The sequence below is a fragment of the Hyla sarda genome, chromosome 2, assembly GCF_029499605.1.
Source record: "Hyla sarda isolate aHylSar1 chromosome 2, aHylSar1.hap1, whole genome shotgun sequence".
NCBI lineage: Eukaryota > Metazoa > Chordata > Amphibia > Anura > Hylidae > Hyla > Hyla sarda.
In genome coordinates this window covers 361562851-361699972 of record NC_079190.1, presented here as the reverse complement: position 1 = coordinate 361699972, position 137122 = coordinate 361562851, and the positions used below count along the sequence as shown (strand labels likewise).

The following is a 137122-nucleotide window of genomic DNA, read 5'->3' as shown; positions in this document are numbered from 1 at the left end:
CCCGAAGGGTTTGCTGGCAGGAATCTTTATTCAAGTGCATTAAAATAGTACAGCGGGTAGACGCAGAGGAGCAGCCTCACAGCGACAGACTGTTTCCTGTGCTCCAAGTGCACTTCCTGGGGCTGCCGATTGGCAGCCCGAGGAAGTGCGCTTGGAGCGCAGGAAACAGTTTGGCGCTGCGGGGCTGCTGCGAGGCATGGCATGACATCACAGGGGGTGGACAAAATGTTCAGAACGCTGGAGCACCGGAGTACCCCTTTAAATAGTGCTGCCTAGAACAAACACTACAAGAATGGTGCTTTCTCCATTGATAAGAGGAAGCTACACTGACAGCTTTTTAAAGGCTATACGTGAACTCTGCCTAAATCTCGACACAGCTGAGGCCACAACTGATGACAACATGTATCAGTTGTGTAGCATCCGGCGTCCATTGTTTCTGAACGTCTGACGGGGGAATGCAGCAAGATGCGTTCCCCTGTCCAATGCCGGTCTGGGGAGTCCAACCATCCAGCGTCCAAACTGAGATGCCAGATGAATATGAACTGTCCCATTCAAATGAATGGGATCAGTTCTAAGATCAGTTTTCCTCTGGCACATTTTCTGTAGTGCCAGGGGGAAAGATGCCAGACAAATGTAAAGGAGACTGCTGTTGCCTTAAATGGGCACTCTCATGAAAACAAATTTTTGCTATTGCACTCCTTATGGAAAATAAAAAAATCTTTCTAATGTACTTTGTTTAAAAAAAATGAAGTCTTCTATGTTTTATTTGTATTTAAAAAAGCTGCCACTAGGTGTCTCCCTACTTGTCCAGAGCACATGTTCCCCCATCTTTTGCACAGACTTTGGACTCCTGCTGGACTGGCAGAAGTCCAAAAGCAGGAAATGCTGGGGGGGGGGGGGGGGGGGATGTGCAGCCTTATCCAATCAGAGCTCATCGCACACACTGAACTACTCTGTTGTGTGTTGCAGAGTGAGGGAGGAAGTTCTCCCCTGTATGGCTTCAGATGATGTCACAGCCTGCTGGGTAACGCCTCTTTCCAGTCTGTGAATCTGACTGAGCAGAATATACAGAGCAATCACTCTTTCACTTTATTGTTGTATTGCAGGTGAGGTGTCCCGGTACAGGACCTGGTCCTGTCCCTGTCTAAAGTCCCCTCAGCTAGAGTCCCTCCATTTCCATAGGGCTCTCCTGCAGGGCTTACCCCTGGTCGCCTCATATAAATTATGTCACTAAATTATTAAATGTATAGGAAATATAAATGTATAGGACCTTTCCCGGGTCATGTGATGTACAGTTGTGAAGTATAATTGTTTAAGGACCTTCCTGGGTCATGTGATGTACCCAGAGTTCACTGGGTTCAGAACTTACAGGTTTGCTGACCAATGAGCTTAGTCCAGCCCCCCTATTATATAAAGGGATGTAGTCTGTAAATTCTCTCTAGCAAGCAGCACAATCAGCATAACTTCATTCAATTCATCTAGGCCAAAGCCTGAAAGAACCAAAAGCCACTAAAACCGTGAGTTATCAAGCTCAACCTATCAAACCCTGTGTGACTACTACCAGCTAAAATCTTATAATTAGTAGCACAGTGGCCTGCTTAAAAGCTCTTTATTTTAAGTCCCAGCAAAACCTGTGAGGAACCTGCATCCCGGTTCTCTCTGAAAGACTGTATAATTGTAAAGACTGTTGCATACAGGTTAAAGTAAAGTTTTCCGGTCACTTCATAAAATCTGCTGTGGACATTCCGTTTATTATCCCTGCCATTTGTGGGCCAGTTGGCGGCAGGAACATTACTATTAAGCAAATCTCACCGCGGCGTCACGACAAATAAGGATTAATACCACCAGCCCCTTCATTCACCATTGCAACACCCCAGTCACCACACAGGTCTCATTTGTCCATCACTTTTAAGTACAAAAAATTACAGTCAGATATGCCCCTACAGCCCTTATCTGTCTGCAGAATAAGTATAACTTCACCTACAGAGAATATTTCTGTCGTGCTATGGTTTTCTAAAGACAGTTGATAGAGTAGAAATGGACACGTCTGCCCAGAGGTCATGCAGAGTAGTACCTATTATCATCACCATCAACCTACAGATGTATAGGACATTCCACTTCATGTATCAGAGTAAATACAAAAAAAAAATTGGCTAGGTAATTAATCAAACAAATAACCTACAGAAACCTGCCAATAATTGTAGTACACATACACAGATATACCAAGAATAAATATCTTATATATATATATGCCAATTATAAAAATATTCTCATTTACATTAGAGTATATTAAATACCAACATTGTTGCACAAGGCACTTTATTTGTTTGTTCATTTTCTATATGTATGCGGTAGATTATTGGATACTAGGGCTGCACATGTTTTATATGAAGAGGTCCCCCCACCACTTCTTATTTTAATCATGTGCATCTGTATTTCAGGGAGGTTTGTGCATTGTAATTTTTGATTAATTGTCAATAAAAATGTATTCTTGGCATATCTGCATATGTCTACTACAATTATTGGCAGGTTTTACTTATTATCATCATCGCCTATACCATAGCTCAACAGTTCTAGTCTTATCTGGGCCACAATTAAAGGGGTACTCCAGTGGAAAACTTTTTTTTTTAAATGAACTGGTGCCAGAAAGTTAAACAGATTTGTAAATGACTTCTATTTAAAAATCTTAATCCTTCCAGTACTTATTAGCAGCTGTATGATACAGAGGAAATTCTTTTCTTTTTGAATTTCTTTTTTGTCTTGTCCACAGTGCTCTCTGCTGACACCTCTGTCTGTGTCAGGAACTGTCTAGAGCAGCATAGGTTTGCTATGGGGATTTTCTCCTGCTCTGGACAGTTCCTTGTTACGCCGAGCGCTCCAGGTCCCTGCTCCTCCCCAAAGCGCTCGTGGTGTTTACCTCAATGCAGCGCCCCGGTCAGACCTGCTGACCGGGAGCACTGCACTAGTCTCACAGACGGGGATGCGACCCGCGTAGCGGCACGCGCCCGCCCGCCCGCCCGCGGCTCGCATCCCAATCCACTCACTTGTCCCGTCCTCCCTCTGCTCAGTCCCGGCACGCGCGGCCCCGCGCGCCCTAGGGAGCGCGCCGGCTCTCTGAGATTTAAAGGGCCAGTGCGCCATTGATTGGTGCCTGGCCCAATCAGTACATTCACCTGTGTCCTCATTATAAAAACCCACTTCCCCTTCCTGGTATCGCCGGATCTTGTTGCCTCAGTGCCAGTGAAAGCGTTCTTGTGTATGTTCCAAGCCAGTGTTCCAGACCCTCTGCTGTTGCCCCTGACTACGATCCTTGCTGCCTGCCCTGACCTTCTGCTACGTCCGACCTTGCTCTTGCCTTGTACCGCGCCTGTCTCAGCCGTCAGCTGGGGTTGAGTCGCTATTGGGTGGAACGACCTGGGGGTTACCTGCCGCTGCAAGTCCATCCCGCTTTGCGGCGGGCTCTGGTGAAAACCAGTAACCCCTTAGACTCCGTTCCCCTGGTACGGCCCACGTCATCACCCCACTGACACAGAGGATCCACCACCAGTATCCTCACAGTATACCCATCCGGATCCTGACAACTGTGAACAAGACAAAAAAAAGATATAAAATAAAAAAGAATTTCCCCTGTAGCATACAGGCGCTAATAAGTACTGGAAGGGTAAATATTTTTTTTTTAATCAGCTGGTGCCAGAAAATTAAACAGATTTGTAAATTACTTCTATTTAGAAATCTTAATCCTTCCTGTACTTATCAGCTGGTGTATGTGCCACAGGAAGTGCTTTTCTTTTTGAGTTTCTTTTCTGTCTGACCACAGTGCTCTCTGCTGAAACCTCTGTCTGTCTCAGGAACTGTTCAGAGCAGGAGCAAATCCCCATAGCAAACCTCTATTACTCTGAACAGTTCCTGACATGGACAGAGGTGTCAGCAAGAGCACGGTGGTCAGATAGAAAGGAAATTCAAAAAGAAAAGATTTTCTGTGGAGTATACAGCAGCTGATAAGTACTGGAAGGATTAAGATTTTCAAATAGAAGTAATTTACAAATCTGGTTAACTTTCTGGCACCAGTTGATTTTAAAAAAATTCCAGCGGAGTACCCTTTAAAGCGGTTTTCCGGTGCTTAAACATCTTATCCCCTATCCAAAGGATAGGGGATAAGATGCCTGATCGCGGGAGTCCCGCCGCTGGGGACCCCCGGGTTCATGCACACGGCACCCCATTTGTAATCAGTCCCCGGAGCGTGTTCGCTCCGGGACTGATTACCGGCGACTACAGGGCGGGCGGCGTGTGACGTCACGCCTCCGCCCCTCAATGCAAGCCTACGGGAGGGGGCGTGATAGCTATAGTCATAGAGGTGAAGTTTTACCGTATTAGGCACGCTGTACCTGTCACACTAGGCTTTCTTAAACAGTGTGCCTCCAGCTGTTGCAAAACTACAACTGCCAAATGCTGTCCGGGCATGCTGGGAGTTGTAGTTTTGCAACAGCTGGAGGCACCCTGGTTGGGAAACACTGGTGTATGTGATGAATTTTTACATCTGTGAACAGAGGCAGCTATTCTGTAATAACATCTATACAGTCACATTACCTCGGTGTCAGAATACTCTGTGTAAGATTACATTGCACTCCGGGTCATTGTACAAAGCATGGGGTGAATAGTGTAGCTTCTGCTATAAAGGGGTACTCCACTGGAAAACATCTTTTTTTTTAAACACCTGGTGCCAGAAATGTAAACAGATTTGTAAATTACTTCTATTAAAAAAATCCCAATCCTTCCAGTACTTATCAGCTGCTGTATAATACACAGGAAGTTATTTTAAATTTCCTTTCTGTCTGACCACAGTGCTCTCTGCTGACACCTCTGTCCATGTCAGGAACTGTCCAGAGCAGGAGCAAATCCCCATAGCAAACTTATCCAGCTCTGGGCAGTTCCTGATATGGACAGAGGTGTCAGCAGAGAGCACTGTGGTCAGGCAGAAAGGAAATTCAAAAAGAAAAGAACTTCCTGTGTATTATACAGCATCTGATAAGTGCTGGAAGCAATTTGCACATCTGTTTAACTTTTTGGCACCAGTTGATTAAAAAATGTTTTCCACTGGAGTACCCCTTTAATGACTGATCCTCTTGATTCATCTGAATTGTCTGGTAGTTTATGTAAATAAAGAGGAGAAGGCAATAAGCGTCTTAAGGGTTAAAAAATGAAGAGAAATAGAGTAAGAATTGACTAGTCTGCCCAAAGGCCATGCAGACCAGAAAGCAGTACTTATTATGGTGAGGATGAAAGCCAACATCGTCTGTATCGTAAATAGTGGTCCTAGACTTATTGGGGATACGATCACAGACCCTCGCCATTCATCTGAGCTGTCTGGTAGGTTATGTAAATAAAGGTGTTTTACGGGTAGAAAAATGAAGTACAATGTAAAAGAACATGTCCCAGGGAGTGACTGGTGCTTCTGCCACTTTCCAAAAGATGTATAGGTGAGGTGATGGCAGACATGTATTTCAGGGAAGTCTTAAAGGGGTACCCCGTTGGAAAACTCTTTTTTTTTTTTTTTTTTATCAACTGGTGCCAGAAAGTTAAACAGATTTGTAAATTACTTCTATTAAAAAATCTTAATCCTTCCAGTACTTATTAGCTGCTGAATACTAGAGAAAAATTATTTTCATTTTGGAACACAGAGCTCTCTGCTGACATCTCTATCCATTTTAGGAACTGTCTAGCAGCATATGTTTTCTATGGGGATTTTCTCCTACTCTGGATAATTCTTAAAGGGGTACTCCGCCCCTAGACATCTTATCCCCTATCCAAAGGATAGGGGATAAGATGTTAGATCGCCGGGGTCCCGCTGCTGGGGACCCCAGGGATCGCTGCTGCAGCACCCCGCTATCATTACTGCGCAGAGCGAGATCGCTCTGCACATAATGACAGGCAATACAGGGGCCGGAGCATCGTTACGTCACGTCTCCACCCCTCGTGACGTCACGGCCCGCCCCCGTCAATACAAGTCTATGGGAGGGGGCGTGGCGGTCATCACGCCTCCTGCCATAGACTTGCATTAAGGGGACGGGCCATGACGTCACGCTGCTCCAGCCCCTGTATCGCCTGTCATTACGCACAGAGCAAACTCGCTCTATGCAGTAATGATGGCGGGGTGCCGCAGCGGCAATCCCCGGGGTCCCCAGCAGCGGGATAGCGGCAATCTAACATCTTATCCCCTATCCTTTGGATAGGGGATAAGATGCCAGGGGCAGAGTAACCCTTTAAAATGGATAGAGATGTCAGCAGAGAGCACGGTGGTCATGATTTAGCAGAGAGCTCTGTGTTCCAAAAAGAAAAGAATTTCCTCTGTAGTATTCAGCAGATAATAAGTATTGGAAGGATTAAGATTTTTTAATAGAAGTAATTTACAAATTTGTTTAACATTCTCGCACCAGTTGATTTAAAAAAAATATGTTTTCCACCGGAGTACCCCTTTAATCTACATAGACGACCTTATAATGTTCAGATAGACCCTAGAAGAGGATAACCAAAGGCTGCTCAAACTTTCTCCTAATTTGCATTGCTTCTGCTTGGCCCCCACTTTTTAGCATTCTCAAATGAAACTGCCAAGTGGCTATTTTGACTTTAAACAATATGGCAAACCATTCTGTCTAAATTGAACCGAGAAGATTTGGTGTCATGTTTTGCGTCGTGGGAGTTCTGGCAACTCTAAAAGGAAAAGACATTGTGGCTATGAATTTCAGGCATGTTTCCAAGCAGGACTGCAGATGTGAAGGATAAAAAACTGAGGTCATCAAACGATGCTTCCGAGCTAGAAAAATATGCGTCAATGTAAATCTATAAGCAAACCAATAGAAACTATATCTATAACGTAACTATAACATAAAAGTAAGGAGCACATTGAGCACACAGCATTTTCCATACCGAGACAAGTTTAAGACTTGAAAACTCCCTTTCGGATTTGGCAACTACACAATGAAATTAGAGGTGAGGACGTGTTCAGAGAGATGTTGGTTCCTCTCCAACTCAACCCCATGAATGAGAAATCAAAAAATCATAAAATCTCTTATTTTTCTGCTTTCTCGGAGTTGTAGAATTCTGAAGCAAATTTACTAAGAAGAGGTAAATGTATCCTTGTTAATAGCTTTACCAAAAGTAATAAAAATCATTTGAGTCCCACTTTAGCCGATGATGTGTTGGCTCAGTTTTTGCAGATGCAATTTAGGATTTTGCAAGAGTCCATAGCATATGGATTAAATGAATGTTTTGCTGGAAAAGACAGTATGCCTCTAATTTAACCCCAGAGTCCTCCAGAACCAGAGTTATAGTAAAGGGGGGGGGGGGGGCTGGGTCAAACTGGGCAACAGCCCTAGTGTCCCCATCCCTATAGTATCTGGAGCACCTGAGTTTTAGCCATCCAAATCAGATCCCAAGAGGAGCTCCAGTTTTAACTGTTGTCTAGTCCTGATGAAAAAATGCATTTGCTATAGCAGAGCCGGAAGCCATAGGCATTAGAAAGGGGTAAAGGACCTGTGAATGGTCAAATGGCCATGAGTCAATATGCCCTGTAGGGATCAGTCCACCAGGAGTGTACAAATGAGATAAGAGCTCTCCATCCCACCCCCCAATATCTCAGTCCGGGAAGGGTGGTTTTGGGGATGGTAAAATGCTGCCAAAAGGGAAGAGAACAAATGAGTGTAGCTGCCTCCATTAGGGGTAAATGTTGTTACTGAAGGGGGGGGGGGGGGAGAAGTAGTGCTGCATTGCAGTGTTTAGTACTGTTGACACTCGTCAGTGGACGTCGGACCCACCGTGACCCTGCACCTGAGCCTGTTGGAGCCCACTGGGGGACACAGGACAGGTAACAGCAAGAGGATCAGTGGGAGAGGAATTAAAATGTCTGACTGCAGCACTTCACCAATCGGGGTTTTATGGCCCAGAAAGAAGCTTCTCCTCAGTAAAAGACACATACAAGTCAGCCTAGAGTTTGCATAAAAAATGACCTTAGTGACTCTCAGACTGTTAGAAACTAGTTCCCCTGGTCTGATGAAACCAATATCAAACTTTCTAGCCTCAAATTGACATATGATATCTGGAGGAAACCAGTCACTACTCATCACCTGCCCAATGCCATCGCATCATGCTGTAGAAGTGTTTTCAGCAGCTGGAACACGAAGACTGGTCAGGGTTGAGAGATAGCTGAATGGAGGAAAGTACACACATATTGGCCCAGATTTATCAAAGTTTGTAGAGCTTATTTTCCACTTATTTTTTCGACTTTCTTTTTGTTTACATCCCACCGCTCATCTTGACATCTTGCTCAAGGAGATGTTTTTTCACTTTTCACTTTCCAGTGCACCCTGATTTATCAAATGCGACTGTTGCAGATCTAGGCGCATCTGATTAAAAAGCCCCAGGAATCTACACCAGCTTGAACCTTGCTTATGTTTCTGCTTTTCTGACTACCTGATCACGGATCACACTGATTTACATCCCCCACCTTGTCTCCCACCCGCCCGGGCCGCACATCCCCCATCTGTCTGCTACCTGTTACAAGACTACAACTCCCAGCATGCCCTTACAGTAAAGGCATGCTGGGAGTTGTAGTCTTGTAGCAGGCGGGAGATGTGTGGCGTGGGCGGGTAGGAGACAAGGGGGGATTTAAATCAGTGCCCCCGTCATTAAGTGAGGGTAGCGGGGATAGAATCAGATGGAGCCCGGGCTCCTTTAAAGGGGTAGTCCAGTAATGAAAAACTTATCCCCTATCCTAAGGATAGGGGATAAGTTTGAGATCGCGGGGGGTCCGACCGCTGGGGCCCCCTGCGATCTCTCTGTACGGGGCCCCGGCTCTCCGCCGAGATAGCGGGTGTCGACCCCCACACGAGGCGGCGGCCGACACGCCCCCTCAATACATGGAGTCGTTGGAGTCCCTAATGTAATTTCACATTTCCCATTTCCCGGTGGGTCCCGTGATTGGCCGGGACCGAGCAGCCAATCACAGGACCCAGCGGGAAATTTGATCTTACAGTAAGGACTAAAACTCTGCGGCTCCGTTATATGTTAAAAGGAGCCTGGGGTGGCGTCACTCTGCAGTCGCCTGGGACTCCTACAGACGGGCAGGGAGATGTGCAGGAGCCGTCCCTGCCATCCCTCAGTGCTGCGGTACATGCTGAGGGATGGCTCCTGCACATCTCCTGGCCCGGCTGTAGAAGTCCCAGGCGGCTGCAGTGTTATGTCAGCCCGGGCTCCCTTTGCTACAGCGCCACAGAGTTTACTGTCATTTCAAATTTCTCACTGGGTCCTGTGTCACGGGACCCGTCAGGAAATATGAAATTACAGTGATTTTCTGATTACTGCCCGCTTCCCTGGCTTGCGTGACCACAACTCCCAGCATTCCTTACAGTAAGGACATGCAGGGATTTGTAGCTGTGTGGCGGGTGACAAGCTTGTCACCTGCCCTCTGCAGCACTATTACAACTCCCAGCATGGCCAAGCTTGTCACTCTCCCACACATCTCCTACACCACATGACTACAACTCCCAGCATGTCCTTACTGTAAGGGCATGCTGGCAAACGTGGTCGTTCGGCACAGGAGATTTTTCTAATTTCAGGTCCATGTATCCTGTGGACTATTTCGGATTCGGTGGACTGCGTCGATGATCAGCGTTATTTTTATTTCTTTCTGTTTAGTGTTAATAAGATGGCTAACGAAGGCTTTTGGGGGAATTTTTTTTTTATTTATTTATTTTTTAAAATGTGTTGTGTTTTTTTATTTTATTTACTTGACAGGTTTAGTAGTGGAAGCTGTCTTAAAGATGCAGTACATTACTAAGCCAGGGCTTAGCGTTAACCACAAAAACAGCTAGATACAATCCCTGGCAGTGGTGAGTGGTAAGCAAAATTCCTGTCCTCACACTTTAACCAGTTTCGCTCTGCTTTCTTCTAGAGATATGAATGTATGTCTGATACACTAAAAAGGTATCAGCCACCATACTGCTGCCTCCGGTGTCCCGCTTTGGTACAGGCTGCAATCCTCTTCTTGTCAGAAATTGTGACGCTTGGGCCCAGAGTGTCATGCTGCCCCCATGTGGCAGGACATGGCCATGGCCAGTGATTGCCTAAGTGGCAGTATGTTACTCACCCCATTACTATATTGATGGGATTATTTTCTTTTTTTCTCAGGTTATTTCATTTAGTGGCAATTCACATTATGTCCCCCTCCCCTCGTCCAGGTAACTAGACATCCAGGTCATAAAGCTTCCCATGCCTTAAATAAATGTCTTCAATGAATCTTACTGTGCCACACAAAGACCAGACACCAGCTGAATTATTTATAGTATTGTTAGATTTGCTGCTTTATGTGCTCAGATGTCAATATATTTCATTCTGAGTTACATCCCGCTATTACACTGACATTGTGAAACTTTATAGCACCACCAAGTGGAATATGGGAGAATAAACATGACATGACAAAAAGTCACCAGAATATCTAGTTTATCTCATTCCAACAGCATGAGTTGTAATATGGATTCTTCCTTTCTGTTTAATACACAGGGCATTTTGAAGCCTATAGTCAGTTTTTATGTTGTCTGTTACTAAAAGAACTAGATTTTATGGACTTCTGTGTCCACAGAATTGAACAGTGGTTACTTCCATTGTTACCGCATCTCAGGCACAGCAGTGAAGAAAGGCATTCATCGTAATGAAGCATCGCGGGTATGTTAGGTTTAGCCATCTCTGGCAGATGTAAGAGAATAAAGCATGCATTGCCTGCACCACTGAACAATGACTTTACCAGTGCCACCTTAAATCCCTTTATCACCCTGAGCCATTATAGTATGTTGCGGTGAGTGAGATATCCTCACAAGCTCCATACTGTTACAGTGCAGCAATGTTGTGGGCACAGGAGCTTTGCCCATCCTTTGTGGCAGACCTCTGTATTATACACCAACACTATGGCTGGAATTGGAGATAACTCAGATTCTGACCAAATATTGTGTTAGATACCACAGTCACTCCCTCAGTCCATGGCAACCAGATGCCTTACAATGGTTTTTGAGGTCTGCCATGTTTGAAAACCTTTAGGAAAGTAATAAGATAGGGCCTGATACATAACAACATGGAAGTTTTGAAGGGTTTTGTAGAAACAATGGACTGCAAGTTCTATAAAGAACTAAAAAAATATTTTTAAACATCAAAACATAAAGATAGATAGTGGAGCACTCACCCAGTCAGACGTCCCAGGCTGGCAAACTGTTACCGACGTGTAGTCATTTCTTGGCAGGGAGGCAGTGGATGGTCCGGGAGAGCTCAGACGCCGGCCACGGACGGTATCATTCCACTCAGCATGATGCGATCCGTGGTCGGCGTCTGAGCTCCCCCCGGACCATCCACCACCTCCCTGCCAAGATGTGACTACACGTCGGGTGTAGTCTGCTGACCGGGTGAGTGCTTCGTTATCTATCTTATCTATCTTTATGTTTTGATATTCACTGGAGTCTTTTTAGTTCCGTGTAAGCACCTCCCAAATCCCGGTTTATTTATCAGCAAGTCCAATTAATTCCCACCCAACAAGCAAGCATAGTCGGATATTTCAGTACCGTTTCGCAACCTCTTTTTTTCTGTTTTGATGTGTGGTAAAACATTTTTTAACCCCTTAAGGACCACAGACGTATGGGTACACACTTGGTCGCTGGTACTTAAGGACCAAGGGCGCACCTGTACGAAATCATTCAGCAGGCATCCCGTGCAAATGCCCAGGGGGGTACTGATGCCCAGGGGGGTACCATGTTGGCGATAGCCGCAAATCGCCGGTGAATTCACAACGGCGATTTGCGGTGATTCCGGTCATACGGGTCACTTGTGACCCGATGACCCGGAGATACATGGTGATCGGGGGTGTAGAATACGCCCCCCAATCACCTCCTGTATCTATGAGGAGGTGGTGATTTCGTCACCCCCCCCCCAGGAGTGCTGCTATTGGTCAGACGATCATCCAAAGAAATAGCAGCCGGCAGGGGAGGGGTTAATGTTCCCTTCTCGTAGCTCTGTTAGCCCACTGAGTTCAGCGGGCAGAACTGTGAAAAAACTGTGGCGGCTCAGGAATTCGGATTGACACAGCTGGATACACAGAAATTGACTATTTTAGTTATTATTTCAGTGACAGCTTTGTCAATCTAATGGTGAAGCTAACGAACTTGAATGCCCAGCAGTTCATCGCCCACCACCCTGATTCACTTTTGGCTAGGCCCAATGAATGGTACGCCATCAGTGCAGCCGAAATGAGGACATTTGGAGCCTCGTGCTGCATATGGGCCTGGTCAAAAAAACAAGTTTCAGGCAGTACTGGAGCGGGGACATCATCTACCAGACCCCGCTTTACAGTATGGCCATGGCACGGAGGTGGTTCAAGGCCATTCGGAAATACCTGCATTACACTGCCACAGTCCGTGTCCCCCAATGGATCCTTCGAGAAAGAGATTTTACAGTAAGTGTTAAAAAATCTCCTTATTTTGGACTTTGGAATTTTTTTGCGCGTACGCCATTGACCGTGCGGTTTAATTAATTATATATTTTTATAGTTTGGACATTTACGTACTCGGCGATACCACATATGTTTATATTTATTTTTATTTACATGGTGTTTTTTTTTATGGGAAAAGGGGGGTGATTTGAACTTTTATTAAGGAAAGGGTTAAATCACATTTATTAACTTTTTTTTTACACTTTTTTTTTTTGCAGTGTTATAGCTCCCATAGGGACCTATAACACTGCACACAATGATTGCCAGCACTGTTCCCTGCAAAGCCATAGCTTTGCAGTGATCCGCATTATCGGCGGTCGATTGCTCAAGCCTGCATCTCAGGCTTGGAGCAATCAATCGCCGAGGGGACATGCCAGAGGCAGGTAAGAGGACCTCCGCTCATGTCCCAGCTGATCGGGACACCGCATTTTCACTGCAGTGGTCCCCATCAGCCCCGCTGAGCAGCCGGGCAACTTTCACTTTTGGTTTAGATGAAGCGTTCAACTTTGAACGCCGTGTCTAAAGGGTTAATAGCGCGCGGCACCGCGATCGCTGCCGCACGCTATTAGCCCCAGGTCCCGGCATCAGATACATGCCAGGACCGACCCGATATGACGCGGGGTCGCGGGTGCCGGCCAAGGACGTAAATATACGTCCTTGGTCGTTAAAGGAGTACTATGGTGCACAATTCTTTTAGCCCAAAATGTTCCCCGCGGCTGTACCTTTCTATCAATGTCCTCCTTTCAGAAGTCGGTCTGGCCGTTTTCCCGTGGCAGCACCGCAAATTTCCTGGTTCTTCCAGGTTATGGTGGTGTGGAGGATGACGTAAAAATCGTCATCCCCCATGCTGCCTTGCTCCAGCTTCCAGTCCCTCCGTGCTTCAGTCCTTCTCATCCCCTCCTCTACCTCATCCTTTCCCCTCCCTAGTAATTATATTAAACCTGCCCCTTTGAAACGTTACACATTGAAATCATGTGTAACTTGTTTGAAGAATATCCCTGTTAGTTACGGCAGCGTAACTAACCGGGATATAATTGGCCAGGAGTGGTCACATGTTCGGTCCCGGGGAAATGCTGAGTGCGTCGGCGCGCTCAGCTTCATGTGATAGGCGGGAGGCATTCAGAGTTGTTTGCGCAGTCCAGTCAATGACGGCTGCGCAAACGAGGAATATATGAATATGTAAAATATGGGAGCGGGGAAGGACCTTTACAGTGATGACGTTTTGTTACGAAGATGGCCGCGGCAGGCCGAATACTGGGGAACGAAATTCATAATTGTGAGATACTGGCTGCACTTCCGGTTTTCCGAAAAGTCGTATATGCGTGCAGTTAGCGCAACGGAGGTAATTTAGGATATTATATAACTTTGGGCGAGCTTTACAATGTGCAATAAATATTTTGCTCCAGAGTACTCCTTTAAGGTTAAAATGGGGTACAGTGGGACATAAAATCATAAAACAAGTTATGTTCCCAGAATGATGACCCAGAGTATAGCCAAAACTAAAAAATATGCCCACCCCAAACCCTATGCTCTGAATCATCATTCTGGGAATGTGATGTGTGTGGCCGTCCCTAACCTGTTGCCTCAAATGCGCACCCCCGTCAGGTGGAGAGAGAGTGCTGCGCATTTGAGGCAGCATAAAAAAAGTCCCCGATGATAGTGGCTCAGTGACCCATGACCCATTTTTGGAAAAAGGTCTTATCGGTTTTTATTTTATTTTTTATATAGATTAGATAGATTAGATAGATAGATAGAGAGAGAGAGAGAGAGAGAGAGGTTTTTTTGGGGCAATTTAGTGATTTATGGGGTTAAAACTTGGAATGTAATCTGGACTTGGTATAATGGGGTCAAATTATGGAAAATTTTTATGAAAAGGGAAAATTTTGAACTCCATGGAAGTGTGATACTCCCTGAAGCAGTTTTTAATGCAGAGGCCCGGATGATCGGGGCAAGTGTCACATTGAGTGGTGGAGTCCTTCCGTATCCCCCTCTTGTGACACACTCTGCATCTTTTCTGGGATCGTCCCTTCTTTCCAGTGTGGGGGACTTCACCTGGAAAGCACTGGCCTGGGACTATCCTAGCACCTATAACTTCAGTTCCTTGGGAAGTCCGGCCTGCTCTTTCCCGATTGCCAAAGATCAGGGCCTTTAGGACTTTTTCTTGGAACTGGAGGAATGTCCCTGTGTTGCCAGCAAACTGGGACAGTACAAAAGAGTTGTATATGGCAACCTATACCAAGTAGACCGCAACTTTTTTGTGCCATACCTGTGTTTTCCGCATGGCCATGTAGGGCTTGAGGACTTGATCATAAAAATCAACTCCCCCCATATACCGATTGTTGTCCAGAATACAATCGGGCTTGAGGACCGGTGTTGTGGTACCTCGCACAGGGACAGGTGAGCTGCCGTTACCATGAATAGTGGTCAGCATAAGGACATCCCTCTTATCCTTATACCTGACCAGCAACAGGTTTTCATGGGTAAGGGCACGGGACTCACCCTTGGGCATAGGTGTCTGAACAAAATTTAGAGGGAGGCCTCTCTGGTTTTTCCGCATGGTCCCGCAAGCGGACGTGGATCTGGTGGCAAGGGATGTGGACAGAGGAATGCTGGTATAAAAGTTGTCCACATACACGTGGTAACCCTTATCCAGCAATGGGTGCACAAGGTCCCAAACAAGTTTCCCGCTAACACCCAGAATGGGGGGACATTCTGGGGGTTCAATATGGGAATCTCGTCCCTCATATACTCTAAACTTGCAAGTGTACCTGGAGGTACTCTCAAAAAGTTTGTAGAGTTTCACGCCATACCGTGCCCGCTTCGAGGGAATATCCTGGTTATGTTGCTGTCTCTAGGAGGTGTGACACTCCCAGCAGGATATGCCCGCCTTCAGGCTCTGAGCTAATCCGTTTAAGTTCCAGAGCAATAGGAGGAGACCATCAGGTCAAAGAAAGACCCAAAACTGTCCGAGGCCGAGGCTCTATTCTGGAGAGCCCAGGATGCCCCAACAAAACGTGTGGAATGAGCCACAACCCTGAAAGAAGGAATCTTCCCCTTACAGCGATAGTCTTCCGAAACCGAATCCACCGAGAAATGGTGGCCTTGGAAGCAGCGATGACCTTCCGCAAGGACGAAAAAGGAAGCACACTGACGAAACGAAGAGGATGGAGAGATAAGACCGAACAGCCCAAACTACGTCCAACATGTGTAGTAAGCTCTCCTTAGGATGAGAAGGAGCAGGACAGAAGGACGGGAGGACAATGTCCTTATTGAGATGAAAAGGCCGAGACCACCTTAGGCAAAAAGGAAGGGTCTGGCCTGAAAACTACCTTGTCCTGGTGGATCACCATGAATGGAGAACGGCAGGAAAGAGCTGCCAATTCAGACACCCTCCGGATGGAGGTGATAACAACAAGAAACGCCACTTTCAAAGAAAGTAGACAGAGAGACACCTCTCTAAGGGGCTCAAAGGGTGCACCCTGGAGGGCACTCAGAACCAAATTCAAGTTACAAGGGGGAGAGGGTGACCGATAAGGAGGGACAGCGCGCGCCACTCCTTGAAGGAAGGTCCGGATATGAGAATTAGAAGCCAGGGCCCGCTGGAAAAGAACAGTAAGGGCCGAAACCTGACCTTAACCAAGTTCCAACCCTGACTGCAAAAAGGAGAGAAGATGGGGAACCGAGAAGGTTACTGGGGAGAAGTCCTGAGCTTCACACCAACGAAAATAAGACCGCCAAGTACGATGGTAAATTCTTGCGGAAGAGGGCTTACGAGCCTTGAGCATGGTGTGAATGACTTGGGAAGAGAACACGCGAGCACTCAAAACCGCAGTCTCAACTGCCACGCCGTCAAATGCAGCGACTGTAAATTGGGGTGGCAAAGAGGACCCTGAGAGAGCAGGTCCGGGCGGAGCGGAAGGCGCAGTGGAGCGTCTTCCAGGAGCCTGACTACGTCGGCGTACCAGGACCTTAGAGGCCAATCTGGAGCTACCAGAATGGCGGGGACGTCCTCTGCATTGAGCGTCCTCAGCACCCTGGGAAGGAGCGGAAGAGGGGGGGGGGGGACCCCTCCCAGGGAATCACTAGGGCGTCCACGGCCAGAGCCTGAGTGTCCCGGAACTTGGACACAAACGGAAGAATCTTCCGAATGTGGCGGAACGCGAAGAGATCAATGTCCGGAAAGCCCCAGAGGTCGCAGAGCTGCGCGAAGACCTCCGGATGTAGAGACCACTCGCCGGGGTCGTGAGGACCGACTGAGGAAGTCCGCTTCCCAGTTGAGCACTCCTGGAATGTGAATTACCGAAATGGCCGGAACCTTGTTCTCCGCCCAGGTGAGAATTTTGGTTACCTCGGCCATGGCTGCCGAGCTGCGAGTGCCGCCCTGTCGATTTATGTACGCCACGCATGTCGTGGCATTGACCGACTGAACGCGGACAGGACGGGACTGAAGACGGGCCTCCCAATGAAGAAGACAAAGAAGAATCGCCCATAATTCTAATATGTTTATCGGAAGAAGGGTCTCCTGGGGAGACCAGAGTCCCTGAACCGTCCGATCCCTGAACACGCTGCCCCAGCCCAACAGGCTGGCATCCGTTGTAACAACCTGTCAGTGACGGGGAAGAAACAGCTGCCCCTGAGGAAGAAGGGGGGAGCGGAGCCATCAGAGCAGAGCCTGACGGACCCTGCAAGGGAGAACAATCTGATGATCGAGGGACAGAGGAGACCTGTTCCACGACTTCCATACAAGTGCGGATGGAGACTGATACCCCCGAGCGGAGCGGCAGACGTTTGTCCGGCAGAAGACAAATTCGGGCAGAGGGTGTGTCAAATCGAAGACCCAGGAAGGTCAGAGACTGGGTAGGACGGCGGACTGACTTGTCCTGGTTGACCATCCACCCGAAGCGAGTCAGAGTGTGGAGAGGGACGTCCAGATTCTCCAGAGTCTGGGCTCTGGTTGGAGCCTTGATGAGAAGGCTGTCCAGATAGGGTATCACCGAGATTCCCCTCGACTGTAACAGGCCCATCACTGGTGCAAGGATCTTTGTAAAGACCCGAGGAGCCGTGGCTAGACCGAAGGGGAGGGCTACGAATTGAAAGTGCCCCTCCAGAACCGCAAAGCGGAGGTACCGATGATGGTCTGGGAATATTGGCACATGGAGGTAGGCATCCTTGATGTCCACCGATGAAGAGAACTCCCCTTGTTCCAGAGAGGCCACCACCGAACGGAGAGATTCCATGCGGAAGTGGCGGATGAGAAGAAGACCGTTGAGACGCTTGAGGTCTAGGATTGGTCGCACAAAACCGTCCTTCTTGGGGGCCACAAAAAGAATTGAATAGAAACCCCGAAACCGTTCCCGCTGAGGAATGGGAACAATCACCCCCTGGAGGAGAGACCATGGGGCCTGGAATCGAAAAAAAGCTATCACTCGGAAGGGAGGCAAATTCGATTTGGTAACCATTGGACACCACGTCCCTGACCCAAAAGTCCTGAACGTGCGAGGTCCAGATGTCTCGAAGAAGTAAGAGACGACCTCCCACCCGAGAAGAAACCGCGGGTGGGGGCCTCACTTCATGCAGAAGTGGGTTTGCGGTTGCCAGATTTGGGCGCAAAACGGCCGGACCGGTGGAGTCTGACTTCCAAGACGGGCGTGCCCGGAACGAGGGAGCCTTCTTGTCCCGCAAAGACGCCTGCCCAGACCCTTTGCTGGAGCCAGAGGTCCAAAGGACCGAGGAAAAGGACTTTCCTTGGGAAGTAGGGCGAGCCTTATTTTGAGGCAACCTCCCGTTGCCTCAGAGATAATCTCATCAAGGCGATTGCCAAAAAGACGGCCCCCCATATAGGGAAGCTCCGTGAGAGACCTTTTTGAAGCGGCATCTGCATTCCAAGATTCTAAGCCACATAGAGCGGTGGAGAGCCGCTAGGTTACCCACTGCAAAGGCAGAACAACGAGTTGACTGCATGGAAGCTGCGCACAGGAAGTCCACAGCTTTAGAGCATTGGAGAGCCAGAGCAGATAGATCCTCAGGAGAGGATCACGCTAAGATATCCTGATGGAGCTTTTGGCACCACTTCGACAATGCCTGGGACACCCATGTCGAGGCAAAGATGGGAAGAAGAGAAGAGCCAGCTGCTTCAGAAGCATACTTCGCTAAGAATTCTACCTTCTTGTCCGTGGGATCCTTGAAGGCAGCGGCATCTGCCAGAGGCAGAGTAGTCGTCTTAGAGATCCAGGAGATTGGTGGATCCACTGAGAGAGGGGAAACCACTTTAGCGACAAAGACTTTGTGAAATGGATAACGTTCTTGAATTGTCTTGATTCCCGGGAACCTCTTGTCTGGATGTTTCCATGCAGATTCCAGAATGTCGTTAAAGTCAGCGTGAGAGCTGAACCTTTGAGGTGTTGGCTTAGCACGATGAAAGGATACTTCTGGATTGACATCCGAAGATCCTAGGTCCTCTAAGGAAAGGTGTCTCTTATGGCTGTCACCAATGAGTTCACCGTTGCAATTGAGTCCGAGCAGTCCTCTGAGTCAGATGCCGGCTTGGAAGCCTCGTCCACCAGTTCACCAGGGGAATGAGAATGATTAGAGGCAGTCCTGGAGGGGGCGACCCTGACCGGGTACGCGGCTCTGGCGTGGCAGATTGGCGACTCAGAGTACGTCCTCTGGAGGAGCGACATTTGTGCCCAGATGACGGAGGGGGGGGGGGGTGCGGGGCCCAGGAGGGGAATGCTCACGTCTATCTGACGACTCAATGGAAGAGTCAGACGAGGCACCCCTAGTATGCTTGAGGAGCGGGCCCCCTCAGAGGTCCTGCGCAGGGAAGACCCCTTCAAGGCGGACACCACTTCCCGGGAGGCCTCGCCCACCGAAACGGGAGGCTTGGGTCAAGTCAGCCATATACTGTGTCAGGGAAGAAACCCAGGCTGGTGGAGCGGCTGAACCCACCAGAACCGAAAGGGCATCAGGGGGTACCAGGGGGTCTGGGGGAGCAGTGGAGCAGGCAGGGCAAGTGGACTCAGTAGAGCCAGACATCTTGGTATTACAGTGCTTACAGAGAAAATAAGTCACTGAAGACAACGGCTTCTGTTCAGAGGGAGGAACAGCCCTGGGTATGGGCATAATGAGAAAAAAGACTGTGTCCCCTGTCAGCTGCAGAGAGGAGAGCTCGCTCCGTGCAGCTATAGTGAACGAACGGGCCAGCCAATAGGAAGAGAGGGGCCTGCCCAAGGAACTAACTGACCCCTTCAGAGCAAATTTCGCGCCCCTGGCGCTGATTCGAGGCTGCTTGAGAGCGCCCGGCCCGTAACAGCGCCGCCGCTGACAGCCACATATAAGGCGCTGAGGACATAGTGCACTAAACCCACACACATATAAAGTGGAGTGCCCCATATTTACTGCCCCCTTAGGTGCCACTGCTCCCCCGAAATAAAAATGCAGCCCCTGTATGAGCTAGCTCCATAAGAAAGGTGGGCCAAAAATAGGGGGTCTCCAGAGGTTGCAAGTCCGTACCTATGGAGAAAAGTACTTACCTCAGTCAGAAGAACTTACCTAATGGAGTCTTCAGTGAAGTCTTCAGTCAGCTTTAGTTACCTGGCCTGGCTGCTATGCGCGAGCGAGGCGAGCAGGAAAATAGGGGGACCCCCAGGCGCTGACCGCTGGGGGGGGTTAACAGCGCTTATACGCAATGTCTGTGCCCCCTAACTCGCAATGGGGAAACAGGGAACCGGAGTCCCTGAGTCCCCACCTGAAAACAGAAAAGAAAAGGGAATGAAAAACTAATACGTCCCTATACTAGGAAAACAAAAAAACAGAAGACCTGGTCTGGAGCAAACCAGACCATGTCCACCTCCTGCAAGACACTAAGCTTAAACTGATTAGCTTAGAGCCTGAAGGCGGGTATATCCTGCTGGGAGGAGCTGACTTTTTTTATTACCATAGTGCCACACCTCCTAGAGACAGCAACATACACCCACGGTCCGTGTCCCCCAATGGAGCCGATAGAGAAAACGTCACTGCAAATTAGAATTGGTGGCGCAAAATATAAGCCATAATATGGATTTTTAGGTGCAAAATTGAAAGGGTTATGATTTTTAAAAGGTGAGGAGGAAAAAACGAGAGTGGAAAAACCAGTGGTCCTTGAAGGGTTAATAATTTACCCCATGTAACGCTCCTTGAGGGGGTCCCATTGTTATGGCTCCATAGACAGCTATGTAGAAGCTCAAGGCCCCGACTGCATGCCTGCTCTTCCGAGACCGCTGATCACCCGCAGAGCTGTTTACCTCCAGATATGAGGTATGTCCTTACTCCAATGAAATGTATTTACAAATCTACAGTAACATTTTCTCCTGTTATCACTTGTGAAAATGAAAAATTTGGGGTAACCCCAGCATTTGTGTAAAAAAATCAAATTTTTCCTTTTCACATCCCACTTTAATGAACATTTATCAAACACCTGTGGGGTGTTAAGGCTCACTGTACCCCTTGTTACGTTCCTTGAGGGGTGTAGTTTCCAAAATAGTATGCCATGTGGGATTTGTTTTGCTGTTCTGGCACCATAGGGGCTTCCTAAATGCGACATGCCCTCCCATTTCAGCAAAATTTGCAAATGTGACTCCTTCTCTTCTGAGCATTGTAGTGCGCCAGCAGAGCACTTGACATCCAAACAAGGGGTATTTCCATACTCAGAGATGGAGTTACAAATTATGGGGGGCATTTTCTACTTGTAAAAATGTTAAATTTGGGGGGAAAAAACTGCACTTTAGCAACATTTTTAATTTTTTTTATTTACACATCCAAAGTCATCAAACACCCGTGGGGCATTAAAGGGGTACGCCGGTGGAAAACGATATACATATATATATATATATATATATATATTTCTTTTTTTTATGAACTGGTGCCAGAAAGTTAAACAGATTTGTAAATTACTTCTATTAAAAAAATCTTAATCCTTTTGGTACTTTTTAGCAGCTGTATGCTACAGAGGAAATTCTTTACTTTTTGAATTTCTTTTTTTGTGTTCTCCACAGTGCTCTCTGCTGACACAAATTCAAAAAAGAAAGATTTTCCTCTGTCGCAAACAGCTGCTAAAAAGTACTGAAAGGATTAAGATTTTTTAATAGAAGTAATTCACAAATCTGTAACTTTCTGGCACCATTTCATAAAATAAAAAAAATAAAAAAATAAAAAAAGTGTTCCACTGGAGTACCCCTTTAAGGCTCACTGTACCCCTTGTTACGTTCCTTGAGGGGTGTACTTTCCAAGATAGTATGCAATGTGTTTTTTTTTTTTTTTTTTTTGCTGTTCTGGCACCATAGTGGCTTCCTAAATGCGATTTCAGCAAAACTTGCAATTGTGACTCCTCTTCTGAGCATTGTAGTGCACCCGCAGTGCACTTGACGTTCACACATGGGGTACTTCCATACTCAGAAGATATGTGGTTACAAATTTTGGGGGGCATTTCTCCTATTACCCCTTGTAAAAATTTAAAATTTAGGGAAAAAAACAGCATTTTAGTAAAAAAAAAAATAATAATAATTAACACATCCAAAGTCATCAAACACCTGTGGGGTATTAAGGCTCACTGTAGCCCTTGTTACGTTCTTTGAGGGGTATATTTTCGTAAATAGTATGTCATGTGTTTCTTTTTTGCTGTCCTGGCACCATAGGGGCTTCCTAAATGTGACATGCCCCCCAAAACCCATTTCAGCAAAATTTGCTTTCAAAAAGACAAATGTGACTCCTCCTCTTCTGAGCATTGTAGTTCACCCGCAGTGCACTTGACATCCAAACATAGGGTAACACCATACTCAGAAGAGATGGGGTTACAAATTTTGGGGGACATTTTCTCCTATTACCCCTTGTAAAAAGAAATAAAATTTGGTGGAAAAGCAGCATTTTAGCGGAAAAAAAAATATCATTTACATATCCAACTTAACGAAAAGTCGTCAAACACCTGTGAAGTGCTAAGGCTCATTGTACCCCTTGTTACGTGCCTTGAGGGGTGTAGTATCCAAAATAATATGCCATGTGGGTTTTTTTTCCTGTTCTGGCACCATAGGGGCTTTCTTAAGGTGACATGCCCCCCAAAAAAAAACATTTCAGAAAAGTTCACTCTCCAAAATCCCTTTGTCGCTCCTTCCCTTCTGACATACACACATGAGGTATGTCCTTACTCGAGAGAAATTGGGTTACAAATTTTAGGAAGATTTCTCTCCTTTTACCCCTTGTAAAAATTCGAAAACTGGGTCTACAAGAACATGTGAGTGTAAAAAATGAAGATTTTGAATTTTCTCCTTCACTTTTCTGCTATTCCTGTAAAACACCTAAAGGGTTAACAAACTTACTGAATGTCATTTTGAATACTTTGAGGGGTGCAGTTTTTAGAATTGGCTCATTTGAGGGGTATTTCTATCCACTTCAAAACGGAACTGGTCCCTGAAAAATTCTGATTTTGAAAATTTTGTGGAAAATTGCTGCTGAACTTTGAAGCCCTCTCATGTCTTCCAAAAGAAAAAACATTTCAACTTTATAATGCAAACATAAAGTAGACATATTGTAGACATATGTGAATCAATATATCATTTGGAATGTCTATTTTCCTTACAAGCAGAGAACTTCAAAGTTAGAAAAATGCTAAATTTTTAATTTTTAATTAATTTTTTTAACTTTTCACCAAGAAATTATGCAAGTATCGATGAAAATTTACCACTATCATAAAGAAGAATATGTCACGAAAAAACAATCTCAGAATAAGAATGAAAAGTAAAAGCATCCCAGTTATTAATGCTTAAAGTGACAGTGGTCAGATGTGCAAAAAAAACGCTCTGGTCCTGAAGGTGGAAATAGGCTTGGTCCTTAACCCCTTAAGGACCCAGCCAATTTTCACTGTAGGACCCGGCCATTTTTTGAACATCTGACCACTTTCACTTTAAGCATTAATAACTCTGGGATGCTTTTACCTTTCATTCTGATTCCGAGATTGTTTTTTCGTGACATATTCTACTTTAGGTTAGTGGTAAAATTTTGTCGATTCTTGCATCGTTTCTTGGTGAAAAATTCCAAAATTTGATGAAAAAATTTAACATTTTGCATTTTTTTTTTTTACTTTGAAGCTCTCTGCTTATAAGGAAAATGAATATTCCAAATAAATGATATGATTCACATATACAACATGTCTACTTTATGATTGCATCATAAAGTTGAAATGTTTTTACTTTTGGAAGACATCAGAGGGCTTCAAATTATAGCAGCAATTTTCCAATTTTTCACAAAATTTTCAAAATCGAAATTTTTCAGGGACCAGTTCTGTTTTGAAGTGGATTTGAAGGGCCTTCTTATTAGAAATACCCCACAAATGACCCCATTATAAAAACATTCAAAATTACATTCAAAAGGTTTGTTAACCCTTTGTGTGTTTCACAGGAATAGCAGCAAATTGAAGGAGAAAATTCTAAATCTTAATTTTTTTACACTCGCATGTTCTTCTAGACCCTGTTTTTGAATTTTTACAAGGGGTAAAAGGAGAGAAATCTTCCTAAAATGTGTAACCCAATTTCTCCCGAGTAAGGAAATACCTCATATGTGTATGTCAAGTGTTTGGTGGGTGCACTAGAGGGCTCAGAAGGGAAGGAGCGACAGTGGGATTTTGGAGAGTGAGTTTTTCTGAAATGGTTTTTGCGGGGCATGTCGCATGTAGGAAGCCCCAATGGTGCCAGGACAGCAAAAAAAAAAAAAAACACATAGCATACTATTTTGGAAACTACACCCCTGAAGGAACGTAACAAGGGGTACAGTGAGCCTTAGCACCCCACAGGTGTTTGACGACTTTTCGTTAAAGTTGGATGTGTAAATTATTTTTTTTTTTTTCACTAAAATGCTAGTTTTCCCCCAAATGTACAATTTTTGCATGGGGTAATAGGAGAAAATGCCCCCCAAAATTTGTAACCCCATCTCTTCTGAGTATGGAAACACCCCATATGTGGACGTCAAGTGCAGTGCGGGTGCACTACAATGCTCAGAAGAGAAGAAGGAGTCACATCTGGCTTTTGCAAAGCAATTTTTCCTGAAATGGTTTTTGGGGGGCATGTCCCATTTAGGAAGCCCCTATGGTGCCAGGACAGCAAAAAAAAAACCCACATGGCATACTATTTTGGAAACTACACCCCTTAAGGAACATAACAAGGGGTACAGTGAGCCTTAACACCCCACAGGTGTTTGACGACTTTTCGTTAAAGTTGGATGTGTAAATTATTTTTTCTTTTTTTTTCACTAAAATGCTAGTTTTCCCCCAAATTTACAATTTTTGCAAGAGGTAATAGGAGGAAATGGCCCCCAAAATTTGTAACCCCATCTCTTCCGAGTATGGAAACACCCCATATGTGGACGTCAAGTGCACTGCAGGCGCACTTCAATGTTTAGAAGAGAAGGAGCCACATTTGCAAATTTTGCTGAAATGGGGGGGCATGTCGCATTTAGGAAGCCCCTATGGTGCCAGGACAGGAAAAAAAAAAACACATAGCATACTATTTTGGAAACTACACCCCGCAAGGAACGTAACAAGGCATACAGTGAGCCTTAAACCCCGACAGGTGTTTGATAAATGTTCATTAAGTGGGATGTGAAAAGGAAAAATTAGATTTTTTTTTACACTAAAATGCTGGGGTTACCCCAAATTTTTCATTTTCACAAGTGGTAAAAGGAGAAAATGTCACTGTAACTTTGTAAGTACATTTTTTTGGAGTAAGGACATACCTCATGTCTGGGCGTAAACAGCATGCACACCGGTCTCAGAGGTGCCGGAGATCAGTCAGGGTCCTTGAGCTGTGTATTTCTCCTATGGAGCCAGAACAGTGAGACCCCCCCTCAAGGGGCATTACATGGGGTAAATAACTGGGGTACACTAACTAAAATGGGGTACAGTGGAACATAAAATTATAAAACAGGTTAAGTTCCCAGAATGATGATGATCCAGAGCATAGCCAAAACTAAAAAATATGCCCACCCCAAACCCTATGCTCTGAATCATCATTCTGGGAATGTGATGTGTGTGGCCGTCCCTAACCTGTTGCCTCAAATGCGCACCCCCACTCAGGTGGAGAGAGAGCGCTGCGCATTTGAGGCAACATAAAAAGTCCCCTATGATAGTGACTCAGTGACCCATGACCCATTTTTTATAAAAGAAAATACCCCCAGAGGTCTTATCAGTTTTTTTTTATTTTTTTTATTAAACTTTTTTGGGGCAATTTAGTGGTTTTATGGGGTTAAAACTTGGAATGTACTCTGGACTTGGTACATTGGGGTCAAATTGTGGATAATTAAAATGAAGAGGGAAAATTTAGGACTCCATGGAAGTGTGATACTCCCTGAAGCAATCCTTAATGCAGAGGCCCGGCTGATCGGGGCAAGTGTCACATTGAGTGATGGTGTCCTTCCGAATCCCCCTCTTGTTACACACCATCTTTTCTGGGCTCGTCCCTTCTTTCCAGTGTGGGGGACCTCAACTGGAAAGTGTTGGCCTGGGACGATCCTGGCACCTATATTTCCAGTTCCTTGGGAAGTCCGGCATGCTCTTTCCCGGTCGCCAAAGATCAGGACCTTTAGGACTTCTTCTTGGAACTGGAGGAATGTCCCTGTGTTGCCAGCGTACTGGGACAGTACAAGAGAGTTGTACATGGCAACCTGTACCATGTAGACCGCAACTTTCTTGTACCATACCCGTGTTTTCCGCATGGCGTTATATGGCTTGAGGACTTGATCAGAAAGATCAACTCCCCCCATATACCGATTGTAGTCCAGAATACAATCAGGCTTGAAGACCGTTTTTGTGGTACCTCGCACAGGGACAGGTGAGCTGCCGTTGCCATGAATAGTGGTCAGCATAAGGACATCCCTCTTATCCTTATATTTGACCAGCAACAGATTTTCATGGGTAAGGGCACGGGACTCACCCTTGGGAATAGGTGTCTTAACAAAATTTTGAGGGAGGCCTCTCTGGTTTTTCCGCACGGTCCCACAAGCGGACGTCAATCTGGTGGCAAGGGATGTGAACAGAGGGATGCTGGTATAAAAGTTGTTCACGTACACGTGGTAACCCTTATCCAGCAATGGGTGCACAAGCTCCCAAACAATTTTCCCGCTAACACCCAGAGTGGGGGAACAATCTGGGGGTTCAATACAGGAATCTCGTCCCTCATACATTATAAACTTGAGTGTACCCGGAGGTACTCTCACAAAGTTTATATAGCTTCACGCCATATCGCGCCATATCGCGCCCGCTTCGAGGGAATATACTGGCGGAAGACGAGTCTCCCCTTAAAACTGATGAGACTCATCAACCGAGAGCTCTCTAAGCGGTACGTAGGCCTCCAAAAATTTGGCCCCAAAGTGATCAATGACCGGCCTCACTTTGTAAAGCCGATCATAGGCAGGATCACTTCGGGGTGGACATGCCGCATTATCTGCATAATGCAGGCATTTCCAAATGGCCTTGAACAGCTTCCGTGTCATGACCATACTGTAAAGCGGGGTCTGGTATAGGACGTCCCCGCTCCAGTACTGTCTGACACTTGGCTTTTTCACCAGGCCCATATGCAGCAAGAGGCCCCAAAATGTCCTCATTTCTGCTGCACTGATTGCGTACCATTCATTGGACCTGGCCAAAAAAGAATCCGGGTGGTGGGCGATGAACTGTCTGGCGTACAGATTCGTCTGCTCCACCATCAGATTGACAAAACTGTCACTGAAAAAATAACTGAAATAGTCAATTTCAGTGAATCCAGAATTGTCAATCCGGATTCCGGAGTCGCCAACAAACTCCGCAATCCGTGGCTGATAAGCCTCTGGGGGTCTCCCGACAGGTTCATCGGGGTTCATCGGAAGGGGGCTCCGGTAAACTTGTCTGGGGGGTCGGACTCCTAGTACGAGCGGCATCACCACTCGCACTAGTGCCGGCCACTGGGCCACTATCGTGGGGGGTTCGTGGCGTCTCCGCCGCCGTGCAGGGGGCTCATCATCAGTACTAGATGATGAGGAGGACGATGAAGAACACAGGAATGTTGGATCTTCATAAGTTCTCACTGGCAGATTCGGAGTCGGAGGCAAGAAAAGCTTATGCTCTCCTTTTTTTCTACGGTGGCGGGAGGGGGGGGGGGGAGGTATGTATTGTGTGTGCATGGTGTAACTATGTATAACGGTGTGTGATTAGAAATCACACACCGTTGTGTGGGGGGGAAAAATGCTGCAAAAAAATGGGGGGGCTAATGAACACTGAAAAACTGCAGAAGACCCTTGGGGACCTATTAGGGGGGAAAAAAAAGGTTTACTTTATTTTTACTTTTTACCCTACCTTTCCCTGGATTGTATTCTTTCCCTGATCTATGGGGGGCTTCTTTTCTTCTGTGGGGGTTCCGATCTCGGCAGAGGGGGGGTCCCGGTCTTCCTCCAGCAGCTCTGACCGCTGACTGAACTCAGCCAGTGGCGGGAGCTGCGGGAAGATGCTGTTAACCCCTCCCCTGCCGGCTGCTATTGGCTGGATCCAATAGCAGCGATCCTGGGGGAGTGACGAAATCGCCACCTCCCCATAGATACAGTGGGTGATAGGGGGTGTATCATACACCCCTGATCACCTTGTATCTCTGGGTCAGCGGGTCACACGTGACCCGCATCGCCGGAATAGCCGCAAATCGCATGTGTGAATTGTGTGTAACTGTACGTCATGGGTCCTTAAGACCCAGGGTGTCGGGACGTAACGCTACGTCATGGGTCCTGAACGGGTTAAAAGTTAACTCATGAAATCAAGTTTTTGCTATTGCACTCCTTAGGGTAAATAAAAAATATTTCTAATATACTTTGTTTTTTAAAAAAAAATGAAGTTTTCTGTTTTATTTGTGCTTAAAAAAGCTCAAGCGCACATTTTTCCCCACATTTTCTCCAGTGCATCCTGGAGTGCTGAGGGGGGGGGGGGGGGGTGGCCTGCCTCATCCAATAACAGCTCCTCTCACACTTAACTGCCATATGCTGTTGGTTGGACACACACCCTCAGCACTCCAGGCTGCACTTCCTGTGTTTGGGCTTCGGTCCAAAGTCTGTGTATGAGATGAGGGAAAATGTGCTCTTGAGCTTTTTTTAAGCACAAATAAAACATAGAAAAATTCATTTTTTTTTTAAACAAAGTATATTAGAAATATTTTTTTTATTTACCATAAGGAGTGCAATAGTAAAAATTTGTTTTAATGAGAGTGCCCATTTAAGGGGTTAAGCATAATTTCATTAAAAAAAATACATTGCCTATTGCAAATAGAAGATCTAACTATATACATTGCTAGGCACTGAGGGAACATGGAAGGGAAAGGGCATTGAGGAGGTAATGAGCACATTAAGATAATAATAAAGATAGTAGGAGATAAGAGGCAATCAGGTCCAGATTCAAAAGGAGGTGGGGTGTTCTGAAAGAGTTAGCACATCACGGTAAAGTGTATTAACACCCATCCAGACTTCTAAACATTTTCTAGGGAGCCCAAACTCTGTCAAAGTATCTGTGTGACCTATTTTTCCCTCTTGCCACCAGTCTTTGTATGTAGGAGGGGGGAGTCTACCGATCAACACTTGGCTGTTGCAATAGGTTTGCAGTAGTGATCATACGTACAGTCAGATAAGACCTCTTGGGACGGTAAGAGGAACTTTATACCCAAAGAAGAAACAGAGGCCGCTGATGGAATAGCGTGCCCCATAAGTTCTTTTATGGTAGCTAAAAGGGATTCCCAAAAGGATTTCATGGTTGGGTATAACAACCACAAGTGGGAAAAGGTCCCCAGGAGAGCCAGCAAAACCTTTCAGTTCACATGACAAATTTCCAAAACTGTCCACGTAGCATTCCAGTCGCCAAGTTCAAAGTGCATCCGTGAGCCGTGTATTGGGATTTAACAGATACAACTATTTATGCTATCAAAGTAGTTTTTGCTTATTGTTCATTTGTATAATTTTTAAACAGTGGAATGTAATATGTAGAATTTACATTTTTATTTATTTATTTGGTGCAAGAATTTCTGTGACCCATAGCCGAATGTGACCTGAGCTCCTGAGCTCAGAGCTTTTAGCCCTTCTCAGCACTGATCGCTGTTAGGGGTGAGGATTAAGGAGTGAGAGGGAGTCAGCTGTAAAGCAGAAAAGGGTGTCCCTGTGTGAAGGGTCACATTCCGCTACAGGGACAGTTTTCTTCATTACAGTAGTAAACCTGTGAAGTGGGCCACAACGCCCTTTGCTTCCTGACCAGCTGCTCATTCAGATCTTTTTACTCCATGGACTTATGTAATCTAAGGGCTGGATCTGAGTGACAACCAAGGAGTGAGGCAGGCCCTGTCACACACTTCGCCTGGCTGTAAATCACAATCACAGTGGGTCTCAAGTCGTAGTTTTACAACAGCTGCAGACACACTGGTTGGAAAACACTGATCTAGATTATTACCAGCAAATCTCAGGAAGGCTTTCCATACCCTAAGCAGGTGTTTAGCTTTGGATGTCAAAGCATGCTGGGAGCTGTAGTTTTGCAACAGTTGGAAGCACCCTGGTTGAGAACAATGCATTGAAATGGTACTCCGGTGGAAAACAATTTTTTTTCATCAACTGGTGACAGAAAGTTAAATAGATTTATAAATTACTTCTATTTAAAAATCTTAACCCTTCCAGTTCTTTTCTGTCTGACCACAGTGCTCTATGCCGACACCTCTGTCCATGTCAGGAACTGTCCAGAGCAGGAGAGGTTTGCTATGGGGATTTGCTCCTGCTCTGGACAGTTCCTGACATGGACAGAGGTGTCATCAGAGAGCACTGTGGTCAGACAGAAAAGAAATTTGAAAAGAACTTCCTGTGTAGTATACAACACCTGATAAGTACTGGACGAATTAAGATTTTTAAATAGAAGTAACTTACAAATCTGGTTAACTTTCTGGCACCAGTTGATTGAAAAAAAAAAGGTTTCCACTGGAGTACCCCTTTAAAGTTATATAGATGAAGTGATGTCCTATCTGCTTGCCAACTAGGGCTTGCCGCTTTCATAAGACCGCTCCTTTAATATACGTTAAAGGAAATCTGTCACCTGCACAGATAGTACACACCTTGTCCCGTTCCGTGGCAGGGATCTACAGTAATCTCCATTAGCTCCACTCCAGGCACCCTGCTTGGGGCACGGGTGGGGGTTTCTGACGTCACCGCTGCTGCGAGACCCAGCAGAGAGCAGCAGAGCTTGGGGCATGGTCGGAGCTTATTGACATCACTGCTGCTGCTCCCTGCTGGGTCCTGCTGTGAAAGAAGAGCAGCGGTGACGTCATTAAGCTTCGCCCGTGCCCCTATCCGGGTGCCCGAAGTTGAGAGGAGCTAACAGAGGAGATTACCGAAGATCCCCGCCACAGAAAGGGACAAGGTGAGTACCGTTGTCATCAGTGTCACCTGCACTGTCGGTATCGACAGGTTAGTGCAGGTGACATTGGTGACAGATGTGGAGTCTGAGAATGTAGAATTGGACCCAGAAACAAGAGATCTCCCCTCTAAAAAAAAGGTTGGCAAACTCACAGGAGAATGAACTGGAGCTGTTAAACAGGATCAGGAATTTGTTCGTCCAGAAATAGACAGCAGGAAGAAAGGCATAGCCCCTCTCTTTGCTCTCCGGGATTGAGAGGAGTCTACATCTGAGAGAAGAACCTGCAAAGTTTCCTGTTCTCCGTGGAAGCAAACAGTTCTTGGACAGTTCTTAAATCTTCTCAAGATTCAGAAGTCTATGTTGAACATTTCCTGATTTAGGGACCACTCAAAGTCTGAGCTAGTTGGAGAGCCCTCTTCCCCAAGGGGAATGTCTTCTTACGTATAACAGATTTAATGTGGTGTAGTGAGATTCATACCTAGCAATAAGCAAAGCAGAGTCACAGCAGTAAAGAAAAATTACCCCTCTTTATTGATGCATTTCAATTGCTAAACATTTTGCTGTATGACGTAGAAAATACATAAAATACAAGCTACTTTGTAAAACCAAAGACAAACATTGAATCCAATGATAAACTATGTTTTCACAATGGACCCTTCTCCCATATAGTTAGTAATAAATTTTAAATATCTATTATTTTTTTTCTTGTTTTCTTACAACTGATTTTACATAACCCTCAGAACACCGGTAACACAAACAGGTCAATAAAGTCCAAGGTGCCAAGCTTATCACCCCTTGGAAAAATATATTTATATAAAAGAAAGAAAGAAAGAAAGAAAAAAAATAATAATAAAAGCACAATCATAAAATATGAATGGTTAGGGTTCCTACACAGCAACTAGCATATCAAACAATTCATAAAAGAAAAATACATTGCAATATCAATGATTAAAAGAAAAAAAAATAATAACATTGGTTATTATACACTGCTACATGTAGTGATTAACATAAAGCTAAAACCAGGAGGGGAAGGGGAAAAATATGGTCACCCATAGTAGTAAGTTATGCAAGTTGTATGCAATACAAGAGAATATACACACCAGGATTAAGGAATGTTTTATTTCTTATGTTACCGATTCAATTAATACAATTACAAACCCCTTCTTATAATCCAGACAAGTGTAAACAATCATTACTTCTGTTCCTGTGTCGACCTAAGACGTTAGCAGTTACTTTAGGATTAGCTTCAGTGTTCAATTTAAAATAGATGCTAATGCAAATAATAAGAACAGAACATTATATATGGGGGGAGGGGAACATAGGTTTCATTAAAAGATACCTTGATTCCAGAATACATAAGTCACAATTACCTGATTTGTTAAGGTTAAAACAAACAGTAATAGATTTATAGGATTATAATGGATGTTGGAAACCTTATATACACACTGAATATAAACAAGTTAAAAACAAACTGTCCAATTCATAGTTGAGAAAAACAGGACCTATCCTATGGTCGGTATAAGGTCAATTGGGAATTCCAGACACTGAGCCATAAATATGTACAGCATGATAGCCAAGCTCGAAAAGTCCAGTCCACCTTAAATTTACACTTGGAAGAATCTCACAGAACTCCTGCTGTGTGTCGCCTCTTCCTTACACATTATTTCTATGTACACGTATAAAATCAGCCACCTGCACAAATACAACTGTCGCAAAAATCATCTATTGAGAGCATGAATTACACAAGGTGGTAGACAACCTTTTTGGCAGTGTATTATTGACTTGCTAACGTTTCATTACCTTATCCCTGATTTTTAGAACTGCAGTAAACTGCAGGTGCTGGTAACTTATGGGGCTGAAACAAAGAAGCTCCTTAGGGAGAAGATAACCTAGTAGGACACCAACGTCCTGGGCGTTCTTATTGCGTAAAGGGGATGCACAGTGTAATAAGCGAAATGTACACACATTTGCCTAGAGGCATTGTCTTCTGGTTTCTCTTAATACTTTAAGCTGTGAGTATAACGTTTAATGTCTTGGTAGACCGTATGGAGACAGATGTTGTGCTGTGGGGTATCAGCACAAACTGTACCAAAGACTAGCGACTGTAGGACATATTAGATGGTGCCATAGACAGCTAAACACCCTGCGAAAAGATGGATTTGCCTAGTGAAACGCTAAATCTCTCAAATTTGCATTCACATGCGGTGATATGAACTACTGGTATCCTAGCATGGGCCCATCGTGCCAGTCTGCACAATACATTGACTACACTAAGCTTTCTTTGGTATAACATCCTATAACTAGCCTGTATATATAGTCTCACAAGGGATTTTACTGATTGACAAGCACAAAGGTCTGGTTATAGGGTGGGGGGTATAGAGAAAACAGGGAATGTCATTGCACGTGTGAATGAAATGATTCACTATTATAACCTACATCAACTGAGCAAGGATGCAAAATGCTTATTTACAACACTTAACAGTTTGTGTGCCTGTTAGAAGCAACAACTGCTTTGACGCACGCTAAAAGCATCGGTATGTTTACTACTAGAGGGGCAGAAATCATAATGGCAGCTCCAGAATATTAACCCAGCACTACGGTTCCCTAACCTTATCTGACGCTTGCGTCTAGGATCGAGGAATTGCTTCTATTCAAATGGGGCTTGCCAGCCCTACAATAAGGCAAGCATACTGTAAACTAATCACTACGTTGGCATTTAAGGCACTACATTGAGTGGACATACATAAACAAGATTTCACCATACATACCTGTGCAAAAAACTCAGATTTACTTTAAATATACTCACTACTATGCGAGTACATTTCATTTTATATATATATATATTTATTTTTTATATATATACTCAGTGCTACAGTGATCATTTCTAACTGTTTCACATACATTCCCACAATTTATTTTGGTTTACAAACAAAAGAATTAGGAGGAAAATAAAACTTCAAAACTAGGTGTTGTATATATATTTATATATAGTTATAAAAAAGGACCCCCACCCACTACACCAACCCCCATCCGAAAAAACTGACAGACACAAAAGTACAGATAGATTCAAGTATCATCACTAACAGTTTGGAATACAAAGACACTAATTGAAAACTTCAGAAGCATTGGAGGCTATTGCACCAATGCTAGAAAAGCTCTGTACTTTCTGTGCACTTTGAATCACAGAAAATACTTTGTTATGTAAAATATGAATACACCACAAATACAAAACTTCTAAAATAGTCTGAAATTCTGTAAGAAACTTGAAAATAAAAGGTTTTGCTTTTTGCCTTCCAGCTGTTAGCAAGTGGAAGAAAAATAATATATACGTGTGACAAAAGGCATGCTAGAACAAGTAGGAGTGACTACAGAGACCAATTTTCATGGCCGCATATCAGAAGATCATAAGCATGCATGTTGTCTCTTACATCTATAACACACCTGAAATGACAGCGTTCCAATCACATGGAACACTTTAAATTTCCACAAAATAACTACATATTAAAGTATAATAGGCATAATGTAATAAAACCTTCCTGAAAGATGGTCATTAGATATTAAACTTGGAAGACCATTCATAACCTATATCTGGGGGGGAATGTTAAAACTTCATGTTATACTGAAGTTCAAAAGCAGCAGTTTGAAAAAAAAAATACATTTTATGTGGTATTTTAGAAAAAATTGTTTTATCGTACACTAGGGAAAGCAATATTTTCAATTATATAAGGCTTTGTTTAGTCAACGGAAATCATATACTGTACCAGTAATACATTGTAGGAGCAGAGAATAAGTGCTCCAAGTGTGGGAAACCAAACTGAAATAGTATACATTAAAAGGATAGAATATATATATATATATATATATATATATATATATATATATATATATGCAAAGCAGCTCATTACATCACCTTTTCAGGTAATGTTCCCTGGTATCAGCTTAGCTCCTGTTAAGGAATATAAAAAGCTGATCGGGATTTTATGCCAAGCCAGACTACTCCCCAAAAGGGAAGTTTCTACCCATCTGCAGACAGCTGTTTCGGGGTTTTTGCCCCTCGTCAGTACAGAGCAGGGTGATCTGGCTTGGCTGGGGTAAGAGGCCTCCAGTAAAAAATTGTAGCTTTATTCCATAGATACAAGGACTACGTTTCTGTGGTCTCGCACCACCATTGTCAAGTTGGACTTGACAATGGTGGTGTGAGACCACAGAAACATAGTCCTTGTATCTATGGAATAAAGCTACAATTTTTTTTACTGGATACGCCGGTGTGCTGCAGTCAATTCCTCCTTTTTGCTGTCTATATACACACACACGTGCCTCAATGGTTACTGGCTAAAATAAAACCTTGTGTAGTTTGATCTTACAGTCATGTGTTACTTCCTTGCCATCTTAGAGGGCACCTGACATTATATTAATGCTCCCCAAACCAAGAGTCTGTGGGCTGGTCCCTGGTGGTTTCTTCCTGCACCATCAACCTAGATTGATAATTCTCTCCCTGTTTGGGTAAAAGAAGAGATCTATTAACCCCTTAAGGTCTAGAAGTTTTTCCGTAACCCTTTCAATTTTGCACCTAAAAATCCATATGATTGCTTATTTTTTGCACCACCAATTCTAGACTTTGTAATGATATCAGTCAGTGATTTCACCCAAAAATCTACGCGAAATGAAAAGAGAAAAAAATAAATCATTATGCGTCAAGATTGAAGAAAAACAACAATTTTGTAAATTTTGGGGGCTTCCGTTTATACGCAGTACATTGTTCAGTAAAAATGACACCTTTTTATTCTGTAGGTCCATATGATTAAAATGATACCCTCATATATAGGTTTGATTTTGTCGTACTTGTGGAAAAAATCATAACTACATGCACGAAAATTAACACGTTTACAATTGTCATCTTCTGACCCCTTTTTTATTTTTCCGCATACAGGGCGGTGTGAGGGCCCAATTTTTGCGCCGTGATCTGAAGTTTTTATCAGTATCATTTGTTTGGATCAGACTTTTTGATCGCTTTTTATACATTTTTTTATGGTATAAAAAAAGGGACCAAAAATACGCTATTTTGGACTTTGGAATTTTTTTTGTGCGTACGCCATTGACCGTGTGGTTTAATTATATATTTTTATAGTTCGGACATTTATGCACCCGGGGATACCAAATATGTTTATTTTTATTTACACAGTTTTTTTTTTTAATGGGAAAAGGGGGTTGATTCAGACTTATTAGGGAAGGGGTTAAATCATAATTTTGTTTCACTTTTTTTTGGCAATGTTATAGCCCCCAATAGGAGACTATAACATGCAATACATTGATTCAATACACTGATCAATGCCATTGCATTGATCAGTGTTTTCTGCATTCGATTGCTCGAGCCTGGATTTCAGGCTTGGAGCAATCGCCGATTGGACGCACAGAAGGCACCCTCCTGATGCATCCAAGCTGATCGGGACATTGCGTTTTCACCGCGATGGTCCCGATCAGCCCGACTGAGCTGCCGGAAAGCTTTCACTTTCAAAGCTGATTGCCAGGTCTAAAGAGTTAATTAGTTACTGATGGCAGGGACGGTGCGGGTATGATGCAAGCTCAGCTCCTGAGCTCACTTCATAACCCTGTTGCAGTGCCATATATAAGCGGCATTTTGCGGCAAAGGGTTAAAAAGGTGGAGAAGCCACTGGGGACCAACCGATGGCTTATGGTTCAGGTAGTATGACTGGTTCCTTTTTAAACCATAGATAATAGGAGAGGGCCGATGTAAAGAAGTAACACAACTGCAGTATTAGACTACAAAGAGTGTTTGTAGTCTGTAACCACGGAAACGCAGAAGTGTGCACAGGCGATTTATTCACAAAATGGTAGAAGAATACGAGCAAAATAGTATGCTAAAATGATTTGCATTCCTTACAAAAAAATATATATACACACACATTACTATCTGCTTTTTTTAAACTTCAGCATAGCAAGAGGTACAATTTAGAATAAGCCTATTTTATGATACACCATATGCATCACAGAATAGGGCAAAAAGCTCTAAGAGGTGAAACATTGAAGAAAAAAAATGTTCACCTTTATCCGCTAAGTTAAGGTAACAAAAGCTGCGATTGGCTGCTTGTGTACATCTGACTTATACAGAGGTGAAATACTGCGCAATTGTGCAGACGTGACACATACTTTTCTGGTTGTAAAGCTTTATAGGATCCTGGAAATTTAAAGGTCATTTACAGAGAGGGACGCTCGTCAAAGCAAACATTTTTGCATTGGTGCCAATGTAAGAGAGCTTACCTTATGAGATTACTTTGAGCACAGAAAACATTAAGTTTGATTCAAATGGTGCTAACCATATGCTGCTATATATTTTAATATATATATATATATGTCGTCTAGACGGTTCACGGTTTCATGCTAGATTCTTTAGTACACTACAGGAACAAAAAAATCAAATGAATATATCAACTTCCTTAAGGAACAACAACATTTTGCCACTTCCAGTAATGCAGCTAGATGTCACATGATTATTATTACATAAGAAACAAAAAACTAAAGAAAAGAAAAAGAAATAATTGCATAATATGCACCAGTGTCTTATGTATATCCACTGAAAGAAAACAATGGATTCTGCTGTGCACCGAGTCCAAAAAGCAGCTATTACCATAAAAATACTTTGTGGGAAGCAAAGAAATCAGTTGAAAGCACAGTCTAAAATAATATTATTATAATAATAACAACAACAATAATAATAATAAAATGTGAACAACTCATCCTAATAACTACGGATTGAAAGTATATAATCAAAAGCGTTATGAATACTTCATTTATCACACATAAAAGAATGAGCTTATAAGTTGAAAAAAAAAAATAAACTTAAAAAGAGCTAAAAACATTTGATCTACTATGCTAAGGATAAAATGCAGCAAACAGTGGATAATGTTATTGCAGTCCACAGCTATCCATCTTCAGCAGAAGAGACCAGACTCACTACCAATGCAGTTTCTACACTTAGGAAAGATGCTACAAGACACGTGATACACAAAACCACAGAATGAATTAACACTGAACAAGCTTAATGTGACTACAACAATGCAGTCAATAAGGAAGAGAGCCCCTTTTCCTCCAAGCGTGCTTCTAGCAAATCTTGCTGTATAACAGTCAAGTCTTGAAAAAAGGAAGTAAAAAAAAAAAAAAAAGGAAAAAGTTTCCAGATTCTGGATTATAGGTAGGAGTACTGGTTGATGTTTGTCGGACTCAAAGGATATCCAGTGTAGATTGCAGAACCCCTAGAGGCATTTATATAAGATTGGGTTGCAAATTGGTGTGGATACTGTGCAGGAGCCACGTTGGCAGAGGTCAGCAAGCTAGGTCCCACACTGACAGGGACCTGATGAACCAGAGTACTGGGATGGGTAGCATACCTTGTGTGCCTTGAAGAGCCCTGAGGGGAGAACAGATGAGCTATGGATGTAGTGGACCCCAGGGAGGCAGCAGTGGTGGGAGCATATGTGTACATATGAGGCTGGCTTGTTAGGTGGCTGGTGGCTGACGCAGCTGCAGCAAGGTGAGGGTGCACAGAAGAATGCAATGGACTACTGTGCTGAAAAGTGAAGGGTGCCTGAGAAATTGATGGGAGTGGAGCAACATAGGCCTGTTGTCTGCGAGGAGGAGGATTTATGCTTCTTTCTTGGGATACCATGGAGGTTAGCTGCTGATTCTGAAATACAAAAAAAAGATCAATAACATGAGTGGTGGTTTTTGAATCACGGCATATTCTGTGCACAAAAGATTTGTTTTCCAGCTTGCAAGTGCTAGAAATTTAGCAGGCAAGAGAAAACCAACACTGAATGGGTGAAAGTTCACAGTGAACCATTTTCTTTTCCTTTAATCCACCATAAAACACGACCTGATGGGTGCAGGGAAAGAATAATCTCCCTCATACTGGAAGATATTCAAGAGTCTTCTAGTATCAACTGGTTTTTAGTTAATCAGTTTCCAGATTAAGAGAGAACAGAGTCCAGTACAGATTAAGGTTTAATGGATAATTCATTTTATATAACTTAGGACATCAGGGATGCATTTCCAACATGCATAGTGCCTGAAATGCGTCATTCTATGAGGTCCTGTGTTTGGCACATGGATTTTTAACTCCCTTATGAGTATTATTTTTTGCTCCTCATCTTCTAATAGCCATAATACTTGCAATTTACCACCTACCAATCCTTATGAGGGCTTTTTGTGAATCTTTTTTGGTATTAAAGTGACCAAAAATGAGTAAATTTGAACTGAACAACAATCACCGCATGGTTTCCTTAGCATTATATTTTAATAGTTTGGACATTTCCCCATGCAGTAATACCATGGTTTTTTTTTTTTTGCTGACATAATTTACAAAAAAGAAAAAAGGGGAAAGGTAGCGATTAAAATTTTTTATATATAAGAGGCTTATTCAAAAATGTATCTATATTTTTAACTTTTTGTTTAATGCATACACTTAACAATTCTGTGCCATAGTATAGCATTGATCTATGCTATCGGTGCTTAACAGTTTGCCGAGGCTGCCTGCAAAGTAGGAGTGCCAACTGGACGGAACAGAGCTGGGCAAGATACCTCAGTCTGTCCTCTCGGCTAATTGGGACACTGCAATTTCACTATATTTGTCCCGATCAGCATCCCTGAGCTAATCCGCAACTAATTTCAGCACTTTGTGCCATAATCAACTTTGATCGCGGTGTCTTAAGAGTTAACGGTAGACATCACCCTGATTGGCGATGTCTAACATTAGGCATTAGATCAAGCTGTTATAAAGTGCACCCAGCAACATGTACGACAGGGGTTCTTAAAGGGTTAATATGTTCCGAGACCTGCTGTGAGGTTTAATCTAACAGAGTGTGCAACAGAACTTGCTTCCACCTGCAGCTGTCAATCAAATCCGACCCTTACACTGCATTAGTTTATGTAGTAAGAGTCAGATGAGGCAGTCAGCCGGGAGTAAAGAGACATGTCAAACATTTTAAAGGAAGTGGCCCAGAGGCAGCATTACATTTCTTTCTTCTCGGTTCAATGTGAATGAATCTGATCTACAGACATCTGTGAACTGAATAAACCCCTGATCAAGACGGAAGCTGGTTACCTGACTGAGGTTGAGGGGCTGCACTCCATTTACCATACGGTGGGATCGATAGCTTGTCTGGGAGATGCAACTATTAGAGGATTGTCCACTTGAAGATGAAGAGGTTTTCACTTTACCAGAGTTGCCTAGAATACCTGAAAAGAGAACATTTCAGATTAGAGAATTACTTTCAGATTTAACAAGCCCAACAAGCCCCAATTTGTTGTTCAGGTACTGTTCCCCCTTTCATTGCACCCCATGGTTTCTTTTTATTTTTTTATTTATTTTTTTTAACCTTATTTTATTAAACTAATTGAAGATTATAAAATCTATCTTTTTAAAAATGTTGGCTACTTTGTGTCCCCAAAACAATTGCAATAGCTATATTTTGGCACAAACAGCTAATAAGTGGTTCTCCGCTTGATTGACGTGTCATCACTTTGCTCAATGAACAGACGGAGCAGATCTATGACGCAGCCCGTCAAGCTAAGGGGGCATCGCTGCCGGCCGAAGACACTGGACTCTGTGAGAGGAGCTCCTCGCCCAGGTGACTACCTACAGACACGGCGTTGAGCAGTTTATAAGTTCATATCCTCACCATCCCCCGCAAGCCGGAACACCCCTGGGGATGGTGAGGATAAAGATTTTACCCTATATAACGCTTTGCCAAGCGTTATATTGGGTAAAAGCTAAGGATTGGTTCCCTTTAATTGTACGGCCACAGAAATTACAGCAGTAGAATTAAAAAGTGTGTGGAAACAAAGCTGTTTTCCCGATTAATTCATTATGGGGAAAAAAATTAATAAATAAATAGAATGTATTATTCTGAGCTACAAAATTGCTGTTTTGTAGCCTAAACAAAACTGTGCAAGAACAAATCCTAAAAGTTATCGCCTACGCCTAGAATAGGCGATAAGTAAGCCCCAATCAATCACATTCCTATGCTTCCCTAGTGGATGGGCACAGCAGTGCACATGCTTGGCTACCTTTACTTTCATAGAGAGTACAGGGTAGAGTGGTGGATGAGTGTGTGCTCTGCTGCTCCATTCACTCAGTGAGCAAAAGGACTCTGTTCTTGTGATTTACACCTCCTAGTTCTTACCAATCCTATTAACAGGTGATAACTTTTACATTTGGGGAGACCCCTTTAATGTGCAAAATGAATGGAATAGTAACATACCTGACAGCTGGTTGTCCAGACCACAATCGTGCGGCTGCATCTTTAATGGAGGGACAATAATTGTACGGGAGCTGGAACTGTGTGTGTGGGGGCCTCTGCCACCCGGGACTTCGAAAACACTGTTTACTCCATTAAGAGTAGAAAGTTGGTTGGCCAAATATGGACTACTGACAGAGGAATCAGAATCCGGAGAGTCATTGACTGTCACATAGCTGATCACATTAGACCTCATCTTCATACCAGAGCTAAAAAGATTTAAAAAAAACAAAAAAAACATACATACATTATATTAAGTAAGTCAATCAATTTTGATGAAACACTAGGTAACAATTTTTAGGCAAAATCAATGTCGTAGGGCTGTATTTTTTTTTCTTCTAATTTTTCATATCACCCACTGCTGATCAGAGGGAGCCAAAATGAGAATGAAGAGAAGGTAAGCAACCTGTAACTTGCCTGCCGCAAATATGTTCTCATCCCTCACACCTCCCTTTCCTCGTGTCTAAGAAAAACCTATTTCTGCAAACAATAGGTTTATTGTATTGTAATACTGACTTAAAATCAGCATGATTCGAATGATAACAAATGTGTATGCTTTTTTACTATTAAAACAGAAAAAAAAAAAAAAACGGGGATGTGTTTTGATTTCAATATAATTATATATATTTATATATTTTTTCTTATTTATTTTCAATCACATTAAATTCACTTAACATGCTTAGTAGTGGAGCTGTCTGATAATTACTAAGCTGGGGCTGAAAGTTAGCCTGAAATATTACTAATCATAACCCCCATATTATTACCCCAGTACCTATCACCACAGGCGTAGTAGGAAAAGACTGGCACCATCAGGCTTGCCGTGTCAAAAAATGGAACTCCAGGTCAGGGGGAGTAGCAGGCTAGAATTATTATACTAAAAAGGGCAAAAATAAATGGCTTCCCACTCTGGTAATGGCAGATGGCTGATTTTAGTTTTTTTAAACTAGCTAGTTATTGTATAGAGGGTGTTCTTCCCAGTTGCATCGGCTACCGTAAGCTGTTGTAAATTGCATGAGGGAACTGGATTTGCCACTGTTTCATCTGGCAAGTCCTGGTCCTCCCTTCAAACTTATGCAGCAATATCATAAGTTAATAAGATGGAGTAGGGGATGCTATAATAATGGCAGCTCCTTTGAAAGTCATAATTATCAAAACAGTACATAGGTATAAGAAAGAAAAAGGACTTACACAAATTAAGTCATGTAGCTTTAGAACATGATTTTATTAAAAAAAAAAAAAAAAAAAAAAAAACTTATTGGAGACAATTCCACCTTAAAGGGGTACTCTGCTGCTAAACATCTTATCCCCTATTCGAAGGATAGGGGATAAGATATCTGATCGCAGGGGTACCACTGCTGGGCCCCCCCCCCAGTGATCTCCTGCAGCACCAGGCATTTTAAACAAACGCCGGGTTCCGGCGGCAGTGGTCGTGACGTCATGGCTATACCCCCCTCCATTCATGTCCCTGGGAGGGTGCGTGGCGGCCGACCCACCCCCTCCCATAGACATGAATGGAGGGGGGTGACACCACGCCCCCTTGTGACATCACGATCACCGCCTCCGAGCGTTCTAAACAAAAAGTTCTGAACATTGGAGCACCAGAGTACACCTTTAGGTGTAGCAGTAGGAGTTTTGGCTCAAATCAAATTCCGAATGATGTAGTGACAAGATGCACCAGTGTCAGAATTATTGGTGTTAGGACAAAGTGTGAATGAGAACGTCAGCATCAAGTGGCATGAGCAAAATATTCATTCTGAGCTTTTAGTCTATTAAAAACCTCCCATCTCACCTAACTGGCTTGTACTTGCTGTCCTCTTCTTCATCTGTATCACTGCGAATTGTGATGACACTCACAGGAGGGCTCGGCGTATCAGGGATCACTATGGGCTGTCGCTGCTCTTGGAGTGGGAGAAGAGGGTTGTATGAAGTGGAGGGATGAAGTGGGCTGCTTCCAATCAGCGAATATACTTGGGATGGGATGATGTCCAAAGCAGACAAGGTCCTGCAAAAATGTTGATAGTCAGGATTTTACACAATCTTAGGTAAACAGAACACATTCCTAAATCTAGGTGTTTTTGAAGCTGTTTTCTGAAAAATTTGAAGCCATGGGGGGGGAGTGGAGAAGAAGGTTAACTAACAAACCTTTTTCCCTGCAGCGCCCCCTTGAGACAAAAAAAAATAAAAAATAAACATATTGCTCTTTAAAAATTGCAATCCAGGACTTTCTGGTCTTCAGGTGAGACTGGAGAATTTGTATCAAAACTAGTTAAAAAGACATTTGAAGCAGTAAAATCTCCCTCTTTTGCTGTTCCTTCCTCTGCCTGTGTCCGGATGTGATGGTTTGACAATTCTTGCTCTAATACAGAAGAATGCAGCCATCTTGTCATCCACTGCAAACACTTATACTAACAAGTAACTATTCTGGTCTCATTAGGAGAGATGAGGATCACCTACTGATGTGTCCCTTGCAATGTGAAGGTCTCTATCAATTAATTCTAATCATGATGCTTACCTTAAGATGGGGAAGGCCTAGAAAAAAAAATTTAATAACTAGGAAAACCTTATTTTTTTTCCAGTTTTTATTTTTCCCCACTGGAAAAATTGGAAATAAAAGTGGAGTGTAAAATATTTAGAATTTTAGACCTTCATAGCATTAATATTGTACATGGAGGTCTTGCACCCCTCGATCTATTTATGCCTGTACACCTACCTGCTTACCCCTAACCATACATGGAGAACTATTTGTAATTCCGTAACAGTGCCTGCCTCAGCTTCTCTTAGCCTAGAAAATCTCTATAAGTTCTCCAATGTCACCTTGCTAAAGATGCCGAATGGCCTAAGAGGACAAATCTGACTATTGTCAACTTTTTATGGCATTAATGAACATGACAGGTGCCAAGTTAAAGGGGTACTTCAGGGAACACAGCTTATCTCTTATTCACCGGCTAGGGGATAAGTGCGATAGCGGTGGTGGTGGGGGGTGGTGGTGGGGGGGGGATGGGGGGTTCGGGGGTTTAATGCTGGTTCCCCCCCCCCACAATCTCCTGTATGGGACCTACCTCTCATGCAGAACTTACTATTTAGCAACTTCTCCCCTGAGCGCTCCGACCCCCAGCTTCACAAAATCACTTGTGTGACAGCCCATTACTCCTGTTAGTGTCTAAAAGGTGGGGACCAGAGCATTCAGGAGTGCGGTAAGTTAAACAACCAAAGACAGGCACAATACAGGAAATCGCATAGGGGGTCTTAACGCTGTGAATGGGGCATAAGCTGTGTTTCCCGGAATACCCCTTTAATCTACTGTTGGATTTCTGGTTGAAGACAAGTGCTGTAATTTAAAAGTTGTTCATGTCAAATGACAGCTCTGCATCCCATTAATGGAAGCTCAGACATGGCCGCAGATCATGGCAGAGATCGTTCACTCATTTTGTCTGATTTGTAGTTACAATTGTCAGCACAGACATCCAAAACAACAACCCTTAGACCAACTACGAAGGACAGGTTGTTCAAAAATCCTTAACGTATAGCCAGCTTACAAGTCTAGGTTGGCATCACAATATGCTTAGGGTGCCCAAGAACAATGGTTCACTAATAATCTGGGCCATACGGAATTTTCATGGAAGATTCTCTAACAAATGAGAAAGTACAAAAAGCCAACTCGGAAGAGTCAAAACACGTCCAAGTTGGACAATGGATGTCAAGGAAAAGGTTTCTATCTACACTACTGACAGATGATTTATTTGGGGGGGGGGGGGGGGCCTTACTATACTACTGTTTCTGACCCTCGTTATTTGGTGTAAAATACTTGATGTTTGGTAACCTTGTGTGAAGTATGAAATAAAACATGATGACAGTGGGTTTTTAGTGAAGCAGCCCTTACTTGGCATTATTCTGTGCTTGCTGTGGCTTGTTTTTCTTTGCCGACACGTTTCCATTTTGCTGCTGCCGAACAACATGAGCAACCCCAACGTTTAGAGGCTGAGCTGCAGCTAAGGTCACGTGATTGGCAAGTAATGATGGCTGCTGCATCAAAGCGCTATACTGGTTTCCATGGGAATGTGCATTTCTAATACAGGAAAGACAAGCATACTGTAAGTACATCACCCTCCACCATTTCTAAAGCATAACATATAGGTTTTTATTATTTCTTTGAACATCTTAAATATGTGACTTTTCAGGCTGCACCCATTAAAAAAATGTAAGGCACCTCACCATAAAAAAGGGCACTCCAGAGCTTAAAAATGTATCCCTATCTACAGGATAAGGAAGTGTTCAATTGCAGGGGGTCCAATTGCTCCAAGCACTATGGAGATACCCAAATACAGACCTCTGGCATCTCTGGTGCTCCTATAGACAAATCATGGACCACATGTAGTGGGAAGAGACTGGCACCATTCTAGAGATAGTGGGATTCCCACAAGGTCAGAACTTATCTTTTATCAACAGGATACGGGATAAGTAATTTATGTGCTGGATATACTTTAATGATGCCGAGTGATCACATCTGAATAGGTAGAATTTTTATTTTTACATGTAACCAAAGACAATGACCCTGATTTACCATTATGAACCCAACTTTATTTTTTTAGCTTGTGGATCAAAATGTGGCACATTGCGCCACAAATTCTAGTCTAGACAAAATTTGTGTTGCAATGTGGCAAAATAAACCTACAAGCGCAAGAGTGGATCATGCAAGCCTAAAACATCATTCCACACAAATAACCCTCTTCAACCCATGACATACATGCATGTCAGGGGATGGGCTCGGGAGTCATGTTTGCGCCGTAACCAATAGATGCCTGCTGACATAGGCAACAGACATCTGCCGGTAATGACGGACATCGGAGATTGTTCTAAAATCCACCTGTTTAAATAAAACAATAAATGCGGGATAGCAAGCTTGGTATATATCGGAAACATATTGACACATAGAATAAAGTCAGTTTTACTGTATTGTGAAATTATTGACAAACAAAAATCGGGCAATTGCGTAATACATGATATGATGAAATAAAGTGTGCCAATGAAAAGTTTAACTTGTCCAGCAAAAAATAAGCCCTAACACAACTTTGTCAGTGAAAATAAAAAGTCCCAAGAAAGTGAGGAGAAAGAAAACTTAAGCCAAGGCATCAAACACATCAAGTATATTAGTTTGATGAGAGAAGTCCAGGACGGTTAAATATTAGTGTCAGATCACAATTTATGCAATATATATATACCAAGGGTGTGCTATAAATGCATTTGTTGTGTAGTTTAGAGGTACACAATGAATTCAGAACACCTTAAATAGATAGATAAAGTGTATGTTTTACCAAATATGTTCAAGACTACATCAAAACAAAATGTTAATTCAGTGAAAGGGTCTTAAAACTTTTCAAATGCATAGTATATCGGTATTATTTCTTTAATTACACAGTGACATTCATCATCCCTAGACACCCGTGTTGCATAAACTATTCTGCAAGGTAAGTCTTTTTGCCATATGCCTCTAAATGAAATATAATGGCAGACTATATTCCACAAAGTTTAAAAACAGGTATTCAGATGTATACCTGCCACAAAAAGGCCAAAAGGACACTAGGCCCAGATTATAAGGATGTGTGGCCTATTTATACATATGATATATGAGCAAGGAACCTTCCCAATGCATAATGTAGTGAATTAAGAATTCAGCCTAATCTTCTAGGTTTCCATACAAAACTAATGTATAAGCAATACAGTGGGATATTCTTTAGCATAGAGATTATGTTTATATTATATTGTTTATATTACATTATATTTATGTAGCAAAAAAATCACTTATCTTCTCGCCCTCACAAGTTTAACATTTTGCTAGATACAATAGAAAGTAAGGCAAGCTTTGTAAGGCATGTTCAGCATATATGTCAGGAAAAGGTCTACGTTTTATACTTCTGTGCAATATATTTGTTTTATATATACAGTCATGGCCATGAATGTTGGCACCTCTGAAATTTTTCAAGAAAATGAAGTATATCTCACAGAAAAGGATTGCAGTAACACATGTTTTGCTATACACATGTTTATTCCCTTTTTGTGTATTGGAACTAAAGCAAAAAAAGGGAGGGAAAAAAGCAAATTGGACATAATGTCACACCAAACTCCAAAAATGGGCTGGACAAAATTATTGGCACCCTTAACTTAATATTTGGTTTTACACCCTTGGAAAAAAATAACTGAAGTCAGTCGCTTCCTATAACCATCAATAAGCTTCTTACACCTCTCAGCCGGAATGTTGGACCACTCTTCCTTTGCAAACTGCTCCAGGTCTCTCTTATTGGAAGGGCGCCTTTTCCCAACAGCAATTTTAAGATCTCTCCACAGGCGTTCAATGGGATTTAGATCTGGACTGACTGCTGGCCACTTCAGAACTCTCCAGCGCTTTGTTGCCATCCATTTCTGGGTGCTTTTTGATGTATGTTTGGGGTCATTGTCCTGCTGGAAGACCCAAGATCTCGGATGCAAACCCAGCTTTCTGACACTGGGCTGTACAGTGCGACCCAAAATCCGTTTGTAATCCTCAGATTTCATGATGCCTTGCACACATTCAAGGCACCCAGTGCCAGAGGCAGCAAAACAACCCCAAAACATAATTGAACCTCCACCATAATTCACTGTAGGTACTGTGTTCTTTTCTTTGTAGGCCTCATTCCGTTTTCGGTAAACGGAAGAATGATGTGCTTTACCAAAAAGCTCTATCTTGGTCTCATCTGTCCACAAGACGTTTTCCCAGAAGGATTTTGGCTTACTCAAGTTCATTTTGGCAAAATGTAGTCTTGCTTTTTTATGTATCTGTGTCAGCAGTGGGGTCCTCCTGGGTCTCCTGCCATAGCATTTCATTTAATTTAAATGCTGACGGATAGTTCGGCTGACACTGATGCTCCCTGAGCCTGCAGGACAGCTTGAATATCTTTGGAACTTGTTTGGGGTTGCTTATCCACCATCCAGACTATCCTGCATTGACACCTTTCATCAATTTTTCTCTTCCGTCCATGCCCAGGGAGATTAGCTACAGTGCCATGGGTTACAAACTTCTTGATAATGTTGCAGAATGTTGCCTTGTGGACAAAGGCAAATCTAGATCTCTGGAGATGGACTTGTAACCTTGAGATTGTTAATATTTTTCCACAATTTTGGTTCTCAAGTCCACAGACAGTTCTCTTCTCCTTCTGTTGCCCATGCTTAGTGTGGCATACACAATGCAAAGACTAATTAAACTTCTCTCCTTTTTATCTGCTTCCAGGTGTGATTTTTATAATGCCAACACCTGTTACTTACGTGAGTTTAAAGGAGCATCATATGCTTGAAACAATCTTATTTATTATTTCCACAATTTTGAAAGGGTGCCAATAATTTTGTCCAGCCCATTTTTTGGAGTTTGGTGTGACATCATGTCAAATTTGCTTATTTTCCCTACCTTTTTTGGTTTCATTCCAATATGCACAAAGGGAATAAACATGTGTATAGCAAAACATGTGTTACTGCAATCCTTTTCTGTGAGAAATACTTCATTTTCTAGAAAAATTTCAGGGGTGCCTACATTTACCGCCATGTTTGTATACCATACGGTTGTAAACATCACCCATCAAACATTGATTGTATAGAAAAGGAAAGTGGTTTTACACTGCGATTCTGCTTTTTTAGCAAGCAAAATCTAGCTAGTCAACAGTACCTAAAACATGATTGAAGCATAATGCTATTTAACAGAATAAAGTTTGGTTATCTAAATAAAAGCATTCATCAACAAGCTGCGTGTCATTTTCTATTCCAGTTGTAAAATTTACTTTTTACCATTTAGGAAAACTTACCTCCAGTCTGTGAGCTGCTGGTTACTTCCAATAGTTTCCGGAATGACGGTTGTTGGCTGAACAGAGTTGTGAAGGGCGACTCCAGGAAGCTGCTGCCATGTGGATGGCAGCAATATCTGCTGTGTTCCACCAGGCCATGCCTGCTGGAAAACACAAAGGAGGGAGAAACACTTTTTTTTTAGTTTACTTCAAAACAAAGTATGCGACCCTATTGTCTTCTAGATATAGGATTATCAACTTGCAGAGGAAAGGTTAAAGAATAATAGTTGAGCAGATCAGATGGAATAGGTTGTGCTGCAGAGCAAGGTATGTGACCAACCTATTTACTACAAAACTCTATATACTTATCTCTACATCTAAAGCTAAATATTTCAATTATCCTATCATGGTAAAATTACCTATGTATATTAAAAAATTTAAAGCAGTACTCCAGTGCAGGAACACTTGCCGCCTTTCCAAAGGATAGGGAACAAGCGTTTGATCACAGGGGTTCCAACCGGTATAAACGTCCTCTCCATGTATCTCTATGGGAGAGCGGGTAATACCCAAATGCTGTAACTCCGGCTCTCCCATAGAGAGTGCTTGTCGACATGTGCAGGAGATCGCGGGGGTGTCAGTGGTTGGACCAATGACGATCAGGCACTTATCCCCTGCAGATATGGAATAAGTGTTCCCCATTAATAAAGTCTCCCGTGTTTTACAAATAAACCTGTGAAGAAAGGGAACAGGCTGTTCTCTTAGACACAAGGACCAATGGCTTAGATAGCAAGTGTCTTCAAACTACCTCAAAGTAGTCGTCCCACACTCCTGTCTAACAAAGTTGTCAAAGGAGGTGGTTAACAATCAAACCTGCTAAACCAACATAACCGATGCAATGAAGGTGCGTCTGGAAAAACACTTGAACCACTATTTATGGAGCACTACAATTAGATGATTACTTGGTGATGCAATGAGCTCACTGTCAAGGATACAAACGTGCCACCAAGAGACTAGTAATCTCATGATTCTACTTAATGCATCAGAGACAGAATCAGACTCCGCCCCTAGACATCTTATCTGTTATCCAAAGGATAGGGGATAAGATGTCTGATCGCAGGAGTCCCACCGCTGGGGCCACCCGCAATCCCCCCTGCAGCACCCACTTGTCATCAGCTGCCCGGAGCGAAGATCGTAAATCATTTTTCACAAGGAAAACAGTTTGTATTGCAAATAGTGTAAGAACCAAAAGGCAGAGATTTGCCTTAAAGGGGTACTTCGGTGGAAAATAATTTTTTTTTTACATCAACTGGTGCCAGAAAGTTAAACAGATTTGTAAATTACTTCTATTAAATATCTCAATCCTTTCAGTACTTATCAGCTGTTCTATGCTCCATCGGAAGTTGTACTTTCTGAAATTCTTTTCAGTCTGACCACAGTGCTCTCTGCTGACACCTCTGTCCATTTCAGGAACTGTCCAGAGTACAAGCAAATCCCCATAGAAAACCTCTCCAGCTCTGGACAGTTCCTGAAATGGACAGAGGTGTCAGCAGAGAGCACTGTGGTCAGACAGAAAAGAACTGCTGGTGATGCTCCTTGGGGGATAGTGGGGTAAGCAAGAGAGCAGAGACAGTGTTCCTTGGGCATGTGATGGTTCAGGAGATAGACATAGCTTGGTGTTTTGTGTGGAATTTATGGTAGCAAGCTCTCAGATAGGAGCAGACTCCCATTGTTAACATAAAGGAGTAAGCACAAAAAGTCTGCTCTTTCATGAATTACATCACTAGTTCTCCACTTTTACACAATCTTTACTAGTTAGAGGGTTCTTTGACAATAGGCAGATTAAAAAGTGTCCCTAGAAATTAGCTGTAACCTGGCAAAACACGTTTAATTTCCCTCGGCGCCCTCACAGGACATATTTTGATTGATGGGCCATCTGTGTAATGCAGAGCTGGACAGGTCCGCAAGAGACGCTGTTTGTAGCTGCTCTACACTCTGGCCGAAGGAATGGGATCCTGAACAGAGGACCCCCTTTATTAACAGGATTTCCTAATAGGAAATATTAATATGAACAGAAGTTCTCCTGATTGTACAATCCTCTTAACTGTGAATCTACATATTCCAAATATAACAATCTTTTTGGGCCAGCTTAAAATGAACCTGTTATCACTTTCATGATGCCTGAACCAAAAGTCATCATGGTAGTCCTCCTGTGGCTTCTCCCTGCCCTGGGCTCTCTCCCAATACCTAAACAGGGAGAGATCTATCAATCCTGGCTGGTGGGGTAAGAAAAAGGTGCAGGGGACCGTCCTAAAAGGTTCCCTTAGGGCAGTGATGATGAACCTATGGCACGCTGAGCCCCCTCTGTACGCACGCGGCCACAGTGGCGAACCAAGGGGGGGGGGGGGGGTGCCATGACTCACACGTGACCAAGCATCATTGGGCGGGTAGCTGTGCTGCCTCTTATCTGGGGAAGGTGCTGCCCTGAATCCCCGGCAACTATAAAAAGGTACCAGCTGGGGGTGGGAGGTTGTCTAACCTGGAGGTACTACCTGTCTAATCTGGGGGTACTGGGGAGGGTCTAATTCTGATTTAATTGCTGTGACGGCACTTTGAGGGGAAAAAAGTTGGCGTGCAATACGGTTTGGGCACTTAAAAAAGGTTCGCCACCACTGCCTTAGGGTCTATTCACACATACAGTATTCTGCACAGATTTGATGCGCAGGATTTCAAGCTGTGTTCAGTCATTTAGTTTACATTGAAATCTGCAGCAGAAAATCCTGAACATCAAATCTGCGCAGAATACTGTACGTGTGAATAGACCATTAAAGTTACCATGGTGAATGCAAGATACACACTTACATAATCACTTTAGCTCATGTGCTAAATACATGAATACAGTTTTGCTTTCTATTACTTAGTGTTTTAGTTGGGCACAAACCATGTAGTGCAGCACATCCCATATAACATTTACAGGATTCAGAAAGGACTTCTGCAAGTAACAAATCCCTGTCTTACAATACACTGGTCCAGGCAAGGTATGCAAAGCAAAAAATAAACTTAAAACCCGAAGGAAGGAAATCAAGTTTAATAAAAAAAAAATGTTAAATCACACCATGCTTCTTTCCAATAAGCCAACACCTGCACAAGACAAAGCATATAGTTTAATACAGAGCAAGAACTAACATCCCAAATGTGATGCAGAGATCTGGCGTTCCAAGCGACGAACTGCTTTGACAAAGGGAAGGACAAAATATGCAAAGCTCTGCAATGGAGTAATGCAAACTTAGGCAAAGCGGTAAAAAAAAAGGCAACCTAATCCATTGGCAAGCTAGCTTGTACACTAAAGGTGAGCTACAGTTAGATTACTAGATAGACAGAAAATCTTTGGAATGTATAGTGACATAATACAGAGTATCCAGGTACAATTTGGTGTAAGTGTGGTCCGGCATATCTGAACTACTCCAATCTGCAAGACAACAGGCCTGGGGTTTAACCCTGCTTGCTCACATCGCATGACATCCAAGAAGTTTTGGTTCTAAAATTTTACCTATAGGTGAGGTGTCGCTTTACTTGACTTGTGTACGAAGGAAAGCACAAACATTTTTTCATGTATTTACAGCCTGAGGAACCCCTTCTATTTTTAATGAGGGCATAAGTAAAGACAAAGGTAATCTTATTAAGATCTTAGGACATCAAACACCATCCAAGTCTTTTTTATGGAGTGTTGTGGCCATAGATATTACATCTTCTAGTCCAGTAAAGTCCATAAATAATGCCACTGAACAGTCAAGCAGTGTTTGACCAGTTATACTTGAAGAGCTCATAACTCATTGTAAAGGAATTTGATCCATACGGAGTTAATATTTACTCATTCGTGAAGTATAATTAAGGACGTCACCGATATATGCAGTATGGAGTAACACCATGTAATTCAGCACTCTCTTATAGAGGTCGGTTTTGTTGGTGGAGTTTCACAACCACAAATACCAAACATTTGCTCTCTCCGAACCTAAGTTGAGCTCACCTTTAAGTTCAAACAAGAATTTCAGCATCTGTGGAAAAGCAATGTCATTGAGGGTACAGAACAAGCTCTTTCATTGATTGGGTTAATGGCTGCATAAAGATTTGGGGGTATGTTGGTTAAAGGACTGCTGAAGCCATTGATTAGAACTCCATAAAGATGAGTCAATGCTGGAGTAATCAGCAGCGCACTGTTCTTCAGGCATTTGAAAGGTTAAAATTTGAAACAAGCAAGTAAATAAAAAAGCAACTAGAATTTCACTTCTGCATGCAAAGAAGCGACTTCCGTCATGGCCCAGTTTGGAACTTCTGCCATAATTCATAACCGGATGAAGGACTTGACCTGGCATCTGCCACTCTACAACGATTTAGGGCTTAGAGAGTTGTCTCACAGGTTAATGCTGCTCTCCTCATATAAAATGTTTTTGGAATAGGATGTCACCCCTTTGTTTGGTCAGATGCAAGCATAACACTTGGCTCCTAGTCATACGTTTTATCATACTTGTGGAAATGTGTAAGTATTATACTGGTCACCTCAAGGCAGCAACGCACATGCTTCACATAAAACTAATATATGGTCATGTTACATAAGTGGGGATCCTTATTATCCATAGGCAGATTCCAGAGTTCTAGGTGACCAATGTGTCCACATCCTCTAGTTTTGGCGGGGACAAAAAAAAATAAATAAATAAAAAAAGTATTTGCTCGATTATAAGTCCATTTTTTTTTCATCCTATAATGAAGGTCGTTTTAAGTTTGGGCCTTAAGGGACAAGCCGGCAAAATGTATTACATGCTTACCATGCGGCAACGGCCTGGCTCCTCCAATGCATACCTCACAGCAGTGCCTAGTGCTGGGACAAAGTGACATCAAGTGAAAGATCACTTCCTCTCAGCAATAGGCACTGCTGGGGGGGGGGGGGGGGGGGGACACTGGAAAAAGAACCCAGGTACAGCAGAGAGAGGATGCAACCGGCCAGGTATACGTGAAAAGGGGAAGAATGAAGTTCCTACCCAATCCCATCAATTTCATAGGGGACATTGAATGAGGGGATTGGTCATGGAATAGTCTTTAGGCCTTTTGGTTCTTTCTTTCAATAAGATCCAAAGTTTGAGGGGGTTGTCTTATAATCGAGCAAATACAGTATAGAAGTAAAAAAAAAAAATGCCACAAACTATAATAGCTTTACTTCATTCCAGCCTTTAAGGAATCTATACCTATCTACTGCTGTGATTATATGGCTGGAGTTTAGATTGTGAATCAGTATGGGATGTCAGTAATATATATACCTTCAGACACAACAGTAGGAAAGATTCAAAAGGGAAAAAGCCGCTTTGTAGGAAGCAAAATTGTAATTTAGCCCCTCATTGGAACTGCTGCTTTAAAGAAAGCCAGGCTGAAACATAAGAGGCAGACAGCACCGTGGCAATCATTTAGGAAAGGAAATAAAATGGAAAAATAAAAAAGGTAGACATTAAGAAACGAGCCGCTTAGAATGTTGCAAGAACACAGCCACAAGATGGAGCTCATGCTTCCATGCTCTTCTGAAACGTTCTACGATAAGAGGAAAGGAAAACAGAGAAATACATATATGAAGAAGGAGGCTGTTAGTGTACACAATCAAGTGAAACAAAATTACCAGTACAGCAGCAGTCTGTTCAACTAGCGCCGGCCGCCCGGCTGCGCAGTTCAGGGTAAAGGGTACCGCATACTGCGGCGTGATGGTGGCTACGTGTGGATGAAGAGTTGTTACCATTAGTGGGGTACAGCTTCCCTGAAACGTAATTAGGAGGTGAGTGAAACAGTGTACTTATAGCAGGATATAGGCTTTAACAGTACCACGAGAACTGCCACGTGGAATGCTCTAGGTGTGGAAAAGTACCATTCCTGCAAATGCTTCTTAAAAGATCACCACAGGAACATATTTAGAACTACCGAGGGCTTGCTTATATGGATTTTAGGACTGGCCATTGCATGATACGGGCATTCGCTTGCATGGAGGTGCCTAGGCCATGGCTCTTCAAAATGCTAATTTCCAGAAATTATGTAATCGATAACTTGCAGGGAACTTGTCACCATAAAAATGCAGTGTGATCTCCCAGCAGCATGTTCAAGAGGAGGAGTCGAGCAAATCGATATATAGTTTTGGATGAAGAAACTTAGTATAACAAGCAACTTATTGGTTAAAAACTCCTTATGTTCTGGGCTTAGTAGTGGATGGTGCTAACCAGGGATTGTAAGAACCATTTGTGTAAGTGTTTATACAGATAGCTGACAACAGCAGATTAGGACCACCTACCGGACTCCTAAACACAGAAATAAAGGAGTTAAATAAAAGTCTATACTTAATCGTTTCCATAAAGCTTAAATTAAAGTCTGCTCTCTGACATCTTGCTGGTAGAACTGCACATTCAATGTGACAGGTTCCCTCTCATGATAAAAATGTTTAGATCCTGTTGTATTCACTCTAAATGTATATTCAAGATTAGCAAGCCTACGGTAAAAACAGCCAAAACGGACGGCTCTGATGTCAATTAGTTTAGTCTGCATAAATTAATGCCGCTTTTAAAAAAGCTCCAGTTTACTGTAGGTTATAAAAAATAAAAAAAAGATGGGAACCTGTCACGAACAAGCAGTCTGGTCTGACAACACAAGCATGTTGGAGAGCAACAGGAGCTTAACAGATTAATATATAGGGGGAGATTTATTAAAACCTGTGAAAAGGAAAATTTGCCCAGTCACCCATAGCAACCAATCAGATCACTTCTTTCATTTTGCAGAGGCCTTGTTAAAAATGAAAGAAGTGATCTGACTGGTTGCTATGGGCAACTGGACAACTTTCCCTCAGCACAGGTTTTGATAAATCTCCCCCATAGTTTATTGAAAAATACACATTATATACTTTGTGTTTTATTCTTTTAATCTCTACTCATTCTGGGTTTAGGAGTCCAGTGGACAATCTAAATCCGTGATTGACACCTATTGCTTCTCCTTAGGGAAAGATATCAATCACTGAGTGAGACTGCCCACTGGACCCTAAGTAGTGTGGATGTCAAATAAGATACAAGTTTTACTTTTTTTATTTACATAACATTATGTGGCCGTATAGGAGAAGCTAAGCAGGTAGATATCTAACAGTGGTAGATTAAACCACATTTTCACGGTGACAGGTTCCCTTTAAGAATACTGGGGTTTGTTCACAAAACTGTTTTAATAGGCCAAGCCAGTATTGTCCAAAGCCATCAAATACCGTGGTTTATCCCAAATAGCACTGTAAAATTTAAACTGGTGATCTGATTGGTTGCTATGGGCAAGGATAATGTTTAAACAAATTACATATATCCATAGTTTAACAGAGACTAAAATTATTCTTAATGTTCTGAAAATCCTTTGAATTCTTAAGGATCTTTTACATCTCTATGACCAGTACAGTTTTACATTATTTTAAGAATGCAACCGATTTCCAAATTTGCTCCAGAGCAAAAACTATGGATTGAGAACAGAATATTTGTTGTTTCTCTGATGCAACTTTCTCAGTCAGTAGTGATACATTCTGTACTTGTGTTTAGTTCTTTATAGTCTGAAAAAAACACTAAAAAGGCCAACAGGCAAGAGCGTTATTTGCCACAATATAAATCATATTGAGAAAAAAAACGTCCATTCTGATGTCACAACAAAAGGCCAAATAAAAATGATATTATGTTTGTTGGGTCAGAGTCACAAATGTACTATTCCAAATTGCTTTGGACAAATATGGCTGCCATAAATGGCTCTGACTAAAGTGTTATGTAATCAGTCCCCCAATACCTTCAGATTTTACCGAAATAAAGTGTATGTGGTTGATTTTTGGAATAAACTAAAGTACGGTAATATATATCTACTGGGGAAATACTATATGAAATATCGCACCTATAAATCTCAATGTCTATCAATAGTAATAAAGACTTGATAAAAGTCTTATTAAACCATCAAAGCTCAAGGTGTGAATGGGCCCAAATTGGCTGTAATGACCTGAAACCTGCTAGGCCTCATTTCCATACATTTGGCCTTCAGGCACCAACCAGATCACAATAAATGCTGCACGAATGGTTTTTAGAATCGGTGAATTCATACTAAATATGGCAGATGGTCCATAGGTCCAGCATCGTTTCCCATTTCAGCTTATGGGGCCACAGATGGGATCTCGGATACAAAAAGTTCTAGCATGTGGCAAATGCCATCACTTCCCATCAGGGACTGTGTTGGAATGTCAAGCAAATATGAATCCAGCCTTAGCTGTATGTTATTAATTGAATGGCTCTTTGTGAATAATTTTTTATGATTGTATGTTAGTGGCATGTCCAAGCATTTACTTACCATTGTAAAAGGTTAAGTTTAAAAAAGAAAAACACAAGAACATAAATGGTGCTACATTTCTGTTCTATATATGTGGTCCACCCTATCGAGCATTAATTCACCAAGGGAAATATTAATTGCATTTATCTATTGAAATTAATATGGGAATTTTGAATAATGTGCTGGAAAGACAGGGATTTAAAGGTTCTAACCAAGGACAGTCTCCAGTTGGTTAGTCCAACATACATTAAAGGGGGTGAAACTTTCCGGGCATTCCTGTGTTTGGAAACAAATATACATATATTTATATGCACAGAGTATGCCACTATAAACATATGTATAAAATAAAAGACAAACACAAATAGCCAGAACGTAATCTTTGCTGATGGCCTGTACACACAAAATCAAGATGTAAATCAATATAAATGCAGAGTACCGATAAAAAGCGGGAAAAATATAAAAGCTAGAGCCCCATTGAAAGACATTGGTCTGAGGGGGGGGGGGGGGGGGGGGGGGGGTTCGACCACTGGGACCCCCGTGATTTCCTGCACGGCATGCTCCACTCCTGGGGAGACTCGGGGTGTTGTGCAGAAGACCGCAAAGCCGGAAGCGGCCGCAAGCTGTAAGGAGTTTGACAGAGGGAGGGGGCTAGTTACCTGGGCAGCCGGGGGTCTTACAAGGACCCCGAGGTCTGCCCAAGTTATTGCCTGTCAGGACGGGCCAGAGGTAAAACTGTCAGGCAGGCAGCATATAACTGCAATGCTTTGGAATACTAAGTATTCCAAAGCGTTAAAAAAAAAAAAAAATGTGGAATATATAAAATAAATAAGTGTAAAAAAAAAAAATAAAGTGTAAACAAATTAAATAAAAATACAATAAATAAATGTAATGAAAAATAGTTCAAGTGATGGATATACTGGCCATGAGTGGGTGCTTATTCCCATAACATGACTGATAAATCCATTAGGGGTACTCCAGTGGAAAATTGTAATTTTTTTTTAAATCAACTGGTGCCAGAAAGTTAAAACAGATTTGTAAATTACGTCTATTAAAAAATCTTAATCCTTCCAGCACTTATTAGCTGCTGAATACTACAGAAGAAATTATCTTCGTTTTGGAACACAGAGCTCTCTGCTGACATCTCTGTCCATTTTAAGAACTGCAGGTGCTGCAGGGAGATCGCGGGAGGCCCCCCACGATCAGACTTTTAATTTTAATTTAATAAAAATTTTTTTTTTTATACTTTTAGTCCCCTTAGGGGACTTTTAGGAGGAATCATTAGATTCCTCATATAGATCAAAGTGGTTTCATAGAACCACATTGATCTGTGTGCTCTAAGCTCGATTGATAAAGCCTGGTCCTGCCAGACTATCATTCTCAGCGCAGGAGCCCACATGGAAGGAGAGGTAAGCACTCAGGCTACTTCAGCAGTGGATCACCCCCATGATCGCGCTGCGGGGGGGCCATCCACCCCACTAGCCAACCAGGGAGCAGTTAAAGGCATCTTTAGATGCCGCTGTCCGCTATGACAGTGGTGATCAAAAGGGTTAATAGCCGCTGGCGCCGCTCACCGCATGTCGGCTATTAACGCCAGCCTCCAGCAACAGGAATCAGCTGGGGGCCGGCCGGTATGACGTGGGCTCGAGTCGGGAGCCCGCGCCATACCCAGTTAATGGCACAAGGAAGTGTATACACGTCAGTGGTCGTTAAAGGACAACTGCAGCGCTAGCAAATATAACTTATATAAGTTTCTAAATGGGATCCATTACCTGGATGGTCCCGTTTCTCCGCTATGCCTCCACCGGAAGTCATCTCCTGGCCCCCTAACGCGCGTAGCGTCGACCTATTATTCTCTATGGAGCTGCCATCTTGGTCGACGTTACATCACAAATGCCCATAATGCGCCAGGGGATTGCTTCACTCCCCCTGCCGCTCGTCATGCCGGCCCCTCTCCTCCCATCTTATAAATATTCATAATTTTATTATGCGCTCAGCCCTGATTGGCTGAGCGCACAGTGGGGCCACTAGTGCTGGGCGGTATGGCCTAAAATGAATATCACTGTATTTTTTTTTATTATCGCGGTATCACAGTATTACCGCCTGTCCCCCCCCCCCCCCACCCGGCGAGCGGGGTCCCTGTGCCCACTAGCGGTGTCAAATGTGCCCCCCGCGAGGGCGATCGCTACCATCACCGCTAGCGGGGTCCCTGTGCCCACTAGCTGTGTCACAAGAATGCCGAGCGCGGCTCTGTTCCCCGTCCCAGTCAGCTCTCAGGGTACGGGAACAGATTTAAAAGCCTCGCGCGCAGCTAACGTAGTACTGCGCATGCGCAGTACTACGCAAATAGCGTAGGGCTAACGCTAGGTTCCTAGCGCTGCCTACGTTAGCCCTACGCTATTTGCGTAGTGCTGCGCCTGCGCAGTACTACGTTAGCCGCGCGCGAGGCTTTTAAATGTGATCCCGTACCCTGAGAGCTGACAGCGACGGGGAACAGAGCCGCACTCGGCATTCTTGTGACACCGCTAGTGGGCACATGGATCCCGCTAGCGGTGGGGATTGATCGTGCTCGCAGGGACACTGGCTGACAGGCGGAGCGGGGGGGGGGGGGGACACCGTAAATGGATTAGCTTATGTGGGACAAGTGAGGGCGCCGCGCTGGGCTCTACAATTCATCCGGAGGGTGGGGGAGGGGCCGACCAGTATAGCAGTATGGGCAAAAATCCATACCGTGGGAGGAAAAAAAAACGGTATCCGGTTCATACCGGTATACCACCCAGCACTAGGGGCCGCAGCCTAACAGTACATGTGGCGAGGGTGGAGAGGGCTGATGAGCTGGGAGGGGGAAGATGGGAGGAAATAACCACAAGGGAAGGAGCTGTGGGCGTCACTATTATAATTTATTATAATTTCCTCAGGGGGGAGGGGGGGAGAGAGCAGCAGCTAACAGGAAGCTGGCGCAGGGAGTCATGGGAAATGTAGTCTTTATGACATGGCTGCATACTGCTACAGGTGGCAATTACAAGAGAATGGCTGGGCCAAATTTGACAAATGAGGTATCGTTGGAAAGGTCTTTGAAAGAGCTATCAGATGAGGTAAACTTTTTTTTTTTTTTTTTTTTTATATGAGTGCTGCAGATGTCCTTTAAGGGTCGTACAGACCTAACTGTCTTGGTCCTTAAGGGGTCAAACAGTATATGCAATCAGAAGATTGCATCTAATAGTTCCCTATGGGGACTAAAAAAAAAAAAATGGTGGGAAAAAAAAACCTAGTTAAAGTTTGAATCACCCTTTTACCATAAAAAAAAAATATGTAAACAAAAAAAAATATATGTGGTATCTCCACGTGCATAAATATTCGAACTATAAAAATATAATGTTAATTAAGGCGCACGATCAATGGCGTAAGCGTAAAAAAAATATCAAAGTCTAAAATTGTGTAATTTTGGTCACTTTGTAAACCCTAAAGAAAACGTATAACAAGATTTCAAAAAGTCCCATCAAAACAGAAATGTAACAGATAAAAACTACAGATGACGGCGCAAAAAAATGGCCCTCACACATCCCCGTATACGGAAAAATAAAGTTATATTGGTCAGAAGAGGACAATTTTAAAAGCTTTAAAAAAATATTTTTTTGTATGAAAATTATTAAGAATTAAAACAAAATAAAATCTATAGGATTTGGGCATCATTGTAATTGTATGGACCGAAAGAATAAAGATAAGGTGCCAATTTTACCAAAAAGTGCACTGTGGTGGGTTTTCTTCAATTTTTTTCCCACCAAAACTTTTTTTTCGGAGTTTCACTGCAGATTTTGTAGGAAAATGATTCATGTCATTACAAAGTAAAATTGGTGGCGCAAAAAACAAGCCCCCATATAGGTCTGTAGGTGGAAAATTGAAAGCTTTATGATGAGAAGAAAAAAAAAACTAAAGTGCAAAAATGAAAAACCCTGTGGTCCTTAAGGGGTTAAATGACTAATGTTCACACAGCGTAAAAAAAGAAAGAAAAAAAAAAAGAGAGAAAAGAAAATTTTATATATATATATATATATAGAGATATATATATAGAGAGATATATATATATATACATATATATATATATACACACACACATATATATATACATACATATACATACACACTTACAAATGTGTGGGTATTTGTAGCTTTTTTTTTTTTTTATTTTTTTTTTTTTTTAACCAACAAGAAAATGGCCACAAAAACGTAAATAAGAAAGATTTTACACTTCCGTAGCCTAACACTTTAAAATAGTTACAGTTCTAGTTCCTTTTCCGTTTATTTTATTCCTAATGAGAAAGTTAAAAAGTGTTCTAATAAATGTTGTGTATTAATTTCACTCAGAATTCAAGATCTCTGCTTGCAGTCAATGAAAGTTCCTACCGATCGGTTTTCCAGTAGTTGGGACCAGAGTGCCTATTATCATCATCATCTACTGGAACTAAGAAGTAAATAGTTCTAATAAATGACCGCAAGCAGAGATCCTAAAAGCTGTAAGGAATTGACACACTAAAATATTTATTGACGAAACTGTAATAAAAAAATAAAATTAAAAAAAAAACTGAAAAACAACCCTGCACTTCTATGGACCTCATGTAAGTTTTGGGTGGGTTTAAGACCTGTAAAGATTTGCTATGACGTCTTAGAGATGACTCCGATGTTTATGGGACAAGTCCAATAACTGACATCTTTCCTAGCAACAATAAGCAACGCTAGCTCATCGGATTTAATAGATACTTCAGAGAAAATTATCATAGATGAAAAATTAAAGCCTAGAACCTGAGTCACAAGGCTGGAATGAAAGGAAACTATACAGAGAATGTAACAAATGTCCTCCACCTGCACCATTACTGTACTCCACTACTGGCATCCTGTGCGGCTGATTCATAAGTCTGTATTCCGTTTCCAGGAGTCTGTTTTCTGAGGTCATGTTTCCATTATAAACTCAATGAAACATGGCTTATTCCAGGCATTTTTTTTTTCCTTGCAACAAAAGCTGCCTGATGTATTTTTAGACAAATTACTTTGTGAGATCAATGGCTGTGCGTGAGCCATGATCAGTTTTCAGATGGGCACAATTAGCTTGAGGAGAGTGGAGGCTGAGACGTGAAATGGCTCATTTTAGGTCTGCTGTAAGGACATGGCTGGAAACAGAGCTTTAAAAGATAAATGGCTTTTCTAAAAATGCATGTCTTTATCTAGTAATGGAATTGTTTCCTGTGCACAATATACATCACTGTCATAGCGCTAATGAACGCTACCTCAAACAGTGATCAGAGCCTGGAGAGAATCAGAAGCTGCCCTACAATAGCGCCCTGGTGCACCCTCTTTTTCAAAGTATAGTTCCTCTAACCACCAAAAAATAATCAACAAAATAAAAAATGTGTGTATATTAGTTATAGAAGTGTATAGTGAGACACGCAGAACCTTCTGAATCGCTACAACACTGGGGTAGCTAACATTTATATAGAGAGAACATATGTTTGACGTCCTTTAGTGGAGGTCATGTTGGGCAATTCTGACATACTCCAATTACCTATCTGGACATTTTTACGGTGAGGTTTTATTGGCTGTACAGAATTATGTCAGCTTAAAAAGTAAAAAAATAAATAAAATAAAAAACTTTTAAAACTGAGCAATTGAGAAACCAGAACTTCTGCTTGGGATGACCTGATGCAATTCTGGCCAAATCCAGATTATATTTCTGAAATCACAGGCACGCCCTGGCTACTTTTCCAGTGAGGACATCAGAAAGAACAGGGTGCCAAAAATTCTGGAGTTGTGACTCACACCGACTGGCCGGAGAAATTTCTTGAAGATGAGACACTCAAGATTCAGGGATATAGGCCCAGATTTGTCAAACTCTGTGAGAGAAAAAGGGGAGAGATTATTCCACAGCAACCAATCACAGCTCAGCTTTCACTTTACCTCAGCTTGTCAGCTGAGCTGTGATTGGTAGCTGTGGGAAAATCACTCCACTTGAGTCATTTTCCCTCAGCAACCAATTACAGCTCAGCTAACAAGCTGAGGTAAAGTGAAAGTTGAGCTGTGATTGGTTGTTGAGGGAAAATCACTTTTTTTCTCTCACAGTTTGATAAATCTGGGCCATAATAACTAAACAATGAAAGCTATAACCGGAAGTCACTGAACTGTCCTTATCCCAATACATCAAGAATAAGAGAAGATTATTGTCTGGAATACTGGTAATGAGTGAGCAAGACCCCTCATCTAATGGCAAAGAGCTTTAGAATACCTTATATTATACAGTTACAATAAACCTGTATATGTCAAAATAACATGACATGGACAAATGGGAGGTGGATGTCAGCAGCATGGATCTAGGTAAACATGGAATATACATGCAAGCACTGGTATCGAGACTGCAAGAGGTGCACTGGCTGATGAGAAAATGTTATCCTAAATGGCTAAACCAAAACATCATGTTTAACCTCATTGTACACCCCTTTAAAAACAAGTCCACTTCACTTGGTCTTGCTACATACACCACAAAAGTTACTATTCTCATAGAATTACCTGTGTCAAGACTCCGGACTGAATCTGGAGGGGCTGGGCTGCAGGAGCTTGGGGCACAATGGGGACAGTACTGTCCATTCGAACAGGAAAACCGGAATGCTTGGCGGTTGCTTGAAGACCAGCAGCTTAAAAAATAAAGAGACAAATCCCCTCAAGTAAAATATATATTTTTAGAGAAATATTTAAAGTGTCCTGGCATTTAGAAAAACTTTAGACAGAGACAAGTCAAAAGTTTTGGTCAGTCTGGTCTCAGTGCCTAGACCCCCACGATCATTAGAACAAGCGGCCAGAAGGACTGGCAGTCTAGACAGCCCCTTTATAAGTTCTATGGGCTTTCCAGTGAAGCTAGACAGAGATCACTGCAAGCCGGGAAGTGAAGCGTGCTACTGAATACTTCTTCTTGCTTGTTCTAATGATTGTGGGGGTCTCAACAGGCAGCTGCTGCCGGGTTGGCTTGTCATTGGAAGAAAGAAGGAGCAAAGAGCACTGGGGACCCCTAGCTGTCAAAACTGCAGCAGCAGGGGATTTTAACCCCAAAATTAAACACTAAACCATAGGGAACCTCACCAATCACAAGAGCGGAGGTCAAGATACCTTGAAATGCTGGGGGGCAAACTATGAAGGTTTGCTGGAATGGATCTGTTTGGGTGCAGAGCTGAGTTGCTCCCGGTTGAAGTGAAACTCCTTGCTGAGCAACACCAGTCACTGGAGCAGCAGATGGTGGGTAAAGCGCTGACTGATAGTTCAACAATGACACATCGGAGTTTGCCAAAGAAAGGGTGGCTGTGGCAGATGAGCTTGAAGCCAGTACGCTAGCCTAGAAGAGAAAGATATGTAAAACTATTGCAAGTTTCCAGAATCAGTCACACTCATGTTACCATAACAGCTGTGTGAATTGAACAGCTGTAAAGTCTGCAGTTTACAGAGTAACCAAAGCAGATGATCCTGGGTACACACACAACTTCTGGACATTTCCCTATCAATTACGACACTAGACCGATCTGCAGTCCTTGCCCTCAACATTTCATACAACCTGTACATTCAAGCCCCAAGACATTACAGATTACAATTCGGTGACAGTCTAGAGCAGCCATGGCAGAGCTCCATACCTGATTGTGCATAGTGTTCAACTGGTTATTGAAGCTCATCGTCAGATTTGTGCTTGTGTTTGGGGCCACATGAGTGGTGAAGGGACTCTTAATCTGGTTCACTGTATCATACACATTGTTCCTCCTCTTACATATCTCCATGTTCTGAAAACAGGACTTTACACTGTGAAAAATAAACCAAAGTTAAATATATTTATTTAAAAAAAAAAAAAAAAGGAACTCTGATTAAGACTAAAATTTAGAGAACTATCCGAAAACTACCATCTCTCTTCTAGTGAAGAATGACTGTATGCTCGGGCACTTTACACCTAACATACAGTCCTTTTCTTCCTTTCTAAAAATTCTTTTAGCCTCCCAAGTCAGTCATCAAATGCCCCAACTCCCCCCACCCCCACAAAAAAGTCAAGTCAACTTTTGTATAACTATTAAACGCAGTAGTTTACTGAATACAGTAAAGTAAAAGATTCATCATTTAATTTCCCTTAAATATATTTTCATTTATGTGTCTGTCCTGGAATTGCTGCGGAAGTTCAACCAGGCATAAAAAAATATTATAAATAATTAAGTGTCATCTAGAGAAGAACAGAACTGGAATTTTCCTGGAAGTACCTTGACACAGGCTGTATCTGTGTGTGCTTGGTAATGCTCCTACTTACTGGTTACTGTGTGGAAAATCCAGCAGATGCGTCATGGTAACAAAGGGATGATTTAAGGTTTTCATTGGAGTTATCCTCTTATCTGCATCGATAGTCAACATTTTCTTCAGCAAGTCTATATATTCTCTTCTGTCTGCCTTCTCTGCCAACATGTCTGTTCCTTCTAGATCTGTCGACATATTCACCTATTAAAAGGAAGGAGAGAATAATGCCATGTACAAGAAGGGCATTTTGTCAGGGTATTTAATAGTTAAAAGGAATCTAACTTACTACACATAATACATGAACATAAATATAGATTAAGTGTCGAGCACTAAAACCTAAAACAATATGATGAACCAAATTTAAGAATAGGCAAACTGCAATAGGATCCACAGGCTATGTATAATAAAACAGGATAACCCATCTAAACAGGACCGGGGCTGTCATTTCACCTGTCAATAGGGGCTCTTATTTAGCTTATTTTGTCATTTCAGCTATATCGTGACTACTGACATCGAGGACCAGGTTGTCTATATAGAGACTTCAGTTACAAGCAGTTTAAAGAAGATGTCCAGTGGTAAGAAATGTATCCCCTATATGCAGGGGGTCAGACTGCTGGGACCCCCAGAGATCTCCTGTAAGGGGCCTCGGCTGAGCTGCTGTGTGTGTGATGTTTCGCACACAGCAGGTACAAACAAGCCTCCTCCATTCAGCTCTATGAGAGAACGCTGTGTCTCCACATCTACCATAGAGATGAACGGAGGGGGCATTTGTACCAGCTGACCAGCTGGGCATGAAATGCGTTCTAGCAGTGCTGAGCCATGGCCACATAAGGGACATCGTTGGTGGTCCCAGCAGTCGGCCCCCGTAATCAGACATTTATCCCCTTATGCGGATTTGTTACCACTGGACTACTTCTTTAATAGTTAATGGTTGGGCACCAAATTGCTGTTCTGCTGCAAAACCAGATGTCCAATTAAAATGCTTGCTAAAGCCAATCTGAAAAATGCCACCCGTTCGGCCACAGATGGCTGCATCTTGGCGGCCTTGTACCTGCTACGCAAGTTATCCAGCATGAGTGACATATCTCTGCACAGATTAACAACTCACCTGTGCCATGTCATCTAAACAGTTGAAGATGTACTTGCGAGCTTCTTTAGATTTTATTCCAGTTTCCATCTCATGCTCTTCTGGTGTCTACACAGGGAACAATAATAAAATCATTCAAACTATTTACTGTTAATATAATAGAAAACTGTAAGCGCACAAAAATGAATTCATGTGCCTATGGTAACATGGGGATAACCCTTAAGAATATTTAAAAGGCGTGGATGCCTATAAAATATGTGAATGGCATGGCACATGGCTGCGGTTTCTGAGTTTTCTAAGAACACATTCTCAGTTAGTACTATCTATCTAAGGAGGCTATAGTAGTCGCAATCCCTCTAAATAGCATCATTAGAGTTTACACTACAAGAGCGGGTGATCCTATAATAAAAATGAATGACTATTTAAAAGGGCAACTATTATTTTACCAAACATCCCACATGTGAGTGGGGGTCCAGGTGCAGAGACCACTATGATCACTAAAACAAATGGTAAAAGTGCTCATCTGAGCCTGGTCATTTCCACTCGGCATTGCACAGTTCTCCTTAGAGACTGTGTACGGATTTATAAAAAGTCTATAACTCTGTGCATCATTTTCTCATCTTTCCAAGCAGAAAAGAATAGGACCGGTCTTAAGCTGGACACTTCTGCCAGTTTCTGTCTGCAATAGTGGGGGTCGCAGCATTAAGGTTACCACCATTCAAAACTTGTCACTGTGACTTCTCATAAAACCAGTAAAATGATAGTTACCTTTTAAAAAAGTTGACAATATATTTAGACAAGTTCAGTATTTAAAAAAGAACCTGAATGTCACCCATGTCTCGATGAGAAATGTCATCCTACTATACAGCATGGAAGCAGCTAAAGTGAACCAAGCTGTATATTATAAGTTAGGCTAAGATTTCATTTGCTGACGTCCATGCCCATACCATGTGCGTATGACATGTAAGAACATCATTGAATTTTACCTTTAACCTCCATAATGGGTAGCCCAGATCTGGGTCTCGATTGAAAAATCTGGAAGTCTTTGTTCCAGCACTGAGAAGGTACTCTGCAGGAAGTCCTTGTGTCTGGGAGATGTACCTTATCTGAAAAACACAATAATGGCAGCAATTTACCATGCGGTGATGACAGCTTTTAGACGCGAGGGATGGTTTGATTATGAGAGCGAGTGACCTCGAAAAGCCTTTTATAAAGAAGAGAACAGCTGAAAATGAAAATGCCATTAAGGGTTCTGTACGTTTCAAGTTGATGGGAACGGATCTGTCACATTCAGATTATCTGTCAGGGAAATAGGACATGGAAAGCAAAAGTCTAAAAAACCCTCATTCACTGAGTGCCCCAAAACAAACACTTTTCTTATTGTCTGGAGAATTGCAACTGACGTTAAAGGGGTACTCCACTGGCAAGTGTTCAGAAGTAAATGTTCCCTTGTGACATCACAGCCACGCCCCCTAAAAAACAAGTCTATGGGAGGGGGTGTGACGCCGTCACGCCCCCATTCAATAGACTTGTTTTGAGGGTGCGTGGTGTCAAGAGGGGAGTGGCCGACCCCTGCAGCGCGAAAACAACGTTCAAAACATATCCTTCCGAACGCTGGCCATTGGAGTACCCCTTTAACCCCTTAAGGACGCAGGACGTAAATGTACGTCCTGGTGAGGTGGTACTTAACGCACCAGGACGTACATTTACGTCCTAAGCATAACCGCGGGCATCGGAGCGATGCCCGTGTCATGCGCGGCTGATCCCGGCTGCTGATCGCAGCCAGGGACCCGCCGGCAATGGCCGACGCCCGCGATCTCGCGGGCGTCCGCGATCTCGCGGGCGTCCGCCATTAACCCCTCAGGTGCCGGGATCAATACAGATCCCGGCATCTGCGGGAGTTCGCGATTAAAATGAACGATCGGATCGCCCGCAGCGCTGCTGCGGGGATCCGATCATTCATAACGCCGCACGGAGGTCCCCTCACCTTCCTCCGTGCGGCTCCCGGCGTCTCCTGCTCTGGTCTGTGATCGAGCAGACCAGAGCAGGAGATGACCGATAATACTGATCTGTTCTATGTCCTATACATAGAACAGATCAGTATTAGCAATCATGGTATTGCTATGAATAGTCCCCTATGGGGACTATTCAAGTGTAAAAAAAAATGTAAAAAAATGTAAAAGTAAAAGTAAAAAAAAAGTGAAAAATCCCTTCCCCCAATAAAAAAGTAAAACGTCCGTTTTTTCCTATTTTACCCCCAAAAAGCGTAAAAAACATTTTTTATAGACATATTTGGTATCGCCGCGTGCGTAAATGTCCGAACTATTAAAATAAAATGTTAATGATCCCGTACGGTGAACGGCGTGAACGAAAAAAAATTTTAAAAGTCCAAAATTCCTACTTTTTTAATACATTTTATTTAAAAAAAATTTATAAAAAATGTATTAAAAGTTTTTTATATGCAAATGTGGTATCAAAAAAAAGTACAGATCATGGCGCAAAAAATGAGCCCCCATACCGCCGCTTATACGGAAAAATAAAAAAGTTATAGGTCATCAAAATAAAGGGATTATAAACGTACTAATTTGGTTAAAAAGTTTGTGATTTTTTTTTAAGCGCAACAATAATATAAAAGTATGTAATAATGGGTATCATTTTAATCGTATTGACCCTCAGAATAAAGAACACACGTCATTTTTACCATAAATTGTACGGCGTGAAAACGAAACCTTCCAAAATTAGCAAAATTGCGTTTTTCGTTTTAATTTCCCCACAAAAATAGTGTTTTTTGGTTGCGCCATACATTTTATGATATAATGAGTGATGTCATTACAAAGGACAACTGGTCGCGCAAAAAACAAGCCCTCATACTAGTCTGTGGATGAAAATATAAAAGAGTTATGATTTTTAGAAGGCGAGGAGGAAAAAATGAAAACGTAAAAATTAAATTGTCTGAGTCCTTAAGGCCAAAATGGGCTGAGTCCTTAAGGGGTTAAAACCTTGACGTCCATTTCTTTTTACACACAACTGCTTCATATCTTCACTTTTTTAACTCTGATTTAGTGGAAAGTTGAAATTGGACACTACCAAAGAAATGCTTATTTGACAACTACCTAGGTAACAAGGTCATTGACGGAAACAGCTAGATAAAGAGAATGTTCCTACTGTTAAGGAAAGTGCATGTAGTCATGGAGGGAACTATCCGAGTGCTACAATTCTACAAAAAGTTTTTTATATATATTTTTTTTTGTCAGATTCACTGTATCCAGCTGGATATTCATTTTCAGCCGAGTCAAATATTAAAGGGGTATTCCGGCTTTATAAATCTTATTCTCCATCCAAAGGATTCCATGCCGGGCGCTGCCTTCAAGACGGGTACATGACATCACGGCCACGCCCCCCTAGTGACATCACGGTTACACCCCTCCATTCATGTACAACCATGGTACAGGTACAACCATGTGTGGTCAGGTCATGGCCAGATACAACCATGCGTGGTCCTCATGCTGTCATTTTACGATGATGTACAGGTAAACTTTTACAGCCATTAAGGATCACAAAGAAGTTTTCGAGGGGGAATATGATGAGATCAGAGCGGAATAACTTTACATGCCAATATTTAAGAAAAATGCCTTCATGTAAGTAACCAAACATAGAAAGACGGAAACAAGTCAAAAACCAAAAGTAAATGAACCTCTAAGCAGAAGCCTTTGGTTCACATTGCTAGCGGTAACTTCACACCACTATTAATAAAACCTCAGACTGCGCTCCTCACAAAGCCATAACAGATAAACTATTCAGCTCAAGTCTGAAGATAAACCGTATGTGATCTGGAATGCAAAATGCGCACAAGAAAAACAGATGAAGAGCCAGCGACTTCATGTTAGGGGAGCTATTTTAAATCGATTTTATGTGACTGAAGGGAAGGAAAACAAGATCTCATCCCACCCACAGCACAGATATGATTCTCAGAAGCCTGGCAGATCCTCGCATAGGGGAAACCACTCAACTAGGAGTTTATTTTTAACTGTTGAAAGTTAGGCTTCCTCTGGAAAGTTACTAAGTGTGGCTGCATAGACAATCATTTACAGTCTTGGCAGGTAGGCACTAGGACGAATGACAGGTCACTAACCTGTGGCTCACTAACCTACGGCAATTTACTATTACCCTATACATGAAAAGTATTACCGATGGAATACTGAAACGGCTGCTACAATACAGCTAAAACTATTATTGCTGGAAACAGCTGTACAAAGCATAAACACACAGCCCCACTCGCCACAAAGGAAGAATAAAGTGTGCAGCAAATGCCAGCATGCACCGTTCAGACGCTGCAGGCCAGAAAAGGGAGGCGCTATTGATTGCTTGGACTATAGAAGGTCCTGCCAATAGGCAGACGCACAGCGCTGTACTTAATAGACATCTGTCACCCCTGACTAAAATAGGGGCGCTTGTGTGTGGTGCAGCAGCTAAACTACAAAGCGAAGTGTCAGGGATGTGGCATCGAGGGCAAACACCACTTTTCTGGATGCAACTACATGCACTGCCAACAGAAAAATAAGCCAGGACACCCTTTCCAATGTCAATTTTTCTGTGAATCAAAAGTGTAGATAAGAGAATTTTTTTATACATCTTATTACAAAAAAAGAGCCTCTATCAATAACACTTCTCCACCCCCTCCTGACCACTAACTTAGAATTCTGTTAGAATCAGTAGACAAGATGTAATATACTGAGAGATCAGGTTACAGTTACTGGCTACAGTAGTCCAGAGAAAGCAGTGGAAGGAGGAGGAAGAGGAGGGAGCAGCCGTAGAGAGAAAGAAGGCACAGAAGGGGGAGAGTTAATTTCCCCTGCTCTTCCCGCCCATAGAAGTCCGGGAAGAGCAGGGGAAGATGACGCCGACAGCTGCAGCGGGGACTGCGGCACTTACCAGCGTTTTTCAAGTACCGGCGCGGCAGTGGGGACGGGCGGCAGGCTCTAAATACCTGGAGGGACATGGCGGCGGGTAAGTGGAGGAGGCGGCGCTGCGTCGGCATCTGCATCAGAGGCAGAAGTGAAGCTCTTCACTGCTGCTTCTGGTAGTTTAAAAACTACAACTCCCAGCATGCCCAGACAGCCTTTGGCTGTCTGGGCATGCTGGGAGTTGTAGTTTTGCAACATCTGGAGGGCTGCATTTTGGAGACCACTGTGCAGGTCTCCAATCTGTGCTCTTACAGATGTTGCAAAACTACAACTCCCAGCATGCCCAGACAGTCCAGGCATGCTGGGAGTTGTAGTTCTGTAACATCTGGCCCTTCAGATGTTGCTGAACTACAACTACCAGCATGCCTGGGCAGTCTGTGCATGCTGAGAGTTGTAGTTTTGCAACATCTGGAGGGCTACAGTTTGGACACCACTACACAGTGGTCTCCAAACTATTCTCTTCCAGTTGTTGCAAAACTACAACTCTCAGCATGCCCTTCGGTTGCCTGGGCATGCTTGGAGTTGTAGTTTTGCAACAACTGGAGGCACACTGGTTGGGAAACATTGTCTGTTTCCTAACTCAGTGTTTCCCAACCTGTGTGCCTCCAGCTGTTGCAAAACTATATCTCCCAGCAAAACTCGCTGTAAACCGGCTAATGTGAATGTACCCTAAAAACACTACCACATAATAAAGGGTAAAACACTACATATACACCCCTTACACTGCCCCCCCCCCCCCCCCAATAAAAATGAAAAATGTATTGTACGACAGTGTTTCCAAAATGGAGCCTCCAGCTGTTGCAAAACAACAACTCCCAGCATTTCCAGACAGCCACTGACTGTCCAGGCATGCTGGGAGTTTAGCAACAGCTGGAGGCACCCTGTTTGGGAATCACTGGTGTAGAATACCCCTATGTCCACCCCTATGCAATCCCTAATTTAGTCCTCAAATGCGCCTGGCACTCTCTCACTTCAGAGACCTGTCTTATTTCAAGGAAACTGTTTAGGGCCACATATGGGGTATTTCTGTACTCAGGAGAAATTGCACTACAAATTTTGGGGGACTTTTTCTCCTTTTACCCCTTATGAAAAGGAAAAGTTGGGGTCTACACCAGCCTGTTATTGTAAAAATAAAAAAAAATTTACACTAACATGCTGGTGTTGCCCCAAAAAGCAAAAAAAGACCCCCAAAATTGTTAACGCAATTTCTCTTGAGTACGGACCCCATATGTGGGCGTAAAATGCTCTGCGGGTGCACAACAAGGCTCAGGAATGAGAGCGCACTATGTACATTTGAGGCCTAAATTGGTAATTTGCACAGGGGTGGCTGATTTTACAGCGGTTCTGACATAAAAGCAAAAAAATAAATACCCACAGGTGACCCCATTTTGGAAACTACACCCCTCAGGGAACGTGAAAAGGGGTATAGTGAGACTTAACACCCCACAGGTGTTTGAAGAATTTTCATTTAAGTTGGATGGGAAAATGAAAACAACATTTTTTTTCACTAAAATGCTGGTGTTACCCTAAATTTTTCATTTTCACAAGGGAAAATAGCCCCCCAAAATTTGTAACCCCATTTCTTCTGAGTAAGAAAATACCCCATATGTGGATGTAAAGTGCTCTGCGGGTGCACTACAATGCTCAGAAGAGAGGGAGTGCCATTGGGATTTTCGAGAGAGAATGTGTCCGAAATTGAAGGCCATGTGTGTTTACAAAGCCCCCATAGTGCCAGAACAATGGACCCCCCGCCCCACGTGACCCCATAGTGGAAACTACACCCGTCACAGAATTTAATAAGGGGTGCTGTGAGCATTTACACCCCACAGGTGTCTGACAGATTTTTGGAACAGTGGTCCGTGAAAATGAAAAATTAAATTTTTCATTTGCACAGCCCACTATTCAAAAGATCTGTCAAACGCCAGTGGGGTGTAAATACTCACTGCACCCCTTATTAAATTCTGTGAGGGGTGTAGTTTCCAAAATGGGGTCAAATGTGGGGGGGGTCGACTGTTTTGGCACCATGGGGGGGTTGGGGGGGCTTTGTAAACGCACATGGCCCCTGACTTCCATTCCAAACAAATTCACTCTCCGAAAGCTCAATGGCGCTCATTCTCTTCTCAGCATTGTAGTTTGCCAGCAGAGCACTTGATGTCCACACATGGGGTATTTCCATACTCAGAAGAAATGGGGTTACAAATTACGGGGGTCATTTTCTCCTATTACCCCTTGTAAAAATGTAAAATTTGGGGGAAAAGCAGCATTTTAGTGAAAAAATAAGAATTTCATTTACACATCCAACTTTAACGAAAAGTCGTCAAACACCTGTGGGGTGTTAAGGCTCCCTGTATCCCTTGTTACGTTCCTTGAGGGGTGTAGTTTCCAAAATAGTAGGCCACGTGAGTTTTTTTTTTTTTGCTGTCCTGGCTTCCTAAATGCGACATGCCACCCAAAAACCATTTCAGAAAAACTCACTCTCCAAAATCCCATTGTCGCTCCTTCCCTTCTAAGCCCTCTACTGCGCCCGCCGAACACTTTACATACACATGAGGTATTTCCTTACTCGAGAGAATTTGGGTTCCAAATTTTAGGAAGATTTCTCTCCTTTTACCCCTTGTAAAAATTCAAAAACTGGGTTTACAAGAACATGCGAAATGTAAAAAAAAATGGGAGATTTTGAGTTTTCTCCTTCACTTTTCTGCTATTCCAGTGAAACACCTAAAGGGTTAAAACACTTACTGAATGTCATTTTGGATACTTTGAGGGGTGCAGTTTTTATAATGGGGTATTTCTTATATGAAGGCCCTTCAAATCCACTTCAAAACTGAACTGGTCCCTGAAAAATTCTGATTTTGAAAATTTTGTGAAAAATTGGAAAATTGCTGCTGAACTTTGAAGCCCTCTGATGTCTTCCAAAAGTAAAAACTTGTCAACTTTATGATATAATCATAAAGTAGACATATTGTATATGTGAATCAATATATAATTTATTTGGATTATTAATTTTCCTTACAAGCAGAGAGCTTCAAAGTTTAAAAAAAATGCTAAATTTTTTATTTTTTCATCAAATTTTGGAATTTTTCACCAAGAAATTATGCAAGTGTTGATGAAATTTTACCACTAACATAAAGTAGAATATGTCCAGAGTTATTAATGCTTAAAGTGACAGTGGTCAGATGTGCAAAAAACGATCTGGTCCTTAAGGCCAAAATGGGCCTGGTCCTTAAGGGGTTAATGAGGCTCTGCCGTATATGGATTCATATAAATCTAATGCCACCATCAGAGGAACAGATATGATTGTGAAAGGCAAAATTCAGCTTGTCAGATCTAGGTTTTGTCTGACAACAAACACTAGCAGCCCCCATGCCAACGAAATTTACAAAATCCAATGACAATGTCCTCGGGAAAAACTAAATAGCGGCATCCTTTCATAGTTTTTAGGTTCTTGTAATAAGGGACCGATGTTTTATTACACCTGTTAACACTACACTGAATAAGTGGAAATCACCTTTAACCCCTTAAGGACTCAGCCCATTTTGGCCTTAAGGACTCAGACAATTTAATTTTTACGTTTTCATTTTTTCCTCCTCGCCTTCTAAAAATCATAACTCTTTTATATTTTCATCCACAGACTAGTATGAGGGCTTGTTTTTTGCGCGACCAGTTGTCCTTTGTAATGACATAACTCATTATATCATAAAATGTATGGCGCAACCAAAAAACACTATTTTTGTGGGGAAATTAAAACGAAAAATGCAATTTTGCCAATTTTGGAAGGTTTCGTTTTCACGCCGTACAATTTATGGTAAAAATGACATGTGTTCTTTATTCTGCGGGTCAATACGATTAAAATGATACCCATTATTACATACTTTTATATTATTGTTGCGCTTAAAAAAAATCACAAACTTTTTAACCAAATTAGTACGTTTATAATTCCTTTATTTTGATTACCTCTAACTTTTTTATTTTTCCGTATAAGTGGCGGTATGGGGGCTCATTTTTTGCGCCATGATCTGTACTGTACTGATTTTTTTGATACCACATTTGCATATAAAAAACTTTTAATACATTTTTTATAATTTTTTTTTTAATAAAATGTATTAAAAAAGTAGGAATTTTGGACTTTATTTTTTTTTCGTTCACGCGGTTCACCGTACGGGATCATTAACATTTTATTTTAATAGTTCGGACATTTACGCACGCGGCGATACCAAATATGTCTATAAAAAATGTTTTTTACGCTTTTTGGGGGTAAAATAGGAAAAACGGACGTTTTACTTTTTTATTGGGGAGGGGATTTTTCACATTTTTTTTTACACTTGAATAGTCCCCATAGGGGACTATTCATAGCAATACCATGATTGCTAATACTGATCTGTTCTATGTATAGGACATAGAACAGATCAGTATTATCGGTCATCTCCTGCTCTGGTCTGCTCGATCACAGACCAGAGCAGGAGATGCCGGGAGCCGCACGGAGGAAGGAGAGGGGACCTCTGTGCGGCGTTATGAATGATCGGATCCCCGCAGCAGCGCTGCGGGCGATCCGATCGTTCATTTAAATCGCGAACTGCCGCAGATGCCGGGATCTGTATTGATCCCGGCACCTGAGGGGTTAATGGCGGGCGTCGGCCATTGCCGGCGGGTCCCTGGCTGCGATCAGCAGCCGGGATCAGCCGCGCATGACACGGGCATCGCTCCGATGCCCGCGGTTATGCTTAGGACGTAAATGTACGTCCTGGTGCGTTAAGTACCACCGCACCGGGACGTACATTTACGTCCTGCGTCCTTAAGGGGTTAAGAAATGGATAAGAGTAATGAGAATAGTCAATTGATTTTGATATTCTAAGGTTCCACTGGAAATTGCAAGTACTGTATTATTTCACAGATCTTTCACTGCATTTATCAGCTAGGAAATGCCCTACTGAATTATATGCAGGATCTGTTATACCTTCTATCCTTCATAGGAGACATTGTAAGAACAGGGGAGATGAGCTCAGGGCTACAAACATGGTTTAAAGGGGTACTCCGGCGGAAAACTATTTTTTTTTTAGATCAACTGGTGCCAGAAAGTTAAACAGATTTGTAAATTACTTCTATTAAAAAAAAAAAAATCTTAATCCTTCCAGTACTTATTAGCGGCTGTATACTACAGAGGAAATTCTATTCTTTTTGGATTTCTTTTCCGTCTGACCTGTTCCTGACATGGACAGAGGTGTCAGTAGAGAGCACCTCTACTGACACCTCTGTCCATGTCAGGAACTGTCCAGAGCTGGTGAAAATCCCCATAGCAAACATATGCTGCTCTGGACAGTTTCTGACATGGACAGAGGTGTCAACAGAGAGCACTGTGGTCAGACAGAGAGGGAATTCAAAAAGAAAAGAACTTCCTGTGGATCATAACAGCAGCTGATAAGTACTGGAAGGATTAAGATTTTTTTTAATAGAAGTAATTTACAAATCTGTTTAACTTTCTGGCACCAGTTCACTTTTAAAAAAACAAAAATTTCCAGTGGAGTACCCCTTTAATACTAGTAAATATAGTATGTGCAGGATGTGCAAGCATTGTGGCTTTACATAAGCAAACAACAAACAGGATACTCCCTAGTAACCTTACTAGCAATGAAGAAAACTCATGCATATTAAAAATATAGATGCCACAGCCCTGCTTCTAAATGTCCAATAAATCAGTTACAACGATGGGAATGTACACATTACTAGGCCATATGGCCACAGGGGGGTGGATAGGTTTGCATAGATCATCACTATGTGCAATGCATACTGCGGCTACATTTCTTATCTTCAGAGTACATACTAAATTCTCAGTGGTTTTACACCAAAGCCCGTGAGCAATGTGTGCAGTGCGGTGTCATGTACAGACAAAGCAGGCTTCAGTTAATGCTTTAACACACAGGTGCCACCCAACAGCTGTGTGCAGCCTCTGAGAAACCCTCATAGATACTAAAGAGCACGCCCTGCAGCCCCAAATAGTACCGAAAGCAGGAGGGGGAACATTTTAATAAGGCTTCTACACCAGCCAAACCTGTACAACATCCCAATCGTCCAAACACAAAGAGCTGAAAGGATCTTACAGGAACAACAATAGGGTCAGCTGCACTCCGTGTCTGTCACGCTGTCTTCAGTCCAGATAAGTATAGATAGGACACAAATCATTAAAGGGGTATTCCAGGAAAAAACTTTATTTTTTATTTTTTATATCAACTGGTTCCAGAAAGTTAAACAGATTTGTAAATTACTTCTATTAAAAAATCTTAATCCTTTCAATAATTATGAGCGCCTGAGGTTGAGTTGTTGTTTTCTGACTGGCAACAGTGCTCTCTGCTGACATCTCTGCTTGTCTCGGGAACTGGACAGAGTAGAAGAGGTTTGCTCTGGGGATTTGCTTCTAAAATGGGCGGTTCCCGAGACACGTGTCATCAGAGAGCACAAAAGAACAACTCAATTTCAGCAGCTCATAAGTACTGAAAGGATTAAGATTTTTTTGATAGAAGTAATTTACAAATTTGTTTAACTTTCCGGAGCCAGTGAGATAGATATAGAGATATATATATATATAGATATATAGATATATATATAGATATATATATATATATATATATATATATATAAATAGTTTTTTCCTGGATAACCCCTTTAATCTCTATCCTCTGACAATCTAATGCAGTGTTTCCAAACCAGGGTGCCTCCAGCTGTTGCAAAACGACAACTCCCAGTATGCCCGGATAGCCAACGGCTATTCGGGCATGCTGGAAGTTGTCGTTTTGCAACAGCTGGAGGCACCCTGGTTTGGAAAAACTGATCTAATGTATATGGAGCCTGACAGACACAAATAGGGCCCCTATGGTGAAACAAGGATCTGACCGAGTGGATTTTTCCTGTTTCCCCGAAGATAAGTGGCTCCAGGAACGTCCAGCAGTTGTTTACATCCCCTGATCTGGTTGACTACTAGTAATGTTCTGTTGGGCTGATAAGCGTTTGCCAAGGTAAAGTTCTGCTTGCTTTCCTGATACTTGTGCAATAAACAACGTCCTCACACGCACTCAACCCTAAGTGTGTATTCAGATGTGGGAGATTCGCTGCAGAAATTTATTGGAATAGAAAGCAGTTTTTACTCATCTCAATGGGTCTAGCACTGATTTCTTAAACACCATTCCAATAAACGGAACAATATATTCAACAACAAACCTGCCGTGTGTGAACATACCTATAAGACAATTGAAATTTACCAAAAAAATTTAAATAAACCACAGACACTCTATAGTTGAAAAGCCATAGCATATATCTGAAGGATACTTATAACAATTCAAATAAACTGGTGTATACATACAGTGTCCCAACGGGGGTGACAAAGGGAAGAGTTCTCAGCTAAGGGCTCAGGCTGGTGTAAAAATGGTTTATTAAAAAAATTAAAAAAAAAAAACTTACACCTGCCCTGATCCCCCACTGTGTCCATTCTGAGGGTGCCCTTTCAGGTTGAGTAGCACTCCTGCTATTGTCACAAAGGCTGTAGCTGTGAACCAACTTGGCCAGTGGATCATTCCTGCATGTTGGGGAAAAAGCAAGCCGCGCTGCTCTGTCGGGATGGACACTGTGGGGGATCAGGGTAGCTGAGTAAGTTTATTTAATTTAAAAAAAAAATGTTTTTTATTTAATGCTAGCCTAAAACACAGCAAAGTGTGCAATTCATTCCTTTAGTTTTACTTTGTCAGTCCCACCTTTTAACCTCTTAAGGATGCAGGGCGTAACCTGTACAGTCCAGGTCTATAATGCGGGGTCATGCCGTGATACCGCGCCATAGCCGGTCGGTCGGTCCCAGCGGCTAATGAAAGCCGGGACCCTGGGCTAATAGCGCGTGGCATTGATTGTTGTGCCGTGCGCTATAAATTCTTTAGACGCAGCGTTCAAAGTTGATCGCCGCATCTTAAGTAACAAAAATACACTCCCGGCAGGTCAGTTGGGCTGATCGGAACCACCGTGGTGAAATCCGGCGAGTCTGATCTGCGATTGATTGCTCCAAGCCTGAAATCCAGGCTTGAGAAATTGACCGCCAATAACACTGATCATTGCCATGTTAATGCATGGCAGTGATCTGTGTAGAAGATCATTGTGCAAAAAAAAAAAAAGGTGAAAAAAAAAAGTTAAGATCATTTAACCCCTTCACTGATAAAAGTAAGAATCATCTCCCTTTTTCCCCCCCATTAAAAAAACTGTGTAAATAAAAATAAACATATGTGATATTGCCGCGAGCGGAAACGGCCAAACTATACAAAAATAAATTGATAATTAACCCGCACGGCCAATGGCATACACGCAAAAGAATTCCAAAGTCCAAAATAGCGTATTTTTTGTCATTTTTATACCATGAAAAAGCATGATACAAACATGGTACCGCTAAAAACTTTAGATCACGGCGCAAGAAATTAGCCCTCATACCGCCCCACACACAGTAAAAAAATAAAATTTAAAAAAAAAGTTAGTTATAGGGGTCAAAAGATAACAATTTTAAGCGTATTCATTTTCCTGCATGTAGTTATGATTTTTTTCCCTAAGTAATACAAAACCAAACCTATATAAAAAGGGTATCATTTTAACCATATGGACCTACAGAATAATGATAAGGTGTCATTTTACAGAAAAAATGCAATCCATAGAAATGGCAGCCCCCCAAATGTTACAAAATGGCATTTTCTTCAATTTTGTTGCACAATTAAATTTTTTTTCCCTGTGAATTTTTTGGTAAAATTACTAATGTCACTGCAAAGTAGAATTGTTGGTGCAAAACATAAGCCATAATATGGAATTTTTGGTGAAAAATTGAAAGTTATGATTTTTAAAAGTTAAGCAGAAGAAAAAAAGTGCAAAAATGGAAAGACCCTGAGTCCTCAAGGGGTTAAGGAAAAATACTGACCAAAATTAGGGCATAAATAAGGCCAAAAATACAGTATGTGAACGTAACCTATTTTCCGATATTTTGTTCCAGCTTTCCAGCTGCAATTTTCAGATTCACAGCAAACGTTGCACCTCACGATTTTGCTGTGATTACATAAGTCGTTGCAAAAAAAAATAGGACAAAACAACACACACAAAAAAAAGAATGTAAGTACTTAGAAAAGACTTACAATAGCAAAGTAGTGGGATTAATGCAAATACTGTTCCTGTACATAACACCTACTGCTGGTGTTAAGTGGTTAATGGCTTTTTGTGTAAAGAACAAAAAACTAAAACAAATCCTCTACCAAGAAATGAATAATCTGTACGGAACATGAAGACAGACAAACAATAAAAACCACTGAGCTATTGACTGGTTCATTTCAGGATTCTAAGGCTGCAGAGCGGATGCGGGTCTCCTGTAGAAGAGCAGCGATCACTGTAAAATCTCAGGATTGGCATGCATGTAGCTTTAAAGGGGTACTCTGCTGCTCAGAGTTTGGAACAAACTGTTCCGAACGCTGGAGCCGGCAGCTCGTGACGTCCTAGCCCCGCCCCCATGGCAGCACACTCCACCCCCTCAATGCGAGTCTATGGGAGGGGGCGTGACAGCTGTCACGCCCCCTCCCATAGACTTACATTGAGGGTGCGGGGTGTGATATCATGAGGGGGCAGGGCTATCACGTCTCAAGCTCCTGGCGTCGCCTACAGCATTCGGAACAGTTTGTTCAAAATGCTGAGCAGCAGAGTACCCCTTTAATAAATGTGCTTTATGAGTGGCATTTCATCACCATGAACTAGAGCAATGACAGGCATCGTGCTTTATGATCACCTGAACGACTGGATGGAAAGTTATGTCTCATGCACTGTTTTCTCCAGGAAATATACTGGGGATGATCTCATCTATATTTATGAACAGTATGATGTAAGAGCACTGGCAGAACACCAGCAATGCTGTACCAGGGACACCTACACATTGCTGACAACACATAATCAGAGCAGGGGATGGGGGGGCAGCAATGATCTAGTGGTTAGTCTGCCCTACCTCAGTCCATATGTGCTGTAAGCAATAAGCTAGTGCATTTCACCAACATAGTGGCTCTGAGAGCAAAAGGGACAGGCAGATGAAATCCAACATACTGACCCTTGGCCTCCCTGACAATCTGTATAAAAATTACCTGATCATATTCTGAAGCACCTGGATACAGAGGCCACCCGAGGAACAACTCTGCTATGACGCAGCCCAACGACCACATGTCTATTGCTTCACAAAACGGCAGCCCAAGGATTATCTCTGGAGCTCTGTAGGTGAGAAAAAACAAAAAGGAAAGAAATCATGAAAAGCACTTAGTGACTCATTGCAAGCAAAACGTATGCAATCCAGGAATACAAAGATTTAGGCAAAAATGTCATTTTCCATCCTGGATTACATGATGTCACACAGTTCTGGTGGATCCAGTCAGTCCCAAGTGTCTGCCCAGCCCCAGGGTTATTTAGGTGGACCTGCCAAATTGGGGTGTGTGTGTGTGTGTGTATTTTATTTTATTTTTTTTAAACTTATTTTATTTAAACTTAATAGGGAAGGGGTTAATTTGCATTTATAATTATTTATAAAAATTTGCTATTTTTTTTAGTCCCCATAGGGGACTATTACTTTATTATTATCAGGACATCCCTACTTTAGGCATATTTCACACTATAAATTCATCCATTTTAAAGATCCATTTAATGTTCCGTTATGAAAACCCTTAAAATTGGCCGTTACAACATCCCATTATAGTCTATGGGATTTTTACATTATCCGTTTTAACATGTCATAGCCAGTTATTAATAACGGGCGTTATTTTGTGACGGGAGAAAGTAACGGGAGTAATCGTACATGCACTATTTCTTGCATTCTTTCTCCCGTCACAAAATAATGTCCGTTATTAATAACTGGCTATGACAGGTTAAAACAGATAATGTAAAAATCCCATAGACTATAATGGGATGTTGTAACGGCCATTTAATGGCCAATTTTAAGGGTTTTCATAACGGATCATATAGCGGATCTTTAAAACGGATGAATGTATAGTGTGTAAGGTGCTATGACTCTTATAATCCGTTATTCACAAGAAGGTAACGGAACAGTCACACTGAAAAGAGATATTTTCAAGTTAATGGCTAAGCCCCCATTGCTAGACTGTCTGGCTAATAGTAAACAGGCTGTTTGAGGGAGGAGCAACCCAAATAAAATGCAGACATTTACATGGCAGAACCATGGAGGTTACTGGCTGCTGTATGACAGATCTGTTCTCTACTACAACTAGTGCTGCTGTACATATATCTGCAAAGCTTTCCAGTTCTACTGACTGGAGACAAGTCACTAAAATGGCAACAATAACACAACTTTACTGTGACTATACATCAGGTTTAGGGCCAGACATACCGTATTTTTCGCCGTATAAGACGCACTTTTTCTTCCCCAAAACTGGGGGGGAAAAGTCGGTGCGTCTTATACGGCGAATACACCCCTATCGCGGCGGTCCCTGCTGCCATCAACGGTCGGGACCCGTGGCTAATACAGGACATCACCGATCGCGGTGATGCCCAGTATTAACCCTTCAGATGCGGCGATCAAAGCTGACCGCCACGTCTGAAGGGAAAGTGACACTAACCCGGCTGTTCAGTCTGGCTGTTCGGGACCACCACGATTTCACCGCGGCGGTCCCAAACAGCCCGACTGAATAGCCGGGTTAGTGCTTACAGGACACCGGGAGGGACCTTACCTGCCTCCTCGGTGTCTTCTCCGTTCAGGGATCCCCTGTATGGCCAGCGCTGTCCTTCCTCGTCATCACATCGTCGCGTACGTGCGTCGGCGTGCGTAACAACGTGATGGCGGTGACGGAGAGCGAGGATACCCGGCCGGCAGCAGAGACGTTCCGGAGCGACGGGGAAACGGCGACAGCGATGGAGCGACATCCAGGGCAGCGGTGTTGGGTCCGGAGCGGCGGGGACACGTGAGTATTACTATGCAGTGGTCTTCAATCTGCGGACCTCCAGATGTGGCAAAACTACAACTCCCAGCATGCCCGGACAGCCAACGGCTGTCCGGGCATGCTGGGAGTTGTAGTTTTGCCACATCTGGAGGTCCGCAGGTTGAAGACCACTATTGGGTTCAAAATCTTAATTTTTTTAGATTTTGCACCTATAAATTGGGTGCGTCTTATACGCCGGTGCGTCCTATAGGACAATCCCACTATGATCATCCAAAAATAGGACATTCTGAGCATTACTTATAAGAGTAAGACAAGTTGTGTAACCACTGTCCATCTTGGAATTTACTTTAAGAACCCCCCCAGCCATATACATGAATGGGCGCCTGTCGTTGCTTGAGTCTCCACACCTGCATCAGCATGCTGCGTTCTGACCCACCAAGAACCCTCAAGCTTCTAGGCTTCTCTGACATTAGAAAGCTTTGAAGCATGGAGATCAGCAATCCTATCCCTTGTTATGACTCTGCCCGAGCTTGTGCTCAGCACAAAAAGGTGGGAAATGCAGAGGCTCAGCCCCTCCCGTCATCTCAAAGTCATGATCCATACAAGGCTCTTATTATAACCTGAAGAGCAAGAACAAGACATTGCTGAAGACACCTACAGTAAAATGACAAACGCTTTACAACGACTCTGGGGCCTAGATCACAGTGATGAGAAATATCCCAGAAATCCAGAATGGAGGGGCATTTACCATTATCCATTTCCAGACCTCAATGTACAGTGAGAGGAATAAACTGTCTTCACATATCACAGCTAAATATGATAAAGTGTATACGGATATTCAACATGAGAACCACCAGCATGGAATGTGTAGGCCTCACTGGTGCTGCCAAAACAGCCGTGACCATTAGGTCACAGACTCCACAAGACCTCAGACGGAATGTGCGTAGGGGATCCTTTAGGTCCTTAAAGTTGTGAGGCTGGGCCTTCAAATTCCCTCGATCTTAAAGGGGTACTTTGCCACTAGACATCTTATGCCATATCCAAAGGATAGGAGAAAAGTTGTCTGATCGTGGGGGTCCCGCACCTGGGAACCCTGCAATCTCTGTGCTGCACCCAGCATTCGTTTAGAACACTGGGTGCCGGCGGCAGGGGTCGCGAAGTCACAATCCCCGCTCCAAGTGTTCGGAACAAAATGCTCCGAATGATGGGGCAGCAGAGTACCCCTTTAACCCAACAGTGCACATGTGAGATATACTGTAAAACACCACCTTGGCCTCTGTCATCTTCCTCAAATCATTTCTGATCAGTTATTAGAGTGTGGATTAAAGAGGACCCTGTCTTTAGGGAGTCATGGAGCAGGGTATATTTGGGTATACAAAAAAGGGTTTAGGCACAGATGTAGTCATTACATTAAGACACTGTAGTGTGCCAGAGTGCTGTTCCCATCATACCCACCTGGTGGATGTGATTGAGAGAAGTATAGAAAGTAGTATGCATTACTGGGGCTGCCAGGTCAGGCATATAATGCACGTGTAATAAAGTACTGCACAGTACCTACAGAGGCAGCTAGTCTAGCAACAAACAGGAGTCCCCGTTCCCATACATACTTTCCACTGCATGCTATAAAGATTGCATAGTTTTTCTTGCAAAAAGTGAGTAGTGTGCTGCCATTACAGCCAATTTTGCCAATATATGGTTGCTACATCTGTAGGTGTATGTGTCAGAGCAGCATCAATATAAATGCCAGGACCCAAGGCTTCCTTCCGCCAGCTTGACTTCTTCTGTCTTTTGACTATGCCCGATATATCCTACCCTGTGTTAAGGTGCATACATCTCAGCTATACCGCTCCTTACCCTGTGAACAATGCCAGCTAGTAACTCCCTTTGGTAGGGTCACACACAGTGCAACCACAGCCTATTGCAGCCTGCGGATGCGCTGCTGGCAGTAACAGAGACACGGCAGAGTGAGCTCCTATAGTGCTGGGCGGTATAACGGTTCATACCGAATTTTTGTTCCTGTACGATATGAATTTTTCCCATACCACAATACCGATTGGGACCCCCCCTTCCCTCTCTCAAATGAATGATCAGCCGCAGCGCGCTATCCCCACATCGGGGAGCTAATCATATGTGACCCGCGGGAGCTATTCTGCTTCTCTCCCCCCAAATGAATCAGCCCAGCGCTGCGCTGTCCCCCACATCAGGGAACTAATCATATGTCACCCGCAAGCGCACTTTTTGTCCTCCTGTGAGTTGCAGGCCGCCGGCGCTGGAACTCTGTACTGTACTACATATTCTTTGTGCACGGGGTGCAAAAATAAACAAAATAAAAATTTTACTTTCCTTCCCTTTCTACGTTCCCCCGGTAACGGACTCACGGTGGGGATGCGAACATCCCAGAGCCGTCAGCCTATCACCAGCCGCAGCGATGTCCCGCCTCGGCCAGTGATAGACTGCGCACACTGTCATGTAAGGAGTCGGACACGGGTCACATGATTTGGGGAGGGGGGAAATACCATTAAATACTGTGGAAACACCATAACTTACAAAAATAGTGTGATGCACATTTTTGGTCATACCGCACAGCTCTAAGCTCCCAGCTGCTGGAGGCGCATCAGCAGCATTAAATATGCTTCGGATGTGCTGTGTATGACCACAAAAGGGAGTTACTACCTTACTTTGTGCGGCACTTATGATTGCACAGGGTATGGAGCGGGTACAGCTGAGACAAAGGCTCTAAACTGATGTGAATGCACACTTACACATGTAAGTTTTACTTAGCTGGTTTCATATCAACCTGAATATCCATATGGACTGTTCTTGCAGGCTGATCATGCAGCACCACCCCATGGAACCATATTAACAGTCAAAAGTCAGCTAAGATGGATCTGTATAAACAGGAAGCATGGCGGTTCAGTAGTTAACTCTACTACATAATCTGCATGGATTTTGTATGTTCTCCCTGTGTTTATGTAAAAATTGAAAAGAAAAGCAAGAACATGATGGATAAGATATGTCCGCTAATGCAAATTCAGAAGATTCACTTGAAAGCCACGCCATGCACCACTTTTGCATGTCCTTTTCCACAGGCAGACTGACCATTATGAGTATGATTGGTGGTTACTGAATGGACAATTTACATGGGATAATAGTGGATATTGATCAGCCACATGGTAAGATATGGCTGGCAGATGGCCCTGTGTAAAATGACCTTAAATGAACACTTACAGCGTAACGATCACAAAAACTTTTGACATGTGAAAGATTTTACCTTGGGTGTGGAGACCCATCACTAAAACAAGTGGGGAGAAGTGCTCAGCTGAGCGCTGTTTTTCCCTGCTGTCCTGGTGCTCACTGAAGACAGTCCCATAGACTCCCTTTGAAGCCCATATTCAGCAGGGCAGAAACAGAGCCCAGCATTCTAGTGATCATTGGTCTCAGAAATTGAACCTTCAGTGATAAAACTATTGACAATGTCTCAATGATATGCCAAAGGTTTTCTGAAACAGGGACACTAAGATGTTTATGTTTAATGCAAAGCTACTTATATGAAGCTGGAAAAGATGAAAAACGTAACAGAGAACATCTGTGCCCTGCTTAACCCCTTAAGGACGCAGCCCCTTTGGGCATCAAGGACGCAGAAATTTTTTTATTTTTAAGTTTTCATTTTTTCCTCCTCGCCTTCAAAAAATCATAACTCTTATATTTTCATCCACAGACTAGTAGGAGGGCTTGTTTTTTGTGCGACCAGTTGTCCGTTGTAATACCATCACTTGTAATGCAATCACTTTACCATAAAATATATGGCGCAACCCAAAAAATACTATTTGTGTGGGGAAATTAAAAAGAAAACCGCAATTTTCCTAATTTTGGAAGGTTTCGTTTTCACACTGCACAATTTATGGTAAAAGTGACATGTGTTCTTTATTCTGTGGGTTAATACGATTAAAATGATACCCATGATAACATACTTTTCTATTACTGTTGCGCTTAAAAAAAAAATCACACTTTTTAACCAAGTTAGTACGTTTAAGATCCCCCTATTTTGAAGACCTATAACTTTTTCATTTTTCCGTATAAGCGGCGGTATGAGGGCTCATTTTTTGCGCCGTGATCTGTACTTTTTATTGATATCATATTTGCTTATATAAAACTTAATACATTTTTTATAAAAATTTTTGGGAATAAAAGGTTATAAAAATGCAGCTATTTTGGACTTTTTTTTATGTTCACGCCTTTCACCGTACGGTATCATTAACATTTTATTTTAATAGTTCAGATATTTCCGCACACGGCGATACCAAATATGTATATAAAATATTTTTAACACTTTTTGGGGCTGAAATAGGGAAAATGGGGGCAATTTACGTTTTAATTGGGGGAGGGGGGTTTTCAAATTTTTTTTCCTTTTTTTTTCCTTTTCCTTTTTTTACTTTTATTATTACACCTTAATAGTTCCCATAGGGGACTATTTAAAGCAATCACTCGATTGCTAATCCTGTTCAGTGCTATATATAGGACATAGCACTGATCAGGGTTATCGGTCATCTTCTGCTCTGGTCTGCGGGAAGGCAGATCAGAGCAGAACACTCCCGGAAGGCAGCGGAGGCAGGTGAGGGGACTTCCGGCTGCCGTGCTGGATGATCGGATCGCCGCGGCAGCAATTATGTGACTGCGATGCTGCAGATGCCGTGATCGGTATTGATCACGGCATCTGAGGGTTTAATGGCGGACATCCGTGGGATCGCGGGTGTCCATTATTGGCGGGTCCCTGGCTGCGATCAACAGCTGGGACCTGCCGCGCATGATCCGGGCATCGCTCCGATGCCCGCGGTTATGCTCAGGACGTAAATGTACGTCCTGGTGCGTTAAGTACCGCATCACCAGGACGTACATTTACGTCCTGCGTCGTTAAGGGGTTAAACATTAACTAGAATCTTATGGTTAGGAGGAGGGGCAGGGGAAAACACATGACATATGTTCAGACCAGAACAAGAAATACACAAACCAAAAACCTCAATGAAACAAATAAAAGAAATGTAATCAGTATTCTCAGACTTATACAAAAAAAAACTGTAAAGCAATAAAGTCCCTTTTCAAATCCAGCATGACAATGCCCTCTTACACTGTGTATCACTACTCTAACCTGCACTAAAGAGATAAGTTGGGGCGTGTGACTGGTTGTTATGTAGTATTTATGATATCTATGCCCCTGTGCACTCAATGTAGCAAGAGGCTGCTGTAAAGCAGGAAGATATAAAAACCTACATGCTACAGCTTAGGCCCCATTCACATCAAGCTTTAAGTCTGCACTGCTGCTATACATCAGGATACTGTGTATATATTTAGAAGAAGAAAATCTGCTTTATGCTTTTGTGTCTCATGGGTATAATGTATACAGTCTTGAAACAGACCAGACTTCGAAACATCCTCTACATTAGTCAGACAGCCCCTACATCCTTGTACAGCCGGCATCCATACACATTTAACTACGTTACATAATCTGGTTTGCATTCAATAGGTGTGGTGAGAAAGTTTACATAAATTTATGGCCTATTTAATTATTATTATTATTATTTTTTTTTTTTAACACTGTCATTTACTGAACTGGAGACACTTGTAAATGTAGAAAATGAATTGTCTGGGGTACACGGATATTTTTCACATTCAAATTAAATTCTACAGTATATATTTAGTGATGCTTCAGATCTCAATGATCTTGAGGGCTTTCTGGGTCATTTTCTATTGAAAGAAAAATTTGGAATGGTCATGTACACCACAAGCTCCACCAACCCTGGAAGACGGGGGCGTTTCCCCTAGGAACTTGGCTGTGGATTTAGTACAGTGGTCCTTCAAGTTACAATATTAATTGGTTCCAGGACGACCATTGTATGTTGAGGCCATTGTATGTTGAGACTAGAGATGAGCGAACTTACAGTAAATTTGATTCGTCACGAACTTCTCGGCTCGGCAGTTGATGAATTTTCCTGCATAAATTCGTTCAGCTTTCAGGTGCTCCCATGGGCTGGAAAAGGTGGATACAGCCCTAGGAGACTCTTTCCTAGGACTGTATCCACCTTTTCCAGCCCACCGGAGCACCGGAAAGCTGAACTAATTTATGCAGGATAAGTCATCAACTGTCGAGCCGAGAAGTTCGTGACAAATTGAATTTACTGTAAGTTCGCTCATCTCTAGTTGAGACCATAACTCTATGGAAACCTGGTAATTGGTTCTGAAGCCACCAAAATGTCATCCAAAAAAAGGAAAAAGTGAGTATTAAAGAAAAATAAGTAGATAACTAATAGAGAAAGCAAATCCTTACATATAAAAGTAAGAAAGATCTGCTGGGAGCTGTAAATCACTGTCTATGTCAGTGTTTCCCAACCAGGGTGCCTCCAGCTGTTGCAAAACTACCACTCCCAGCATGCCCGGACAGCCAACGGCTATCCGGGCATGCTGGGAGTTGTAGTTTTACAACAGCTGGAGGCACCCTTGTTGGGAAACAATGGTTTATGTAGAGGACAGGAGCTACTTCAGGGTCCTATACAGTACACACAGTGTCCCAAATGGAGCCGCACTTACTTGGTGTCCAAAGGAGCAGCTAACCCTGGCACAGGTAAGGAGTAGTACAGAACCTGTAGTTCCTTCCTGTACTGTAGGGGGCGCTACCAGACAGCCATTCAGTGCAGGCACTTAAGTAATAGAGGTGATTTGCCAGTAAAATGCCCATTCTGATTGGTCAGTTCCTCCAGTTGTGACAGGTGTCACAGATCTGGACTGTCTGTACATTGTATGTTGAGTCTGGTTTCAAGTTACAACGGTCCAGAAAAGACCATTGTATGTTGAGACCATTGTAAGTTGAGGGATCACTGTAGTACATTTTCTTTCCATGATGTGGCTGGGTCTGGGACCTAATAATGGTAGACAACACTAAGACTATGCAATACCAAGAAACCTGGCAGCTTGTCTTCCATGGCAGAATTATGGTCTATGGCCTCTTAGAATTTTTTTCAAACAAACTTAAAGTAAAAGTAACCTTACCTGTAGTACCGAGATTGCAAGTAGGTCGAGCACACTGCTTTAGAGACATGACTGGCCGAGCCAAAGTCTATCACCTTCACTCTGTAAGGCTGACGTATCGGATCCACAAGCATGATGTTCTCTGGCTTCAGATCAGCGTGAATCAGCCCTAAGCTCTTCAGCTTCATCAGGGCAGTGGCAACCTGCTGTAATATGGGGCGAATATACTTCAGCGGAAGAGGACTGAACTTATTTTGCTTCAGAAAGTCATATAAGTTCTGTTCCAACATTTCAAAAACAAGGCAAGTGTGATTCTTGTGCTGGAAGCACTCGTACGAGCGGACAAAGTTGTACTCGTCTGCATTCTCGCTGCTCAGGCGCGAGAGGATGCTCACCTCTATCTGACCCTGCCTGGCGTAGGAAGGATGGTTCTTTAGGATCTTAATAGCCACAATTTCCTTTGTGCTCCGCTTCCAGCATTTTGCCACTTGGCCAAAAGTCCCTCTGCCCAAAAACTCCAGGACTTCATAGCTATTGGTCATGGAACACAAAATTTCATGTTGAACAAGCTGGTAATCCCCCTCACCAGTGGAACTGCTGCTTTTAGTGGTTACAGTGGTGGTCGTGGCAGCAGCACCCACCGCGGTTCTGTTTTGCAGCATCAGAGGTGGCCGTTCATCAATAATCTGCACACTACCGTTGCTGTCCACCTCTTCACTTTTCCTTTTCAGTCCACATTTTTGGTATGGTTCCAGTAAAGAAACGTTGCTTCTGTGGTTTAGGATTTGGCTGCTCTGGAAGGAGGTGGTGGGTCCGCTGCCAGTACTGTCTGCAGCAGTTACCACTATATGCTCTGCTGCGGTGGCTGGGATGAGGAGACTGGGCTCGTAGGCAGGGAGACTGAAGTTAGCTACCTGGTGAGATGAACTTGGGTGCCCTTGAGCGACTGAGAGGTTCTTGCCGTGTGCGTAATACTTGTTGCTATTACCCTGTCCCGTAACATCCCAGCCAGAAGGCTCAACTTTAAGTTTCTTTGCACTACAGAAGGCACTGGACGATACTGAAGGAGGGGAGAACACCTGCAGCTGTGATGCCATACCTGAAAAACAGAAATAACACACTTTAATGCTATTGTACATAGTATGCAATGTCTAAGAGCACCAAGATACACACATATAACCTTGAAGGACAAATACTGGAGCAGCAAAGGAAAGGAACTCGGCAGATAGCGGCTTCCAATGTTTCCTTAAATTGACAATATCTAGCATTCCGGCTTATCTAAAAATAAAAAGGAAGCGGTCGAAGTGGTCATACCGGACAGATTCCAGAAAACAATTTCTCAGCATGGAAGGCTTTATGTTTATTTTTCCAAATGGAAGCTTTCTCTGCATGAAAGAAGAATTTACACTGATCTGACCTCCTAGGGAATGACATTTTCCTGTGGCCTGAAACGTATAGAGCTAGCTCAAACACACAGCTTTTTCCATCTGCTATTCTGTGGAAGGAGACCTCTTAAAAACAATTCACTGCGAGGGCTCCGCATTGTAGAATCTACAGTGGTGCATTTACATTACTCCCAAATCCACATGCCCAATTACATAGTGATCTGTGGTAATACCAATGAAGTAAAAGAACAATACAATGTACTGAAATAAGAGCAGCTACACCTCTATATGGAGTAGCATTACAGTGCAGATATAGTAATTATTTAAAGAGTACCTGTAACATTTGTAAAAAATGTTTTTTAATTTATAATAGATAATATACGTATATTTGTAATATATTGGTTCAAAAAAATTATATATTGCCTGTTTGTCTGTGCATGGACAAAATACAGGAAGTGTGGGTGGGACAGGCAGGGCTCTGTGTGCACCGGAGGGACAGGCAGGGCTCTGTTAAAGTTAATCTCTATCTGGCCTTCATCTGGTGTAAATGCAAACTGTTCACTGTATGCAGCCATTTAAAGTGCACCTGTCTCCAACAAAAACTTTTGATTTAATGTAGATCATATACATTGATTAAAAATGGCATGTATATTTAGGTTAAAAAATACTGTCCCTGCAGCTCTCGTCTGTGTGTCTATAAGGAGTCCAAATGCAGGAAGTGAGGGTAGGATAAGCAGGGCTCTGTGCAGCCTCCTGACTTGTCAATAGGACAAGCAGGGCTCTGGACACTAAGGTTCTAAGTGCACAGAGCCCTGCTTGTCCACCCTCACTTCCTTTATTTGGACTACTCATAGATACACACAAACAGCTGTAGAGACAACAATATACTTTTTTTTTTAACCAGTGTAGATTACAAATATACATATAATGGTTTTATCTACATTATATAAAAAGTTTGTGTTGACAGCAGATACTTTAGGCTGGGAGAAGTCCAGATGGATGTCTGCCCCATGATCACTATGTTATCTCCCACATAACCAGCTCATACCTAGATCCTCCAGGAACACGTGTACATGCATAAGTGGATAATGCACTTCATTGCTCAGAGTCAAATTACAACTACTCTGCAAGACAAGCCTAGGTCGGGGTGGAATGAGAACTGTAGGGCCTGCAGTATTCACCCACAGCATTCATTACAGGGCTGCTTCTGTAAGCACTGACCGGGATTAGCCTACAAAATGGGAGTCTAGCCTGGAGGTCAGAGAGCAAACCAGGAAAGAAAATAAGCCTGCAGTCAAATGGTGCTGAGCAGAGGCAGAACAAGGCGACCTCTGATGGGGATTAATGTGACCCTTGGAAATGAGTAACCCATGTCCTGTGGGGGTTATTCCATTATCACTGGCTGAATGCAGAGAGCGCAGCTGTGTGGTGACATTCAAAGGAGGCCGTGTTGTTTTTCCTATCACACGCTGCCCTGCCCTATTCGGAGTCACAAAAGTGAAGGCCGCATTTCACAGCATAACAAAAGGAAAGTTTTCAGAGGCAAATAGGACCCTACTACAAGTTGTCATAATGGATTCAATGTAAAACACCCAGCTTTTTTTCATCCTGAGTAGAAACCACACTATCAATGCTGCTAACCAGAGCAAAGCTGGTAAGAAGAACACTGCCACTTAGACATTGTATAAGAATGGTCTTCAGTCACGTCATACCATCAGTGATACAATTCCCCTCCTATCGTGCTTGTGGTCCTGTATTGGATGACTGAGTGCATGATGTAGGACAGTGATTCCCAAACCAGGGTGCCTCCAGCTGTTGCAAAACTACAACTCCCAGCATGCCCGGATAGCCTAAGGCTGTTCGGGCATGCTGGGAGTTGTTGTTTTGCAACAGCTGGAGGCACCCTGGTTGGGAAACACTGGCGTAGGAGAACAGAGCAATTCTTCTCTTAACAAGGATTTATCTACAGCATATCTGCCACTTGTGAACATACACGAAGGGTCAATTCCGTAGCAGAGCAGTAGTGGATTTCCATTTGGAGACTGACCTGGGGTGCCGACTAACATGCACAATACATCAGCTTATGTTTTGGATCAGTGTTTTCCAACCAGGGTGTCTCCAGCTGTTGCAAAACTACAACTCCCAGTATGCCCGGACAGCCGAAGGCTGTCCGGACATACTGGGAGTTGTAGTTTTGCAACAGCTGGAGGTACCCAGGTTGGGAAAACACTGTTTTGGATCTTCACAGTGGATTGTACCCTTACCTAAAGCGGACCAGAACAGGAAAAGGCAGACAAAATCATTTCACTCATGTCAGACAATGGCCAGCCAGGAATGTTTAGGCCAGACGTCACCTGTATAAGGTTTTCAGATGGTTATGTTTCTTATACTCAGAGGGAAGGATTATACCTCTCATGTGTGTATAAAGCTGGAAGATGATAACAGGATCATATTATAAACCATAGACAATGGACAAAGCTTGCCAAGCCCTATTGCCGCTGCCACAAAGCACGCTCATAATACACTCCAAAGACAACTGAAGGCTGCCCCCTACCTCACATACGTGTTCACATGAAGTGGGTCTGACTACCACCTTCAATAAATGGGATTTCTGCATTTTCCACACTTCTCTTATGGACTAAAGTGTGGCCCTACACCTGCCGTGTCGTGGCTGAGCAGAGTACGGGCTGTGGAGTCAGAGTTGAACGAAATTTTGGGTACCTGGAGTCTGAGTCGGCAAATGCACCGACTCCTACTAAATTTAGATTGAAATAAAAAATAAAAGCAAGTTTAAATGTCCCAATTCACAAAAAGTTATAATTAATGAATTCTCTACTGTAAGAATAAAGACCAATGCATGCAGTGCCTCACGTAACCGCAAAACGAACACGTTAAGTGACCGTGAAGAAGCATGCTTTTCATGTGCTTTACTATATGGCACACAACGCATACTTAGACTTTCCATAGTGCTGTGTTCTGCTGTTACAGGGAACCCATGGGTAACCTAGCCTCTCACTGATAAGGGTTTAAGGAAATATGTTTTTTGCAGGACTAGAGACACTTGTATAAGTGAAGGGAATGGAGGGTCAATAGTTCAAGACTGAAGCTGTAAACCATTGGAAAAACTGCTGCCATTCAGCTAAGGCTATAAAAACTTGTAAACTCGATTGTTAGCTTAAAGGGGTACTCCGCACCTAGACATCTTATCCCCTATCCAAAAGGGGTCACCAGCAGCAGGACCCCTGGGATAAGATGTCTAGGGGCGGAGTACCCCTTTAAACAGGACTATGGGATTTTACTAGGGAAATGATGTTTTATAATAAATGCCCCTTCCTTGATCCTCCCACTGCCCTATCTTCAGCAGCAGATCAGCACACAAACTGTTCAATACAGTAGACTGTTGGCTTCCAAGCCAGTAGTCCTGTGGTAGTGACAGGTATGTTACCTTTCTTTCCTTCAAAGAATGTATAAAATACATTCGCATATTAATACAGAGGAGTCGGAGTTGGGGAGTCGGAAGTACAGAAAACTCCAGAGTCCCGGTACTGCTTGCTATATTATAACTCACATATATGTACCAACTCTGGTTAGAATATACAAATATTAAAATATCTTATAAATATTTTACAATGAAAAACACATGGCACAGGAATTCAAAACAGTTTAGGCATTCTTATCTTATAAATGATTTTACATTCTATGAATTTAAAGGGGTACTCTGTGGAGTACCCCTTTAAAAAGGTTTTTGTGGGCACTTCACACTGATGGTATATTCTAAGAATAGGCCATCAATGTCTGACTGGCAGGGTACCAACACACCCGTCACACCCCCACTGATCAACTGATCTGCAGGGGTGTGGCGGGTGGCAGCCAATCAGACAATGAAAGCCTATTCTGACAACAGGCCATCAGTGTGATTTGTCAGGAAAACCGCTTTAAAGGGGTACTCTGCCCCTAGACATCTTATCCCCTATGCAACGGACAGGGGATAAGATGTCTGATCGTGGGGGTCCTGCAGCTGTGACCCCCGCAAACTCTGTGCAGCACCCTGCGTTCGTTTAGAATGCTGGGTGCCGGCGGCAGGGGTTGTGACGTCACACCACGCCCCCCCAATGCAAGTCTATGGGAGGGGGCGTGGCGGTCGCCACGCCACCTCCCATAGACTTGCATTGAGGGGGCGTAGTGCGACGAGAAGGTGCCTGGTCGAGACGTCACAACCCCCGCTGCAAGCGTTCGGATTTTTTTTTTTCCGAACGATGGGATGGCGGAGTACCCCTTTAAAAAGGTCCCAAATTCATTTTACTGCAGTACATTGGCTACGACTATTACATATGAGCCATTTATGAAGTGACCGCCTCTACAGCCTTGAATACTGGAATACTTTTCTAACCAGATTTTATTTTCTGATTATACAAAATATGAGAAATCGAAATGAATGATATCAGCAGCATTTTATTAAGAGGTAGGAGCTCAGATATGAATGTCTATTTCTGTAATATATTAAAGCAGAACTCCAGCAGCCTCCTCCACTGGTATCTCTGCTCCCCCCCCCCCCCCCCCCCAGTACCAAGTCCCCCTAAAAACCCCAAGATGTCCATGCAGAAAGTTATGATGTAGCCATAAATTATTTATAATGTACACGTTACGTAATCTTGCTCTGGTCTATTTTTACTCAAGGATAATCCTTTCCTGTCACAGAAGGGCTCGGTTTCTCAATCTGTATTTCCATAAAACACGCTAAGCCTTGTCTCTACCTACAACAGCCCTCTTACCGTCCGTGCTGGGCGCTTGCTCAACACTTACAGTATGTACTGTCACATCGACTGTAAAGAGAGGGCTAAATAAAAGGTCTTAGAAGAAAGACTGTCTTTACGGAGAGAGTCCACACAGACTCAACATGTATAGAATAATGTTCAGGTCACAGATGAATGACATAAAGGGCCTGCGTTATCTCCAGAATACGGCACCATTCTTGTCCGTGCATGATACTGCAACAGTAGAGTCAGTGGGGCCCAAAGTGCATTCCTATACGCAGCCCACAGACTATCGTAGCACCATTTCTGAAAATATATACAGTGCTCCCTCAACTTACAATGGCCTCAACTTACAATGGTCTTTTCTGGACCATTGTAACTTGAAACCAGACTCAACATACAATGCTACAGACAGTCCAAATCTGCAAAACATGTCAATGGCTGGAAGAACCGACCAATCAGAATGGGCATTCACTGGTAAAACCCCTGTATTCCTGAAGTGTATGCACTGACTGGTGTCTGGTAGCACCCCCTACAGTACAGGGAGGTATTACATGTTCTGTACTAATTTTAAACTATTCCATGTTAGCTCCTCCTTTGGACACCAAGTAAGGGCAGCTCCATTACTTTTTTAGGACATTTTGTGTACTGTACAGTACCCTGAAGAAGCTCTAGTAAATCTCTGTCTATTTCAGTGTTCTCCAAACAGGGTGCCTCCAGCTGTTGCAAAACTACAACAGCTGGAGGCACCCTGGTTGGAAAACACTGAAATAGACGGAGATTTACAGCTTCCAGCAGATCTTTCTTACTTTTATCTATATTGGTTATCTACTTATTTTTCTTTAATCCTCACTTTTTCCTATTTTTGGATGACATTTTGGTCCCTTTAGAACCAGTTACCAGGTTTCCATAGAGTTATGGTCTCAACATACAATGGTCATCCTGGAACCAATTAATATTGTAACTTGAGGGACTACGGTACATCTATGCCAGCTATGACCAAACGCACATCTCTGTTATAATTTACAGTCATTTCTGGCATAAATTATAGTAAATCTGTTGGGTTACCAAAGACTTGTCCGCTCCCTATCCAGGCATAGCAACATAAGCGACCCAAAATAAAAAAAAAAGGAACAATCCCAGGGCAAACCAAGCAGGCACCACAACTTGCAACATTTTATTTTTTTAGAAAACTGCTGCAAAGTCGATAAATTCCCAAAAGTTATAACCTAGCACAATCCTCAACTGCTAATAACCTTGGAAATACCATTTAATATTCTGAAGGGTCTATTCACACGTACAGTATTCTGCGCAGATTTCCAGCTGTGTTCAGTCATTTAGTTTACATTGAAATCTGCAGCAGAGAATCCTGCGCATAAAATCTGTGCAGAATACTGTACATGTGAATAGACCACAGAGAGGCATTCTGGTATTTCGACCCCCCCATATAATGTAAACCAGTATTCCCATTTCATCCATACAGATAATTACTACAGCTGGCTAATGTGACCACCAGTCTAACAACCAGAAGAGGACAGGTCTTAAATACGTTTCTATGCAATAAAAAATAAAAAATCCTGTATACTTTGCTTACCTGCTCCCATGGTGCTGCAGACATATCTTCCAGTCCATGCTCCTGTGTTGTTACTTCTTATGGTAACATCCCAACTCTCTGCTGCGATTGTCTGAGCCCAACATGATAAAGGAAAAACACGGGAACACGGACTGGAAAATTTGACAGCCGTAGCACTGAGGGAGCAGGTAAGGTAAGTATGTGGGCATTTGTTGCTTTATTATTACCTCTTTAATGTGCTACAGGAAATGATCTGTACTGTGTCACCTGACTTCCTGTGAACTACATGCTTACATAATCACTTACTGCACTTTAATGTAGACACCAACCCCATTATCTGCATCATGTGGGCAGCACTAAGAAACCATATCAGAGTGTAAACAGTAATCAAGATGGCAGACAATCCCTGCATGCCATATAAGCTAAAACAGGTAAACAAAGCATACACAGCAGCATGTACTTTATTTAATAATACCCTTTGCTGCACTGTATAAGTAAAAAACTGATTTCCTGGACTGCTTATTCAAATGTAAACCCAATACAAACATCTTAAAGGGATACTCCACTGTAAAACATTTTTTTTTTAAATTAACTGGTGCCAGAAAGTTAAACAGATTTGTAAATTACTTCTATTTAAAAATCTTTGTCCTTCCAGTACTTATCAGCTGCTGTATACTACAGAGGAAATTATTTTCTGTCTGACCACAGTACTCTCGGCTGACACCTCTGTCCATTTTAGGAACTGTCCAGTGTAGGAGCAAATCCCCATAGCAAACCTCTCTTGATCTGGACATTACCTGACATGGACAGAGGTGTCAGAAGCGAGCACTGTGGTCAGGCAAAAAGGAAATTCAAAAATAAAAAGAACTTCCTGTGGAACAAACAGCAGCTGATAAGTACTGGAAGGATTAAGATTTTTAACTAGAAGTAATTTACAAATCTGTTTAAACTTTTTGGCACCAGTGGGAATTATCTATCAGCAGGCATCCCGTGCAAATGCCCATGTTGGCAATCGCCGCAAACCGCAGGTCAATTCAGAAAAGTGATCTGCGGCGATTCCGGGTCATACGGGTCTCCAGTGACCCGGAAAATAAGGGGGATCCAGAGTGTCCAAGACACCCACAATCCCCCTGAAGCGATAGGAGTGAGGTGGCAGGGGTGGTGAAGACTACTGAAGTCGGTGAGTTTCCTAGCAACATCTGGAGGGCTACAGTTTGGAGACCACTATAAAGTAGTCTGTAAACTGTAGCCCTCCAGATGTTGCAAAACTACAACTCTTAGCATGCACAAACAGCAAACTGCTGTCTCGCCATGCTGTGAGTTGTAGTTGCGTACCTCCAGTTGTTGTATAACTACATCTCCCAGCATGCCCTTCGGCAATCAGTACATGCTGGGAGTTGTAGTTTTGCAACAGCTGGAGGCACACTGGTTGGAAAATACAGGCTGGGTTCACATCACGTTTTTGCCATACTGTTTTCAATCAGTTTTTCTAAAGAAAACGGTATGGCAAAAAAAAAAAAAAAAAAAACAGATGGAACAATAGAACAGTATGGGAAAAAGTAAACCGTATGCGTTTTTAAACTGTATACTGTTTTTAAAAGTGCATACAGTTCCGTCCTTTTTACAAAATAAAAAAAAAAAGACGTTTTTGAAAATTTTGTCCATTTTGAATGGGAGGGGTGTTGGGTGGGGACTTTAGGATGCAAATGCGCATATGCAAAGTAAAAACAGTTTACGGTTTCCCGTATGGAACTGTATACACGTGCGTTTCCCATTGACGTCCATGTTAAAAAAAAACGTATGCAGTTGCAGTATGGTTTTTAAACCGGAGACAAAATAGTGGTCAACCACGGTATTGACTGCGGTTTAAAAGCCGTACTACAACCGCATAAGTTTTAGGTTTTTTTTTACATGGAAGTCAATGGTATACGCACATGTATACGGTTCCATACGGGAAACCGTACACGGTTTTTACTATGCACATGCGCATTTGCATCCTAAAGTCACCACCCAACACCCCTCCCATTAAAAAATGGACAACATTTTCAGAAACGTATTTATTTTTTTTATAAAAAGGACGGAACTGTATGCACTTTTAAAAAACAGTATACAGTTTAAAAACGCATACGATTTACTTTTTCCTATACTGTTCCATCCGTTTTTTGTTTTTTTGCCATACGGTTTTCTTTAGAAACACCCCGGAAGAAGCCTATCTTGGTGAACCGTCGGGCCACGGCTGTCTGGTCTTATACTCTCTCACCCTCTCCACTAGGTAATTTACTGTTTATACTTTATTTACTTTTTGTTGGGTCTTCAGTTCTAGCCTTCAATATTTATCTATGGGTGAAATCTATTTAGTTTCTATGCACCTTATCATGGGGTTATTATCCAGGATTTAACCCTTTCCTGGTTTACTGATTTATCTACTCTGGGCATTTTGTAGTGTTTCCCCACTGCTTACACATCTTTGTACTTGTGGTAATATATACATGAATCTGATGTACCCTGACCAGATCTCCCCCTTCCTGCCCCTGTGGATTTGGAGTTGTATCTCTTGTTATTTTACGTTCCTTTAAATGTTTGTCTCGTTGTGCATTTTGTACAAAGCTTAATGATTTTCTCCTATAACCCCTTGTAAAATTTGGGGAAAAACAGTTTTTTTTAGTAAAAAAAAATAAAAAAAATGTTTTCATTTACACATCCAACTTTAACGAAAAGTCCTCAAACACCTGTGGGGTGTGAAGGTTCACTGTACCCCTTGTTACGTTCCCTGAGGGATGTAGTTTCAGAAATAGTATGCCATGTGGGTATTTTTTTTTTTTTTTTGCCGTTCTGGCACCATAGGGGCTTCCTAAATGTGACATGTCCCCCAAAAACCATTTCAGAAAAACTCACTCTTCAAAATCCCATTGTCGCTCCCTCTACTGCGCCCGCTGAACACTTGACGTACACACGAGGTATTTCCTTACTCGAGAGAAATTGGGTTACAAATTTTAGGAAGATTTCTTTCCATTTACCCCTTGTAAAAATTCAATAACTGGGTCTACAAGAACATGCGAGTGTAAAAAATGCAGATTTTGAATTTTCTCCTTCACTTTGCTGCTATTCCTGTGCAACACCTAAAGGGTTAACACACTTACTGAATGTCATTTTGAATACTTTGAGGGGTGCAGTTTTTATAATAGGGTCATTTATGTGGTATTTCTAATATGAAGGCCCTTTAAATCCACTTCAAGTGTACGTTCACATGAACGGATTTTTAGCGGGTTTTCCGCTGCGTATTTGAAAGTGGGCGGGCTCTTCTCGGCTGTCCGCAGCCAAATTTCCGCGGCAGAATGTACACTGCGGAAAATCTGCTGCAAGCCCCATTGAAGTCAGTAGGGACTGTAGCGGATTTTCCGCAGCGTAAATTCTGCTGCACAAAATCTGCTGCGGACAGCTGAGAAGAGCCCGCCCACTTTCAAATATGCAGCGGAAAGCCCGCTACAAAATTTTGGAATTTTTCTCCAAGAAATGATGCAAGTATCGACAAAATTTTACCACTAACATAAAGTAGAATATGTCACGAAAAGATCTCAGAATCAGAATGAAAAGTAAAAGCATCTAAGAGTTATTGATGCTTAAAGTGACAGTGGTCAGATGTGCAAAAAATGGCTGCGTCCTTAAGGTGAAAATGGGCTGGGTCCTTAAGGGGTTAAGAAACGGAGCTTTAAAAAGGCAAAGCACAGAGCAGGTCACAAAGTATGTAGCGACCTTTAGTGTTCCAGCACAGTGAAGGGAGAATGTATAGGTAAGAACAAACATACATGCATGACCAAGCGAGCTGCGCCTAGGCACAACATTATTTTCCCTTCTCGGCGGTAGTAAAAACAGCTGGTATCAACTTCAAAAGATCGAGACTGTGCCAGGAGCTTTGATGTCACATTAGGACAAGGACTACATGACAAGAAGAGAGAACAAAAAGGGAGCTCTCCTGCTTCCCAAACTTCAGCGAGACTTTACACTTAGAAAATTCTTGGTATGAGTTCTCTGGTTCTCCTTGCAAAGATCCATCTGGAGAAGGGGGCCTTATCGGCAATGCACCCTGGGAAGTATGCAAATAAGATCACCTTCCAAAAATAAGAAAAAGAATTAAAAAAATAAAAAAATGTCTCTCTACTGACACCTATAGGTAACACCCATCCATTAAACAGTGTCTTCAAACATGACAAGGGATATCTTCTAAGATTCTCTACAACCCACTGGATCTCCACAAGGAGAGCTTCATATCAAATAGATCTTCCCTAAGCAAGTAGTACCCAGCTCTTTACTGATGAGGGGCACGGCCCCGGAAAATGAGGTAGGAATATCAGCCAAACATTTCAAGGACTTTGGGTCAATTGATACTAAAACATTTTTTTTTTAATATAATTTTATAGCTATTGGAATCAGGGCACCCAAGGATATAACATTCTAATTCGGGACTAACCACCAAGGCGTCGAACATTAAAGGGGTACTCCAGTGAAAAACATTTTTTTTTTCTTTTTTTAAATGAACTGATGCCAGAAAGTTAAAACAGATTTGTAATTTACATCAGTAAATCTATTAAAAATCTTTTCCCTTCCAGTACTTTTTAGCAGCTGTATGCTACAGAGGAAATTCTTTGCTTTTTTAATTTCTTTTTTGTCTTGTCCACAGTGCTCTCTGCTGACACCTCTGTCCGCGTCAGGAACTGTCCAGAGCAGCATAGCTTTGCAATGGGGATTTTCTACTGCTCTGGACAGTTCCTGATACAGCATCAGGTGTCAGCAGAGAGCACTGTGGACAGGACAAAAAAGAAATTCCATAATGATAAGAATTTCCTCTGTAGCACACAGCTGCTAAAAAGTACTGGAAGGGAAAAGATTTTTTAATAGAAGTCGTTTACAAATCTGTTTAACTTTCTGGAACCAGTTGATTTAAAAAGAAAAAAAAACTTAAAATCTTTTTCGCCCGGAATTGACGCCGATTTTCCGTGCAGAATATAGGAGGAAGCTGGGTGTTTTTGCTGGACTTCAACCACCAATTAGATTTTCCCTTTTATTTTCTGTGCAAATTAAAAACAAAAGCACGTTCGGCGGGGAAAAATTAAATTTAACAATACGGTCTATGGGAATTTACACACGGATTCCGCTTACAGAACAAACATGCCTATTCTTCATGCCGAATGGAATTCCGCTTGCGAAAATTCCTCAATGTGAACTGAAGAGCTGAATTCAATTCAAATCAATGAAGGAATTGGAGAGGAATAAGCGAGCGGAATTACTCGAGTAAATTGCTCTCCAATTCCTCAGTGTGAACATACCCTATGAAAGCTAGTTGCATGGCTACTAGAGATGAGCGAACTTACAGTAAATTCGATTCGTCACAAACTTTTCGGCTGGGCAGTTGATTACTTTTCCTGCATAGATTAGTTCAGCTTTCAGATGCTCCCGTGGGCTGGAAAGGGTGGATACAGTCCTAGGAGACTCTTTCCTAGGACTGTATCCACCTTTTCCAGCCCACCGGAGCACCTGAAAGCTGAACTAATTTACGCAGGAAAAGTAATCAACTGCCGAGCCGAGAAGTTCGTGACGAATCGAATTTACTGCAAGTTCGCTCATCTCTAATGGCTACTAAAACGTTAGGCTATGTACTTCATGGCATACCTGCCAGTATAAAGCTCAATGCTGATCTTATGATACATTCCCCTACTCCAATTCGAAACTCCTGCCCGCTGAAAGAAGCAAGAGGGAGGGTATAGATCAGTGTTTCCCAACCCAGGTGCCTCCAGATGTTGCAAAACTACAACTCCCAGCATGCCCAGACCGCCGAAGGCTGTCTGGGCATGCTGGGAGTTGTAGTTTTGCAACACCTGTAGGAATCCTGATTGGGAAACATAAGTATAGATAGACTACATACACATGGCTGCTCAGTTTCTTAAAGGGGTACTCCACTGCAAAACTTTTTATTTATTTATTTTTAAATCAACTGGTGTAAGAAGGTAAAACTGTTTTGTAAATTACTTCTATTAAAAAAAAAAAAATCTTAATCCTTCCAGTACTTAGCTGCTTTATACTACAGAGGAAGTTCTTTTTTCTTTTTTAAATTGCCTGTCTGACCACAGTGCTCTCTGCTGACACTTCTGTCCATTTTAGGAACTGTCCAGAGCAGGAGCAAAATTCCCCATAGCAAACCTCTCCTGCTCTGGACAATTCCTGAGATGGACAGAGGTGTCAGCAGAGAGCACTGTGGTCAGACAGAAAAAATACTTTAAAAAGAAAAGAACTTCTTCTGCAGTATGCAGCAGCTGATAAGTACTGAAAAGATTTTTTTTTTTTTTTTTTTTAATAGAAGTCATTTACAAATCTGTTTTACTTTCTGGCACCAGTGGAGTTAAAAGAAAATGTTTTCCAGTGGAGTACCCCTTTAACAATTTGCAGTATTACATGGTGGCACCTGGAAGGTTTATATACACAAATACGAGGAGGACTTCTTGTCATATTATGATAAATCACCTTGTTCCTAGTTGTTCATTCATGAGTTTCTTGCTAAGAAACAAAAGCTAAAAGAACAAAATGATTCAATACCCAAAATATGTGAAAAGGATGTAAAACATTCAGCAGTCATTTCCCAGACCACGGCTCAACTATTTGGCTAACAAATGACTCCACAGATAAATAAATAACTGTGACATCCTGAACAAACAACACTCACTGGTTTTCATAAGATCTGTGCTCGCTCAGTCACGCACAAGAGTGCCCACAGCTCAGCCAGTACCCCGAGGTGCCATAGAAATATAACGTGTTGCCATCTGCAGCTTCTGAGAGCAGTAAAACAAGGGTTAGAATCCTACGGGCACTATGTTGGGCACTTCTGAGATGGCATATACACTCATGGCCGTAAATGTTGGCACCCCTGAAATTTTTCTAGAAAATTAAGTATTTCTCACAGGAAAGGATTGCAGTAACACATGTTTTGCTATACACATGTTTATTCCCTTTCTGTGTATTGGAACTAAACAAAAAAAAAGCTAATTGGACATAATGTTACACTAAACTCCAAAAATGGGCTGGACAAAATTATTGGCACCCATTCAAAATTGTGGAAATAAAATAAGATTGTTTCAAGCATGTGATGCTCCTTTAAACTCACCTGGGGCAAGTAACAGGTGTGGGCAATCTAAAAATCACACCTAAAAGCAGATGAAAAGGAGAGAAGTTCACTTAGTCTTTGCATTGTGTGTCTGTGTGTGCCACACTAAGCATGAACAACAGAAAGAGGAGAAGAGAACTGAGGACTTGAGAACCAAAATTGTGGAAAAAATATCAACAATCTCAAGGTTACAAGTCCATCTCCAGAGATCTAGATTTGCCTTTGTCCATAGTGCGTAACATTATCAAGAAGTTTGCAACCCATGGCACTGTAGCTAATCTCCCTTGTCATGGACGGAAAAGAAAAATTTATGAAAAGGTCTCAACGCAGGATAGTCCGGATGATGGATAAGCAGCCCCAAACAAGTTCCAAAGATATTCAAGCTGTCCTGCAGGCTCAGGGAGCATAAGTGTCAGCGCAAACTATCTGTCAACATTTAAATGAAATTAAACGCTATGGCAGGAGACCCAGGAGGACCCCACTGCTGACACATTAAAAAGAAAGACTACATTTTGCCAAAATGAACTTGAGTAAGCCAAAATCCTTCTGGGAAAACGTCTTGTGAACAGATGAGACCAAGATAGAGCTTTTTGGTAAAGCACATCGTTCTACTGTTTACCGAAAACGGAATGAGGCCTACAAAGAAAAGAACAAAGTACCTACAGTGAAATATGGTGGAGGTTCAATGATGTTTTGGGGTTGTTTTGCTGACTCTGGCACTGGGTGCCGTGAATGTGTGCAAGGCATCATAAAATCTGAGGATTACTAACGGATTTTGGGTCGCACTGTACAGCCCAGTGTCAGAAAGCTGGGTTTGTGTCCGAGATCTTGGGTCTTCCAGCAGGACAATGGGGGAGATTTATCAAAACCTGTCCAGAGGAAAGTTGCTGAGTTGCCCATAGCAACCAGATTGCTTTCATTTTGCAGAGGCCTTGTTAGAAATGAAAGAAGCGAACTGATTAGTTGCTATGGGCAACTTTTCCTATGGACAGGTTTTGATAAATCTCCCCCAATGACCCAAACACATGTCAAAAAGCACCCAGAAATGGATGTCAACAAAGTGCTGGAGAGTTTTCAAGTGGCCAGCAGTCCGTCCAGATCTAAATCCCATTGAACACCTGTGGAGAGATCTTAAAATTGCAGTTGGGAAAAGGCGACTTCCAATAAGAGAGACCTGGAGCAGTTTGCAAAGGAAGAGTGGTCCAACATTCCGGCTGAGAGGTGTAAGAAGCTTATTGATGGTTATAGGAAGCCACTGATTTCAGTTATTTTTTCCAAAGGGTGTGCAACCAAATATTAAGTTAAGGGTGCCAATAATTTTGTCCAGCCCATTTTTGGAGTTTGGTGTGACATTATGTCTAATTAGCTTTTTTTCCTCCCTTTTTTGGTTTAGTTCCAATACACACAAAGGGGATAAACATGTGTATAGCAAAACGTGTTACTGCAATCCTTTTCTGTGAGAAATATTTCATTTTCTTGAAAAAATTCAGGGTGCCAACATTTACGGTCATGACTGGAGGTGGACAGATAGATCGTGTTATTCTGCAACTCTTCCAATATGTGTTAATGTTGGCAGAGGACACAAAAAATCTGAAGTCTATGGTAGCCCCCCGACAGCAGATGTTTGGGTAAACAAGGATCAGGTATGTTGATGTTGACTTTTTGTTTCTTCTGCCAGGAAATAGATACCTGCTGACAGACTAGCCACCTTTGAAGTAAACAAGCATGCCCTGACGCGTGAAGCGCAAGTATTTATGGGAAAGAGAGTGCGAACGGTTACATTAAAGGGGTATTCCACTGGAAAACACTTTTTTTTTTTTTCAATCAACTGGTGCCAGAAAGTTAAACATATTTGTAAATTAGGAAAAACCAGAAGTATCAGCTAACCTGAATCCACAGCAATCCTCAGTACCAATACCATACAAGTGGAACAACAGCCAGCATCTGTTAAAACTTCAGATTTATTGTAATCCTTAAAAGTCCATATAGACAGCAGTAGGGGGGGGGGGGGGGACTTAAGAACAATAAAACCCAGAACTTTCTGGATTTTATTGTTCTTACGTTTTCCCTCACTGCTGTCTATATGGACTTTTAAGGATTACAATAAATCTGAAGTTTTAACAGATGCTGGCTGTTGTTCCACTTGTATGATATTTGTAAATTACTTCTATTTAAAAACCTTAAAGGAGAACTCCGAAATAGGAAAATTGTCCTCCATACTGCCGGCAGTAATAAAAAATTCCAGGTACATACCTTCCTTCGCTCCCCCGGTGCCTCCGGTAACCAGCTCCGGCCTCCGCCGCGATCCTCTTGATGGTTGCCGGTGGTCGGCGAGTCATCCTGCGCTCCGCCAATCACCGGCCGCAGCGAAGTCCCGACTCGGCCAGCGACTGACTGGCAGTGTGACGTTTTCGGCCACGGAAGCAGGTGCCAGTGTAGTGAAGAATTGTGTGTCTTGAAGCGTTCTCACACTGCCGCTCCGCCTATCACCGGCAGAGTTGGGACTTCGCTGCGGCCGGTGATTGGCTGAGCGCAGTATGATTTGCCGACCACCGGCAACCAGGAAGAGGATCGCGGCGGAGACCGTTACCGGAGGCACCAGCTGAGCGAAGGAAGGTATGTACCTTTTTTTTTTTATTTTTTTTACTGCAGGCAGTACGGCCGATAATTTTCCTATTCCGGAGTTCTCCTTTAATTCTTCCATTACTTATCAGCTGCTGTATGCTACAGAGGAAGTTCTTTTCTTTTTGAAATTCCTTTCTGCCTGACCACAGTGCTATCTGCTGACACCTCTGTACGTTTTAGGAATTGTCCAGAGTAGGAACAAATCCCCATAGCAATTCTCTCCTGCTTTGGACAGTTCCCGACATGGACAGAGGTGTCAGCAGAGAGCACTTTAGTTATGCTCTCCCCTCCCACAGTCTTGCTTTGTCACCTCTGCAGACAAGATGCCTCCCAACATTCACCCTTTTTGTCAAACTTCTTCACATGGCCGTTGCAATATTATGGTGATGAGGGGAAAAATTATGTCTGGGAAATATGGAATCATTTTTGTTATGTAAAGGCCAACAGGATCGCGTACGAGGAAAATTTTAAGCTAATAGCTAAACATGAAAGCACCTAAAATACATCAAGTTGTAGCTCCCTGGGCAGCCCCCTATTTTCTTCTATGCAATTTGCTGGCTCTAAGATTACATAACATGAGTGCAGGCAGTAACCTGAGAAGAGAACGCAAGGGGCTATTGATCAAAGCCCAAAAGCTTTTTTTTTCTTCCCTTTTTTAACATTTCTTCCTCCATCCCACAAATCACATCTGGATGTTCTCATAATACAAGATGAATGGTTACAGGAAAGAGACTGGACGAGATCCACAGCAAGTGAGTAGATCAGTGTTTCCCAACCAGAGTGCCTCCAGCTGTGGCCAAACTACAACTCCCAACATGCCAGGACAGCCAAAGGCTGTTCGGGCATGCTGGGAGTTGTAGTTTGCCACAGCTGGAGGCACCTTGGTTGGGAAACACTGGTATCTGTGCAGGAGGAAGGTGACACCACACTACTCCACAGATGAAGAACGTGGTGCATGGGGGAGATGGGGAGGGAAGGTGACACCATACTACTCCACAGATGAAGAACGTGGTGCATGGGAGAGATGGGGAGGGAAGGTGACACCACACTCTACTCCACAGATGAAGAACGTGGTGCATGGGGGAGATGGGGAGGGAAGGTGACACCATACTCTATTCCACAGATGAAGAACGTGGTGCATGGGGGAGATGGGGAGGGAAGGTGACACCACACTACTCCACAGATGAAGAACGTGGTGCATGGGGGAGATGGGGAGGGAAGGTGACACCACACTACTCCACAGAAGAAGAACGTGGTGCATGGGGTAGATGGGGAGGGAAGGTGACACCATACTCTACTCCACAGATGAAGAACGTGGTGCATGGGAGAGATGGGGAGGGAAGGTGACACCATACTCTACTCCACAGATGAAGAACGTGGTGCATGGGGGAGATGGGGAGGGAAGGTGACACCACACTACTCCACAGATGAAGAACGTGGTGCATGGGGGAGATGGGGAGGGAAGGTGACACCATACTCTACTCCACAGATGAAGAACGTGGTGCATGGGAGAGATGGGGAGGGAAGGTGACACCATACTCTACTCCACAGATGAAGAACGTGGTGCATGGGGGAGATGGGGAGGAAGGTGACACCATACTCTACTCCACAGATGAAGAACGTGGTGCATGGGGGAGATGGGGAGGGAAGGTGACACCATACTCTACTCCACAGATGAAGAACGTGGTGCATGGGAGAGATGGGGAGGGAAGGTGACACCATACTCTACTCCACAGATGAAGAACGTGGTGCATGGGGGAGATGGGGAGGAAGGTGACACCACACTACTCCACAGATGAAGAACGTGGTGCATGGGGGAGATGGGGAAGCAAGGCCGGAGCTGAGCTCCATCAGCTTGATATCTGCTTATATAACAGCACATATCCCCCAGATTAAGCCAGAAACATCGGAGTAATGTGATCAGCCTTACACTGCACTCTGCTATTTCCAGCCCGGTAGGAAACAAGGGGGAGGCTCCTGACAAACAAAAAGGACCAGTGTACGGAAAAGAAAGATTGCATATGTAATAATAGATGAGTCCAGATGTACCTCCCCCACCCAGATTCCTGAGAAACTCCAAACTAGGAAATATTTGTGCTTCATCCAAAGCAGACACATCAAGAACACGCTCAACCAGCATAGCCCTGCTTGGACAACATTGTGGACTCTGCCTTATGAAATATGGGAACAAGTTGTTCTGTTACTCGTTGTGGCAGGAGTAAAAGCCAGAGGACACTGGGGGAAAGGAGGAAGGGATACCGGACATTTATTTCATGGCCAAACCAATAAGGACTTTTCTATGGGCATCAGAGATAACTAGAAATCACTAGAGAAGCAAATCCTACAACAGGGCCCTGTGCATCCTGACAGTTACCAAACGTGATGCAAATACAACATCAAGCCAGTGGCCACGAACCAACCAAAACAATAAAGAGAAATTCAGACTCTGCTCCAATTTTCTCTTCGATTGCTTTTGATACGTCTATCGAGGAAGAACTATTAGAAGTCACGACTTCTATACGACTACATTTTTTTCCCCTCCATATCTGTTCTTTCCCATTCTCTCTTTTTTTTCCTTCCCTCCTTCCTTCTCCCCGGAATTTTATTTTTTTTAAATTATATATTATTATTATCATTATTATTATATTTTTACTATTTATTATTTTTTATTATTATTTTATTATATTTTTTATTTATTATTTTTATTACTATTAATGAACTAAGATGGGAATTAAAAGGGGTACTCCAGTGGAAAACAAACAGTTTTTTTTTTTTTTAACATCAACTGGTGCCAGAAAGATTTGTAAATTACTTCTATTAAAAAATCTTTACCCTTCCAGTACTTATTAGCAGCTGAATGCTACAGAGGAAATTAATTTCTTTTTTGTCTTGTCCACAGTGCTCTCTGCTGACACCTGATGCCCCTATCTGGAACTGTCTAGAGCAAGAGAAAATCCCAATAGCAAACCTATGCTGCTCTGGACAGTTCCTGACACAGACAGAGGGGTCAGCAGAGAGCACTGTGGACAAAAAAGAAATTCAAAAAGAAAAGAATTTCCTCTTTAGCATACAGCTGCTAATATGTACTGAAAGGATTGAGATTTTTAAATAGAAGTAATTTACACATCTGTTTAACTTTCTGGCACCACTTTTAATTTTTTAAATTTTTTTTTTTTTTTTATGGTTTTCCACCAGAGTACCCCTTTACGAAATTAAATATGGTAAGTTGTCAGTTGACTAAGGGTAGGAAGGTGAATGGAAGTTTTTGGAGGGGACACATGTCTCGATAAAAATTGGAGTTTTGTAAAGAAGAAGGGGTATATTAAGAATCAAATATATTGGTAATATTGTTGACTTTGTAAATCAAGGTTATGGTGAAGGGTTTTTTCTAACTTTTGTATACTTAAAATTATAAATAAAGATTAAAAAAATAATAATAATAATAAATAAAAGTAGGTGGAGTAAAACCATTGGTCAGCTCAGCAATAGTTTCTATGAGTTTTCTTGCGGTTGTAAGGAAAGGCTCCACATATCCCCCCCAGGCACCCAAAGTATGCAAAAATAGCGTCATTTTACCATACTCTGTGTTGGTACGAGACAGCTCTTTCACTGTATAGGAAAGAAGAGTCCACTAAGGTTTTGTATCCCAAGAGATAGATCATTGTTCAGTAAACAAAAAAGCACAACATACTGCACAGTATGATGGCCAAATTGTACTATTTTTTTTTTTTTTAAACCGTCAAACTTTTTTGACGACATGAATATGTTAAAATTGTCCTATTTTTCATATACAGGGTTGTATGAGGTCTCATTTTGTGCGCCATGGTTTTATCGGTGTTATTTTTGTCTTGTTTTGATAGCTTTTTGTTATTTTTCTCTGACATTCGATGTGACCAAATATCAGCAATAATGCCATTTAGTATTTTATGTATGTTTATGCCATTCATTGTGCAGGATTACAAACAAAACCACATACCTCTTATTAGTTTATTGACCCCTTCCATCCGCCAAAATATCAGAGTTTAAAAAAAACATATTTGCATAAGACTTTCAGCTCAGGTCGGCCCCTTCCCCAATTAGCCACTCCCCTCTGTGCGCTGGTCACCTCCTCTATCCTACTGATTGACGGACACTCATCTGTACTGTTATCCCCACCTGTAATCTATCAGACAAGGGGTACGCCAGTGGGCTCCAAAGCCCAATTTCCACATCTTTTAAAACTTTGCTGAAGGGGTTAATTAACTAATGACGGGTCTGTACTGATTTAGGGTAAAAAGCCCTATACAGCCATTCCCTTACTTTATACCCAATAACCTGCTGAGTGGTCTTGAGTTACATCGCTGCAGAGGGCGGCTCAGTATTCATGAGGGGGCATTGTTAGAGAAGCAGGTAGGCAACCGTACTGATGCATCGGAGGAACTGCCTCATTTGCATATAAACGAGACTGATATTACACTGTACCAGAGTGCCATATCATAGGTGCTATTATGCCCATGGTAACGGCCCCTATTAGCACCTGCCAGCTTCGCCTTCAAAAATTAACAAAATTCATGCACACTGGGCAATAAATTGTTAAACTTTTTTTGTTATCATACACCCTGAACAAACTGAATAAGCTAAATGATAAAGAAAAAGGAACTGAAAATGTTAAAAGGAAGCAAGAAAGACCCGTCTCAGGTCAGACATAATCATGGAACTGTCGATATATGTGCATAGCAAGAGGTTTTACTGAAGCCAATTTACACCTTTACTGCCCAAACACTCAACAATGATGAATACATATGAAATTCAAAGAAAGAGACCCCCCTTTAAGTAAGAGAAAGACCACCTACCGTAAGATTAATGCATTGTTCTAGTATCATGCAATATAGCTGGGGACCCCTGTGAGTAAATTACTATTACCATAATTATTTCTGTTTTCCCAATACTCCCCTCTAACAACAACGTGTCCCCATGGGAACACCGGACTAGGCACTACAGGAATCAGCAGGCTAAGCCCATTGATCTGATGGTTAGCATAACGCAGGGCACAGGTCATCGACAATGGCGCCATACATCATACGATCAGCAATGTGAGGGGAATTGTCAATGTATAGATCATTTACCTGCTTTCAAGTCAAGCTTCTGAAGAAATACAGTCAATTTCATACTAAATGACAACTATCAAGTCCAGAGGTATGGAAACTTTTTTTTTTTTTTTTTTTTTTTTAAACTACTTGTCCAAGGGACTAAAACAGGAGCACGATCTAGTTGTCCCTCATGATAATCCACTTGTCCGCGCCAATTTTCGTATTTGCACTCTCTTTTTCCTCCTCAGAATATAATAGCCATAAATCTTATTTTTCCAGACCCATATAAGGGCTTGTTTTTTGCAGGACCGGTTGTACTTTGTAATGACACCTTTTATTTTTCCATAACATATGTTCTGAAACAAAGAAAAACAAAAAAAAAAAAAAATTGTGAGGTCAAATTGAGATAAAAAATAAAAATAAAAATAAAAAAATAAAAATTATAATTTAGTAAATTATGTTTTGTTTTTTTAACCACCATTTTACCATGTGGTCAAACTGACCTGTTATTTTGATACTTTAGGACTTCCTTATTACACCAATACCAAATTTGTGTAGTTTGTCATTTTTTACTAAAAAATTCTTAACTTTAGAATTTTTTTTTTTTTTAATTGCCATATTCTGAGCCCTGTAACTTCATTTTTTCGTATACCAGGCTGTATGAGGGCTAATTTTTTTTGCGTCGTAATATGTTTGTATTGGTACCATTTTGGTATTAATCAGACTTTTTTCTTTATTTTTTCTGGGATATAAGGTTATAAAAAAAAATGCAATTCTGGGGTTTATTTATTTATATAAAAAATTTTTTTTTACATTTACGTAATTTACCGTAGAGGAGATATAGTGTCATATTTTAATAGTTCGGACAATTATGAACGCAGCCACTTTGAACTTTATTTTAATTTTTAATATGGAAGGTGTTAATGTGTGTCTTTTAAACTTTTACTACACCCCCCCCCCCTCCTCTCCAGGCACTATCAATGACAGAGCCATGGTACCTAGGGAAGCAGAATTACTGCATGCCAGCTATTAGCAGAGGCCCCCAGCTACTGAAATCAGTTGGGGGCCACCAGGTATGGCGCAGGAGCCAGGAGTCAGCGCCATACAGCCTGAGCGCCGCCATACTTGTTGGGAGCTTTCAGATACGACTCTGCTTGCCCAAATCAGGGCTAAAGGCCTGATATATTCACCTGCCCTGTGCCCAAAACTGCATGTCCCGGGAGTCTGGCGATAGGATTTCCACATCCCTGAAGTCTAAGTAGCAAACAAATACAACGGTGGTTTAACACTGTAGCCAGACTCAGACACTGATGTCAGTACTCCCAAAAACAGCATGCACTTAGGGGTACTCCAGTGGAAAACAAGCGAGAAACAAATGTTTTTAAAATGAACAGGAGCCAGAACGTTATACACATTTGTAAATGTATTCTATTTAAAAATCTTTAGCCTTCCAGTACTTAGCTGCTGCTGTATGCTCCACAGGAAATTGTGTATTTCTTTCCAGTCTGACTACAGTGCTCTCTGCTGACACCTCTGTCCATGTCCAGAACTGTCCGGAGCAGGAGAGGTTCACAATGGGGATTTGCTTCCACAGTTCCTGACATGGACAGAAGAGTCAGTTGAGAGCACTGTAGTCAGACAGAAAAGAACTATAAAACTTCCTCTGGAGCATACAGCAGTTGATAAGTACTGGAATGATTAAGATTTTTAAATAGAAGTAATTTACAAATCTGTTTAACGTGTTGATTTAAATACATTTTTCCCCACCGGCGTACCCCTTTAAACACAAATATATTTAAGATGGGTCCTGTGGTCATCTACAATGTTGTGTGTGCACTCACTATCTGCCTGGCGAAGACCTCACACAGCCGGGTGCACTATCCTGCCTTCGGACGCTCAAACACTGGAGCATATTAGTGAAGTCAAACAACTGATTACAACACCATACTAGAAAGAAAACTAGGGGTGCGTTCACACGCTCTTTGTTTTTGCGGATTTTCCGCTGCGTATTTGAAAGGGTGCAGGCTCTTCTCGGCTGTCCGCCGCAGATTTTCCACGGAGGAATTTACCATTGAAGTCCCCATTGAAGTCAGTAGGGACTGCGGCGGATTTTACGCAGCATAAATTCCGCCACGGACAATCTACTATGGACAGCCGAGAAGAGCCCGCCCTTTTCAAATACGCAGCGGAAAACCCGCAAAAACAAAGAGCGTGTGAACGCACCCTAAGGCTGGGTTTACATCACATTTTTCCCCATACGGGAGCGCATACGGCAGGGGGAGCTAAAAACTTGTGCTCCCGTATGTTATTCATTTCAATGAGCTGACCAGAGTAAACCGGTCGGCTCATTTTTCCCCGTATGCGGTTTTCTACCATACCTAAAACTAGGGGTGTGAATCGCCAAGAATTTGGCGATTCGATTCGAATCGCGATACCAGTGTGGCGATTCGATATATCGCGATATATCGCGATACCGTCTAGGTGACGATACATCGCGATATATCGCCCACCTGGGAGCATTCATAGATCCCAATAGACGCCGCTGTCAGCTTTGACAGCGGCGATCTAGTACTCCGGTGCTCACTTTTCTCATGTTATCCCGTCCGGGCTGCAAAATAAAATAAAACGCACTTTATCTTACCTGCCAACGAGCCCGCGGAGCTCCGGTACAGTCCGGTACAGGTGTTCGGTCCCCGGGCTGTATTCTTCTTACTTCCTGTTAGTCCGGCACGTCACATGGAGCTTCAGCCTATCACCAGCCGCAGCGATGTCCCGCCTCCGCTGGTGATAGGCTGAAGCTCCATGTGACGTGCCGGACTAACAGGAAGTAAGAAGAATACAGCCCGGGGACCGAACACCTGTACCGGAGCTCCGCGGGCTCGTTGGCAGGTAAGAAAAGTGCGTTTTATTAAAAATTCCACATCCCTAAAAGAATCGATTCAAAAATATTTTGAATCGATTCTGTATCGGCAAATGAAAAATCGCGATTATCGCGAGAATCGATTTTTTCTTACATCCCTACCTAAAACCGTAGTCAACCATGATTTTAGGTCCGGTAGAAACCGCATACGGGGAAAAATTAATCATTGAAATTAATTACATACGGGACGGCATACAGCAGGATACGGGAGCGCATGTTTTAAGCTTCCCTCTGCCATATGCGCTCCCGTATGGGGGAAAACGTGACGTAAACCCAGCCTAAGCTGTAGTTTATGGACCCATAAAGCATCAGACCTGCTGACTGGCCAATGGACTTTACATTTAGACAAACAAAGTAAATTCTAGGTGAAATGTTAAGCCCAACGTGGTTTAGACTCATCACAGTTATAAGCGTTCCCAAGCCGTCTCCTAACATTTGGCAATAAATCCAGACGTTCGGCATGGCTACAGTTTCACAAACAATTATTCCTTCCCTGAAAAGGTTTCACTAAAAACAATTGTTAGGCGGCGGGGGTTTAGAGCTCTGGGGAGTTGGATGTGCTCAAAGCCACTTTAATACAAGAGCCAGGAATGTCCTGCTATGAGGAGAAGTCGACTTCCTAGAAGCAATCTGCATTCTTGACGCGCAACAAAAAAACGCCACCCTTTTTATACAAGAAGTGACCTGACCCGCAGGATCCATGACTAATCTAGATTTCAATCTTCCATGGAGACTACGAAATCCACAATATATTTCACTGGCAGCAACGTGAACGGCGGTCTGCCTTTCCTAGATAGTTCCAGGAAGAAGAACAAGACATAGCAGGCCACTGCCAAAGCCTAAAGACCTCAATCGTCAACGACATCGAGGTAAAGTCCATTACCATCTAAACAGGAGTCATTCTCCATTACACAGAGGGTATAACATTTCCATAAAGTATGTTCACACATACACTATACAGTAAGGGTTGCTTCAGGGCACACCACTGGTAAGGGAACCCTGACAAACCACAGCTGTTGTAAAACTATAACTGTCTGGGCATGCTGGGAGTCATAGTTCTGCATACACCAAAGGATGGGGAGCACTGGCAATCCTAGGAGAACCTTATAAAACAACGTACTGCCCCAAGGGAAACTTGGTAGCTCCAAAGAACTCTTTGATAACAATAATTCCTAGACCAGTGTTGTTCAAAAAAGTGTCTCCCCTGCTCTTGCAAAACTACAACTCCCAGCATGCCCGGACAGCCTACGGCTGTTCGGGCATACTGGAAGTTGTAGTTTTGCAAGAGAAGGATTAAAAGCTAGAAAACACTGTCCTAGACGCTAAAACATTCCAGCAGACCTGTTAAAGGGGTACTCCGGTAAAAAAAATATTTTTTTATTTTTTTTAAACTGATTCCATAAAGTTAAAGGGGTTATCCAGCATAAGGTGATTTTAGTATGTACCTGGCAGACAGTAATGGACATGCTTAGGAAGGATCTGCGCTTGTCTTGGGGCTAAATGTTGTGAGATTCCCATAACACTGTGGCTAGCATTTTGTGAACTGGTATTTCCTGTTTCAGTTTTCTTTTTTGCCTTCAAATCCCATAATTCAATTTTCCTCCCTCCCACACATCAGCCACCCCACCCATTGAAACATAAATTAGCTGCATCCATTCAAAAGACCTGTGGTTTTCAATCAGGGTGCCTACAGCTGTTGCACTAGTTGCAGATTGATCTCTCTCCCACCAAGCGATCGCTCCACCCATTGAAGCAGACAGGCTCTTTGTCATCAGCTGACTAGTGAGTCAAGTGTTGGCCGCATTGCAAGCTGGGAAAAATCTGAGACAACAGTCATTTTGTATGCTGTTAAATATAAATACTGGAGTGAAAATTACAGAAAATCACAGAGAAAACTGTCACACACACACACAGGTACAGAGATTCTATATTATGAACTACACTAACTTTACAGCCCCTGTAGCATAGTCAAATAATAAAGGGGAAAAAAATATGGAATACCCCCTTTAAACAGGTTTGTAAATTACTTCTATTAAACATTCTTAATCCTTCCAGCACTTATTAAGACTGTATACGATAAAGGAAATTCTTTTCTTTTGGGATTTCTTTTCTGTGACGACCACAGTGCTCTCTGCGGACACGTCTGTCCATTTCAGGAACTGTCCAGAGCAGGAGAAAATCCCCATAGCAAACCTATGCTGCTCTGGACAGTTCCTAAAATGGACAGAGGTGTCAGCAGAGAGCACTGTGGGCAAGACAGTCGTGACAAAAACAAAAAAAATCCCAAAAGAAAAGAATTTCCACTGTGGTATACAGCCGCTAATAAGTACTGGATGGATTAAGAATGATTTATAAAAAAAAAATTTAAAAATCACACCCATGTGCCCCAAAACACATCTTGATGTGAACAGGATGTTCTGCGCGGGTGTGATTTTCGGATTTTGTTTTTGCAATTTTGGAAGGACTGTATGTCTGGAGAACCCCTTTAACAAAAAAAAATAAATTATAATTATATATATGTTGCTCCACAACCTCAATAGGGGAAATTTATCCAAACCTGTCCAGAGGAGAAGTTGCCCATAGCAACCAATCAGATTGCTTCTTTCATTTTTCACAGACCTTTTCAAAAATGAAAGAAACAATCTGATTGGTTGCTATGGACAACTCTGCGTCTTTTCCTAAGGACAGGTTTTGATAAATCTCCCCCAATAAACCTACCTCTTCCCAGTATCTCCTCAGCAAGATGAATCCTTTGTGTCCAGCGCCTTCTCCTATGGCCTGCACTGTGTATACAGAGCTTATTTAAAGGGAACCATTATTCAAGGCTTTCTATCAGTATGCTAATGCACCCGCTAAAAGAAATTTACAAGCTCTTTGCAGTTACTGCCTAGTGCCTACCAATGGACCACCTTGCCGCCCACAATGACGCGACAGCCATGTTTGTTTCTGATGACTGATCCAATTAGTCCCCATCCCCCAACCAGGACGGATGAGCCACACATCCAGCATCGAATGCGTATGGAGGTCTTCACACCCTTTATTGGCTTGTACCTCCCAAGCAGCGCTGGAGCTGGGATCAATACATTACACCAATGAGCAGCGACATCACAGCTTGATAGCATTATGATCTGCATTGACACGCTGATATTAGCGCACAAAGTATAAAGGGGGAGATTTAGCATATTTATCATTGCCTTTGTGACTTTTTTTGGGTCGTAATTTGGTGCAAAAATTTTGCGCACTTTTCACGGACACTTTCTGCAAAACTCACTGTAAAATGCAGTGAACTGTTATTGGCATTGTAGTGGAAGATATTTAAGATATGTGCCTTATTTTTTTAAAAGGGTGCAAAAGAAGCACGCAAACATTCCCCCCCAAAAAAACAATCAAACCATACTTCCGTGTTGCCTTACAAAAATTATTTTTTTTTATCAGCGCAAAATTTAAAGTCTGGGCACCTTTTAAATAATTTTTTTACTGCACACAGCCACACAATGATAAATCTCCCCCCAAAGTGTAAATTTTTAAAGGGGTATTCAGGTGGTAAAATTATTATTATTATTTTTTTTTTTTTTTTAAATCAATTGATGCCAGAAAGTTAAACAGATTTGTAAGTTACTTCTATTAAAAAAATCTTTACGCTTCCAGTACTTATTAGAGGCTGTTTGCTACAGAGGAATTTCTTTGCTTTTTGAATTTCTTTTTTGCCTTGTCCACAGTGCTCTCTGCTGACACCTGATGCCCCTATCAGAAACTGTCCAGAACAGGAGAAAATCCTCATAGTAAACCTATGCTGCACTGGACATTTCCTAACACGGACAGAGGTGTCAGCAGAGAGCACTGTGGACAAGACAAAAAAAAAGAAATTCAAAAAGCAAAGAAATTCCTAATGTAGCATACAGCTGCTAATAAGTACTGGAGGGATAAAGATTTTTTATTAGAAGTAATTTACAAATCTGTTTAACTTTCTAGCACCAGTTCATTAAAAAAAATAAAAATAAAAAAAAGTTTTCCACCGGAGTGCCCCTTTAAGGTGAAAATGTCTGCGATAGAATCTTCTTTTCAGCAAGCCCCGTTCAGATACAAAGAACAAATGGAGAAATTTCTGCAACAAGTCAGGAACTGTTCCAACAAAGAGGCGTAAGCAAGTTCTCAGGAGCTGAATCTGCAATAAACTCCTATGGCAAAGGGAAACAACGTAATATGGCTCAGCCTGTGGAGGCCTCCTTTATGAAGAAATAAACTTAACTCCCGACGTGCTAAAAGTCACTTGTTAAAGCGAGAACTCCCAGAGTTTAGGTTGCCAAGGAAATGGCTATTCCCGAGAACTTAAAAATACCCACACAAAGAAAAACAAGGGAAATAAGGAGGAGACGTATTCTCATTTTTGTGACTGGGGTTTTGCAGATAAAAGGTTATTCACCCCGTCGCGCTGTCAATCATTCCTGCAGATGACTGATAACAGCCGCACTCCCCAGCATGGAGGAGATGTAAAATGAGAAGTCGTGACCTCTGGAGCCGGCCCAAAATTCTCTAAACTATAGGAGATGCACTGCAACAAAGAGACGCTGGGCACAGGCAAGTAAAATCTCCTGGCGCTGTTCTACATTCCCACCTGCACCCTCTGGAGGAGTCTGGTCACACCCCGACACACACTACTCATCCATGAGAAAATAAGCGCGGACAGAGAGATGGAAAAAGTGGCTGAATCGGACACAGAAACTGGGCCCAGATGTCTGTACACCAGTGGGCTCCAGATTGTGGCCCTCCAGATGTTGCTAAAGTACAACTACCAGGGAGTAGTAGTTTCGCAACATCTGGAGGCCTAAAGTCTGGCGACCACTGGAGCAGCATGTGAACCAACATGGCCTAGGGCAGTGTTTTCCAAACAGTGCATCTCCAGCTGTTGCAAGACTACAACTCCCAGCATTGCATAGCAGCAGATGTGATTGCTTCTTATAGACCAGGAGTGCACCAGCTGTTGCAAGACTACAACTCCCAGCATTGCATGGCAGCAGATGTGATTGCTTCTTAGAGACCAGGAGTGCACCAGCTGTTGCAAGACTACAACTCCCAGCATTGCATGGCAGTAGATATGATTTCTTCTTATAGACCAGGAGTGCACCAGCTGTTGCAAGACTACAACTCCCAGCATTGCATGGCAGCAGATGTGATTGCTTCTTATAGACAAGGAGTGCACCAGCTGTTGCAAGACTACAACTCCCAGCATTGCATGGCAGCAGATGTGATTGCTTCTTATAGACCAGGAGTGCACCAGCTGTTGCAAAACTACAACTTCCAGCACGCCCGGACAGCCGAAGGCTGTCCGGGCATGCTGGGAGCTGTAGTTTTGCAACAGCTGAAGACACACTGTTTGGATAACACTAGGTGGAAATGTGGTAGACCCCATACACAGGTTCCTCTGACTTTATTTTGCTGTGTATGGCCAGCTTTACAGTTTTTTTTTCCTAGCAACGTCTCAAGCTGTTGCAAGACTACAACTCCCAGCATTCTATGGCAGCAGATGAGATTGCTTCTTATAAGCCAAGAGGCTGGGAGATGTAGTTTTGCAACAGCTGGAGACACACTGTTTGGATAACACTAGGTGGAAATACGGTAGACCCCCTACATTAGACCAGGCATAGACAACCTTCGGCACTGCAGATGTTTTGGACTACATCTCCCATGATGCTTTGTCAGTATTTTGGCTGTAAGAGCATCATGGGAGATGTAGTCCAAAACATCTGCAGTGCCGAAGGTTGCCGATACCTGCACTAGACTGTCCGCAGCTTCCTCTGACTTTCTTTTGCTGAGTATGTCCAACTTTACAAAACGATACGGTGCCAATATTTAGGCATATTTTCTTTTCCGGACCATTATTACAGGCCCAAAAATGTTTATAAGAGTTTCACATTTCATCTCCTGCACAAAGCAATGTAACACTTTAACATGAATGCCCCCATAAGTCACATACCCTGATCTTCTCTCACCCTGGGGGGTGGCATCCCAGACCTCTGTGTAATGGGCCATTTACTGCCCACCAGCCTGGGAGCTGAATAGCTAGAAAGCACAGGGGCCACAAACATAAACACAGGAAGCCTCTATGCAATCACCTGAGTGCGAAATACCACACAGGAGCGGAGTTATGAAATGCCAACCCTCGCCGCCTGGCACCACGGCAGCTCGACACACAAATAAAAGCCAGCAACTGATAAGAAGTTTCCAGAAACTGGAACGATCCAGTACATAGGACAAAGTGAGCAATTCATTCTCCGGGGCTGCTTACTCCATACTCGGAGCGAATGCTAGCCAAGTGGCAACACACCCTCCTGTGGCACAGTCACCCTTCTCCTTGTTTTCTATTAGGGTAGTAGTCTCCTACTGGGTATGTTAGAAACATCCATTACTAGATTAGAACTTGGAATAAACAAAAAGCCATTCAGATCCCCCTGCTCGGAACATGGCATTGGGTTGCTAGCAATGGACGAAACCCTAAATAACTGGGTTCATGTCTATAGAGCAGTGTTTCTCAACCAGGGTGTCTCCAGCTGTTGCAAAACTACAACTCCCAGCATGCCCGGACAGCCTTTGGCTGTCCGGGCATGCTGGGAGTTGTAGTTTTGCAACAGCTGGAGGCACCCTGGTTGGGAAACACTGCTCTATAGAGTATTATGGACTGGTCCTTATAGGAACTGTTGTGGGCATCAACAATATGTCCATTGCTACAGCCCCCACTGGAGATGCCACCCAGCTTTTCGAGAGTCCCACAAACCCATTTAGTTTTGCAGCACCATAAAGCACAAGGGATAAAGCTTGGCATAGCTAAGCAGATCTGCCCAGGAAATCACCGAAAGCTGTAATAATGTCCATATTGTGGTATAAAGCTTTCCCAGAAACACATTACGGAGAAGTTGGCATGTTATACCAGTTGTTGCAAACTACAACTCCCAGCATGCAGGAGGAAGGTTGACCTGTCACAACAGTCTTACATAACCTATGGTTCTCTAGCTGTAGAGAAACTACAACCCCCAGCATGCACAGACGCTGACATGTTTACAGCAATGCTCCCCAATCTGTGGTAGTTTTGCAACATCTGAAGAGCCAAAAGGTTGGGGGGGGACACTGTTCTAGTATAAGGGGTTTATAGAATTCCCTGCATGCTACTACCTACCAATACCAGCTTACATAACTACAACTCTCAGCATGCCTGCAAGTTGACATATTACAGCTATTGCTGGGAGTTGTAGTTTTTCAACAGCTGGAGAGCCACAGGTTAGGGAACACTTGTGTTCCCCAACTAGTGTGCCTACAGCTGTATCAAACCTTTGGCTGTCCGGGCATGTTGGGAGTTCTAAGTATGCAACAGCTGGAGGCACCCTGGTTGGGAAACACTGTTATAGTATTGTGTATAACAAGCATTCCCCAACCTGTGTTAAAAAAAAACTACAACTCCCAGTAATAGCTGAACAACCCCTGGTTGGGGAACACAGCTGGAAAGTGTCACTACCGTGCATGCTGGATGTTGTAGTTCTGCAACAGCCAACAGATTGGGGGGGGGATACGGTATAGTATTTGGCATTTTCTGCATGCTACCAACTATCAGTACCAGCTTACAAAACTACAACTCTCAGCATGCCTGGAAGTTGACATGTTACAGCGGTATTTCCTACCCTGTGTCTGTCCAGATCTTTCTGGGAGTTGTAGTTTTTCTACAACTGGTGGCCACAGGTTGGAAAACACACAGGGGGATCCAGTATTCTTAACCCCACATGTACCAGGCATGTTGCCACCTACCAATACCAGCTGTTACACAAGACACAGTGAGGCACTATATACATGGAGGTGCCCGGGCAGATATGATAGCTGCTTCTATAGTAACCACCCATCTAGAACAGTGTATACCAACCAGGCTGCTAATGGCTGTTGCAAAACTACAATTCCCAGCATGCCCAGACAACCTTCGGTTGTCTGGGCATGCTGGGAGTTTTAGTTTTGCCACAGCTGGAGGCACCCTGGTTTGTAAGAGGCAATCACCGCTGCTGCCATGGCATCCCAGAAGAGTGTGACACGTAGGCTCTAACAATAACATTCATCTCCATCTTATATGGGTAAATCAGGGCACAGCTGGCTCTCCTGCCCATGCATACTAGTGTTTCCCAACCAGGGTGTCTCCAGTTGTTGCAATACTACAACTCCCAGCATGCCCAGACAGCCGTTGTAGTTTTGCAACAGCTGGAGACACCCTGCTGCAGACAATGACCTCAGCCGATAACAAAGAAGCAATCTCTATCGGCCGATCTGGCTCTCCAACGCCCCCTATAGACAGATCTATCCGTGGATACTGACCGCTGGTGTGGTGGTAGTCTCAGCCGCTGGTGAGAGGAGCTGCCGGGGAAGGTCCGGACCCCCACCGCCGGTTCATCATCAGACCCAGGGGAGAAAGCCTTGTGTCTAGCCGCCCCGGCACCTCCGAGATCAGGCCGAGGCTCCGGGGTCGGATGAGCTGCGTCCCCCGCACGAGAGTTGGTTCAGGCCTGCGCTCTCTCAGCCCGACTCTAGTCACCTCCCGTCCCCGACTCTTCTAGCAGGCTCTTTCCTTATCACCTCCCCTCTCCCCCGGTCTCCGTTACTGGGCCAGGAAAGCTGCCGGACTCCCACACAACGCTCCACAGTCGGTGTGCCGGCCCCGAGTGACGGTTCCCGGGGGATGAGGGTCGGTTTGTGGAAGACAAGAGAAGAACCGAGACGCCGGGAAGCTTCTACGGCCAGCAACGCCGCCAGACCTGACAAATGGGAGCCAGAGGCAGCGGCGCAGGCGTTACCAATCGATAGAGAGGGGAGGCAGTTCTCTTTTGCTAATGGAACTTTCCCGCTGACGTCACAGGCGAGCAGACTCGGAGCTTGTGGAGAGGGGCTGAGTGACACGAACGGTCATGGCGTGGAGGCAGACTGCGCATGCGCGCGTGGTGCACGCAACCTTGGTAGACATCACATTGTGGCTTTTACTGTTCTTTTGTGACTGCGGGGCGGTTAGTGTTACGGAGGGAGGTCACCGGGGAAGAGACTCACGACAGTATGCCGCCTGGTGCTGGAGCTGCTCCTGGTTACCTCCATTTTTGATACACTACTGCCCAACAGAAAAACTCTTTGTTGCACACAGCAACCAATCAGAGCTCAGCTTTCGCTTTGTATCCCACTCTTTAAAAATGAAAGATGTGCTGTGATTGGTTGCTATGGGCCTTTTCCCTAAGACAGTGTTTCCCAACCAGGGTGCCTCCAGCTGTTGAAAATCTACAACTCCCAGCATTCCCAGACACAGTTTGCAACAACTGGAGGCACCCTGGTGGGGCTGTCCGGGCATGATGGGAGTTGTAGTTTTGCAATAACTGGAGGCACCCTGGTTGGGTAACACTGCTCTAAGGGTACGTTCACATGTGCAGATTTTGCTGCAGATTTTTCTTGATTTCGTTGGGTTGCAAAATCAGCTGCAGAAAATACGCACGTGTACACGCACCCTTTGGGTAGGGTCACAAGTGCCATATTTTGCTGCATATTTTCTGCAGCAGATTTTGCTTCCCATTGTAGGTAAAATATGCAGCATATACACAACGTGGGACCCAACCCTAAAGGTGCTTTCACACACAAATGATACTGTATATTTAAAGTGGTATAATTGACGGATTTTACGCGGCAATTTTTATGTATTTTTGATGTCCGTAAAACAATCACCTTGTAAAATCTGCAACTTCAAATCTGGAGCAGATGCGGTGTGTGTGAATGCACCCCTACGCAATATCTGCCCAGAAAAAATTCAGTTGGACATTCCGTGCTCTCCTGAATCAGGCCCTAGGAACATGATCGTTCTTTTGGCGGAGTCCGGAATTTCTTTGTGACTAAGGCTGCATTCACATCTCGTTTTTGCAATACAGTTCCCGTATCCGGTTTCAGTGAAAAAAAAAGTATGGAACCGCATTGAAAACCGTATGTATAGACATTTCATAGAAAACCGTATGCCAACCGTAGCATCCAATTGTGTACGTTTTGCATCATTTACGGTTTTATCTGTTTTTTTCCCATCTCCGAAAGAATAGTCTACTACAGTTTTATGTCCCGGTGAATAACCGGATACAACCCGTATACGTTTTTTTTTTTTTTTTTTTTTTAAATGGTGGTCTATTGGAATTGTACTAAACCGTTCCATCCGGTTTGCACAATACAGTTTTGCAGTTTGCACATGCGCAGTGCACGCCGAAAGTTCTTCCCACAAATAGAACAAGAAGAACTTTATTTATTTAAGGACAAACAAAACCGTATCCTTTTTCTTTTTTCAAAAAACATATTAAACCATATGCAACCGGACATCCGTTTTCCAACCATATTTAAAACCGTAGAGAGGTCTATACGGTTGTACGCAGTTGTATACGGTTCGGTCTGGTTTTTAGACAAAAAACCTGATAGGGGAACCGTATTGCAAAAACGAGATGTGAATGCAGCCTTAGGCTGGGTTCACACCACGTTTTTACAATACAGTTCCCGTATACGTTTTCAATTTGAAAACCGTATGGAACCGTATTGAAAACCGTATGCATTGACTCTCGGTTTTGTCAGTTTTTTTCCTGTACCCAAAACCATAGCCTACCACGGTTTTGGGTCCGGGTGAAAAACCATACTGAAACGTATATGTTTTTTTTTTTCTAACATGGAGTCTATGGGAACCGTACAGAATCGTATATGCGTACAGTTTCATCCAGTTTGCACCATACAGTTTTGGACTTTGCACAGTTTTTTTCTTGGAATTTCAATCAAACAAGTGAAACTTTATTCATAATGGAGTGAAAAGTTAAAAACATATACGTTTTTTTCTTTAAAAATAAAAGATGCAACCGGACATCACCGTATACGGATTAAAATTTGTACAGACGTTTTGATACAGTTTAGTCAGGTTTTGAGGAATCCGTTTTTTTTTAAATCAAAAACCTGATACGGGAACTGTATTGCAAAAACATGCTGTGGACCCAGCCTTAGAATCCTATTGAAAACAATAGAAAGCTGCTGCACTGTAATTTGGGGGCTGAATTTCTCTGCTTGGAAATTCCTTAGTGTGAATGGGCACTTTCACAGTCTTTCATTATCTCCCCCCAGAAGTTGTAGCAATTCCACCAATGTTTTCTGAAGTCTGGAGGGACTATACATAAAACACTGAAGGAGATTTATCAAAACCTGTCCAGAGGAAAAGTTGCTGAGTTGTCCATAGCAACCAATCAGATTGCTTCTTTCGTTTTTGAAAAGGCCTCTGAAAAATGAAAGAAGCGATCTGATTGGTTGCTATGGGCAACTCAGCAACTTTTCCTCTGGACAGGTTTTAATAAATCAACCCCCTCCCCTGTTTTTGTCTCCGTTCCACTGTTTCTGTTACAGTCTGTTTAATTTTGCCAAAAACAAGGTGAACCAAGCTCTTGTGTACGCCAAAATAAGTGTACGTTACGTTCTATTCTTTTCCACAGAGCTTCGGGCACACACAGGAGGTGTTGCAGCCCCAGGGCATAGCAGACCACAGGCCATGCCTCTCCAATTGTCCCTGACTATAAAAAAAAAAAAAAGTTTTTTTTTAACCTTTTATTAGTTCAACACGTTGCCTCTATGCCTAATCAATCATATAATACACAGCGCTACTATTATGGTATAGTATAGCCAACGGCTGTCCGGACATGCTGGGAATTGTAGTTTTGCAACATCTGGAGGGCCACAGTTTGGAGACCACTGGTAAAGTATAATATGTATTTTACCATAACCGTGACAGGCCATCTATAAAGCCGTGCTGGATACTCAGCTGTACAGGGGCATATATGTAACAGGTCTGAAAAGTCCCCCCCCCCCCCCCCTCCCTTGCTGCCAAGGAAACCTAGCAGCCCCCTGTAGTCAATTGGCTGATTGGGTGTACAGTACAATGCTCCAAAATTCCTTACATACCGCATTTATGATTGTGATTGGTTAAAGGGGTACTCCGGTGAAAACCTTTTTTCTTTTAAATCAACTGGTGGCAGAAAGTTAAACATATTTGTAAATTACTTCTATTAAAAAATCTTAATCCTTCCAGTACTTATTAGCTGCTGAATGCTACAGAGGAAATTCCTTTCTTTTTGGAACACTGATGACATCACGAGTACAGTGCTCTCTGCTGACATCTCTGTCCATTTTAGCAACCATAGCAGATGTATGCTAAGGGCAGCATGGTGGCTCAGTGGTTAGCACTGCTGCCTTGCAGTGCTGGGGACTTGGGATCAAATCCCAAGGACAACAATAAATAAAGCGTTATTATTATTATAATAACGTCAGCAGAGAGAACTGTGCTCGTGGTGTCATCAGAGGGCATTCCAAAAAGAAAAGAATTTCCTCTGTAGTATTCAGCAGCTAATAAGTACAGGAAGGATTAAGATTTTTTAATAGAAGTAATTTACAAATATGTTTAACTTTCTGCCACCAGTTGATTTAAAAGAAAAAAGGTTTTCACCGGAGTACCCCTTTAAATCCTTTTGGCGTTTTTTCACTCTCTTTTGGCGTTTTACAGTTTGGCGTTTTTTAAATCCGTTTGGCGTTTTTTCACTCTTTTTTGGCGTTTTTCAGCTCCTTGGCGGTTTTGCAGAATCGCAGCATGTTGAGCCATTGGCGTTTTTTCCCCCTGAATTTGTGGTTTTTTTCTCCCATAGAAGTCTATGGGAGTAAAAAAACGGCAAGAAAAATGCCATGTGGGTTTTAACTTTGGTGTTTTTTCAGGCGACTTTTATTCTCTTTTGGAAAAGTGATGGAGATACCTTTTTAATAAAATTTCGTAGGGTATGATAAAAAAATAATAATAATAAAAAAGATAGTTATGGAAAAAATTGTATTTCACAAAATGTATCTTTTTTTATAACAAAATTTTTATAAATTTTTAAACAGGGATCAATTTAAATAAATAATTTTTCCATCACTACTGCATCCTTTTTTTTTTTTTTTTTTTTGGTACCCAACAAATTTTGGGTACCAAAAAAAAAAACGCCAAAGGGGCCAAAAATGCAATTTACACACAAATAAAAAAAATGCCAGGAAAAACACCAGACGCAGGAAATTGCACTGGCATTTTTCAGGCGTTTTTTCTTGCGTTTTTTTTTTCAAACCAAAAAAACAAGTAGAAACTTAGCCTGGCATTTGTTATTTTCTATTAGTGGTGTGGTGTGATGGCTTCTTTTTTGCAAAGTTAGTTGTAGTTTTTATTGCTACCTCTAGTAGAGTACCTGGCACTACCCAGTCTTCCTACATAAACCTTGTGGGAGAGGAAAAGCAACAATGATGCTCTTGTCCTCAATTCTCATTCTTGTATCTTATTTACAAATGCCGTCCCCCGCACTAATTATTCTCTGCATGGGACTTCAGACCAAAAAAAAACCTCCCCCCCACATATAGGGTTGGATTAGGGTTGATTTAACTCTACTATATTTTTATTTGACATATAAGTAACGTGTACCAAATCTCGAAATGACTTCAGCCATTTGGAAATGATGCTGGAATCCACAAAAGCTTCAGTGTCCAATTCAACACGTCTTTAGTTTCTAGGTTTTCTCAGTGTAGGTTCCTTTCTTAGATTTGGTAAAAATACTGACCAAAATGAGGCCCAAAAAACTGTGTGGAACGATAGGGGATAAGTGTTTGATCACTGAAGGTACGAGCGCTGGAACCCCCTATGATCTCTTTCATGGCACCCCAGCAGTCCCCAGAAACGTTGTGTGACAACGCCCGACAAGCCCCCTTCATGTATCTATAGGAGAGATGGAGATATCCAAACGCTACATCTCTGGCTCTCCCATAGAGATACATGGAGGGGGTGTGTTGGCGGCCACTTCATCCTTTGGATAGAGGATAAGTGTTCATGTACTGGAGTACCCCTTTAAGCTCTATGGTGGGAGATTTATTAAAATGGGTGCAGAGAAAAACTTGACTAGTTGGCCATAGCAACCAATCAGATTGCTTCTTTCATTTTTAAAAGGACCTCTCAAAATTGAAAGAAGCTACCTGATTGGTTGCTATGGGCAACTGCTCCACTTTTCCTCCACACAGGTTTTGCTAAATCTCCTCCTATATGTGTATACATATGTTAGGGCTGCAGATAACGATTGTTTTAATAATCGATTAGTTATTGATTATTTTATCGATTAATCTGAAAAAATGTCCAAATTCCAAAAAAAGGGGTTCAGCTGATTCTACTTGAAAAATTATGTACAATGGCCATATTAAAAGTTTACGGCGGTTGCTATACAGGGTCATTATTAAAGGATCCTGTACAGAAACACGCGTAAATTTGATACTGCCGCATGGGTAACTGTCTGAAGTATTAAAATAAAATGTTAATGATTCACTAATATTTTAATAGTTCAGACAGTTAGCCATACGGTAGTATCAAATATGTAAAAAAAAGAATAAAATGATTTCACTTTTTTTATATAGCTATAGGAAAAGGGGGAGCTAATTTTTATTGGGGGAGCAGTTAATTTTTTTTTTACTTTACTCTTTTTATATAACACTCCTATACACACAAGGGTATGTTAAGACTGCAGAGCATTGCACCAAACCCATGTCTGTAGTACAGACTCTGTAGTACTACAAATACTAGGGTGCAAGTGCTCTGCACATACTACCATGTGTATAGCAGTGTATATGGACTACATACACACCGCTATACCCATGTGGATATGTGCAGAGCATTGCACCCTTGTGTCTAGTAAAAGACACTAGGATGCAATGCTCTGCACTAGGGATCGACCGATTATCAGTTTGGCCGATATTATCGGCCGATATTCACGATTTTGGACGTTATTGGTATCGGCAATTACCTTGCCGATAATCCAATAATGTCCCCCTCGATAAGGGGATTGTAATCGATTTTATCGATTAATTGTTGCAGCGCTAATCTATATATATATAAAACTCAGTGGCCCTTCTTTACTAAGAGTGTTGTGTAGGTTTCTTTGTGGGGTTTAATTCCCTACAATTTATTTTCCATGGTATTTACTAAGGTTTCCCTACACTTTCCACTTTCCCTACATTTTGCTTTTTTTACACATGTTCTGATCTGTCAGGTTTTCCTCAGCTGAAATCCACCACATTTTATGTGGAAACCTTAGTAAATATGTTGGGATTTTGTGAAAATGTCGGGAACACACCCCTTTCTATGACCACGCCCCTTTTCCCGACAGCCACACCCCTTTTTCGGGTTTTCTTAGCAAAATGGAGAGTTAGTTGGGTTTTTTCATTTCAGGCGCAATTTCAGGCACAAATTCAGGCGCAGACAGAATTTCAGGCGCAAATTCAGGCGCAGACAGAATTTCAGGCGCAAATTCGGGCGCAGACAGAATTTCAGGCGCAAATTCAGGCGCAGACAGAATTTCAGGCGCAAATTCAGGCGCAATGCGCCCGAAAATGGCGCACGTCCCGACAAAACAGGTCGGGTTTGCAATAGTAAATGAGGGCCAGTGTGTATGTGGGTTATGTGTGTGTGTGTGTATGTATGTGTGTATGCATGTATGTGTGTATGTTCCAGCATCACGTCCAAACGGCTAAAGATATTAACATGAAACTTGGCACACACGTTACTTATATGTCAACAACAAACATAGGATAGGTGATTTAACCCTTACTCACCCCCATTTGCCAGGGTCAGGGTTTTTGTCTAAAGTCCCATGGAAGTCTATGGGAAATATATGTTACTGCATAACTTCCAAACGGCTGGAGATATTTCCATAATACTTGGTCACATGTTACTTATATGTCCACTTAAAATATAGGATAGTTAATTTAACCCTTAACTACCCCAATTTGTGAGGGTCGGGGTTTTTGTTTAAAGTCCCATGCAAATCCATGGGAAATGTATGTTCCCACATAACTTCTGTACGGCTGGAGATATTTCAATAACTGGTACACATATTACTTATATGTCAAATAAAAAGATATGATAGTTAAATTAACCCTTACCTACACCTTTACATAAAAGATGGGTTTTTGTTTCAAGTCCACAAGCTCCGCTCTGCATCTCCTGGTGAATGTGGAGGGTTCACACCAAGATTGATATACGTAATAAGGGAGCGCCCCCTGTCTCTTTTTTCTTCTCCCTCTTGAAAACTCATCAAGATATGAGGATGGGATATGAGGTCAGGATAGGAGGACGGGATATGAGGACAGGATGGGAGGTCGGGATATGAGGACGGGATATAAGGTTGAGATATGAGGTCGGGATATGAGGATGGAATATGAAGTTGAGCTATGAGGACAGGATAGGAGATCAGGATAGGAGATCGAGATAAGAGGTGGGGATAGGAGGTCGGGATCTTAGGTCAAATATGAGGACAGGATAGGAGGTCGGAATAGAAGGACAGATATGAGGTCGGGATATGAGGACGAGATAGGAGGACGGGATAGGAGGTCAAGCTATGAGGATGGGATATGAGGTCGAGATAGGAGGGTGGGACAGGAGGTGGGGATAGGAGAACGGGATATGAGGTCAAGATAGGAGGTAGAGATATGAGGATGGGATAGGAGGTCAAGATATGAGGATGGGATATGAAGTCAGGATATGAGGACAGGATGGGAGGACAGGATATGAGGTCGAGATAGGAGGTCGGGATATGAGGATGGAATATGAGGTTGAGCTATGAGGACGGGATAGGAGGTCGGGATAGGAGGTCAGGATATAAGGTCAAATATGAGGACAGGATAGGAGGTCGGAATATAAGGACGGATATGAGGTCGAGATAGGAGGTTGGGATATGAGGATGGGATATGAGGACAGGATAGGAGGTCGGGATATGAGGACGGGATAGGCGGTCGAGATATGAGGATGGGATGTAAGGTCGAGATAGGAGGGTGGGATAGGAGGTCGGTATAGGAGAACAAGATAAGAGGTTGAGATAGGAGGTAGAGATGCGAGGACAGGATATGAGGTCAAGATATGACAGGATATGAGGACAGGATAGGAGGACGGGATATGGGGTTAGGATATGACAACAATATATGAGATGGGATATGAAGTCAATAGCTTCCTTTTGTTGATTTTCCTCCCCAACAAGGATTAGGAAGGAAAAAACGGAAAAGGCCGGGTACACAGCTAGTCTATATATATAAAACTCAATGGGGGGGATTTATCATTTGTGTATAATAGAGCCATGTTTATCCCGTTTTCCAGTGTGTATTCCTCATTCCGCTGAGTGGAATTTACTAACCATGCGCACCCTCTTTGTGAATCTCTTGCGCAAATATAGAATATGCCACATTTGATCTACAGTACGCCAAACTTGTATGCTACGCATCCTCAATCCACATATGGTACAGCCCATTAGTCATGTGACCCTTTCGTGCGCAGTAGCCCGTGAGGCAAAATATCCTCAGAGAGCATTTCTCCACTGGCAGAAAATTTATGAAATTTAAACTCATCTTTCTGAAGAAAAAAAAAAGACAAAAAATAAAAAGAAAACAAAAATATGAGCAATCTACCATATTTACATCTACACAGGGCCAACAAATTATACCAGAGAATATAACTTATAGAATCAAAGTAATGTATCCTTAAAGCATACTGTACCTGCAATGTTTTTACAAACTGGTTGATAGGTAAGGTATGCTCTAACTGCCTCATTATATTTGACTTTAGAAGGTGGGCACAATTTGGATAATAACACCACTTCAAAAATTTCGCTGAAAAAGATTGTAAGGTAAGCAATGTCAAACCTTATTCATTTTCATATTTGGTTAGTAGTGTACAAATAAGCCTTCACAAATATATCAAGTATTTTACTGTCCAAAAATCTGACAACATTAGGTAATGTTTTGCTTTTCCGAAGTTCCAAAGCACACCTAAAAGCAAATTAAGTGGCCAGAAATGTGAACATCATGATGTCGACTTACATTTAGACACCTCGGTACATGTTCTCCTAGCTAGTGTATATTTGCGCAAAAAAAAAAAAAAAACTCTTGTGCATTTTATTTGCAGAAAAAATGAAACGCCGCAGATGATCAGTCGAGGTGTAAACGAGAAAGTGCTGTACACTAAACCAGCACGTAGAAATCGGGAAGAAATGTTCCACCAAAACTGACGCACAAAAAAAAAAAAAAAACGCATAAAAACGCTCTACCGACAATGATAAATTCCCCCCAATGTGTGTGTGTGTGTGTGTGTGTGTATGTATGTGTGTATGCTCCAGCATCACGTCCATACGGCTAAAGATATTAACATGAAACTTGGCACACATGTTACCTATATGTCAACAACAAACATAGGATAGGTGATTTAACCCTTACTCACCCCTATTTGCGAGAGTCAGGGTTTTTATTTAAAATCCCATACAAGCCTATGGGAAATATATGTTACTGCATAACTTCCACACGCCTAGATATATTTTAATAATACTTAATTACATGTTACTTATATGTCCACAAAAAATAAAGGATACGTAAATTAACTCTTAACTACCCCCATCCAATGCAAATCTACAGAAATATATGTTCCAGCATGATTTCTGTACAGCTGGAGATATTTTAATAATACTTGGTCACATATTACATGAAACTTGGTACACATGGTTACTAATATGTCTACTACAAATAGGTTCATTAACCCTTACCCACCCCCATTTGCGTCGGTCAGGGTTTTAGTTTAACCACTTAAGGACCAAGCATTCTTCTGTTTTTGCACTTTAGTTTTTTCCTCCATACCTTTTAAAAATCATAACCCTTTCAATTTTGCACCTAAAAAAACATATTAGGGCTTTTTTTTGCGCCACCAATTCTACTTTGTAATGACATCAGTCATTTTACCCAAAAATCTACGGCAAAATGGGAAAAAACAATCATTGTGCGACAAAATAGAAGAAAAAAAATGCCATTTTGTAAATTTTGGGGGGCTTCCGTTTCTACGCAGTACATTTTACGGTAAAAATGACACTTTATCTTTATTCTGTAGGTCCATACAATTAAATTGATACCCTACTTATATAGGTTTGATTTTGTCGTACTTCTGGAAAAAATCATAACTACATGCACAAAAATTAATACATTTAAAATTGTCCTCTTCTGACCCCTATAACTTTTTTAATTTTTTTTGCGAAAGGGGCAAGCCACACCCTCCCCACATGCCCCATCTCACAAAGCCATGCCAAACCTTTAACACACACCCCTTTTAATTTTTACCCTTTTGTGCTTCGGTATGGCTGGCAAATCATGCCCACTCCTGCAAAGTCACGCCCCTTCTGTTTTCAGCCTACAGTATCTTCATCACAACTTAGCCCTATTTAAGGACGGGTAATCAGGATGATGTATGAGGACGGGATATGGAGATGTGATAAAAGGTCAGAATATGAGGATGGGATATGAGGACTGGATATGAGGTTGGGATATGAGGACGAGATATAAGGATATGGGATATGAGGATGATATATGAGGAGGGGATATGGAGATGTGATAAAAGGTCGGATATGAGGATGGGATATGAGGACGAGCAATAAGGACGGGATATGAGGACGAGAGATAAGGACAGGATATGAGGACAGGATATAGGGACGGAATATAGGGTTGGGATATAAGGACGGGATAAGAGGTCAGAAAATGAGGCGGGGATGTGAGGATGGGATATGAGGACAAAAGCTTCCTCTTTTACTGTTCCTCCCCCACAAGGATTAGGTAGTAAAAACCAGGCACTGTTGGGTACTCAGCTAGTACACACACACACACAACACACAACACACACACACACACACACACATATATATATATATATATATATATATATATATATAGACAAAGAATAAGTCAGCCAGCACTTTAGTTGATACCAAACTATTATATGGACCTGGCCTACAGGTGCACGCTATATATATTATTAATTTTTTTACAGATCATTGCATGTTGACTGCCCTTGGTAAACGACATGCTATTTTCATGTATAGATAGATATGTGAATTTCTCATAATTGCAAACCCTTAAATATAATTACTCCCACTATCTCACTTTGTATACAAGGGAAAACACAGCTGATGCTCCACTTTCACTATGCCTATGGCAAGATGACATGATAATACATAGCTCTTTTTACTCCAACCCCAGGCACAATTTACTACACTATTCACAATCAAGTTACCTGTGACCTGTTCACAATGGAAGCAGTTAGTCTGAGCACAATGCCAGGCTATATACTAGTATTATAACATAATAAGACTGCAGAGAACGGTAATACCAGTGAATACCCAAAACACAACAAGATACCGTACATAAAATTTTTTTTATATATTTTTTATAACAAGATACAGATAGTGTAAGCAATGTAAATAACAATTAACAATTTTTCAAATACAAACATTACCCACCTATAGAGAGAGAATGTGGGAATTTTTTAAATAAATTAAACCATATTGGTCCAATATTAGACCTGTTGAATTTATTATACTCATTGGAAATATCCTGTAATATATTTCATTACTTATATTCAGACATTGTAAATGGGATACATTTTCTGACTTCGACCAAGATGTAAAAATATCTCAAGAGAAATGGGAGGCCCCAGAGCTACATTTCCAGGTCTAAATACTTATGGCAATGGGACATTTTTGTTTTTCCTTTATAATAACTTTACAAAAATGTCTAAAATTCAGTTTTCACTTTTTTAGTAATGGGCATTAAGTGCAGAATGATGGGGGGTTTAAATTATAGCACAAGGCAACATAATAAAATGTAAAAGAGTCTAAAAACTTTCTGAATGCATTGTATGTCAATCCCTGTATAAAGAAAAAGGTTTTATTGCACCTCTGGTGCCTCCGTTCTTCTGCTAACACAGTTAAGTAGAGAACTGTTCCAAAGTTAAGTGATATGAAAGGGAACTTCCATACTGATTCCTTTCCTCCCTCCTCCTC

The 137122-nt window shown here is 42.5% G+C and overlaps 1 protein-coding gene across 1 annotated transcript; it reads right to left on the bottom strand.

Moving 5' to 3' along the window:
• Positions 1-34590: 34590 nt before the first annotated feature.
• On the bottom strand, positions 34591-125051 carry HIPK1 (homeodomain interacting protein kinase 1). Its single transcript, XM_056558349.1, has 17 exons — positions 124542-125051; positions 113312-113631; positions 90738-91815; positions 81897-82020; positions 67789-67908; positions 66824-66910; positions 65732-65916; positions 65076-65238; positions 64561-64783; positions 63967-64091; positions 54719-54853; positions 49081-49223; positions 45135-45320; positions 43044-43256; positions 41219-41463; positions 40060-40193; positions 34591-38643 (listed from the first exon to the last, which is right to left on the bottom strand). Exons 2-17 carry the CDS (start codon positions 113352-113354, stop codon positions 38146-38148), a joined length of 3702 nt encoding a protein of 1233 aa, XP_056414324.1. The 5' UTR covers positions 113355-113631; positions 124542-125051; the 3' UTR covers positions 34591-38145.
• Positions 125052-137122: the final 12071 nt, after the last annotated feature.

Excerpts from the sequence above, each read along its gene's own strand:
- HIPK1 (XM_056558349.1), bottom strand. The coding sequence starts at position 113,354 with ATGAAATTGACTGTATTTCTTCAGAAGCTTGACTTGAAAGCAG. Across the intron at positions 91,816-113,311 it reads GAAGCTTGACTTGAAAGCAG|GTATGGCATCACAGCTGCAG; the intron begins GTAAATGATCTA and ends TCTGTTTTTCAG. Across the intron at positions 65,917-66,823 it reads GTTTAGATGACATGGCACAG|GTGAATATGTCGACAGATCT; the intron begins GTGAGTTGTTAA and ends TCCTTTTAATAG.